Genomic DNA, 144179 nt, shown 5'->3' with positions numbered 1-144179 from the left:
GTATCTGAATTTGCAAGATGGAGTGATGAATGGAATGCGCTTCCGAGTATGCTCAGGCTCCAAAATCTCCCAATTTAAAGATCGCTTTTCTTGAAAGGTAAATTCTACTTAATTTCAAGAACTTGATGGTTCCAGTTGTGGTTGAGGCATTTTTTCTCACTGTTGGCTATATCATATTTGGTCAAATGAATATTTAACTAGCACTGGAAATGACAACCGTCTTCTTAGAAAAGTCATGTGGAACTGTTCTTTTGCAAGGTCACAAGATCCCAGAAAGATGCATCCCTGACCTTGTCTTCAGGGATGACCTTGGGGTCTTAAGGCTGAAAACAAAGGTGCTTTTCTTTGCCCTGATGCCCTTCAAACATCAGACCCCATGTGGAATGCCTGCTTATCAGCTTTCTCAGGACATGGCAGAAATGTGTCTTTCTCATCATATTCAGCTTCGGAGGCTTTTGGGCCAAAGTGTCCTATATCTCTTTGGCTCATACCTGGGCTGTTTTCCCTAAGGTTTTATTTTACTTTATTTTACAAGCATATGTGGCATCCATATGTGTATGCATGTTCATAGGTGAGTAGATTCAAGTGTGAAGGTGTATGTATACATGCATGTGCATGCTTCTAGAGGCCAGGGGTCAATGTTCAGTGTCTTCCTCAATCACTTTCCACGTTATTCTATGTTGGAAGTTATTTATTTTATTTATTTTTTTTTTAGATGGGGTTTTTCTCTGAACCTGGAGCTCACCAACTCAGCTATACTTGCTACCGATCAAGCCCAAGACATGTTTTTGTCATTGCCTTCCCAGAACTGGGTTTGTAGGTATGCGCCACCACAGCTGGCTTTTATTATGTGGATTATCAGCTCTGAACTCAGGTCCACATGCCTGTGTGGCAAGCATTGTACTGAGTGAGCCATCTCTCTAGGTCTCTACAGGATTTTAAACTCTATTCCTTTAGTAGAATTTCTTCCACTTCTCTCTGTCTTCCTCCAGAAAGCTTTCTTCACAAACTCAGTGAATGGGTAGAACAGTTTTTCACTCTTCTTGGTAGTCCCTCACTGGGTCATTCATTTATTTATTGACTTTTTCAACTTATATAGCTTTTTATCTTAATTTCAGCAACTTTCTGTCTCACTGTGTTCTAGTTAAGAAGGTTTGGCTCAGAAGCTCAAACGCTCCTTGTGACTAAAGTCCTTCTGTTCTACCAGTATGCTTTACTCTTCCTGTCTCCCTCTCAGCTGAAATGTCACATCATCAGAGAGCACCGCTCTACCTTGTGATGCCACAGGAAGTAGGTCCTCACCAGATGTGAGCCATGCTTTTCATGCTCCTGAACCATGAGAAAATACATTTATATAAGTTATAAATTGCTCAGTATGTGGGATTTTGGTTGTAACAGCACAAAACTGAGTGAGAACATTCATATCCACCCCTCCTAAAAAAAAGATTCTTATTGAAGGTCTACCCCCATGTGATAGTCATAGGAAATGGATCTCTGTGAGGTAATGGGTTTGGAGGAGTTCATCAGAGTGGAGGCTTCTGATATGATGAACGTTCGCCTAAGAAACAGAGGGAACACCAGAGCTTCCCACTTTCACCCAGTGGCACAGCAAGGATGCCTTGCATAAAGCAAAGTGTAGGCCCTCACCAAGAAATGAACCCACTGACATCTTGATCTAGTGCTTCCCAGACTCCAAAACTATGAGAAATAAATATACATTATTAAATCACCTAATCTATGGTATTCTGTCATAGAAGCACAAGCCAACTAAGATACCTACTGTTCTCCTGGAGTTAATGAAATAAACCTGGGCCAAGGAGGAGAGGAGAGTAAAGGCATGGAGGACAAAACCATTTAGAAACATTGAGATCCTTGGAAGAGATTCCAAACAACTCTTTGGAATGATGGCACTGGGCATAGCAAAGAAATACTGAAGCAATACATGACTTAAACAGGGCAAACACCAAACTCTGTAGCTCCAAGTCCAAGAACTCTAGCCAGTAACAAACATCCAAATCTGATAATTCTAACCAGCAAAAATTCTCCAGAGTTCCAATTCCACCCCTCCAGCTAGGCTACTCACAGTCCTGGAAAACTTCATTTGGGGCTGGTGGCTCTCCTTGCAGCCATCTCGTGGTCCCAGCATCTCCAATGGTTCAACACTGCAATCCACGGTTCATCATCATGGCTTCGTTGGGTCTTCATGCAGGCAATCCTGCTTCACACTGCTCATGGCCATTTCCAAAACACAAGGCCATGTTGCAAACTCAATGAACCTTTCTTTAATGCATTTCTTATACTCCATAATACCCGGTACAGTCCCAATTTGTTAAGCAGAGACTAAATAAATCATAACCTTGGAAAGTAGATTCCTTCTCCAGTCAACTCTTTCCAAAAGAGTTTGCATTTCTATGATAGTCTTTCCTCAGGCATCATTTAAATTGTTTTAATATAAAGCAGTTGGGCCATCTTCCTTAAGATTGCTAATGTGTTTGACAATAGCAGGTGTCAGTAACCTAAGATCAGTCTCAGTGCCTGTAATTTTAACTTGCTTGAGGTTTTCCAGATTAAAAATAATAAATCTCTCAGTCCAATTATCTTTAGCCAAGCACATCACTCCATTACAAATTTAACTTTGATCAAACTCTCTGGGCCTGGGCACCAGGACACAGCCAGCCCTTATTCCAGTATCCCAGTTCCAACATAGTCCTCTGCAGTCTTTCCTTCCCCTTGCAAAGCTCATAAGCCAAGCCTCGAAGTTCAATATTGTCTGCACTTAGCATTGTTAAACTCTCATCAGAATAGTCAATAAAACTTGGCTTACCACTCCAGAAGCTGTCTTCAGTTGCAAATACCAAGTAATGTCCATTGCTCCCAAACAAAAAAGTTCCAAAAGATCAACATCCACATGGTCCGATTCATCTCACCCCACTCCTAATATCCACTTCTGTAGCAGACAGCTTCAGGCTTGCTGAGATGAACTTCCAGACCAGGCACAGTTAATAGGGGAAGGGCTTTATTGAAGTTTACAGATCTAGGGGAAGTTCTATAGTGGCAGAAGAAGCTGGCCTGTTTTCACAGGTCCATACAAAGAGAGAGAAGCACAAGCCTAAAAGTCACGCAGCACAGCAAACTTTTAACCCCAGGAACACTTTGCATTAGATCTTTAGATTGGAATCTGAAACCCACCACCGCACCTTAAGATCCACCAGGTGACATCATCTCCAGCCAGGTGTCTGCAGATGCAAACTACAAACTAATAAAACACCGAATATATTGAGGGCCATCTCTTCAAATTATCATACTCCTTATCTGATATTTGTTATGGGGCTCCATTAGAGTTATTTGTAGTACATGCTATTCTCTAGGGCTGAGAAGAAAAGTGACTATTTTTCTTTTTAGGTATAAATCTTGAATTATTTCAGTGGCCAATTTAATCAATGCTCAAAACTTTTGGCCCCTGTACAGGTTAAAAATTCTTTACATTTTTGTGTAACAAAAGGTTAGACATCTTGGGATGTTTTGTCTAATAACATGACAAGACTTTTTCTCTACTAGCATACCCAAACTCTTTAGGGAAGCATGTCAAGTTATAAGATTTGGGCCACTCTTTCATGGCCTTTTTCTTTTTTCTTTAAGATAAGGTTTCATTAAAAACAAAAAATCTGTCTGAGTTGGTATTTAAGTGTCATTCTGTAGACATCCCTCCTTCACCATTGCTCCCTGGAGACCACAGAGACATCAGCTTCTTCAACAAACTCCATTAATGCTACAGACATGAGATCCCCACTTGAACCTCTAGTCAAGCACTTCATGTTGAGAAGAGCTTTCAGAAACAGGTTGGAGAGTCCTTATTTTCCAGCATCATCTCAGCTCTCAGGTAACTTGCAAACCTGCACTAATCTTTGAGCCACATCAAAACTTCTGTATCTGTCCTCAATGAGTGGCATACCTAGTGTTTCAACAAAACTCATTCATTTGTTTCTAGGGTTTGTAGCAGTTAGTGCGTAAGCTGATATATTCCATGTCAGAGTTAATGGTATCCTGTGGTTATCATGTGGCAAACAGGTTATAATGTTGTAGACATTTTGCTGTCTTTTGAGATCACTTGAAATTGAAGGGTTTCAAAAGCAGGGAACATTTTTTTTTCCTCCCCACCACTCTTTAATAAGAATTATGGAACACCTAGATTTCTTGTCATGTTTTCATGGATGAAAGTTTAGTATATTATAGACTAGCTTATTATTTCACTCTTATTTCTGATATAGAACTTGTCTCTCCCCTTTTAGTTATCAACTGTGAGTTACTGGTGGGAATAGCCTGAGAAATTCTCTCATCCTGATACACTGTCTCTTTTCTCTTAGATGTAGCAACAGGCATAAGAAAAACAGAAACAAAAGTTGCCCAGATAAATTTGAATTTCAGACAAATAGCAAAAAGTGTTTAGAACATTTCAAATATCATAAAATCATTATTTTTGTTTACTTGAAATTCCAACACTGGTGGGTATCACATATTTTATATCACAATCTTTTCTTGTAGCTTATTTGGATGTTGGAACTGGAGAGAGGGAAAAGATGAATGATTTTATGTGATTGAGCTGTGGTTATCAGCAGTTTTCTGTGTCACAGGGGTCTGTTTATTTGTCCGAGGCAACAGCAGCCTAACCTGGAGCTTCTTAATACAGGCATTAGTATATGACTAAGTTGGGTGGAGATGGGAGGAAGGAAGGTGGCTCTCCAGGGTCTTTCCAGAGCTCAAGTCATTGCAGCAGGGAAAGTGAGACCTTTAAGCTTTTTCCTCTGACAGGAGAGCCATTAATACCCAGAAAAATTTAGGAAATCTAAGGTATAGGCAGAAATCCACATGCATCTGAGAGAGCCTTGTTTCACCTCTTGGTTGACAGCAATCTCTTTGAGTAGTTTCCTTAGATGCCACCTATTTTTGAAGCGTATATATTCTAAAAAGGTATAGGATGTATATAGGAAAATCAAGGGAATACTTCAAACTCTGCAACATAGCACAGTTGCAACCCCTAGACCTGAAATGCTAGGAAATTGAGTTATTGGAGAAAGAGGCAGTAGTAGGAAGAGTGTGAGTGAGTGGCTGCGTCCTTCACCGGGATACATAGTAGCTCTTGACAATACCATACTTGAGATCTCCTTTCTGCCTACCAACCCTGCACACTTTCCCCTTGAGAGCCATCCAGTGGGAGCCTGAGGGCATGGTAGAGCATATAACATTCTTTCTTCACATAACAACATCTTCCTGTGTACATTCTCCTTGAATTTCTTAGTCTTTTTTTTCTATAAACTTGGAAAACTTGGGTAGGTAGGTAATGCACTTCTAGTAAATATGTATATGTTAGTATTTTCTAGAATGTGATATTTATCACCTATCATATATGCAACTTTGAAAGTTCAGTTGTGCTCTCATGACTCATGGTAAACTTTATTCATCATGATGGCTCAGGTATCAATGAGATGAAATTATGATCAATACACTGTTGAGAGGCAGTTACAGGTTTATTGATCTGAAACATATAATTCTTTAAAAACCCTTCCAGGAAAGGATATGAAAGTATGAATGCGAATTTAAGTAGAAATGAGACCATTGGTAGAGAGTTAGAAAATCACAACATACAGAAAAATACAATGGACATTCTGAAAACTTCATACTGCTATACAATACTGTGTTTTACACTGACGAGGGTATGACTGAACAATTCTTTCTATTAGAAAGATCTTATAACAGTTTCTATAAAATAAATAAACCTGTACATAAATCCTGCTTGTTGGGTAGCTGGTTGAAATTTCTTTTTATTAATAGTTTCACCATTCTATTATTTTTTTTTAGAATTCCTATGAAATTTAGAAAAATTAAGTATATTTATATATAATATATTTATCATGAATACTCCTGATAGATATTAGTTCCTTTTGACTAGGTATCATTATGAATCAATTCCCTGAATGAAGTTGAGCTACATCTAAGGATGGCATAGTTTGCTACAATCTAGCTTTTACCTTTATACATGTTCTGTTTTCTTTCATTTCATCCATATGCTTCTAGTCCCAGATGTCACAGTATTGATTCATCCTGTCATCGATCACTGGTCTTTCTTGTCATAACCCTGGGCATATCTGCCTAGTAGAACACTTTTAGGATCCTATTCCAGTTAGCAACATTGGCTGGAGAAAGAAATGACTGAAAAACCATAGAAATGTATTTTAATAAACCCTACATAAATGTATTCCTCATTAAACTTCAACATTTCTGAGTCCTGAAACTGCTCAGCCTTGGTCAAACACCAGAGTGCAGATTAGGTTGGAAGAAATGGATAGTCTTTAGAGTGATACCATCAAATATTTGCCAAATTTCCAAAATGCCATGATCATGGAATCCCATCCTTAGTCCCTCACTCAGTGAGGCAAACTGAATACCACTGAGCCATAAACTTTATCTGTTTTTATCTGTTATAATAAAATACCCCTCTTTCCACTAGGTTTTACTCTGGAAGGCCCTCTGAGCTTCCTATGTAACTCGGTGTGGATGGCTTCTCTGAGGCTCAGATCTTTCAGTAGTCACTGCAGTCTTTGAGTGCGTAACTTCTGGGTCACTTGGCTACTCTTACTTAGTGTTGAATGTCTCCCTAGTCTGAATATGTTTCTCAAAACCATGGAAAGTCAGAGTTGATGTGATTTCGGAAGAAAAATTTGTAAGTTTTATTTATTTTTTCTTGCAGAAGACATCTCATTTCCCCGGTAAACCAACACATACAACCAGGTACATGAAAAACAGAGAGATGACTGGGAAGATGGCTCAGAAGAAAGTTTGACATGATCAGAACCAGGATATTAGAAATGGAAACCTTCTGTCACACGAGGCCTTTAAGATACCTGTTAGAATAACATTGGCTGAAAATATCCATAAAACTATGCATACACATTCATTAATATTCATTTTTGCATTATTCATTCAGATGCAGGATTAAATATTGAAATAATTTTTGAACTGCTGGGAATTTTATTGTCAAGACACTTGAATAAATGGATAAGGCTTACAGCTTTAAATGAAGCCAGTATTGGACAAACTAGATTAAAATTCTTGATTTGTTTAGCTACATGATGAATAAGATATCAGATTGAAAGGCTGCTTTTTGAGTAAGAGAGTCTAAGGTTCTTCACCACATTGAGTTTGCTGATGCCTCCTTTTCACATTTGAATTTGTCATTGGAATAAATAACAATCACATGTACACATATACAGAATGTACTATATACATGAAAAGATTGTAAAGAATTAATAATGTAGATATTTTAGAAACAACCATATCATGTCTATGGCAGAAGTGAGGGGTCTTCTCTTGTGATTGGACATTCTAGTGTTCAGATATTTACAATAGGGGTCAAGTTAAATTGCTGATATTTCAATTGTGGTTTTGAATAGTAAGAATAGAAAATGGATTACTTAAGACCCACGAGCCAAGTTAAATTAGTGATTTCTCATGGCTGTTGTTATGGGAAAAACACACTACCAGATTTTACACAGGGAGAGAAGGTTTAGGGTATAAAATAACAAATAACTTATATATAGGGTTATTGTGGCTGCCAAATGATGAGGAATTAGTTAAAATGCTTCTGAGAATATAAAACACTCTTTGGGGCACTTGCCTGCCAATCCTACGGACCCAGGTTTGATTCCCAGTACTCATGTATGCCAATGCACAAGGTGACACATGTGTCTGACGTTCATTGGCAGTGGCTGAAGGCCCTAGTGTGCCCATTCTCTCTCTTTCCCTATTTGTCTCTTTTTCTCTCTTAAATAGATAAATAAAATATTTTTTAAAATTAAAATACAATTCTCTGGCTAAATATAATTGTGTTTTTATAATTCCAATACTCTGTATTTAATCATAGATAGTGATCCCATAACCCATGCACATCAGGTGGTCCTGTATTAAAATTTTGCAAGGATTTGAAAGAGGTTTCTGCTTAGGAAACTTCTGGTTCTAATTATGCTTATTAAGTAGAATGGTTTTTTTCTAAAAACAATTTTCTTAGAAGGAATCCAGGTTTCAGCAAATAATATGAAGAAGGATTATTGGGAAAACAGAGCTAAATGGAGATAAATTCCTTGGCAGCCTTGAATAAACTCAGTGGACCATATAAGACAAGATTGACCAAAACACAGTATTAGCTTTGTGTCCCTTCTGCCCATTTTCTTTTTTACCCAAGTGTTATAATATTTGCAAGAATCACAGAGCTCACAGTTTCTTTCCAAACATTCTTGGCTATTGCAAATTATAAACACGGAATTAATATTAAGAAAAAAAGGGAAAAGATATTTCTATTGTGGTCATTGTATAGAAATATACTTAGTTTGTAGTCCCTGGAATTGTTAAACTTGGTCTTCAGTTCACAGGCTTAGAATAAAAAAATTAAAATTATATACCATATAGTAGTTTTTAGTTATATATGATTTATAATTACTATACATTCAAACTTACTGGTTATAAACTTATAATTGTTAAATCTATCCATGTACATAAGGATGCACATTATTTTAATATACAATCATAAAATATTGGATTTCCATCTTGCGACTTTATGATGAGAAATCCCAGTGGTAATAATAAGATTATATCATGAGTATTTGCCTTATTGGATTATTGGAATTTTGAAGAAATAATCCTTTTTGCTTAAAAGAATTTTTCTCTCACACCTGTAAATAGTTTCTGAACCATAAAAACCACAATGCCCAAAGTTGCTCTTACAGCTAAGGTACACATGAAACTAAAAAAAAAAACAGGCTGAACATCTGATATTTTCATTCTTACCAGTCATGACCCATTTTTAAGTTTATGTCTTTTCTAATTGATTCCACAGACCAGGCACTGAACAGCGCATAATATGACCTCCAGTTTGATGAAGTGTGACCCGCCCTAAGGTCCTTGGTAACCTAGAAACCTTGCACATGTGTCCCTGGGTCTGGGTCTTCACAGTGGGATGGTCTCACTAGCAAATATGTTTGAAAGTCACAAACCCATTTGCCATGTAATTTTAAAGTTTCCTTGCCAAAAAGATTGTTTTGAGGTTGCGTGGTAGAGTCAAAAATCAATATTGCATTACTAGAATGAAGCCATGATTTTTGCATTTCATTAATGAGAAAAAAATTCTTCACTTTAAAATGGGAGGCTGAACTAGAGAATTTAGTCATTTCCTTTCTAGTACTATCCACATGTAAACATCAAAGAAAGGCCAATGTCTTAAGAAAAATGATGAATTCAGATGGAAGTTTGCTTCTCCTTTTTTTCAAATGCCTTTTAAAATTTATTATAATTAGTTATGTACACAGTGGGGATACAGCTATGTTGGTACCATCGTTAGCCTCCTCCCTGTCCTCCCCCCTCCACAGGGACCCTCCGTTGGGGAATGTGGGTCATACATTGTGGGGTTAACCATCAGTTATGAGCAAAAGGCAATGTCTCTGTGCATAATTACCCAACATGGGGCTCTAACAATCTCCTACCCCCTCCCCCCATCTTCTGCTAATTTCCCTGAGCCATGTTGGGTTAGTTTTAGGTCTACTTCAGTGCTTTTTAAGTTCTATAACTTGGGTATTTATTTTGACATTTTCTCTCAAATGGTGTTTTCCTTCAATATAGTCTAATAAGAATTATCAAGCTTATTTCAAGCAAAAACATATAAATAAAACCTGAATGATGAAATAAACTGGGGCAAATCCAGCAAGGTGGCTGACATTTTTATAGGAATACTGTCCAAATTCAGTTTACTTTGAGAATGGAGTTAATTTGTATGTTGCTAGCAAATTCCTTAGCAAGACAACCGATGCATCTATTTTGACATGGATAGAAGGGAGGAGCAAAAAAAACAATAATAATTTGATTTCCACACTCCCTGATATTTTTCTTTCCATTACAGAGTCATTTGAAGACAAAAACAATGTTTAAAAGCTTTTGTTTGTGACAGCCACCACAGAAGCAGCCACTGTTGCTGCACCTCACACAGCTGTCAGGCATCTGAGCCCAGGAACATCCAGCTGGATAAGTCTCCAGTATTATCTGAAATAAATTATCTGTAATAAGTCATTATTAGCCCCTGGCACCTTGGTCTTCAGTGGTGAATATCTCTCCAGTCTGAATATGTTTCTCATAACCATGGAAAGTCAGACTTGATGTGAGCATAGAGATTATTAAAAAGCATACCATTCATGCAAACGGTATCATGCCCCTGCTTGAAAAATGAGTGTGACTTAATCGGATGATATATTGGTGCTTGTCTTCTGATATGTCTTCTAGCTCACTTGGAATTTCTAAGTTGAGAGTAGAAAAACAGAGGTCCAGAGGCAAAGTGGACAAGGAGAATTTGGAAGCAATTTTTATGTACTCATAATGGACCAAGACACTCTAAAATAACATCATCCTTACTCATACCTCCTAGAAAATTATTTAGTTTTTGAAATTAATTTAATTTATTTAATTTTAAAACACCCAATTAAAAAGTTATGTACAGTGTTTGCATATTTGCATCAATTTTCCTTCTAAAAGTTTTGTAATGGGGATTATTTTTATTTATAGATGAAGGAAATTATTATAGAAAACATATGTGTGCCAAATAATGAAACTGCTCAGAGTAGCATAGCTTACAAAAGAATTCTATCGGTAGTATTGAATGGTGGTATAAATTTTCAGCTAGAAAGTATGGATAACATGTATTGAACTTAAATTGTGATGACTCAAATCATTTATATAAAAATATTTTCCAGTCTTTAAAATGCATGGAATATTTAGAATTTTTGGTAGAATTTTAAATGAAGACTAGATTGACACAACCTATCAATTCTCAGATCATATAATTGAGACCTATACATAATAAACTATTTGCCTAATGTTCTTTTAATAGGTGATACAGAATAGTTAGAGATGGTTAGTCTTAAGTAAATATTCTTATTTTAATGTATTCACACTTTTCCATAGGGAATATTCTAGAATGTAAGACTGTCATACTACTATAGAGCCAGTAAAGAAATCTAGTGTCAAGAAATTTTTGTTTAACTTTACTGCACTGAAAGCTTGTGTAGTACTTCATAGCCCACCTGATGCAAAGTAATTAAAATTCCTTACGATTCTAATAAAGGATTTGAATCCTGGGACAATGCTTCCTCAATCCCAAGGTAATTGATTATTTCAACAGCATGGGCTCCTCTTGTAACTGAACAATCTGTTTTAGTTGTTTTTTTTTTTTTTTGACAAATATGCATGGAGAAGCTGGGGTGTTCCTAAGTACACTTGTCAATACAGAAAATAATAATAAAATGAAAGAATGAGGAGCTGAGGAGCCTTATAGGATTGGTAGAGACTGAAAAGAGATGGAGTAAACCCAAGAAAACTTCAGAAACTAGACCTTGAAGTAAACAATTAGACATCCGAGGCCACTTTCTTTGCGGAAGTTGTTCCCAAGGGAATAAATGCCTGGCACTGAGATTCGGTGGTCACCCTGGCCCTAGGAAGCATACAGTACAGGAGCCATGCAGGGTTTTGTTTGCTGTTTCCTTTTGTTTTTTGAGGGTCATGAGGAATATGCTGTGTGACTTGTTTTTTGGATTCATCTCACATGGGTTACTGATGATACACAAAAGGAATGATTCTACCCAAGTAGAGCTTGGTCAACCTAGTAACTCACAGAAGCATGGGTGAGGGGTTGTTTGCAGGAGCATGGGTGAGGGGTAACTTCTGGAGAATGAGAGAGGGGTTATTTACAGGAGCAAGGGTAAGTTAGGGGAGCATAATAACTCAAAGGCAGTCTAAGCTAAACACAGAATTGTGGACAGGAATATTTAGAATTTAAACTGTTTCTCTAAGTGTGAAATGTGGATAATTTCAATTGCCAAACATTTAGTATTCATTAAATTTTTATTATGTTCCCAAACCAAGCACTTCACATGTGTAGTCTCATTAGTCCTCAGGATAATTTATGGGGTGAGTTCCTGTGCTCTTCTTATGAGGAGAAAATGAGCCAGGAAATGCCACACACTCAAATGAACATAGCACGTGTTCCATAAGTCAGCAATTTGGATCATCTTAATGAGATGTTCTTTAAACCAAAATGAACATAAGTTTAATTAAGACCTAGTTGCATAATTATTTGTGGTGATATAAATGTTGATAGTAAATGGGCAGTTATGATTATAGTTATTTGTGAAGTCAAGCCTCATTTTAGTATTTAAGGATCAGCAAATATATCATCCTCTACATGTTATGATTTACATTTGTTTCAGGAAATGTCTATTTGCTTAACTGCACCTAGATATACACTGTAAGTTACATCTGGAATGTTTTTGTCTAGCTCCCTGGGACTTAGAGGGAGGTATTATTGGGGTTTACATTCACAGGGAGATATGTGACCTTGAGCCTCTCTTCTTTATTTTTATTTTTATTTTTACTTTTTTTAAAGATTTTTATTTTTATTTATTTGAGAGTGACAGAGAAAGAGGCAGATAGAGAGTGAGAGAGAGAATGGGCGCGCCAGGGCTTCCATCCACTGCAAACGAACTCCAGACGCATGCGCCCCCTTGTGCATCTAGCTAACGTGGGTCCTGGGGAATTGAGCCTCAAACCCGGGTCCTTAGGCTTCACAGGCAAGCACTTCACCTCTATGCCATCTCTCCAGCCCGAGCCTCTCTTCTTCATCCTAACTGTAAGGTAAATGGATCTCATCTAGTAACACAGTCCCACCACAGCAGGGATCAAAACTTTCAAAATTGCAAAACTTTCAAAATTGAAGCCGGGCAAGGTGGCACATACCTTTAATCCCAGCACTCGGGAGGCAGAGGTAGGAGGATCACCTTGAGTTCAAGGCCAACCTGAGACTACATAGTGAATTCCAGGAGAGCCTGAGCTACAGTGAAAACCTACCTCAAAAAGCCAAAAATATAAACTTTCAAAATTGTGGTGGGAGAGATGGCTTGGTGATTAAGGCATTTGTGTAAAAAGCCAAAGGACCCAGGTTCAATTCCCTATGACCCACATAAGCCAGATGCAAAAGGTGGTTATTGCTTCTGGAGTATGTTTTCAGTGGCTGGAATCCCTGACATGCCCATTCTCTCTCTCTATTTGCCTCTTTCTCTCTCTCTCTCTCAAATAAATAATAAAATAAATTAAAAAGTACTCTAAAAATACTTCCAAAATTTTGAGACTAAATAAACCTTTCTCTTTTTAAATTGATTTAACTCAAGTATTTGTGATAGCAATGAAAATCTGCTTAATACAGAAGGTATGGAGGATGGGTTTTGAATGAACATATTTTCTTTTTGGTTCTGGTTACCTGATTCTGATAACAATAAATGCCACATAAGAAGAAATGTCAAATGCAGTAAAATTTTATAGTCTAATTAAATTTAGATGACCTTGCAAGAAAGATATGGCACTAAGGTTGTCCAACATTTTCTTCTTCTCAGTAGAATTTTGCAAAAATACTTGGGCCAACCAAGTATGTGGTATGCATCTGAAATCCCCGAATTTGGGAGGCTAAGGACTGATAAGTATAGTTTGAGTTCTTGACTAGGTTACGTAGTAAGACTATGGCAAGAAAGAAAGGAGGAAAAGAAGGAAGGAAGGAAAGAAAGAAGAAAAGAAGGAAGGAAGGGAATGAAGAAGGGAGAAAAGGAAGAAGGGAAAAAGGAAGGGATGAAAGAAGTGAGGGATGAAGAAGAGAAAGGAAGAAATAATGAAAAGATAGGAAGAAAGAAAGCAAAGAAGAAAGGAAAGAATCACTGGTCCTAAATTTCCCCTGTATGCTAATGGACTGAAAGTCAATGACTAACCCAAGCTGAACTATGCCTCCTTATTTCCTTGGTCTGTGATAGAGAACTATCCAATTAAGTGAGATTGACATAAACTGGAACCTGTAACATCTGCAACAGGAGGAAAGAGCAAAAGATCCATTTTTCCTGAAAATTTACCTTGTGCAATGAAATATAAAGTTATACTTTAATTAGATTTCATGGATTTTGATTCAAGTATAATTAACATTTTAAAATTATTAGGTGTGTATAGTTTTCAACTATTTCATTTGCATATTGCAATTTTTAATTTAAAGGGCTATTAATTAATAAAAAGCAACATGAAATACATCATGAAAGGGTCTACCAGTAGGTACCTGATTACTATTCTCTAGAAGACTAAAATAAGGCAAATATTTGGATATACTTTCTGATTTTTTTGAATTTCTTATTGAGAATTGTAATGCATGAACATACCATTATTTCTATTGTATTCTCTTACTCTTGCCCTGTTTGGTCCCACTCCTATTCCACTGAATACTCTTCTTTTTCCAAATAGCCCTTCTTTTGTTTTGATGTCTCATTTATTTTGTCCTCTGTGTCAAAATATTGATAGACTAAGGATTGTACAGGTCTTTTAGGAGTATCAATAACCACTGTAAGGTCATGAATGCACCAGTCAGTTCATGTCTGCAGTACAGTGCCCGAAAGTATGCCTTCCCACTCTGTGGTTCTTAATTCTCTCTGCCCCTCCCCACAATATTGTTTTTTTTAATCGTGTATTCGTGAGAGAAAGAAAGAAAATTAGAGTGAATGGGCACAGCAGGGCCCCATGCTATTGTGAACAAACCCCAGATGCATGTGCCACCTTGTATATTGGGTTTATGTGGGTACTGGAGAATTAAACCCAGACTGGAAGGCTTTACTAGCAAGAACCGTTAGTCAGTGGGTCATCTCCCACTGCACAGTGTTGTTTTAATAGCAGAACAACATTATTGCTCAAATGAAAACCACCCTTGGGAACCTTTGAAACTTTTTTCTAATATAATTAAGCCACAACTTTAAAAAATATTTTATTTCTTTATTTGCAACAAGAAAGATACATACAGAGAAAGAAAAAAAATTAGAGAGAGAGCACATATGTGCATGGCAAGGCCTCTAGCTGCTGTAAATGAACTCCAGATGCATGTGCCACATTGTGCATCTGGCTTACATGGGTACTGGCGAATCAAGCTCAGGTCATTAGACTTCTGCATGCAAGTCCTTTAACCACTAATCTATCTCTTCAGCCCAACTATTCACATATAAGCATTAAAGATGTCTGTTACACTGAAAATTATATCTTATAAATGGAGGAGTTAAAGTCAAGAAATTTTCAGATATCCAAAGACAAAAAAAAAAAGACAGACAGACAGACAGAAAGAAAGAAAGAAAGAAAAGAAAGAAAAAGAAAAATGAGGTGAGAATAGAATTTTTTTAAAGTATTTGTAAGTCTAAAATAACCTCAATAAAATGCAGGAATAAAACATAGTCTGTACTCTATAAACTGATAAACATTGGCTGGGGTCTGAGTATTGCTCTATGTACGTGAGCATGTATTATTTAGGAAGATGGAGTGCACACACTGATATGCGGAATAATGAGTCTCACAAGCATCCAGTGATGGTGATTTGGCTCCAACTGGAAGAGAATTATGTACCATTTCTTATTATGCATCCAGAAGATGTGCTTTTTAACAATACCCAGAGTGTTTTCTCTGTTTTTATTTTAATTTCTTTCTTAGCACAGGGAGTCTATTTTAGCTTAAATGTTTTTGTTTTGGACTTTTTTCCTTTTGTCTCCAGTGTCATATCTTGTGAGAATGACTCTTCCTTGCCTTGCTGAGCTTCTTCTTGAAACCAGCTAAAACCTTCCACATATATCCTGAGGATTCTTCATCTCTGCTTTCGCTGACAGAAGTCATTGATGCTTCTGCAAGGGACCAGACAAGATGCTTTTTTGCTTCAACCTTGTTTTTGGAATTTGCACATAGGAAATTTAAGAAAGAAAGTGTTTGTCTTTATTGGAATATATACAGATATTTCCATACAAGAAATATTTTCATATATACTTCAGCTGCTAATGTTTCCCCAGGGAGCTGGAAAAAATTTAAATTTTAGATTTCAGTATTCTTTGGAATTGTTGTTAGATTGTCCACACTCAAGGAGGAGTGACGAACTTCTAGTCATTTCTAAGTTCAAAGCACTCTTCAGAAGACTTACTAACCATCTGCATGTTTCCTTCAACTTTCAATGACTCTATTCCTTCCTCTGTAAAATTGGCACTTGTACCGTATATTCCTTCTCTTGAGCATTTACTGCAACAATGTGTGGCTAGCAGAGTGAGGCATCAATAGTGCGGGATGACTCTAATAAGAGAAAGGAAACATTTCTTAATCAAATTACAATGAAGAATTCTGTACTGTTCTTTCTATGGTATAATGTCCAGTCATGTTTGTTCTTTACCTGTGAAAATTGAGAGGTCAAGTACAAGAGTCAGGGATCTGTAAAAATTATTGGAAGGGGGACCCATAAACCACTTGTTTCTGACAATGGAGAGTGAGGGAAGGAAACATGCTGCTGAAAGCTAGAGGAAGAGGTGTGCAGTGAGTGATGGGCTTGTTCTGGGTCTCGCTCACTAGAAACAAAGTGAAAGCATCAATTTAAAGAAGAGCACTGGAATATCCTGTATCTCCATGGCACTGCTCTAGGTGAAGAGGACAGGGCAATGAATAAAAGAGACAAAATGTCCCAATTCCTTAGCGTTTATGTATAGGTAGGAGAGGCAGGTAATAAATACAATAAGTAGAAAATTCTTAACAATAATATAGAAAGAGTAAGTGCTTTGGAGAAAGACATAAGCAGAAAGTCATCAGGATTGCTCTATGGGGAAAATGGTTAATTTATCCACAGTGGTTAGAGATGGCCTCAGTGCTCATGACTTGAATGAGACCGACAGTGTGGAGGGTGGAGATCAGTGTTATCGTGCATGTGGGAGGCCCTTGCATTAACCCTAGTACTAGAAACAAGGAAGAACAAGGTAGGGAATCAGCTGATTCCTGGGGCTAAAGTGCTTTAGATCAAGAAAAAAAGTAAGTATAAGTATGCTGAGACAGGATGGGGTTGATATTCACCAAGAAAAGTGTGGCAGACACTAATTGAGTGCACTGAAGAGTGCAAATCCTGTCAGAGAAGGACTGAAGAATCTTCCAGGGCATGGTAAAGATTTGAGCAAGCCTGAGGAGAGCTGTAATGGAACTTAAGTCTCTTGGGCTTCTGTACTGTGAGTTCCCATTGATCTGTGAATGTGATGGAGATGATGGTTTATTTAAAACTCTTTTAATGAAATTTAATAGAAAATGATAAGAAAACTATCTCAGTCAATGTTGTGTTGCTAGGACAGAATACCAATATTGGGTAATGTATAAAGACCTGTCTTTTACAGTTCTTGAGGACTCTGGCAGGGGCCTTCTTCCTGAGATGTCCCATAGAAGAAGGCAAAAGAAGGGCAAAAGCAGAAGCATGCACAGTGGGATAGGAGATAAACTCACAGCCTTAAGCCCTTTAGGACTGGCATTAATTCATTTATGAGAGTAGATTTCCCCCTTTCAAATTAGGTCCTATGCCCTAACACTGTTGCACTGAAAATTAAATTTCCAACAACTTCCATTGGAAGGACATAATATTATGCCCCTTACCTTCCAAAATTAAATGCTTTTTCTTTTTTGTGAGAGAGAGAGGGGGTGGGAGAAAGAAAGAGAATTGGCACACCGGGATCTCAGCAACTGAAATTGAACTCCAGATGCTTGTGCCACATTGTATTTTTATTTGTCACTTAGCTAGGATAAGATCTTTCCATTCAAAATTTTGTTTAAATATATATTCCATCTTTGAATCATTTCTTTTTCATTTCACTTTCCTAATCATGTTCAGAAGAAGTCATACAGTAATCTTGAATGCTTGAATTCTTAGATATTACATCTTCTAGATAGCCAAGCTCATAACTATCAAGTTCTGCATTCTACAAAATCTTAGAATATAGACACAATTCTGCCAAGTTCCTTTAACCTGCATAAAATATTATCTGCCTTTAGTCCAGTTTTCCAGGTCTTGTCCTTCCTTTCCAATGATGGCCACCTGTGGGTTCCATGTACATTCTTGTTATGACCATTTAGATGTCTCTAAAAAGTTTAGGAATCTCTCTGTGTGTGTCTCTCATCAGCTCTTGTTTCCTGAACCTTCACCATAACTGTCCTTAAGGTTTCATGGATGGAAATCTAAGCTTTTCCACTCCTATTCCAAGTACCCCCTATGGTGGTACTATGACTCAGTTCTAAAGGTACATTCACGTGTTCAGGTATTTGTTATAGCAATAGCCCCACCCTTAACTCAAGTGTTCTTCTTTGTTTCCTACTTCTATAACAGAATACATGTTATACCTACCTATGTACCTCCAAAACAGATGTAGTAAATTTTAAAACACAGGTTTTTATTTTGTATAGTTTTAGCTATTAAGAAATCCAAGGTCAAGTGGTTTGTATCATATAAACAAGAACTTATGTTGCATCATCCCATGGTGTAAGATGGAATGACAAAAGAATATACATATAAAATATAGGAAAAGATGGAAATTGCAGCCTAAATGTTATCCATAATCAGCACTAACTTATTTATAGGTGTGAACATTTTGTTCCCTAAATACTTCCTCTCAGGTCTTGTGTGGTATTTTGAATAGATGGCCCCCAATATATTCAGCGTTTTATAACAGTTTGTAATTTAGATCCAAAGCCACTTGGCTGGAGGAGGGGTCACTGGGCAGTTCTTAATGTGTGGGGGTTTGAAATTCCAGTCTAAAGATGTGCAAAGTACCTAGTTCCACCTGGAGTCTCTGAAGTGTGTGGTGGGTTTTGCTTTTGGCTTTTGGCCTTTTCTCTGTCTGCCTGGTCCTTTAAGAGGGGGCCAACTTCTTCTACCATTAAGGAACTTCCTCTAGATCTGTAAGGTTCCATAAATATCCCTTCCTCCATAACTGTACCTAGTCTGGAAGTTCATCTTTCAAACCTGAATCTGTCTACTACACTTTGCCTCTTAACATTATTGTATTTGGGATTAAATTTCCAACATTGCTTTTAGGAGATACATTTAAATCATAGCAAGTAATGATATACCTATTGAAACTTTGGATGTATGGTAAACCTAATACATATTTAACATTGTACAATCTCATTTAGTCCTCAGAACTAAGACATATGTTATTCCTATCTAATTAAAATAAAAATGAGTTTATATAGCTTAAGTAACTTGTTTAAGGGCACAGTGTAAGTCAGTCACAATGGGAAAATCTGATTTTAGAGTCCATATTCTAATAAGTTTTCCCTCTTGAAATAAGATTAGTTTTTAAAATTGCATCCTTTTTATATAAAGATGCTCATTTTAATTTGTTCCCAATGGTTAGCCAGATAATATCTCTTCAAAGGTATCCACATTCTAATCCCTGTAACCCATGTCTCTGTTAACATATCTAGATGCTCCTCAACTTATGATGAGGTTATGTCCCAACAAAGACATATTAAATTGAAGTTGTCCCCAATTATAATGAATTCAACACACCTAACCTACAGAAGATTGTAGCTTAGCAACACAGCCCACTTCAGAGTATCAAATTGTTTGCCCTTGTGATCTCCTAGCATTCCAGGAGCTGAAGCTCACAGCACTGTCCTGTACTGCATTGGGAAAGAATATCCTATGTTGTACTTGTAGCTTGGAAACAGATAATAATTGAAAGCACATTTTCTATGGAATGAATATGCTTTTCACTCAATAGTGAAGTCAAAATATTATGTCAAACTATTATAAGTTGGAATCCTGTGTATTTGCAGATGAAGTTAAACTAAAATTCTTAAGATAGGAAGATTGCTGTTGGTGTTCTGGTTGGGTCCACTGTAATCACAAGGGTACTTTTAACAGGAGGACAAGGGACCAGAGATAGAGGAATGAGACATTTATGTTTCTATTGGTACTTCTTGCAACAATAGTCAATGAAGAAGAGAATATATGGAGAAACTGAGGCAGAAACATAGTCATATGCACTGGGTTGCTGTATGGTAGGTTTAGAACAGTGGTAACAGGCTAGGTGTGTGGGTAAACAAGGGGTGTCTTAGACCTTTCCCTGGGGAAATGGAGACAAGGCTGGTTGAATGTGACTGCTGATTCACTACCTGCCCTCAATGTTAGCTAGTTGAGGACTTGGGAGATAAGAACATCAAAATTACAATAAGCTCAGAAAGAGCAAGGTGACCTATAGAGACAAGAAGGCACCACCATGCTATAAACATTATAGACATTTTCCACTTTTATAAAAGTTTGGTAACTTATTAGAAAGGCTATTGATGCATGTAATCATTCTAAAAACACATGGGATAAGAGGTACTATATCAGAGTAAGGGTGTGTGCTTTGAATGCTTCCATGGCAAAACAAAAGTGAATCAAAAGAAATAAGCAAAAATCCTTCTCACAGGTACCACAATTGATTTTCAGTAGAAAATATCCCTTTGAGATTAAAGCTTATATCAGCCATCCATACTTACCATGAATTTCTCCAACAAAATTGCTCTTTTTATTGTTATAAGTAAAGTTAAAGATGTTTTCATTGAGGAAAGGTTTATTTTCATGTTACATGGAAGCCCTTAGTGGATTCAGGTGGGGAAATTGAACAGTCTAAAACATGACAAAAATATTCAGCTAAAAGGAGGAGAAAAGGATGATCAAATATGGCCACTACATATGTATTATATATTATGTAAAATATTATATATTCATATATGTATTTACACATATATGTACACAATATAAATACTAATTCGTATTGTGTTAAGTATGCCCCTTAAGCTTTCTTCTTTGGAAGAATTTGCATTTCACAAATATCATTGTTTCATAATTTTATCCTTATTTATTTGCAAGGAAAGAGAAAGAAAGAATGGGTGCCCCAGGGCCTCCAGCCACTGCAAATGAACTCCATATACATAAGCCACTTTGTGCATGTGGCTTTATGCAAGTTCATGGGAATCAAACTTGGGATGTTTGGCTTTGTAGGCAGGAACCTTAACCACTGAGCTATCTATCCAACCCTGTTTTTCATATTTTAAAGTGGCAAAAATCTGTCAAAGCCATAAACATGGTTGGCTCTAATTTCTTTCTCTCACATTTAAAAAAATGTGTCATCAACATGTGAGTTATTGTAATAAGGTGCTTTTGTGGTATTCTATGATAGTCTATTGGGGCTGCTGTAACAAAATGCCATAGACTGGTTATTTGTGGTGGGTTGAATGTTAAATGTCCCATATAGACTCATGTATTTGTGGTTAAGCCTCATTCTCAATACCCTGCTGATGGAGTTGGGAGGTGGAGCCTTGTTGGAGGAGGTATGTTACTGGGAGTTTTATTAGTTAAGTCGTACTGAGTATACACTAGCTATATCTCTCTTGTTGCTACCTTCCAGCTGCTGTGACAAGATGTAATGCCCAGCTTCTCCTCTACTGGGCTTTCCCCACCATGGTGAAGTTTCCCCTCAAACCTGCAAGCTGAACTAAATTCTTTCCTCTTATAAGCTGCTTTTGGTCAGGCGTTTTGTCAAAGCAATAAGAACGTAACTGTGACAGTCTATAATACTCAGAAATGTATTTCACACTCTTCTATTTTTCTAGTAGGTGGTAAGTCCAAAATTATAGAATAAACTGATTTGGAATCTGGTGAGGACCTATTTCCTGGTTCATAGATGGTACCTAACTGTTTCACAGTAGAAGGGGCCAAAGCTCCTTTGAGCCTCTCTTAGGAGATCACTGTTATATACCTGGGCCAGTAGACTGCTTCCTCCTCCTCCTCCTCCTCCTTCTCCTCCTCCTGCTCTTGCTTCTTCTTTTGGTTTTTTGAGGTAGGATCTCACTCTAGCCCAGGCTGACCTGGAATTCACTATGGAATCTCAGGGTGGCCTCAAACTCACGGCAATCCTCCTACCTCTGCCTCCCAGGTGCTGGGATTAATGGTGTGTCCACTACGTCTGGCTCCTTCTTCTTCTTTTGATTTTCCAAATTTTATTCTGAAAAAAAAATTACCAACACAGAAAAGTACAATAAAACTTCTTATACTTAATATTTGCACCTGTTATCTATTGATATTTTACTAGCTTCTATCTCTCTCATATACACACTATGCACATGCTTTATGCACTTCTCCTTTTCTGTACCAATCATTTTTTGTTAGTTATGTACACAATGTGTATGAGACTGCTTTCTTATCCAGAAAACTAAGCCTCAACAATTTAGTCCTAACTTCATATGGCAAAGAGTTTCCTTAGGCTGTGTGAACCAACATGGCCACATCCTGATTCATGAGACTTTGTTAAATGAGAAACTCACTTCCAACTTTGAGGTTTGCAAATTCAAGTCATTGTTAATTGTTTTGAGTATATCATCTTCAAGCATGTCATAACTACCTATGGCACCTCAAAACCTTAACTATTCTGTGAGTGAGATTTTGTTATTTTCTCTATCTTCTTCTCAACTTTCTCATGACAGCTGAGTCCTTTTCCTTTCATTTCATTTTCCAAAGTGTTGCTTCCAAATATTGACACTTTTCCACATAGGATGTGTATTCCTAGTCAGCTCCAGCCTGGCTTTCCTTTCTGGTTCTTTCATAAGCTGTTGCTCGTCTGATCGCTGTGGTTGGGATAGGATGAAGTGCACTACCACATTTCTGTTTGCTCATTTACTTGGCAAAGCTGTTTAATGCAGAGTTCCAGTCAAAGAATGAATTACTATATGCATTTCATACTTTGCCATTTCAGCAGATCTTTTGGAGGTCCTTGTATTTTTGCTATTGTTTTTGTTTCAGTTAGATTTTTTTTTTTTTAAGACAGGGTCTCCCAGATTGGCTTCAAACTTGTTATATAGCTTAAGATGGTCTACAATTCCTTGTACATATATCATCTACCTCCCAAGTGGTGGGATTATATATGTGTGCCACTATAACTGGCTCAGAGGTACCCACCTTTATCAATAAAGTTTCCTCAGTCCCCCAAATACTCATAAACATACACACACAATATATGTTACTTTCAGGGGCCATAACTATGCCTTCGTTTAGGAGACTTCTGCTGCTGTTTGCCTTTTAGCCAGTCTTAATTAACTTTTTCATTGTCTTCATATTATATCATACGATATTTTAGATTTTTATTATTACTTTTGAAACAGATTAGATACCTATACACTGAAAGTTCCACAAAAGCAATAGTATAATAGTTTTGAGTAACATGGTTAGTATAAGACAGTCGTCAGGACTTTCAGGGATTTATTATAGCACATTTTGCCTTTCAGTTTTATTCCTTATAGATTTTGTTCTGCTTGCTTTTGCTCTATTTTCCTTTAACTGTTATGTTTCTGAAATTGAAATAAAGAGGGAAAAAAGGACCCTATTCTTTTGAAAACAGGGAAAGAATCCCTCATAGGCACAACAAATGTGATTTTTGAGAAAAACATCTTGATGGGTGGTTTTGTTGGCAGAAAAATGACTATTGGTGGAGGAACAGGCTGGGCTAGAAGTGAAGCAAGAGCCAACAAACAGCTCTGACTGTAAATAAGGAGAATTCTGACTTTGTGTAAGTGAGAAGACAGTGAGACAGCGAGAAGACAGACCAGAAGTTTCAGCAATGCTTGGCATGTTTTTTGTGGAAGGAGACTGCCAGATAAAAGTCTCGTGTCTGAAGCAGCTGACTTTGGAGACAGGCACTGTGGTGTATACAAGGTTTGTTTCTCAAAGGCTCACAGTCTAGGAGGTTGTCCCTAATGTGCTTGATATGTTAGAAACTTTAAGAAATGGAGCCTAATAGAAGATCATTATGTGTTAAGAGAACCACCTTCACAAGGAATTAATGCTGGTCTCCCACGAGTAGATTTGTTCCTAAGCAAGTTTAGAGAAGAGTGAGCTTGGCCCCTCTCCACTTTCTTCCTCCCTTGCTTACACATGTCTCTTTCTGCTTCTCCACCATGGATCTATGAAATCTATCCAGGATCTAATGTGCTAATACTGTTAGGGCCTTCCTGCCTGCAGAGTCATGAGTCAGATAAATACTTCAACCATATCAACACAAAAGACACTAAAACAACAGACATAGCTTATTTCAAGTTCAAGTTGTCTTCTCTTGGTATGAAGCTCCCTTTTTCAATGCCCATTGAATCAAATATTGTACTAATGTGCAATGCACACATAGATATGCAACTTTGATTGCTCCAAGACTGTAGGTAACAGTGGGAGACAGCACTCAGTTGGGTCAAGAAATGAGGGAAATCAAAGCATAAGCAAGAAACAAGTCAGAGTATTGATATAAAATTCAGTGAAAGTGGCCACAGAGGTTCTCGGACGTCTGAGCACTTTTCTCATGCCCTCTAAATCTGTGACACATGGGAGAAGGGTCTTTGTCATGTTTACTTCAAATGACCTCAGTATCTTCAGTCTCTAGGAACAAATACTTGTGTATCAATATAATCTGTGGTAGAAAGAAGGTCTGGACAGTTTTAGTTGTGCATTTATGTGTATAACTGAACCATGGGAGGGGTGAGTGCAGGAAAAGGGAGGAAGTAAGTCAAAGTTAGCATATGGAAAGTATAAGACCTCTGCTAATGTTCTCTCTTTTTCCTATCCTTCTTTATTTTTCTTTGTTTCTTTCATTCCTTTCCTCTTTCCTGTACCTCTGTTTTCATTTTTTGTTAGGAGGCTAGACTGGAGCAGGAGTGCTGGGTGAGCACTGTGCAGAGAGACAGCTTTCTTTTCTTTCTTTTTTTTTTTTTTTTTTTTTTTTGGTTTTTCGAGGTAGGGTCTCACTCTGGTCCAGGCTGACCTGGAATTAACTCTGTCATCTCAGGGTGGCCTTGAACTCATGGCAATCCTCCTACCTCTGCCTCCCGAGTGCTGGGATTAAAGGCGTGTGCCACCACGCCCGGCTAGAGAGACAGCTTTCATTCAGCAATGTCTGCAATCTCTTGGCTTTCTGACATCATGCGGGGAATAGTTGTGCATGAGTACTTATGAAAGTCTAGGCGTATTCAGGGGATAAAGTTTATTCAACTAAATACAGAGTTTGAGTTCCTTAGAGAAATGAAGATTGGCATATGGGTAACAATGGAGGAACAGGCTGAGTAAAGTTCCTAAAAATATGGATCAGGTTTCTACAAAAAAGTAGTGTTGGGTAAGTAGGGTAAGTTGAGGAAGAGGGTTTGGAGGAAACTGACATGTTATCCTTTTTTCTAAGGACATCAACCTTGCCTTCTGGACCTTCTACCTGCTACTTTCATTCCCATAGGTTTTCTTTTCAGAACTCATTGCGATTATAATCAGTTTCATAGTTGCTTATTTCCTACTAGTTTATACAGTGCATGGAGGTAGGAAGTATAAAGTTGTTACGCAATGCCAGGCACAAAACTCCATTATTATAAACACTGTATACTCCCACCTATTATAATGTGTCATACCTTCTCAATAGTCATTAGATGTTCACTGAAGGAAGAAATAAATTAACAGATGCCCTGGGGAGAAGTATAGACTGAAGAAGTCCCTGGACTTACGTCACTCTTCCAGAGTGAATGCTCCGTCTAAGGGTTCTGTGTCAGCCATGTACTTAAGATTTTGTATGTCATTCAAAGCTTGTTCAATTAATTTAATCATTAATTATTAACACAGACATATGTTTTTAAATAATCCAAATGGAAGAAAACAATTTTACATTAATTAAAAAAAATATTTGTGAATGTTGCAGTTAGGTTTTCATTGCTGATAGAAATCACCCAACCAAAAGCAGCTGTGGGAAAAAGAGATTTATTTTGGCTTATAGCTCCACAATGGCAGAGGAAAATGATGGCATGAGCTGAGGGTGGACATCATCCCCTGGCCAACATAAGGTGGATAATAGCAACAGGACAGCATACCAAATATTAGCAAGGGGACACTATATTACCTACAAGCCTGCCCCCAATAATACACTGTGCTCTGGAGGAGTTAATTCCCAAATCTCCATCAGCTGGGAACCTAGCATTCAGAAATCTAAGTTTATGGGGGACACCTGAATCAAACCACCACAGTCAGGGAAAGTGAAAGAAGGAGGAATAAAGAGAATGGGTGCAACCAGGCCTTCTGCTTTGCTGCTGCAAATGAATTCCAGATGCCACTTTGTGCATATGGCTTTGCATGAGTGCTGGGAATGGAACTCAGGCTGGCAGACTCTCTGAACCATCTCCCTCCCCCAACTTCCAGTATTTTTAAAACTTTAAAATTTATTTGTAGTTCTTTGAAGTATGTGCCATAGACAATCATTTTACTAAATATAGGTTTAGTGAGTTCTGGTCCTGAATTCTGTGCTGTACGTTTTATATAACTTATGATGAATCTGATTAGGTTTGAACTCATGCTTCATTACTTGTTCTTATTAATGGATGATAGGTATAAATTCATATTTGAGATAAATTCACAGACCTTCCCTCTTATAGTCATGCTTTTTATTTGTAAGCATTCCCCCTGATAAGTTATTTAATAACTACTCTGCCAGGGCACACTGTGGAGAAAAGGACCACTGACAAATTACTCCATTAGTCACACGGTATATACACTCTCTACGGTAATGAAGGGTGTATCCCTTTTAGAGATTATAAGATTTCTTGCTTCTCAAAAGAACAAAGATTACAAATCCAAGTTGAGGCTTGCTTTTGGTTACAGTGTGATGACTCAATATTTTGATTGAAATGAAGGCCCACAAATCCTTAATAGTTTGAATTACTGAAACAGGAATACCATAAGAACTGTGTTATTTCAAGTATCCATATGACTCACATTTATATTCATATCTATAATTTTTCTTATATTGCTTCTTCATATTTTACATGGCGCTTACACATCTACTGAAATTACAGTACCAAAAATTCAAGATGTTAAATAATGTATTTACACCAGGAGTTTTGGATTTGCTTAATGATTTATGTTTAATAGAACCTCAGTAGTCTGCTACAAAAGATCCCTTTCTCTCACTTCCTGATGGCTGATAAAAATTTATATGCCATAAGTCTAGGTGCTTTACTAAAAGCTCTTTACTCTTTCACAGTGGAATTTAGGTTTAGTTGAATGAAGTAATTACAGACAAGACTAAACACATTGAATGATTCCATAGATTCCAATGATTGTCTTGCTGGTGTGTACTGAGTTCTTCCTGGAAGGGAGGAACTTGCTAGAGCTTCAGACAAGTGGAGATGTCAGAGTAGAGTGTCATATAATTCCATCCAATTTAACTCTTAGGATAATGCTACAACAGGGGGAAAATAAAAGAAATATAATCAACACAGGATATGAAACTTGGATTTAACAGATGGCATTTTACCACATTTCCTTGAACTCATAGCTGAGTTTTTATTATAATGAGATAAAGCTAAAGATCTTAGCAAAACTTTATCCAGGTACCCCTCTCCTCTCTTCCTCCCTCAAAGGTAACCATTATTCAAAAGTTGATAAATCTCTATGAGTGTTTTTAGTTATTCAGTGCAGATGGATTCATAAACAATATGAAAGACTATATACTTTTCAGGCTGGAGAGATGTCTTAGCAGTTAAGGCACTTGCCTGCAAAGCCCAACAACCTGAGTTTGATTCCCCAGTACCCATGTAAAGCCAAATACACAAAATATTGCATGCATCTGGAGTGGCTAGAGGCCCTGGCACAAAAATTTCCATTCTCTCTCTATCTCTCTCTCCTTGAAAATACATTAAAAAAAAAATTAACTCCTTCCAGGGCCCAACTTTCAGGGGCAGTAACTCCATGAACCATTCTGACTGCTAACCTGATGACCAGCTGCTCCATGGTGATGGTGGCAGACACAGTGATCAAGCACAGCCTAACAAAGCAGAAAACCACAGGCTACAAAGAACTCAACACTAAATCAGACTGTCAAAGGGCTTGCCATGGCACAGGGATCATTGTGAAAGAGGGGTCAGAAAGATTGTGGGTGGGAATACCAAAGGCAAGGTCCTCCCACTATCCTATTGAGACTGACTGAGGCCTTCATGACTCCACAGTAAGTCCCAAAGCCCCACAGGACAGATCCCTAGCAAAACAGGAACGGGAGAGGAATAAAGGGGTATACTTTGTTAAGAAATTAAAAAAAAAAAAAGATTGTATACTTTTGGCATTCACACAAATGGGGTCATAGTGTGCAACCTGATGTGTTCAATATATTAGCATATGCAAATTTAGTGGATACCATTTACCAATGAGTATAAACCACAGTGAATCTGCTCTTCTATGATGATTCTAGATTTTTGCTGTTAAAAACATTGCTACAATGAAGGATTCTTGTGTTTCTGTCCTGAGTACCCATGTGGGAATTTCAAAAAGGGAGACATCTGATGAAATTTCTAACTTACAGCACACGTGCAATTTCAGTTTCTGAGAAATTATGAAAAGACTGTGTAAAATCCTTGTACACACTCTTGGATCAATATTTAGTGTTCTCCAATTTCTTACAAACACATAAACTTTATATATCTTAAACTTTTGTCTACCCCAAAAGAATAAAAACTGACTTTTCTGTTTTTACCTCATATAATAGCTGGCTAAGAATGGTTATCAGAGACTGAGAATATAACTCAGTTCATTTACTAGCATTGAAAGTTTTCTAGCATTGGGAAAAAAAATGAAATTGGTAACTATGAAGCCAGAAGATATATATGCCATTGCCAATCTGACTGGACTTGTAGTCACCTAAGAGATACACCTTGGGTATGTTTGTAAGAATATTTCCAGAGAAGTTTGGTTGAGGAGGTAAGACTGAATTTGAATGTGGCAACACCAACCTATGAATTGGGGGTCCAGATTGAACAAATGAGGTGAAAAAAGGAGGAAGTGAATTTAGCATCAGCCCTCTTACTAAGAAATACAGTGTGACCAGGTGCGTCATGATCCCATCATCATGCCTTCCCTGACTATGGAGTCGACTCCTTCATATTATAAGCCAAATCAACCCTTACTTCTTAAATTGCTTTTGCCAGGTATTTTAGCATAGCAATGAAAAAAAAATAAGTTATGCAATATAGTCATTCTTTGTATTTCCTCTTGGAACTCTTGACACAAAGACTTATATTGCTGGGTTCATAACAGCATCATGGTTAGTCTGTGTATAGCCATATTGTTATTTACTTGTTTGTGAATAAATAATGTCATGGGCACTTATAAAGTGTGAAATTCTCTCCCTTGCATCCTATCCCTTGAATTTTAAAGAGTGTACCATTCCCTTGCCCCCTCGGGAATTGTGTGTGTGTGTGTGTGTGTGTGTGTGTGTGTGTGTGTGCTTTGTTCTTGCTTGCAGAATGAAGAAAGTACCATGCTGAGTGGCTTGCTGGACTTTATTCTATTTAACAGTATGGTACCATTCAATGTGGCTTTGCACGCAAATGTCAGATTTTTTCTTGGCACATTCCACTGCATGATCAAAACACATTTAGCATTGTCCACTGCAAGGGAATTTGGGTTTCTGATGATGTTTTCCCTTTTTTTTTTTTATCATTCTTCTTAACATCTCCTAAATAAGGGTGCTTTTTATTTAAATTGCTATTAAGTAGAAATGATGAGTTTAAAATGTATAACTTTTCACCATAGCAATGTTTAAAATTATTTTGTAAGAGTCACCAATAAAGCCTTTAGAACCTTGTGCTCATTTTATATGACATTACCAACTCTTCAGTCTCTTCACAAGTGACAGTAACATCCAAGACCCTTTTTGCTGTTTTTATAAAATATTTTATTTATTTATTATTTATTTGCTTGTTTGTTTCCAAGAAGAGAGACAGGGAGATGGAGAGGGAGAAAGCAAGAGAAGAGAAGAATGGGTATTCCAGGGCCTCCAGCTACTACAGTTCCGGATGCATGTGTCACATTGTACATCTGGTTTACATGGGTCCTGGGAATCGAGACTGGGTTCTTAGGCTTTGCAGACAAGTACCTTAACCCCTTAACTGCTAAATCATCTCATCAGCCCTGTTTCTTTATTTTATTTATTTATTTATTTATTTTGAGGAATGGTCTCACGGTAACCCAAGCTGACCTGGAATTCACTGTGTAGTCTCAGGCTGGCCTCAACTTCACAGTGACCCTCCTACCTCAGCCTCCCGAGGACTAGTATTAAAGGTGTGTGCCATCAAACCTGATCCAAGTCACTTTTATTAGTGAACTGTGTGTCCACTTGTGACTTCCCCTAGATTTGCATTTTACTTTGAATAAATTTAACAGCACTTACTTATCTTTTTAGTTGTAGTGTTGCAGTCATATATTGCCTTTATTACTCACTATATATTTCTGTTTATCAATATCACAAGAGGTTTCCTTTTAATTTGATACTTTTCAAAGAATTGGAGCCTGTTGAACTTATCTATTCTATATTTTTTATTTCACTGTCTTAATTATTTCCTTTTACCTTTCCTTGGATTATTTGTTTCTAGTGATTTTTCTTATTGAAGACCTACAACTTTTAAATTGGCTTGCCTTCTAAAATGGCCTTAATTAGTACCTACATATTTAGATATAATAGTTATGTTTTTTGCTCATCTCTCAGAATCTTAAAATACTTTGCACATTTATTTTTGATTAGTGAGGTTTGACTTGAGGTGTTTAATTTTACTATTTGCAATTTTCCAATGGTGGTGTGGGTAGAAAATATAATCACTATGATATCAATTCCATGAGTTATTTTGAGATTTAGTTAAGGTTCCAGTATGTGGTCCCTGTGTGACATGTATCTGAGAAGAGCAATTGTTTTCCTGCTAGTTCTGTCTCTGATATGATAGCTTGGGGAAGGCAAAGAGGGGATACAAGGCGCTTAGTTTATGTGTAGGTGTAAATTAGTGTAACTGGTAATGGACTCTAGATTGTGCACTTCTGACATAGCAGAGATAAGCCTGAAGATGAGCAGATACTGGCAAAGACCCAGATCACCTCCATGCAGACTTCCTCAGCATTCTTTACGTCTGTCTAGAACTGGAAGGCGGTGCTATGGTAACAGAAAGTGCACAGCCCTCACCCTTCTTATTCCTGCAATAGAATCTACAGCTGGCAAATGTAAGTCTACATCTCTGTGGAAGGCGGTGCCTGAGATGGCAATGGTGTGTCTTGGCTGTACTTGCTTCTTTTGCTGTGCTTCAGGTAGGAACACTGATTTTCAAAGATGTTGCTGTTCTTCCTGTCAATGTTTTTTGTTTTGTTTGTTTAATTGACACATGTCAATACTGTGGTTTGTACCTAATAAAGTACATTTTTACAAGTTTCATCTTCTGCCCATTCTCTCTTTTATCCCCCTCCTGCTTGTTTTCTGTACATTTGCATGCATAGCATTATATGTTCTGGACTTTACTACTTTTATCTTATATGCAAAACCAATATGATATTTTGGACATGACCCAATTCTAATGTTTAGAGTAATTTTCATTGTACAGAAAAATTTTAGTTTAATGTCATAAACTTGATAATGTTTTCCTTTGAAGTTTGATTTTGATTCTCTTCTGGTAATAATAAGTTTCAGATATCAGATCATGGCATCAGAAAAGGAAGCACACCAGACTCCAGCCCCTTTCCCATCACGACACTGATAACTACTGCAACTAAAAAGAGTAAACACAGGAATGATATAGACGTGAAAACATTAATTATGAAGACCCTTTGTTTTAGGTATCTTGTGACTAAATAAAAGGTCTTTTATGAGGAGATCCTAAAAGAATTTACTAGACAAAGCAGCAAATCACATAGATATCTGTCTTGATTAGTTTCTTTCACTATTTTGATGACATACAGTGTACTAACTATTCTTGTACCATATTTTAAAAATTAGCTTTTCATATTTTGGCCTTTAATCAGCCTATTTTTGTGTATAGTATAAAGTAAGGTTCTAATTTCAACTTTAAAAATATGCAGAGCTTGCTGTTTTAATGTTGAGTGTTAAATAAGTTCTTGTACCTCCAATGCTCTGAAATGTTCACCTTTGCATACACAATGCCATACTACACAACTGAGTCACTTAAAAATAATCTTCATTCTCTTCCATTGATTTGTTTCCATACCAATATCACACAGGTTTAATTACTATGTTTTTGTTGTAAGTTTTGATTATCAATTGGTTGAATCATTTTCTTGCCTTTTAAAAGTATTGTCTAGGCTTTTATTCTCTACACATCATGTTTGAGTTTTCACTTCTATGATTATATAATGGAGAGACATCATTTCAAAAGAAAGAGATTGATTTTGACTCATGGCTTTAGATGTTTCATTTCAAGGTTGGCTGGATCCATGGCTTTGGGCTTTTGGTAAGGCATAATTTCTTTGCTGCAGGAGTGAGTGATGGAGAGGGTTGCATATCTCATGGCACCTGGGAAGCGGAAAGTCAGAGAGAATCTTCTGTAATAGGATTCTTCCTTTTTCTGCTTTCCTTCCATTCAGGCTCCCAGCATATTAGATAGCTGACCCATGTTCCAAGTGAATCTTTTCCTCCATTACTAACTAAGACATCTCCAGAAACTTGTGAATGCACCCAGAAGTGTGCTTGACTAGTCTTCTGACAATCAAGCTTAGCCATCACATACACATGTAAGACAAACTTGTATAGTCTTAGAACATACATGTCCTCTTTATTTTAGTTTTCTCTATCAAGTTGTTTAAAGACAATTTTTATCCTCAAAACACTGAGTCTTATCTTCCAAGGAAAGGATACACCTTTTAATTTGCCTGCTTATGAGCCCTTCATGAAAAATAGAATTTTCTTTTAAGTTTTTATTTATTTTAGGTACTTTATGTTTCCTTCAGTTACTTATGGTATATTTGGAGGGTAGATCCTCATAAACCTTCTGCTTGGACAATAATATCACATGTAGATTAAAAAATGTTTTTTAGTTTTTTTTTTTTTTACAATTTTTATACTTTGCACTTCTTTCTCTTTTTGTGGTAGGATTTCTGATAGATAGTGAATAACATATGTGTAAATATACATTTTACTATATAATCATACATAAAACAAACCAAAATTTATCATTTTAGCATCCTTTAAGATAGCCAAAAAAATTTAAAAATCAAAATATTAATTTTATGTAGCATATTTCATTGCAATGTATAAATTATACATTCTATATTTGTACACATAAATAACATATGATTACATGCCATATAAAATTTGTACTGATTTTTCTGTTTTTAATCTTACAGTCTGAAAAGAACAGCTTAGGCTATTATGAATTTTTAAATATAGTACTGAATAGGGAGTTTATTGGGGTTACATACATAAGCCTGGGTAATTTAAATGCAGTTGGTGTCATCAAAAAACCCATACCAACATAAGTAATAACTTTTGAAATTTATATCCTTTAGCTCCCTGCACAACTTGCAGACACCTCCACTGAAGAGTCTCCTCTCCTCAGCAATTCCTTGCTGTTTATTTAACGTTGGGAAGAGGTCTTGTGATTATTATAATTTTCCGAGTTTCTGCACCTAGTATGTTTTATTTTTAGCTTCCTTATGAGACTTTATTAATCCTGTAGGACAGAATGTTTTAATTCTGAGGAAATAGTTGGGCCATATATATGGTTTTTTCCTTAAACATTTTATTGACAACATCCATACATATAGATGTCCCCTCCCACCACCCAGATATATGACCCTTATGCAGTCATGTTTATATATATACTTACACACACACGTCTTTGCTTTCCTTTCATTACTCAATACATTTTAATTGCACTTCAGGCCTCTAAATATATCAATATATGAGGAAATGCTGATATTTTACAATAAACTTGTTAGAATTTCATTGTGTTTTTATATAATTATTTAATCATTATTGATTGTTGGTTGTTAATGTTTACAAATCTTTGATGCAAACATATATCAAATTGGAATGACCTATATGTAAAATGATTGTTGTTGAACCATTTGTCACAAGTCACATTTGTTGTGACCATCAATCTATACATACTTCATATGTATTACTGAGGAATAATATTTTCCTATGCAATAACAATTTTATCATCACATAAGAAAATAAACATTGCCAGGTGTGGTGGTGCACGCCTTTAACCCCAGCACTTGGGAGGCAGAGGTATGAGGATCACTGTGAGTTCAAGGCCACCCTGAGACTACAGAGTGAATTCTAGGTCAGCCTGGGCTAGAGTGAGACCCTACCTCAAAAAACCAAAAAGAAAAAAAAAGAAAATAAACATTAACTCCATGTGTCAATCAGGATTGCAACTCTTACACATATTTGCTCAATTTTCTCCAACATACCTTCTTAAAGATCTGGCATCCAAAATGCTGTTGTGCCACCTTTATTTCTTTTAATATACAATATTCTCTGTTCCCCCATCTTCCCTAATTATTTTGGACATATTAGTCCAGTCATCAAAAAACGTTCACTCGCAAGGATATTTTTCATTGTTTCCTCTGCTTGATACAGGCTCAACATTTGTGTCAAGAACTCTACACAGGTGGTATTAGGTTATCAATATTTATTATGCTAACAGACAATCTTGATATATACTTTGATTACTTAACATAGGACAACTAAATCTGTCTGTTGAAAAGTTACTTTTTGCCTTTTGAGATTTATAAATAATCTCATAACACACATTTGAATTGTCTGGGTATGTGAATAATTTCTTAACCAAGAAGGTTTCATGCAGTGGATTTCATTCTCACTGTGATTGATTTTTTGCTTGAATCATTGATTGTATTTTTTTAAAAATCACACATTTTCCAGTTCATTTTACTCCGTTTTCTGTAAGGTTTTTTACTCTGCAACACAAACTGATTAGGAGGTCACTATGTGGCCCAGGCTAGCCTTGGATTCACTGTAATCCTCTTGCCACATCATCTGAAGCACTAGCAAGACAGGTGTGAGCTATCATGCCTAGTTTCAGTCATTCCTTTCAAACCTAGTAGGTGTGAACTTTTAAAGAACTCTCCTTTTTTACCTCTCCCCTATCTGTTTCCCTTTAGGTAAACTATTCACCATTTTCAAACATGTGGCAATCCACGTCACTTGTTTTCTGTTCTGGTGCTCAGAGTTCGCTGTCTGGCCACGTGGTGCAGCTTCAGGAGGCTCATCTTTATGATCAGCTCCACTTACAACTGAGGACACATCTGATGTATGTTATTGTGTTTATCACCTGTGATCAGGGTTGAGTATGTTTTCATAAGTATGAAAGCCACTCACATTTCCTTTACTGTGATGGATTTATTAATATTCTTTGATAATTTTATGTTGCTTTGTTGTTTTCTATTGATCTGCATAGATTTGCTAAATTTAAGAGATTAGAACTTTAGCACTATTACTATTTTATTTATTTATTTAAATTTTGGGGGTTTTTGCTCCATGAGTTTAAAATATTTTTATGATATTAACTTCTTTTCAGAGGGAGGCATCTGAAATTTGTTAGCTAGGTAAATGTTCTGCACTCTAGGTTCTCAGATAACTTTTTTTACATTTCATAATATAACTTGTTTTTTATTTTTGTCTGTTTATATTTTGTGTTTGATATATTGTGATTTTATTTCTGTTGCACAACATGTGCACGGGTTAAACTTTATGTTTTCTTAAACATTTATGTGTGTTTCTTCACATAATTGAGTAGTTCATTCTGAGATGAGGTTTGTAATTTGATAAAATCAGAATTTCTTTGAATTAATTTCTAGGCTTTGTATTCTGCTTGATTACTCTTTATAAATTTATCTACATGTCAAAATTTTAATTTCAAAAAAGCATATTATCCTTTGACAATCTAATATTCCTGTCAGGCTTTGATTGGGGATTTAATTTGTTTTTCGTTGCAGAATTACCTATTCTAGTCAAAAATACATTACTATTGGTCTCATAGCCTATGTATAATTAAGGAAATAAATCAATAAGTAAATAGGAAATGGATAGCTTTGTAATATTAACATTGCTAATGGAGAACATGATATTCTTCTTTTTTGGCCATAAATATGTCACAAATTTCTTGTTATTTTGTTTTTAGTTTTTAAATTACTTGCAAGAGGCCTTTGGTCCTTTCTTTTTTATGTTTTATTTTTTCATTTATTTCATTTAGTTTATTATTTGTATATGTAAATTTACTGATTTATTTATTTTTTATTTTTTATTTTTTTGGTTTTTTGAGCTAGGGTTTCACTCTAACCCAGGTTTCACTATGGAGTCTCAGGGTGGCCTCGAACGCATGGCGATCCTCCTACCTCTGCCTCCTGAGCACTGGGATTAAAGGCATGTGCCACCACACCAGCTGATTTATACATTTTTAAAACTATTACATACAGATCAATATAGAGTGGAATTTTTGTTTTTTTGAAGCTGCAGCTAAATGTCTTGTTTTTCTTCAAGGTAATAATGACTTCTTTTGCCTTATCCTCTTTTCTTCTTTCTCCTTCTGTCCTCCTATTCCACCATTCCTTTTCCTTCTCTTTGTCTCTTCTTCTCTTTGTCTTCCTTCTTTTTCTTCTTCCCTACTCATTCTACTTTTCTGACAGGGTCTCCTTCTATAAAGTTTACCATGAAATAGAGATCTTCTCTCTGATTCAGAAGTACTGAGATTATAGGTACAAACCATCACATTCTGCTTTTTTTTTTTGTATCCTCTTTAACATATTTCAGGTTTAAATTATGTTTTCATGTCTAATTACAATAGCTAATTACATATTTGATGGAAGAGAACCGTATTTGTCATGCGTGTATTCATCTTATTCCTGACATTTGAGGTAAATACTTCAGTGTCTTCCAATTACAGAGTGTATACAGGGCAGTACATCCCTTCCTAACTGTCTCCTCCTGTCCCAGTTCAATCTAGATGAAGGCTGTGATAATTGCAATACCACAACCTGACAGAAACTTGCAGTGGTCTACTTCCACAAGTGATAGAGACCTTCCTGCCACTTGACTGGGGGATGGTGTATGTGTAAACTATGAACCCTTTCCTTAGAATCTGCATCCAAGGCAATACTCAGCTGTACTTATCTTTAGATAACTTATGTTCTCTAGGAAGAAACCATGAGATGAGAAATCAGATGAAAATGATTTGCTAAGGAAGTGCTTCTGCAAATACTTGAATTCCTGCCAGGAGTACAGGAGCAGATGTGGGGGGGTAGGGAGCAATATAAGGAATACTTTTAAGTAGATCTTGCAATAAGGACCCCGATCAGTGTGTATTGGGGGCATAAATAATGCCTTAGAATTTCTCTGAACACAAGACAGGAATGTTGGATTTCCAAAATCTCAGATCAGGAAACAATTGGTTAGTATTTCCCAAGGGATGGTTACTTCCAAGCATCTCCCCCAAGCGAAAAGTGATGGCATTAGTCCCAGTGCAACAATGAAGGAGGTCAAAAATAAGTTGTCAGAGCCATAAGTGGGAGTTATATGCCTGCTGGGTGTGCTTGTGCATACTTTTAATCCCAACACTCCAGAGGCAGAAGTAGGAGGATCATTGTGAGTTTGAGGCCAACGTGAGATTACGTAGTGAATCCTAGGACAACCTAGGCTAGAGTGAGACCCTACGTCAAAAAAAAAAAAAAAAAAAAAAAAAAAAAGTAAGAAAGAAAAAAAGAAGTATATAGAACATGAAATCTTGGCCACAATTGTTAAGATTTTCTTCTTGATATAAAGAATGTGGAAGAAGTACATTGGATTGTGCAGTAATTATAAATCCATCTTTATTTGCAGTTCTATTACACTTGCTCCACATCCTTTGGAAGTGTGCTCTTTTGATACATAAAAAAATCATTTATCTGAACAATGGCTTTTTATCCTGATAATTAAAAATATTTTATTAGGCTGGAGAGATGGCTTAGTGGTTAATCGCTTGCCTGTGAAGCTTAAGGACCCCAGTTAAAGGGTAAATTCCCAGGACCCACATTAGCCAGATGCACAAGAGGGCCCACGCATCTGGAATTTGTTTGCAGTGGCTAGAAGCCCTGGCGCACCCATTCTCTCTCTTTCTCTGTCTGTCACTCTCAAATAAATAAATAAAAATAAAATAAAATAAATATTTTATTTATTTATAGCAGAGAGAGAGAGAGAGAGAAACACAGAATATAGAAAAATAATAAATACATAAATAAAATAGGAACATAGGTTTTCCAGGGCCTCTAGCCACTGCAAATGGACTCCACAGGCATGAACCACCTTGTGCATCTGGCTTATTTGTGTATTGGGGAAACAAATTGGGTCCTTAGGTTTCACAGCAAGCGCCTTAACCACTAAGTCATCTCTCCAGCCCTATCCTGATAATTTTATGTGTGTGTGTGTTACGGTATATGCATATGTATGGCTGGTGCCAGAGTTGGGTCATGCACTGTTATTATTCTTCTACCCCTTCATACATGAGCAGGTATCTCTTACTGATCACAGAGCTTATCTTCTTTTTTTTTCCCCCATGAGCCTCAATCTATGTTCCCCTTGAGACTAGAGTTCTAGATGTGTGTGGCTCCCAAGGATCAGCTCCAGTGGTTGCTCAGGCCTCATCAGGACCCCATGCTTACACAAGAACTGCTCTTAGCCTCTGAGCCATCTCCCTCACGCTCATCATGATAATTTTTTGACTGAAATGATTTTGTTTAAATTCATGTATACTTTTTTTTGTAAATAGAACCCAAATGGATGTTGAGTTGTTAAAACCAATCTAATTCATATCTTATAACAGTTAACTTTAACTTTGAACCGTTTGAATATATTGATATTATTTATTTTGAGATATTTATTTTCAGCATTTTTATTAACTTTCCCTTGGTTTGTCTTCCCAATCTTTTTTTTTTTTTCTTTTTGAGGTAGGGTCTCACTCCAGCCCAGACTGACCTGGAATTCACTCTGTATTCTCAGGGTGGCCTCGAACTCACGGCGATCCTCCTACCTCCGCCTCCTGAGTGCTGGGATTAAAGGCATGAGCCACCACACCCGGTTCAAATCTTATTTTTTTCTTAGTTACAATTTGGCATGATGAAAGTTTAATTTTTTTCTTTATCTATTTAGAAATGCATACTCCTTTTAACTCTATTCTTTTCATTCTTTTCTTCCCTCTCTGTTTTCATCCTTTCTTTTATCCATCCTTTCTTCCTTCCCATTCCCTTATTCCTGCCATCTTTCTTTCATCACTCAGTTTCTTCATTCTTTTCTTTTTGTGATTAACAGAACTGATTAATAGATAATGAAATGATTAATCTAATGAATAATGTTTCTACTCACTTATCTCCAAATAAAAACATCTTAGAAATTACTTTTATTTTTGTGTTTTCAAGATAGGGTCTCTCACTTCTAGCCCAGACTGACCTGGAATTCATGATGTAGACTCAGAGTGGCCTTGAACTCACAGTGATCCTCCTACCTCTGCCTCCCAAGTGTTGGGATTAAAGGCATGTGCCTCCATGTCTTGCTTGATTATTTTTATCTTTATGTTATTTCATTTTAATGTCAATTGAATTCTTAATTAGTTTTATTCTCATGAATGAATAGGAAAATAGATCCTACAGGTCTTGAATGATGTCATTATTTATTTATTTAGTTATCTATTTATTGGGTTTTTTGAGGTAGGGTCTCACTCTATAGCTCAGGCTGACCTGGAATTCACGATGTCTCAGGGTGGCCTTGAACTCCTGGTGATTCTCCAACCTTTCTCCCAAGTGCTGGGATTAAAGGCATGCACCACCACACCTGGCATTGTTTATTTACTTTTTAACAAGCTCTCACCTAGCCTAGGCTGACCTTGGAACCCAGAGTAAATATCCTACCCCAGACTCCTGAATGCTGGGTTTATGGGAGTGAGCTGCCACGCCCTGTTTGTCCTTGTCTTAAAGTATCCTTCTCTATTCCTCCCGGAGAGCTTTATTCTCATTTCCCAGAGGTTAGTTTTCCTTCCTAGCATTATTTTTCTCCTGTTATTAACTTCAAATGTCTAGATACTATGCTGCTATTGTTGACAAGGGTTTCAGTCTTCTATATTATCTATCAACACCTTTCCAATGACAGATCATGACTTAGCTCTTTTACTTCTGTCTGCCATTTAAATCTCTTTTGTCATTGCAGCCATATAGTAGTTTTGTTTATATTCCTTGATATTATTGATTTTAAAATATATTCTGTGGCTGGAAAGATGGCTCAGAAGTTAAGTTGCTTGCCTACAAAGCCTAACAATCTGGGTTAGATCCCTCAGTACCCACATAAAATCAAATGCACAAAAGTCATATATATGCACCTGAAGTTTGTTTGTAGTGGCTGAAGGCCCTGGTAATCCCATTCTCATTCTCTCTTTCTCTCTCTCCTTCTCTCTCCCTGCCATCTCTACTTGCAACTATGTAAATAAAATTTTAAAAAATAAAAATATACACAGTACTTATTACTCTGTAGCAAGCAATGGGAGAGACATTTCAGGATGCAGGAATATAAATTCAATTCCATGTCACAGAGCTCACTAATAAGCAATAGAGTAATTAATAATGATTAACTTTGTTATAATTATTGTGACCTAGGTTAGTAAAAGAGGTAAGAGAATAAAGCATTTAGATATTGAGGAATTAGAATTTCTAGAAAAGGACATAATGATTTCAAACTCACAAAGACTGAGGAATGCTTAGCTTCCAGAAATAGTAAGCAAGAAACAACCATAGACAGTTATGAGAAAGAGAGAAAATCATTCTGGAAGTGGGTTTTCAGTTCCTATAGGTTCTTTTAAGCTAGGGTCAGCAAGTTTTAATGCAAAGAAGCATTAGTTATTCTCTACTTTGTGGATCACTAGTCTCTTTTGCAATGGCTCTGCAGATGTAAAGAGAAAGTAGCTATGGGCAACAGTTTAAGTGGGTATGTATGTCTATGCTCATAAAACTTTATTGATAAAAACCCCTGTCTTGACCCAGGTGTGGTGGCGCATGCCATTAATCTCAGCACTTGGGATGCAGAGGTAGAAAGATCCTTGTGAGTTCAAGGCCACCCTGAGAATACATAGTGAGTTCCAGGTCAGCTTGGACTAGAGTGAGACCTTACCTCAAAAAACCCTGTCTCACCCATAACACAAAGAGTTGGCGCAACAATAAGAACAGTCATAACAGAAAAGGTTGTAATACATGTGTACACACACATACATGAGGAATATTGGACAGAGACATAGCATGTCCATAAAACTTAAAATATTTATTACATAGCTATTTATATGAAAAGTTTGTTAACTTCTGCTTTAGAGACTCATAGAAATTAGTTTTTCAGTTATCCCCCCTCCTTTTTCCATTAAAAAAAAAAACAATAACTTTTCTATGAAAGGGATAGCTAGGATACCCTTAATGCACACAAAACAAATCAAACAAATCAAAACTAGCTCCCATCTGTTCTACAGGTAAGACTCTCCAAATTTCCATCAAATAAACGATGCCTTTCTTAGGGAAGTCATTTCACTGAACTTCACATTCCAACCCCATTTCAAGTGCCGATATCCACATGGTGCTAATGGCTATCATGTGGCCCAGTCTGGTTCTAGAAGCTTTAATGTGGTGTCTTCACATTCACTCCCCTATCCATGTGCAATTGATTTTTGTATGTATAGAATGAGTCGGCATTCCTCACAAGGAAACTAAACAGCTCATGGAATCACAGGATGACCTGCTGGACCCAGAGACAATCTGAGAATGTTAAGAGCTACGAGGAAGCTTGATGGTACCGGCAGTAGCACCCATCTTTGCATAGTCCCTTGCTGCCATGAGGGCATTTTCAACATAGCCACAGACATATCTGCTCCTTATTTGGTGGTCACATCTTCCAATAGATAAGAAAGGATAGTTCGATATCTATTTAGAAATATCTCAGGTCACATTCCAATGCTCTATAGTCAGAAAAGTGATAGTTTCATGGCAGTGTCTAGATCATATGTCCATATTGCTACTGGGATAGAAATGTTTAGCATACAGCAATAGTAGCCAGAGCATATAACATCCATGTGATGTTGTCGGGAACTGTGACCATTCCTTTCTCACAGTAGTTATTGAATAAATATTAGGAAATAGTCTATGTATTTGAAAGGAATGACCAGAATAAGACCAAAAGAGGGAGGAAGGTTGTATTTTATTTGCTTTGAATTCATGCTTATGAAACATATATTGGAAGGCCGTTCAAATTCTTAGTAATTTACTTGTGTTTGCAAAGACTTAAAAATAATTCAATGGGCTGGAGAGGAGAGATGGCTTAGCGGTTAAGCGCTTGCCTGTGAAACCTAAGGACCCCGGTTCAAGGCTCGGTTCCCCAGGTCCCACGTTAGCCAGATGCACAAGGGGGCGCACGCGTCTGGAGTTCGTTTGCAGAGGCTGGAAGCCCTGGCGCGCCCATTCTCTCTCTCTCCCTCTTTCTGTCTTTCTCTCTGTGTCTGTTGCTCATAAATAAATAAAAAAAATTAAAAAAAAATAATTCAACATTTTCTTTGCTAGGTATATGGGTCATTTATTTATTTTTTGGTAACTTTTGGTGAGTCAAAGAGATATATGGTGTTTGGTGGTAGCGATGTGCAATTTTGAAGAAAATTTGAGTTTGTGTGTCTTTTGTGCAACCTTGTACAATCTTCTCAGCCATTAATCTAACTTGAACTATATTTCTACACAAATATGTTTTCAATACTTCATAGAGGAGATTATTTAATAGTGTAAGAACATTTGCTTCTCTCTTAGACTTTACAAAACAATCTCTGAGTGGGGCTCTAGTCTTGTTCATGTAGTCATTTATAATGACATTTGACATTGAAGTGTGGCATGTGGTTGAGATGGAACAATGCTGCTTTGTGGTCCTTATTTATCTATTCATTTATTTATTTGTTCATTTATTCATTTATGAGACAGAAAGAGGAGAAGAGAGAGAAGGAGGGAAAGAGAGAGGGGGAGGAAAGGAGGGATGGAGGAACAGTGGGCATGACAGGGCCTTTAGCCACATCAAAATAAACTACAGATGCATACATCATCTTGTGTATCTGGCTTTACATGGCCACTGGGGAATTGAATCTGGGTCCTTAGGTTTGCAGGCAAGTTCCTTAACTGCTGAGACATCTCTCCAGGCTTGTCTGGGATATTTAGTGCTCCATCTACACTCTTATTTCCCCCTTAGAATCATTCATAAGGGGAACTATGTGCATAGTAGACTCTCATGGAAGGAGCAGGAAGAAAGGTGCAAGGATGAAAACTCTCCTATAGTTTTCTTTTCTTGGAGTTTCAACAAGATTAAATGAGGGAAACTTGCTAATTTTTTTGGTACATATAATAGCTGAGAAAAGAATTACATTTAGCTTTAAGAAGGCTGCAGAAGTTAGGTAGATTATTTTTAATGTTTCTATTTATTATTTGAAAAAGAAAGCTAGAGAGAGAAATAGAGAGCAAGAAGAGAGAATTAGAGAGAGAAAGTATAGGTACACACATGCCACTTTGTGTATCTTGGGAACTGAACCCAGGCTTTGGAAGCAAATGCCATCTTTTCAGCCCCTTAGGTAGATAATTTTAAAAGAACTTAAGTAGCTTCAGTTATTTGCATGGTAAGGCATTGATGCATTTTGTCTTCCTTTCTTGCAATTTTTATTCTTTCATTTCTTCCTTCCTTCCTTTCTCCCTCTCTTTCTTTCTTTCTTCTCTCTCTCTCTTTCTTTCTTTCTTTCTTTCTTTCTTTCTTTCTTTCTTTCTCTCTCTCTCTCTCTCTCTCTCTCTCTCTCTCTCTCTCTCTCTCTCTCTTTCTTTCTTTCTTTCTTGAGGTAGAGTCTCACTCTAGCCCAGGCTAACCTGAAATTTATTAACTCTCTATATAGTCCCAGGGTGGTCTTGAATTCATCAGTCCTCCTACCTCTGTCTCCCAAGTGCTGGGATTAAACACATGCACCACCATGCCTGGTGTGATATAAATTTTCTTTGAAGATAATTCAACAGAAAGGAGTTCTGATATTTTCATTTATGATGATCCCTTTCCTATGGATGAGATTTTCTTCCTGTCTCTCACTAACACCCCTCCCCCCACTCCCACTTGGGCCCTGACCTTACTTCCACACAACTCTTTGCTTGTTGATTTTGTTCAGAGGTTCAAAACTATATTTAATAGTAGGTGTACACATAGCTTCAGGATGATGATAACATTCAATTCTTCTCATTAAATTCAATACCACACAGAACCATAGCCAAGACTAATCCTTTGGATTCCTTTCCTTCTGGTATTTGATTTTTTTATAGATATTTGGTTAGATGAGGAATGTTAGAAGTTTAAAAATACTTGCCTGATTGACTATTTCAATGTAAATAATTTAATTCTAGTTTGCAACTTTAATACATTTTGTTTGCAGTTTATGATTTTTTTAATTTTTTTGTTTATTTTATTTATTTATTTGAGAGCAACAGACAGAGAGAGAGAGAAAGAGGCAGAGAGAGAGAGAGAGAGAGAGAGAGAGAGAGAGTATGGGTGCATCAGGGCTTCCAGCCACTGCAAACGAACTCCAGAAGCGTGCGCCCCCTTGTGCAACTGGCTAACGTGGGTCCTGGGGAATTCAGCCTCGAACCAGGGTCCTTAGGCTTCACAGGCAAGTGCTTAACCGCTAAGCCATTTCTCCAGCCCAAGTTTATGATATTTTAAAACTTAACTGGTACTTACAGCTTTACATTCACATGTCAATATATGTATACATTTTAAGATGGTTAGTTCAGGTTAAGCTCATCCATCTCCTCAAACTTTCATTATTTGTTTATGGAGGAAACTTTCTTCTTGCTTTTTGCAATGTGCAGTAAGTCCACTACTATCATCACACACCAGAACTTCTCAGTCTCATCTTACTATAACTTCCTACCTATGGATTGTAATACATTTAAATGTTATAATCATAAAGAAAAAGATCTTATGGCACATCATAATTTTTCTAAAACTATAGTTTTGTTAATTTCTTCTCAACCTTTTGCTATGTGCATGCTTTGTACAATTGTAATTATTTCATACGCTTCAAGACAGAATTATTTTGGAAATTTGATGGAGCGACTGGAGAACATGCGTCTTCTACATCAAGAAATTGCATGGTGCTGATGAGAATCAGAAAATGACTATTTACTGGAGCCACTGTGATCTTTAAATTTGCCATGCTCAGCTGATGATTTTAAACATGGCCTTAATTATTATGCATCTTGAGGAATAGTTTCTTTAATGCTGAGTGAGACAGTTGTGATTAGCAGCAGTTTAGTATGTAAACTCTGGCTTTGAAAATATGGGATTTGAGTATGTTGCTAGGAGCACAAAACTAACTGTGCTCTAAAATAATTAAATTAAATTAATTTTCTTCTTATTAACCATGCAGCCTGAACATCCTTAGAATGGGCAAAGTAGTTTTCTGCAAAGCGTTTTTTATAGTAAGTTCCAGTGAAAAGAAACTCCTGAAAATGAGGTAACTATTTCCTGTTTCATTTTCTGATCTCTTGGAGAGCTTTCATCCCTCTGTCCCTCTTTCGGAGTTGCTTTAAGTCTCTGTGAAAGTCTGTTCCGAATTTGCTTCTGGATTGGTTCAGTTCCCTTTTAAGTGTGTGCTTTGTTCTCAGGAAAAAAAAAAAAAAAAAAAAAAAAAAGCTCAGGTTCGTTGAGCAACACGCCTCTACTGTTAAAAAAAAAAAAAAAAAAAAAAAAAAAAGGCTGAGTAATGCTGGAGCCTTCTCCTGTGGCTGATGCAAACCTGGGGAATTTGCATCATCATGTTGCTGTAGTAAGTTGGTGTGACAGGCAGGAGCTTAAATACAAGCCCATGAGGAAGCTGAGCTCCTGGTAATGATAGGGCCGCCGCGCGCCGCAGCAGCAGCCGCTCTGGGGAGCCGGGAGGTGGGACCGAGCACCCAGGTGCTTTGAGGGGTAATTAGACAGCCGCGAAGGCTAAGAGACACCCCAGTCCACCTGTGAACAAGGTAGCGCTGAGGGAGACACTCTGAAAGCAAAGAAAGGGATCGGTCCGTCACACCTACGGACAGCACAGTTCAAAGTTTTGTTTGTGTGTGTGTGTGTGTGTGTGTGTGTGTGTGTGTGTGTGTTTCTTCCTGTTTCTTTTTTTGTTTTTCCTTCTTCCCCCTGTGTGCGCACTACTATGGTCAGAAAGCCTGTCGTGGGCACCATCTCCAAAGGAGGCTACCTGCAGGGAAATGTGAGCGGCAGGCTGTCTTCCATGGGTGCCCAGGAGGCTCCTGGGCAGGAGAAAGTGGTACTGAAGAAGAAGATCACCTTGCTGCGGGGGGTCTCCATCATCATCGGCACTATCATCGGCGCGGGCATCTTCATCTCCCCCAAGGGCGTGCTCCAGAACACTGGCAGCGTGGGGATGTCGCTGACCGTCTGGTCTGTCTGCGGGGTCCTGTCACTCTTTGGTGAGTGCCCTTCTTTGGGGGGTGTGGCTGCGCAGTTAGGAAGTTTGCTCACTGGGAAAGCAAAGGGTTATGTTTGAGGCAGAAATGCATGGCAAAAGACTGCACGAAATGTTTTGATTTGGGTTCAGGTATGTGGACTAAACAAACAGCGTTCACTGTTGGCATAACCCTGACTTCTTTCTAATTCCTTCCTGAAGGCTATTAAGACTTTCTTTTACTGCCTAAGATGTAGTTTTTTTTTCCTGACTTTTCACTATGGAGATGAGAGCAGACTAAACTCTGGTGACCCAGGGACTACCCACAAACTTTCTGCGCCTATGGTTTGGGCTTGGGCTAGGCATATTTCAAGACATCCTGGCAGCTGGCAGCCCGTGACACACCTGTGACCTGAAGCCCTGCGTGGCCTATTTACACCCAGAACAAAATGTGCAGCACACGTCTCACAGACATTTGGTTAGCACCAAGGATGGGTGGCTCTCTTTTCCTTTTTAATACTTTAATTTCACATAATAACAGTAATAATAACAGTTCTTAATCTTTCAAAAGTACTTTGCTTGGAAGTATGTGCACTTAAACAACTCAATCCCCATCATACATAAGACCACTGCGGTGGCTTTAGCTAATTTCACTCTTGAGATGTTTTATTGATGCATATAAACTTTCACAATATACATTTTCAACTGTCAGTTGGATGTCAGTGATGAGACCTGCTTTCTTCATCTGTATTCTCCCAGGTCTCCTGGGAAACAGATAATTTATCCACCTGTTCACTGAGGTCATATGGAGAGAACTGGTGGAAGTTCAGTTATTTTTTTTCTTGAAGATTTATATTTCTCCCATTGACATGAGAGTAGGGAAAAGCATCAAGAGGCATTTGTCCTGCAGCAAGAGGACAAATGCCAGCTGGGCGGGCGTGGTGGCGCACGCCTTTAATCCCAGCACTCGGGAGTCAGAGGTAGGAGAATCGCCGTGAATTCGAGGGTACCCTGAGAATGCAGAGTGAATTCCAGGTCAGCCTGGACCAAAAAAAAAAAAAAAAAGAGGGCCACAGAGCTGCCTGAGTTCACTGTAGAGGTGAGAGAAAGTGGTGAATAATCCAAACAAAAAATTCTTAATTTAATTTTAATTTATGCAATGGGATAAATGTCTGCTCACTTGTTGAACCTAATATGCCTTCATTCCAAAAAGATCCAACACGTTAAACTTAACTAATTCTGTGTCCAAATCTAGAACCAAGTGCTAATCCTGACTCTCACATGTACAAATTCATTCACTGTTTCTGCTCAGGTCTTGTGATGCCTTAATCCATTATTTGGGAGAGTTACCTAAAGAACTCCTAGTTTTATAAATTCCCATTTTTAGAAAGAAGGTGTTTTGTTTTAATTGTTAAATCAAAGTCTTACTAGGAAGGTCTATGGTTGCTTTTAGAGTTTAGAAAACTGTGTTCATTACTTATGTCCACAGACTGTGCTTTGTAAAGTAGTTAGAAGCAGTTGTGTGCCATTCCTTTTTCAGTTCCTTTCATTTTTTTTTTTTACCAGATCCTTTTGAAGTAAAAAGTTATGAAAAACTCTGAGAAAACCCTGGGTCAAGCTCAATATCAAAGTGGTTGTGGCATATGTAGGCACAGATAAACAAAGAGAACATCATTGTTGACCTTAAGTGACTCTGTGTCATGACACAGTATTTGGAATATTTAGAATAAATCAATATCTAATCAAAAAATGGCAACTAGTAATTTCCTGAACTTTACACACTTATGCTCATGTGATTAAATTCACACACATACAATAAATGTCTATTCTGATATAATAAAATAAATTCCTTTGAGTGTTGAACTAGGTAAAGTGATGTTAACTTGCATAATGAAAATAAACTTATTTATCAGTATATAATTTTATGCAGAAGCTCAAGAAAAGCTGGAGAACAGCAAAGGGAAGTGGGAGGTTGAAGGAGGTGATACTTCTCAGTACTGCAGGGAATGTGCTGTTGTATTAGTCAAGTTAGTGTTATGCGCCTTGCAGGTGACAGTTAAATTACTAATAGCTTTTTCCTTTTGAGTAGTCTTATTTATTCACTTGCAAACAGATAGGGATAGAAGACAGATAGAGAGAATGGGCATGCCAGGGTCCCCAGCTGCTGCAAACAGGTTCTAGATGCATGTGCCACTTCGTGCATTGGCTTTACCTGGGCACTGGGGGATTGAATTTGGGATTTGAGGGTTTGCAGGCCAGCACTTTAACCACTGAACAATCTCTCCATCTCGCCAATAGTTTTTTGACATAAATTTCTTACTAGTAAAACAAAATTTAAGGATGATAAATATCTGAAACTCCGAGACCAAGAGTCAAATATCTGTATAGAGATAGCCCCTAACTTAAAGGCTAAGATTGTTTGGTGGGCTAGGTGTGTTAAATGCATTTTCCACCAAATAATGTTTGTAACTTAGTTAACTTTGGGTGCTTTTTTGGGGAGAGGAGGTCGTTCCTACCTCTCTACATGTGGAAGAGCATCTGTATTTGGTTTGTTCTTCTTTAAGACAGGATCAATAAATGGATTTTTATATACTGCTTTGAACTTTTTTTTTTTTTTCAATCTGGGCAAAATGGTTATGGAGCTTGAGATCTTTAAATGAAAATCTTGTTCCACCAGAGCTCAGTTTCAACTACGGCAACCATACATGCGTTTCAACAAAGCACACACAGGACTAGGTATTGATTTTGCAGTACTAAATTCCAAGGTACTTAAGAGTCTTTCCAATTACAAGTTATACTGGATGCTTTTTTGGACAACCTATCAACACGGCAACTGTTTCCTAAAAGATAACGAACTTCAGCTAATTACAGCTAGTTCACAATAACTATGTCAGAAGTCCCTAAATATCCATCTACAAACTAGTGACTTTAGTAGCATCTTTGAGAGTTAGAAAGCAATAAAGATTCTTTTGGATTGATGAGCTGGCATGGTGGCACATGCCTTTAATCCCAGCACTTGGGAGGCAGAGGTAGGAGGATCGCCGTGAGTTCGAGGCCACCCTGAGACTACATAGTGAATTCCAGGTCAGACTGGGCTAGAGTGAGACCTTACTTCAAAAAACAAAACAAAACAGGGCTGGAGAGATGGCTTAGCAGTTAAGTGCCTGTGAAGCCTAAGGACCCCGGTTCGAGGCTCAATTCCCCAGGACCCATGTTAGCCAGATGCACAAGGGGGCGCACACATCTGGAGTTCGTTTGCAGTGGCTGGAAGCCCTGGCACGCCCATTCTCTCTCTCTCTCTCTGTCGCTCTCAAATAAATAAAAATAAACAAAAAATTTAAAAAACAAACAAACAAACAAACAAAAGATTCTTTTGAATTGAGGTTTTTGATCCAGTTGGGATGCTTGCTTGAAGACTGGGTCCAGGGTATGGTCTGAGAGTCGATCATTTGATTGCATTTTAATTTTAAAAGATTTCTCAGGGGGCTGCCGGGATGGCTCAACAGTTATCATGCTTGCCTGCAAGGCCTAATGACCAGGTTGCAATTCCCCAGTACACATGTAATGCTACATGCACAAAAGTGGTGCATGCCTCTGGAGTTTGTTCGCAGCAACTGAGGGCTCTGGCATACCCTGGCACACACTGGGGAATGGAACCTGGGTCCTTAGATAAGCACTTTAACTGCTAAAACATCTCTCCACCCCAGCTTTTTAAATTTTATTCATAAATAATTTATCAGATTATGTTAATGAGTGGAACCATATTTTATGTGGTGCTTGTCATGTGTCAGGCCAGTCCTGTCTTTGATACCCGTTAACACATTACTATCCACAAATCCTTTATGAAATGAAAATGGACATTTTTTTTTTTTTTGATGTTTAGAGGTAGGCTTTCACTTTAGCTCAGGCTGACCTGGAGTTCACTCTGTAGTCTCAGGGTAGCCTCGAACTCACTATGATCCTCCTACCTCTGCCTCCTGAGTACTGGGATTAAAATGTGCACCACCAGACCTGGCATTAACATTTTCATTTTTAAAAGGGTTGAAGATTATGGTTTTGGAGTTTATATTACTTGCCTAGCTTTGTGTAAATTTTATTGCTAAGCATTGACATTTGAGCTCCTAATTAACTTTACATTAATGTACATTACAGCATCTCTTTGTAAAAAGTTTCCTCTTTTAACCACCTTGGTATGCACTGCAAAAACACACAAAATAACCTGTTTTTAGAAACAGAATAACTGGGTCAAAATTCATTTTGCTGACCAAATATATCCTACCAATTTAACGAAGTCTTGCAAGGAACACAGTTTATCGTTTTGTGAAGAACCTATAGCTCTTATTTATTTTGATTTGTCACAGAAACAGCATTTGTTATAATAGGACATAACATGAAAGAGAATGGTTGGAGATAATTACTCATCTTGGTGAAACATTGTATTCTACCAAGAGTTAGTCAGGATTAAGGGTGTCTATCTTGTTTTTCCCCACATGCTCTCAGGTTTGTGAATCCAAAATCTGAGTCAGGGGATGTGCAATAAATTTGTATTAGTATTTTTAAGGAAAATTACATTTTTTTCAATTAGAATGAATTAGTTCTGAAATGTGAGGGACTTAGAAGAGGACCTTGATGGGTCTCAGTAATTAGATGATGATTATTTTGAAATGAGGATGCCATCCAACCATCCAGCATGCAACATGAATTTTGTAGTGTTGATTCCAGCACAAAATGGCTTTGATCAAGTACTAACTGTTTCCCTTTTTCCTAAAACCTTTTTACAGGTGCTTTGTCCTATGCTGAATTGGGAACAAGCATAAAGAAATCTGGTGGTCATTATACATACATTCTAGAGGTCTTTGGCCCATTACTAGCTTTTGTACGAGTCTGGGTAGAACTGCTCATAATACGGTAAGAACATGAAAAATAGAGTGATTTCATCATTTTTTTTATCTTGACTTTTTAATGAATTGTGCATGTCAGGCTAAAGAGATAGTTCAATTAGCATAGATGGCCTAAATTTGATCCCCAGCACCCATGTAAACAGACAGATGTGGTCATGCATGCTTATATCCCTAGTCTTGTGGGAGTCATTGACCTGAAAATCACTGTGACTCACTCACTGGTCAGCCAGTCTGACTTAAAATGGCGGCTCCAGGTTCAGTGAGAGATTTTGTCACAAGAAAACATGCGGATAAGTGATGGAGAAGGACACCCAATGTTCTCTTCTAGCCTCATTAGACATGCACACAGGTTGCGTGCATCTGCACAAATATGCATACACTATACACACACACACACATACACACACACACCATGTGACACATACTACACACATATATACAAAAAAGAAAGAAAAGAAAAATTCATAGCATCTGACTATGTTGGAAATGTGTAGACTTCAGAGAGTAAAATCTGGGATAGAATATTTCTCTGGGTTAACATTTGTAGTGAAGCTTGAGGTGGCTCAGTAACAATGCCACCCTTTTACAGTACAGCTTGTGCTTAAGCATCAGTTATTTTCTTGATATTTCCAGGGAAGATATTTACCTGATGGGAGATGAAACCTCAAACTTCACCTTGATAAACTGTACTTTTGATAAACCATACACAATTTAATGTGCTAGGAATTGGGGCTTTTGTTATTGTACATAATGTCATTAGGTTATTTAACTTTTCTCCACTTTTGTGACTAAGAAATGTCTGTGCCAAACAACTTAGTGTATCCTCAAACTTTACACTTTATCAAAATATCATTTGCATACCATAAATGAATCATTTCCTCACATGAAATAAATCTGTGAACTGAGGTTGCAAAAATCTTTTGATTTTATTGTTGTAAGAATGTGTACCCTCTTCCTGATTCTCTTGGCATGGAATAATGCTAAGTCACTCTGAATAACAAATTTTCTTCAGTGTTGTGGGGAGCTCTGATGTCACACAGGCAGTTGAGGAGTGTCACGGCACTTAATGCTGCTTCCATAGGAAGTGACTTGCAATTTCTGATAGCAGAACTTGGCAGGGAACCTTGCTTTCACTGTAAACATCAGACACACAGAGCTGAAAGCTCAGGTGAAGCTTGGTTCTAACATTTACAGAAGGGGCCTATTAACACTTATTATTTTTCTATGGTGTTAGGAGTTTCTTTTTAACAAAGGGCTTTGGAGTAGCTAATAATTCATTGTTAAATATATTCCTAAGTTTAAACAGTTACTTAGAATTTTCTATTGTTGGATTGGAGAGATGGCTTAGCAGTTAAGGTGCCTGCCTGCAAAGCCAAAGGACCCAGTTTCTATTGCCCAAGACACATGTAAGCCAGATGCACAAGGTGATGCACGTGTCTGGAGTTTGCTTGCAGTGGCTAGAGACCCTGGCATGCCCATCCTCTCTCTCTCTCAAAATTAATTAATTAGTGAATAAAAATAGTCAAAAATTGCTATGATTAAATGATGCTAAAAATAGTCCTATTACTTTTCTAAGAAGGGAGGTCCCTTCTGTTTCTATTTGACCAACTCAATTATATCTACTCTTCAAAGTTTAACAAATAGTATTCTTCAACAGTTAATTTTCCGTTTATTCTAGTTTATAGTACTTATTTAATTTCTTAATTCTGAAAAAATGCAGTCTTGTCTTCTCACTTGGCATTGAACCGGATATCTCACATTCTTGCTGATATTTTAAATATCTATTATGTTTCACTATTGAAACTGCAAGCATTCCAAGTGCATAGGGCCAGTCCTAACATTTTTTGTAATTGTTGTACTACTAACATTAGTCCGTTGTGTATACTGGTTATAAGTCCTTTTAAAATAAGAGTCATTATATATTTATATATATTTGTTTTTGTTTTTTGTTGCTTAAGGTAGGGTCTCACTCTAGCCCTGGTTGATATGCAATTCAGTGTGTAGTCTCAGGGTAGCCTTGCACTCTCAGCAATCTAACTGCCTCAGCCTCTTGAGTGCTGGGATTCAAGGTGTGTGCCACCAGGCCCAGTTAAGATTATGTCATTTTTGGATGCCACAAACTCAGTGTTCAAATGAGTGAACACTTATGTCACATGCCAGCCTGTCTGGCTGTGGAGTGACATAGTTGGGCTTCAAGGAATCTTCATCCATGTATTTGTTGTATAACTTAGGATAATTACTTTGTGTCATTATGAACATGCTCATCCCATATACGGCATTACAGATACATATGGTATTCATTCATTAATTTATTCTTTCCACAAATTGCTACTGCATGGTGAATGGCAAGATAAAATATCTAAATTGGAATGAGTCACTAATCTTGCTCTAAATATCAGATAATCAGATGTTGTGTTCGTTTTGAAAGAACTGCTATATGGTGTGTGTATTGACAATGAAATGACTTGGATATATTTTAGCACTATTAATGGGTCCTTATGTCCCTCTGTTTTACTGGACTCTCATTGCTGGGTTGGCTTATCAAGTATGCAAAATAGTAGGTGACTTGAGAAGAAGTAAGATTCCCAAGTATTTAAATGTTTCTCCTGGAGCTGGGGCTGTGACTCAGTGGAAGAGCCCTCACCACAAAAGCACGATGGCAAATGTTCATAGTCCCAGCACATACATAACTTCCAGGCACAGTGACAGGCACTTGTAACCCTAGTACTCAGGAGATAGAGATGGGCATATCACCAAGCTGGGTCCAGTGAAAGTCTGTGTCAATAAATAAGGTGAAGAGTGATTGAGGCAGACCCAGTGTTGACCTCTGGCCTCTACATGCATCCACACACATGCACAGGTACACCTGCATACATATAAATACAAACATATATACATGTATTCATACCACATATAAATATACATGAAAAAGTTTTCCTTCTATTATAAATACCATGATATCTACATAGTTCCCATTACAACTATACCTTCATATTAAGTCACTATTGTCAGAAATCATCTGTAAAGCAAAATCAAGGAAAGACTATGAAATGAAATTCACTCATTTACAATAGATTCAATGTGTATTGAGTGTTATTGTTTGTCAGATGCATAGTGAGCACTCTCCTAGGAATAAAATCATGATTCAGGTGGACAGTCTGGTTCTCATAGAATTCATAGGCAAGTGCAGGGAAAGAATTATGAGTCTCAGAATCAGATGTGTAAATATAAAATGACTACTGTGGTAAGCACCATGGAGGGGACCGTAACACTCTGCTGGGTTAAAAAAAAAGAGTTAGAGTAAGAAAGACTTGTCCACGTCTGATCCATGGAGAGTTGGAGAAGAATGGAAGAGTGAACCCAGATTCAATACTACTACTACTACTAATAATAATAATAATTTAAAAGTAAACAGTGAGTTGAAAAGGCTTCAGGCAGAAGTAATTCAGACCCTTAGGGTGGAAGGAAAGCAAGTGAAGAAAGCGTTGCCGAGGGCTGAGTGCAGTGTGAAAGAGTTTTCTCATATCCAGCACATGTCCTGAATGAACTAAAACAATAAGCTTATATTTTAGTTTACAAATGAAAAAAATTTATAAATGATGCAGAGAAGCCAAAACTGTCTCATTTGGAGGAAAAGCAAAAGAGGGCATCTCTAGGAAAAGAAGAAAAGTTAAGAAGTTTGTAGCACTGACTGGTATTAGCAGACTAAGAATGGAAATAGATAATAGTGGTTGGTTTTCTGATAATCTAGAGATCAGGCCCAGATGTTAGGTAACCACAAGAAGGAAGAGAAACTAAAGGGGACTTCTAGCTTGAGAAGTTAGGTAATTCCATGGATTTCCTTGTATATGGAAAGAATATGGTCTTTAAAATGAAATACTATATGCAAATTTCTCATAGAAATGTTTGTGGAATTTATAGTAGGACACATTTTTCCTGGATTGCTATGTAGCTGAAATTATTTGATTTTTCTTATCTCCTGTTATTTCTTCATTATTTAAAATTAAAATATTTTTTAATGTATGTATTACATCTAAACATTTTTATAGAGGTAAGAATAATAACATGACTTGGACTTTTATATTAAAGAAGAAAAATTCAACAAGGTCAGATTTCTAAGTACATGTTATAAAGTTATTCCTTGGCAACAAACACTCATTAATGTTAATTTTAACACTAGTACTCAAAACTTAGCCACTGATACTATAAGTAATATTTCCTGTGGAAGTTCTTAAAATTTTACACATTTATGTAAAATATGTTCTATATTCTAGTAGTACTACCTGAATAGAGAAAAATTTCAATGAAAATGTTATTCATTTTTTCCGTAATTAATCCAAATATATTGGCCTTTTAGCCCTGCAGCAACTGCTGTGATATCCTTGGCATTTGGACGCTACATTCTGGAACCATTTTTTATTCAGTGTGAAATTCCTGAACTTGCAATCAAGCTCATAACAGCTGTGGGCATCAGTAAGTATTACAGCTGTAAATGAAAAACAACAACCAAAGGCAATTGCAGGCAAATTCACTGTAGATTTTTTGCATGGTACCCCAAAATTATGTTCTTTTTACTTAAAGTTCTAAATTTTTATTGGAAAAGATAGAAAAGAGCCAAGATTTGAAGTGGCCTGTGCTTTTGTATTACTTGCTACATGTATCAATAGATATAAAGTGTGATTCTGTAAAACAAACAAACTCCTTCATTAATAAATGTTAAATAGATTATACATAAAATGACACACTTCAGAATGCAAACCAACCTGTAGAATTGGTTTGGTACTGGAAATTACTGTACCTCAGTGATTGGCTGAATGATAACTGATCTCTGGCCCTGGGGTTATATGTTGGATATCTGTGTTATTGTGCTCACAAAATTTATAATGGTAGTGGCTTTTACTTTAGTTATTATTTTCATTCCTAATGTTTATCATGATAAGAATTTCCTTCAAGATTTAAAAACAAGTGATTTTCTCAACCAGGAGATTTGTTTATAGGCTATAGATGTGGAAGTTGTTAAGTTTTTTTTCTTCTATGGCACAGATTTTAGAAATTAAAGGAAAAGAGGAACCTGTACAAAATTACATAAGTGATATGAAGCTAAATCTAACTGCAAGTTCCTGCAAAATTCTAGAATGTCATGGAAAAGGATAAATTAATCTAGATGCTAATTGAATTAATGTTTTCAGAATCAATGTGATCATATTTGATCAAGTTTAACCACTCAGAGATACAGACAGCTACAGTGGTGCCTCAGCTGAGGGCTCAGGGAAGAATCTTTAGGTGTTTGAACAGACAATGCGAAGAGCAAGGAAGTTGTGTCAGTGGAACAGTGAGTGGCTAGCTTGCCTTAAAGTGGTAGGACTAATATATAAAAGCATTCCCAATATCACACAGCTTTATTTCCGAAATTAAATAGGTCCATCCTAAATTTCCTGCTTCATCCACCAAACATGCACATGCAATTACTTGTGCAATCTCTGGAGAACAAAGGAAATGACTCAAGAAGACATTTTGAATTTTGGGGGAAGGAATGATGTTTATCCTTCAACCATCTTGCCCTTTATACACACCACAGATAAGAGACTTGGGGACAGTGAAGATAAAATGATATGAAAAGTGTTTAGGAAAATACTTATAATTTATTAAGAGTGCATTAGATTATAAACTTTTTGTATTTCAGTTTTACTGATTGGTGAAATGCCTATGAAAAGATCACTTATTTTGAGGAAATATAGAATCATAAAATTTAAATTTAATAAGACGGAACAGAGTGTTTTGCCAATACAAAATTCTTGATTAATTTGGCATTCCCCTAAAGGATTTAACTAAGAGCCATTTGTATTTCCACCATATCTTTTCTCTTGAATGAGACAGAATGATGTGAGAGATGTCATATTCAACTGAAGAATGGGTACTATTTTTAAGGATTCTGTAGACTAACAATAGAAGTTACTATTTAACAGGAATGACCAGAAATTTTCAATAGATATTGTGTGTTGGTATCTACAGATACCCAATTCTTGCCTGCTTTGAATTTTAAATTAGATGAAGAATGTGAACATATTTCTGTATTTATTTTTTATAATAATAGATGGCTCTGTTTTTAATTATTCTAATTCCATGGAGCTTTTTAGCAGGAACTGTTTTATATAAGGTGATTAACTTTTTTCAAATGAAAACTCTAAAGCCATCATGAGAAAAGATAACTAAGTATGTCAAGGCTTACAAAGCATTTGTAGTTGAGTGTGGTTATGCCTTAGTGAGTCCTGGATGAAACTAACTATTTCCTTCTATTTTGACCACTAGTTATGATATTAATTTATTTATAAAAATATTTATTTTTTTTATTTGAGAGAGAGAGGATGGGCATGCCAGGGCCTCTAGCCACTGCAAATGAACTCCAGACACATGTGCCCCTTGTGCATCTGGTTTATGTATGGCCTGGGGAATTGAACCTGTGTCTTTAGGCTTTGCAGGTAAACGTCTTACCCACTAAGGCATTTATCCAGCCCTCTGATATTAATTTATAATGTTTGACATTCCTTTATAAACTCTGATCAGGAAATATGTTCTCATAATCAGAAGCACTACAAGAGAAACTAGAATATCCTCATTACTCAGTAGGAAGTAATTTAAGTCAATGGCCTAATTGGAAAAGTCAAACTGCCTTTAAGAAACATCTAGCTTTAATGGGGCAACAGCGGGTGGAGATGGAGAGAGAGAAAGATAAATTTACCTGGAGGCCAATCTCTCATATCTTTTATTTTTCAAAGTGGCTCTAGGTGATTTTCTGCCTGTTAGGGTAGAAGGTTACTTAGATGTAGAAAATAGAGTTTAATTGCATGAATTGCTTTCCTGTGTTCCTGGAAGGAACCGGGGAGTTTAAAATCTCCAGTTAAGTATAGAAAAAAGGTCAAACGGAGGGGTCATTTTATATTACAGAAAATAGTTCCAAATTGTGTGAAATATTAACCAGCCATTGAAAAAAAAAATGATAGATGAGTGAAGACACTGAGTTTGCTAAATACCAATTTACTCTCATTCTTTAAAGTACCCCACTTTCACCTGCTAATAATACTGAGGTACTTATGCTTAATTAAAATTTAGCTCATTTTAATAACAATGTCAGGCATATGGAAGAGTAACTGGAAAAGCTGGTACCTTCACTGTGGTACTGCATCTACAGCCAATATTGACATTACTCCTTTTATTTGCCTCCATGGAAGATGATGAATTTCCACTATTCTTGTAGTTCTAGTGAACACTGGAATACTGTATTTAAGTCATTTAGTCTATTGCTCTGGCTTCCTACAACTGGATTGTAAATAAGCATACAGTTGAATAGTAGAATATTAACATAAGAACACTTTCTCCTTAAGCTGTGAGAACTACTTCTAGATTTATGTCTAACATATTCCTGAGTGTCAAATCCTTCTCTAGTTTATTTTATACAGATAAGAGTTGTATTACACTTGTGTTTCTTAAACCTTGTGTAAATAATTGGGGAAAGCAAATAAAATAGCGCTTGTATTGGTCTATGAAAAATAACCAGCAGTGCCAGGAGTGGTGGCATCTACTTTAATGTCAGCTCTGGAGACAGAGATAGGAGGATCAATGTGAGTTTGAGGCCAGTTTATTACTACAAAGAGAGTTCCAGGTCAGCCTGGGCTAGAGTGAGACCCTACCTCAAAAACAAACAATCAACAATAACAATAAACCAAACAGAACTAGGGCAGGAAAGATGGCTCAGTGGGTAAAGTGCTTGCTATGCAAGTATGAGGACCTGTTTTACATTCCCAGAACCCGCATCAAAGTTCATCATGGAGATACGTGCCTGTATTCCCAGAGGCGTCTCTAGGGTTTGCTGCTTAGCTAATCTAGCTTAATTGGCTAGCTCCAGGTTCACTTTGAGACCCTTAATCAAAAAACAAGGTGGAGGGCTGGAGAGATGGCTTTAGTGGTTAAGTGCTTGCAAAATCAAAAAACCCAGGTTCAATTCCTCAGGACCCATGTAAGCCAGATGCACAAGGTGGCACATGCACCTGGAGTTCATTTGCAGTGCTTGGAGGCCATGGCACATCCATTTTCTCTCTCTCACTTCCTCTTTCTATCTCTTTCTCAAATAAATAAGTAAAAATAAAATTTTTAAAAGTGTATTTGAAAAAAAAAAACAGGTGAAAAGTGACAGAGAAAACATTTGACCTTGATCTCTGGCCTCCATATGCATGTATGCACACACACACACACACACACACACACACACACACGCACATACACCCATACACACACATGCATCCATATACAGACATGCATGTATGAATTCAGATATGCAGACCACATCTACATGCACATACAAAACAAAACTAAACAAAGACTAAACCCAGCATAGCACGAACATTTAATCCCAACACTAAAGGCCAAGGTAGGAGGTTCAATGTGAGTTCAAGACCACCCTGAGACTCATAGTGAATTCCAGGCTAGCTTGGGCAAGAGGGAGAGCCTACCTTGAAAAAACAAAAATAAATAAACAAATAAATAAATAAATGGAGAGAGGTGTTTTTAACAAAAAAGAAAAAGAAAAACAAAACAAAACAAGAAAATACCAGCTAGTTCTGCAAATTTATTATTCCCACTTTTTTTTTCCTGTGTTTTCCTGGCACCATTAAAGTATATGGGAAAAATATGTGCTTTTTTTTGCTGGGCTGACATTTGAAATATGGCATGTGGAGTGGCCATCTTTAAATCTAAAGCCTGAGTATACTTAATTCTTTTTGACAGCTGCTTAATTTCTAATACAACTCTTAGGTAGATATGCATAATAGCAAAACATCCAAATATTGTGGAGCAGCACCCTATCGTTGGGAGGATGGAAATAAAATGTGAAATTAACATGTCTTGCAATCACAGCTAAGATAAACATGAACCTATGCAGAGAGGAAGGGACACTGTGAGTTAGAAAGACGTAGGAATGCTAGTGAGGCCACACACGTCATTTGAGCTATTTCCTCGTTGTTTTACCTGTGAGCTAGTGATATGGTCATAGGTTCTGGATTTAGCCTCTCTGCTTTGCAGTCTTAACACTTAATACCTATATGAACATAGGCAAGTTAGACCATATTGCAATTTTAGCTGTTCATATGAAAATTAGGACCAGTAATAGTAACCATAACATAGAGAATTGAGTAATACTATCCATGAAAAGTCTCTGTGCAATGTTTGACCTAAAATAAGTCTATGTTTATTTAATGCATACCCTTTTTATTCCCAACAGGGAGATTGTAGATAGAAACTTGTCTCTTTGCTTTGAAAGGTGCTGATTCATTCACACCCTCTCTGAAATCAACAAGAGATCAAGAAAACCCAGAACAGCTATTGCAAAAACAGTGGAGCCCTTTTTTGCTTTTATTGCCTCATGTAGCATCCATGTTTTATCGGTTTAGCATGAATCAGTTATAATTCAGAAGCTAAAATTTTTTCTAAATTTCAGAGAAAACCCAATATATCCAGACTGTAATCTCTCTTTTTAACATGAAGGACAGTGTGGGAGAATGGAGAGCGGAGAAGGAAATACTTGCCAATCCTTATGTCATGGTGACAGTTCCTAAGATTCCCCTGATCATCCTCTTCAAATGTAGTTTCTTAGAAATAGAGATGTCTTATTTTCAGGATTTAGTGATGTAACTTTTATTGCTACATTTCTGTTCTTAAGAAGCCATATCTTAAATAAATACCCTATGTCTCTCTATTTTCATTTTGGTAAATATATGAGGCAAGGCCCCCAAAACAATTCCTGCTGTGTGAAATTAGCAGTTACTCAGAGGAAGTAAAGTTAGGGTCCAAGCACTGGCTCAGACTTCTATGATTATGATATAGGTAGATAGTACACATATTTAAAAAGTAGATATTATTTATTTCAGAAACTCAGAAAGCCTGCATTTACTGAATCCCAAATCCCTTTTCAATGTTGTTGGCTAAGCAACATGAGCAGTCTTAAATTTCACTGTGCAGGCACGTGATAAAACAGCAGTTTTTGTCACTGGAGAATCTCCACTGGGTCTGAGCACTGGCTGCCTTGTTACTGTTAAGTTGTACCTTTGGGTCAGTGAGGTGCATTTCACCTGGAATGTGGTGTACCAAGTAATGATCACAGTGCTAGATGCTCAGATAAAGTAGCATTTGAGAAACCTTTGAAAAAAGCCAGTCTCAACCAGAATTTTGCCTTAGCTAAGGCTAACGCATGGGGTGAGAGGATTAGTTCATATTTGCTGGGGTTTGTTTTCCGTTTTTCCAAGAATCCAAATGAGAAAATAAAGTTTCAAATATTGACTTTTTTTTTTTTTTTTTTTTTTTTTGCCTACTCCAAAGGGCATTAGTTGGTACTTAAACTCTACTAAAGATAAATGCCATTTTTCCCCCAAGCACATACATGGTCAGATGGTCCTCAAATAAAAATGTCTCTCTCCTCTCTTTCTATCTTTCTTTCTTTATTTCCTTTCTTTTGTCTGCTTATCTACCCAGCTTGCTTCCTCTTTTCCTCTTTCTTCTCTTTCACCAAGGGGCTCTTTTCCACTGTGAATATCAGAAACATGGAGTGCTTTGAGTTATAGAGAGAAAACAGTGCTCTTTTGTTGCTGGAGGGAACTAAAGCCATTCTCTTCCCTTTATTTTCATGCCATCTTAATTAAAAAAATAATCATTTTCATATGACAACTCATTTATCACACAAGAATTTGCATAGGAAAATCATTGGATGAACTGGGAGAAGCAGGGTCATTCTTGATTGTTTTCAGTATGTCAGTGCTCTGTGCTGGAGACAGATAAATGATTGTAATTTTTTATTATTCCTGGTAAAATAATGTGTTTTGCTATTGACAGTAGGTCTCTCTATTTCTTCATGCTTTCACCTTCAAAGATAGGTAAATTATAATAACCCTGTCCAAGGTGATTGACAGCTTTGGCCTTGGTCATCATTCTCATCATTGCTTCTTTGAAATAGTTCTTCATTAATAACCACTTATTTCATTTTCTAATCTATTATTTTTCCAACTTTCATGATGTTTTTCCATGATATAATTTGACATTGCAATATGGTTACTTAATATTTTACATTAAACTTGGTGTTTACCAGAGTAAATTGGTTAACCCACGCATCAGCTCATTTACTTGCTTCTTTATCTTAGTAGACAGCTTAGTTATTAACTATGGTTACTAAAATGCTATCAATTTTGTATAAAATTTATTTAAATATGGCTGGAAATTTCCAAGTGATAAAACTCTCTGGTATTCTGACAGGTACAGGTACTTGCTAACATTTTGGTAAATATTCTCTCAGACCTCTTTTTTTTTTTTTCTTTTTGCCCCATCTAATCTATTTAACCTGCTATGCTGATCAGCAATATATCATAAAAATCTTTTAAGGGAATATATATTTGATTGTTTCAAAATTTTAAGTAGCTCTACAAAAGCATTTAAAGAGTATAACTATGTGGCTGGGAAGATGGCTCAGCAGTTAAAGACACTTGCTTATAAAGCCTGCAAACCTGAGTTCATTGCCAGTATCCACACAAAGCCAGGAGTTTGTCTGCAGTGGCAAAGAGACTTGGTGCATTCATATACTCTCTCTCTTACCTTGCAAACAAATAAATAAAAATATTTTAAAAATTATGTAACTTAATTAGTTCTACTTTGAAGGTCTGGGCTGTTTTATTTTTCATTATTTATTATGTGATACTAACATTTTACTGATTTTTAGATACAGAAATGAACTAATATTTACATTTATTGGGGTAATTATAAAAATAACTCATTACTATAAACAAGGAAAACTTCCAATTGAAATTTGAATGATAAGAGATCTGTTAGCATTTTGTTTCATCTCCTGAGAAATAATTTTGTACATTTGCTTTCTTTGTTTATAAATTAAATTCTTTATCAATAATAACCATACATAAATGGAGTATCTATTGCTTTGTTAAAATTACATATTCTAGAAAGAGCACAGAGTAGAATTTCACTGTGTAGGATGGGCCCAATCATTCTAATAGGGCAGAAAGAGGCCAGAAGAAAGTAACACTATTTACTTCGTGCCTTAAATTTTCTGAGAACCCAATTCACTCATTTTTCAATCATTCAAAAAGAGAAACAAAAAGTAAGTTAGTTATCAAACTGGGCCAGGCATGGAGTTGAGTACTGGCAATATGGGTATGAATAGCCCTTGGTCGAGCCTTAATTCCACTGACCACAAGGTGGGAAGGGCAGATAGTGATGGGTGCTTGGGAAACCAGGAGCAATTCAAATTTGGAGATTTTAGGAGAGTGACATGAGCATATTTAAATATGAAATGCAAAATTATAAATATTAAGACTTAGAGGAAAGGATTAAGTCCCTCAAATTTGGGGTTTACTTTTGCTAAAGAAAATACATGTAAAAATGAAAGACTGGAGAACTGGTTCTTTAGTAAAGTAAATAAACAATATTCTTAACTCATGTACTTAACTGTGTTTTATAACTTTGTTTTGATTTTTCCAAAAATGTCTTCATTTGGCATCTGCTGTATATTTAGAAAAATTTATTAGATGTTGTATACCTAAACATATTTTACCAATATACATTAATGTCAATCAAAACAAAAAGAAAGGAAGGAAGGATGGAAGGATGGAAGAGAAGGAAGGAAGGGAAGGAAGAAAAGTGTGTGGACTTTAGACCGAGTGCATACTCTAAGCTAGAAGCTGGAGAATATATATTGAGAGCTTGCATTTATAGGGTGGGTTTAGAACTCACCTATTGATGTGCTAATTGGAGTGAGGTGATATAAGAAGAGTACTGAACAAGACTGGCCTTTAGGGCCAAGAATGAGATTCTAGATAACTGCACTGCTTACCAGCCCTTGAGAGATACAACATCACTGGAGAAGGAACAGTTGCCATATAGAGTCAAAGTCAGCAACGTTAATATCTTTCTGTAATGAGTTCAGAATCTAGGTGGAAGATACTGTCATTTCATTGTGAGATCAAGACACTATGTGCCCATTCTTACTGACAGATGCAAACAACTAAAGAGGATTTCTAACTCTCCAGACCCAAGATTTTATTGAAGCTTTTCAAACTTTTGTGTGCATAATGTTGAGATGTAGACTGGTTCTGGATCAGGGCCTGAGATCTAGCATTGCTAATACTTTTCTAGGTCCTGCCAACTATCCTAGTTTGAAAGTCACAATTTCCATGACAGGACATAAGAGGTCACTGTGACTCTGTCTTATTTATTTGCAGCTGTTGTGATGGTTCTCAATAGCATGAGTGTCAGCTGGAGTGCCCGGATCCAGATTTTCCTAACCTTTTGCAAGCTTACTGCAATTCTGATAATTATAGTCCCTGGAGTTATACAACTAATTAAAGGTATGGACTGAAAAGTAAATGCTTTTTAAAGTACGTATCTGTTTCTGTTCTCTTCAAACACTAACTTTTGCTTGTATAGCAGAATCCTTAATTGGTCTTGCTTGTGAAGTTTAAACGCTATACTGTCATCTAATTGATTTGAAAGGCTACATGGGGGTGAAGTGGTATTTAGAGTTGAATGGCAGCAGGAGGATTCAGACTGGGCTGAACAAGTAAAGTAGGGCATCAGTAATTTGAATTCTCTAGGTACAAATGGCTTGGAGTGAAAAATAAAAATAAAAAATGAAATTCTGCTATTTAGTTTAGCCATAGATTAATATATCCTTTTACTTTAACAGAAATAAATAGTAGTGGCAATGTAATAACTATTGAGAGAAAAAGGATTTCTATTTCTGACAAGGAAAAAATGACAGATAATACTTAATATTTTCTTTTTTAAATGTATTTTAATTATTTATTTTTATTTGAGACCAAGAGAGAGGGAGAGAGAAAGAGAGAGAATGGATGCATCAGGGCCTCCAGCCACTGCAAACGAACTCCAGATGCAAGCTCCGCCACGTGCATCTGGCTTATGTGGGTCCTGGGAAATTGAACCTGGGTCCTTTGGCTTTGCAGGCAAGTGCCTTAACCACTAAGCAATCCCTCCAGCCCAATTATTATATTTTCTAGTTAACATTTCCTTATCTTGAGATTAGTATCCTCAGAGAAGAAGGTAGATATATGAACAGCAAAATATTTGAGTGACAATATAAAGCAATTTCAAAACTTTGGCTTTCTTGTTATGTTATTTCCTTTTTAATTTTTTTGTTTGTTTTTGTTTATTTATTTGAGAGTGTCAGAGAAAGAAAGAGGCAGAGAAAGAGAGAGAGAAAATGGGCATGCCAGGGCTTCCAGCATGAACTCTTCATGCTTCTGGCACGAACTCTAGATGCATGTGCCCTCTTGTGCATCTGGCTAACATGAGTCCTGGGGAATGGAGCCTCGAACCAGGTCCTTAGGCTTCACAGGCAAGCACTTAACCACTAAGCCATCTCTCCAGCTCTGTTATGTTGTTTTCTATATAAAATTTTCACTTTGAAGAAATAGAGCAGTTTATGGATTTTTTTTGCCACACAGAGTTTGCTATTCGATAAGAAAAGAAGTCAAGGGGTGACATCAGTGGGATGTAGTTGTTTTGGTGAAGAAAGTACACACAGGGGCTTGGATTTGATGGAAATGATCAGGTGGCCACATGGGTTATCATGGGAGATAATAAAAGAAGAAAGAAGAAATAGTAAAGAGGTGACATATCACTTGGCATGTTAAGTATTTAATGTTTCCATTGATATTGTCTGTTCTAAGACAGGGAATTTATAGAGAAATGTAATGACATTGTAGGAGAAGAATTTCAACAAGACAAAAGGAAATGACAGAGTTCAGCAAAATCATGGCTATTGGTAGAGGCATCAAACAATAACAAACACTGAAAGATCTGTCACTCTGTAGCTGGCAAAAGGAGCTGCTGTTGCCCATTTAACAAGCTTAGTGGGAGATCTTACAGCCCTACTGGCAGAATGCTTTCATCAAATCCAGCAAGCTCAGCCAACCCAGAATAAACACAATGAAGGTTGTGCACACTAGAACTTACACTGAGAGGAGATGTGAGCTTGCCCTTCAAGTCACCTTGGCCTCCACAGAGCCTGTTTACTTATATTCCATTTCAATCATCATAAATGCAGGCAAAAATAGTCAAAATAGTCTGTTCTAGTGCTTTCTTCTTCCTTTTGTATGTGGCGTACATGTGCGCATGTATTCATGAATGTTCACATCACTGTGGGTGCACATGAGTGGGGGTGATTGTGTAAATGTGTGTGCATGTGTAGGGAGGTCAGAGTTTGACACTGAGTGGCCTTTTCCGTTGCTCTCCACCTGATTTGTTAAGAAAGGGTCATTCGCTGATCCTAAAATTTACCAGTTAAGCTAGACTTGGTAGCTAGTAAGCCCCGGGACTCCACTTGTCTTTGCCTCCTCCAAACTGGCCTGTCACCATATCGTATTTGCACACGAGTTCTGGGGATCCAAACTCTGGTCCTCATGCTTGGGTTGCAAGTAAATTTTACCCACTATTGCTTCTCCTCAGTGCTGAGGGCTTTTCATTCTGTGCTATCTTGTTTGTCCTTTGTGGGACGTTTTTTCAGGATTTGAAAAGTGGTGATAGTCAGAGTCATTGGTCTTTCTGATCCTTGTTTACATTTCTGGTTTCAAAAATATCATTGTCACTTTTATCTAAGAGTCACTTGGCTGTCTTATTTTTGGTGTGATGTTGTCATGTCAGGTAGTATTCTTATGGATAGTTAGTTATGGCTATACACAGTTAGTTTGCCAGATGTTATTGTACTGCATATTTCTTGAGACAGAAGTCAGGACTGAGTGCTTGAATCCACCTCAGTAATCATCACACAGTTCTCCTTTAACTTATCTTTTTGATATTCATAACTCATAGGGCCAGCCTTCTTCTCACCCAACTTGAGAAATTCCCTGAGAATAATTACCACATTTACAGTAAATGTTAATATGTTGGAACACATTCTTAGCAGGCATATTTGATATCACTGTAAAACTGCATGAAATTGTGATTTTTCTAATTTTTAACATGATTACACCTTTTTTCACATTCATTTAATATTCCAGAAAGATTTCACTAATACAAATGGTACATTTATTTTTACTCTAACAAGGTCCTGCTAATATTGAATGTTGTGCATTCATTTGTGGGACTCTGCTGAACTCCTCTTTGAATATTTGACTTTCATCTTCCTGCAGCCTGTGCTATGCAACAAAATATTTCTGAAGTTTATAAACAAAGCTCCCTTCCTTTGTCACACTCTCAAAATGGTACTATGAAGATCTGGGCTGATGGCCCAATCTTCACAGGTTTTTTTTTTTTTTTTGATGTATTGATTATTCATTGCCATGCTCCAAAGAATATTGTGTCTTTAGGCCAGGGAGATGATAGCAGTTATATATATATATTGAACCCCAAGCCCCAGTGTTCATATTTTCCTTTTATTAGGACACAGAGATGCTTTAGTAAATGAAAATTTCTGACTCATCATATCATTTTTTCATCATAACATTTTTCATAATGCAGTGTATTAAAAGTTGCTATTTGAAGGAAATATCATTCTTCATTCTCACTGAAGAATATCACTATAAATGCTAGGTCTGACAAGGTAGGCAAGAGGTAAGATGTGACTTGGAAGAGTGTCTTGTATATACCATCCACATCCTTTTGTTTGCATATAGAATGACCAATTTTAAAACAATTTCCTTTCTGGGTACTCTCATTTGCTGTTTTTCTTGGGCATTAGACATGTTATCTGCTTAGTTTACAATATTAGCTGATGAAAGTAAATCTGGATTTGTAAGTTTCCCAAAGATGCAGAGCAAAAGGTTTCTTCCTATCTCCTTATTGAAGGCCGAGCCTTTAATTAATTTTTTTTCCCACCAAGGCATGCAATATCTTTTCTTCCAAGAATGATATGGTACTCCTAAAGGTATAGTTTGCATAAAAATCATTTAGTTTACTTTCATGGTCAAAATGGAGTTAAGTTCCTGCAAGGGGTGTGGTGTTGCTTGAAGTGCCATTTCATCTAGGCTTTCAAGAGATTTGTCACCTGATCTGGATGACAGTAAGGTTACTTTTGGTATTCATTCACTAGATGGGTACAGTAAGTAATATTTCAAGCTGTCAATAAGCAGAGAGAAATACATCCAGACCTCTGATAGTATAGTTCATCTTGCAACCATGTTTAGGATTGGAGTGAATAATTACCACTTCTTCGGAATGTTCTAAAATCTTTCCATTCTAATTTCAGGAGAAACAGAGCACTTCAAGGATGCTTTTTCAGGAAGAGATGCAAGTCTTATGGGGTTGCCACTGGCCTTTTATTATGGGATGTATGCATATGCTGGATGGTAAGTTGATATCTCCTGAAATTTCAGTTTAGTAACTGTTGTGTATTTTTTGTTCACCTGCCTTTTGTTATAAACTGTGATTTTATGGCAGATACAGAAACACAATACACTTTCTCACCAATACAATATTTTTGCATGGTGTCATGTGCACAGTAATTATGTAATTGAAATTTTAGGTGACATGGGATCCCTCAGAAACAATGATACCCCCACATCCAGGCAAAACTTATTTTATGGTCAAAGGATATGATATAATTTGTGAGGCTTTTCTGTTCACATTCTTCTGGGATTATGCCTATGACATTTTTCTGGAGAACTCTGGAACCCTCTGGAGTAAGGATGTTATGATGTACTATTGGACAAGGCAGATCAGAGAAATTTCTCTATGGCTAGCCCCTATATAGAAATGCAGAAGAAAATCTAAAGCTTATTCCTAGGTTTTATAGCTTCCTTTGGAGGAGAAGGGCTCTAGTTTCTGTGACCCATCTTGGGAAAGAGGAACCCTAGTTTCTGTGGCTGGCCTTGGGCAGGGAGGAGGAGAACCAGGGAAAGAAGGGAAGAAAGTCAAATGCTGGGTCTTGAGAGCCAGAATGCTTCACATCTAGCTACTTATCAGTAAGGACAGAGTAATGCCATGATATGCTGTGGACTATAACTTGGCTTGTCAAAAGACCTCCAAGAGTATCAACACATAGTGATTAATAAATTGGTTTCTTTTTGCTCATAAGAAAAAAAGTAATTCTGATGTAGAAATTAAAATAGTATGGTAAAATGCCAGGAAAGGAGAAACCAAGATAATAAAATCAGCTGGTACATGCCAGGTATGGTGGAGCATGCCTTTAATCCTAGTACTCAGGAGGCAGAGGTAGGAGGATTGCCATGAGCTTGAGACCACTCTGAGACTACATAGTGAATTCCAGGTCAGCCTGGGCTAGAGCGAGTCCCTACTTCAAAAAACCAAGATGATGATGATAATAATAATAATAATAATAATCAGCTGGTACAAATAAAGTACAACATGTTAAAGGACCCTATACAATCCTTAAAATTTCTCAAGCACCTGCTAACAGAAATATGCAGCAATGGTGATTAAAATCACATCATAGGTGTGTTCCTTTTAATACATGCCTATCTGTGTTACCTCCTATTCAGGTGCATTCAAATTTTGTATTTTTTTCCTTTATTTATGGGCTTGGATAACAATAACCAAACAGAAAAGAGAAACATTTTTTCAACTAAAAGTTATTGTCGTTACAAGATTTAGTTGAGACGATTATTTTAAGATAGCTCACTAGCCACACAAGTGTTATTTAAATAACAAATCACTGTAGAGATTGGCTTTCATCGTTTTGAAGTAAATAATGGTGGTGTTTTTTTAAAAAAATTCATTTAGAAAACTAATAGTTATACAACTCTCTCTGATAATGTTCTGCAAGTCTAAAAACAATAACAAGATACTCTATTCACTCAAAATTATGTAACTACTTCTAACACAAATATAATTTCCTCTCATTTTTTCAGGTTTTAGTTCCTTACTTCCAGCTAATAAAGGAATAGAAAGATATATTACAGAATACCTATACTCTGTACCCTATAACACTGAATTATGAAAATATGTCATTATAAGAGAAGATAGAGAGTATAGTAACTTCATTTTAGCATGGCTCTGAAGCCAAATAAGTTTGAAGGCTGTGAGATTACAGTTCTAAGGATTGTAGCTCAGTGTAAAATATTGGTATATCCCCAGAATATTTTTTACAGCCATGGTGTGTAAGCATCAGTTTGGAATCACTCAGTTTTTCTGAAGTGTTTTCATTCTTGCCCAAAGCACAATGTGGTGCTGGACAGAGAAATGAACTGAGTATGATCACAGGGTTAGAAACAGAACCAAGTCATTCAGGGCTATTCAGTCAGCATCAGGGTTCCATACCGTGGGGTGGTAGCCAGGCAACTGTGAGGATCACTGGAAGTGCCCCTTACCCTGAGTGGAATGTGTGTGTGGGTGGAGATGGGGAACAAGCACTTTCAGCCATAGGCTGGTGCTGGGAGCCTGAGGTACTCCATCAACACTGTGGAATGTGGAGAACTGCACAGGAAGATTTGATTAATTCTACTGAATGAAGTTTCTTTTGCCTTTGAGCACTAGGCACCTGTTCCCACAGACTCTTCAAATGTCTCCGCCCTCCTCAATCTTCCACTACCCAGAACTGAATATTCATTCATTCACTCATTCATTCAGGCCACCTGCTTTACCTATAGTCAGGCTTTCAGAGTGTAACAATAGATTTCTCCCTATACAAAACCCCTTAGCTTATTAACATTAAATTTTATTCATGTTGAGCCAAGGATTTACACAAACTTTTACGAAAAAAATTGGGTGGGGGGCAAGCCCAACAGAATGGCCTTTTTTAATGTGTATCCGTGAGAGAGAGGTTTGGGGAAGGGAGAGAGAATTGGCAGTCAGGGCCTCACGCCACTGGAATTGAATTCCACATGTGAGCTTCCCCTTGTGCGCGTGTGCAACATTGCACACTTGCGTCACTGCGGCTGGCTTATGTGGGACCTGGAGAGTTGAACATGTGTTCTTAGGCTTCACAGGCAAGCACCTTAACCACTAAGCAATCTCTCCAGCCCTACACTAACTTTTATTTGTATTTTGCCCACAAAAATCCCCATGCCTATGCACCATTTTAAAGAGCAAGACACATTGATTTCCTCAGGTTCTTGAGGGTTCAATCACAATATTGGAAAATAAGCCCAGCGCTTTAAAGGGGATGTTATCTGATACAAGTGGCTTATGTAGAGGACGACAGGAAACTGTATTTCTATCTTGACTTGCTATGCCGCCTAAATGCTGCCTGGTGAACCTTGCCTGTATAACAATAGAATTACAAGACTAAGCTTCAGAATTATAAATGGGGGCTCTAAATGAGCCACTATTACATATACTGCTGCTGAGACGATGTTTAAAAAAAAAATGTGGAGGCACTGTAAATGTGTAAGAAAGAAGGGAAAGAGCTAGAAATCAGAACTAACTGGCCAGCTGCTGCCTGTTTGGAAAAGCAGCAAGCCTTCTGTTGCCCTGGAGACCTTTTTTTTGTAAGCAATTCAACTCCTGCAGCTAGGTTGAATAGAAAAGAGTTACATCCAAACTTTGGGGAACATGAATAGAGCGAAGTTTTAGCTTTGAGGAGAGCAGGGACCTTTCCAGAATGATGACAACTCTTTCATTGTTGTCTGATTAGGAGAAAAGGAATCATTAACCCAGCCAGGTCACAGAGTTGGGTCAGAATAACTTTAATATTATTGCCAATGTCTGCATTCAGAGAAATAGATCTGTCAGTTCCTCTGTGGTCCTGAAGAAGCCAACCAATTTCAACCCTATCTCTAATCCAAAACTACATATTTCTTGGTAGGATTTTTTTTTCCAAAAAAACTGTGTAATAGGAGATTGTTTTTCAGTGTCATTTTTCTTGCTCTTTAATCATATCCACAATAGATTTAGTCTTTCTAAAGCAACTGCCAGGATTATTTTGGGCCTCTGTATCAATCTAACCTAAAGAATCTTCTGCCTTTAAAAATAATACATGGGGTTGGTGGTTGGAATGCACACTTCCCTTGCCTTTTAGACACCATTTTGGTAGAGTTGGGACAATAAACCTGTGAGCATTCTTAATGGGCATGGAGAAGAAGTAAACCAAAGAGAATGCTGTAGATTTAGTACTGGAGACAGGGAGGACACAAAGGTATCTTTCCTACAGAATGAGGATGTTTGCATTATAATAAACTGCCTTTTCCTTCTTCCTACCTGACCCCAAGCTCTTTCCTTTCCTCTAATCTCTAGAGCCATGGAAAAAATATGTTAGGTTGGGATATCTAATATAACTATCTATCTATATCTATAGGTATCTATCAGCTTGTTTTTTTTGTCTATCTATCAAGATGATAGATAGATAGATAGATAGATAGATAGATAGATAGATAGAGTCCACCCCGCCTTAATTTTGTTAGAAAAGGCCAAGTTCTAAAACAACTGCCAAGAAGAAACTGAGATGGACTGGAGAAATGGATAAGTGGCTAAGTGCTTGCCTGCAAAGCCAAAGGACCCGGGTTCGATTCCCCAGGAACGACAAAATCCAGATGCACAAGGGGTCACATGCATCTGGAGTTCGTTTGCAGCAGCTGGAGGCCCTGGCGTGCCCATTCGCTCCCCCCTCCCTATTTCTCTCTCCCTCTCTAAAACACATAAAGAAAAATAAAATACTGAAAAAAGAAACAACTGAGGAGATATCAGTGAGTAGAGTGCTTGCCTCACAAGCATGTGGAACTGAGGTCAATCTATACCACCCCAGTGAAATGTCAGGCTGGCAGTGCATGACTGTAACCCCAGCCATGGAGAGGCAGAGACTGAAGGATCCCTTGAGCTTACTGCCATGTATTCTCAGCCTAATTGGTGAGCTCCAGGTCAGAGAGAGACCCTATCTCAAAGGAAATGGTTGGCATTCATGTAGATGACACCTGGAGTTGTCTTCTGAACTCCAGATGCACTGAAATACACTGATATTCACATCTGCACACACATATGAATATTCACATATGTGAATACACACATGCATGTAACACACACAGAGAGAGAGAGAGAGAGAGAGAGAGAGAGGGCGCAACTGACTTTTGACATAAGCCTAGAAACATTCCTTTGTAAATATAATTTATTTGGTTTGGGGCATTATTTATTTATTTACTTATTTGTATTTTCTCCCATCTTTCCTGTTGCCTCAGGCTTATAACAGGCATGTCAAATCTGTTGCAGATGTGAGATCTGGCTGTTGCTTTCTATCCTACAGTAGCAACAAGCTTTATTTTTAGATGTTGAACTTTCTAGTCATTAAAAAGAAATCATGGCAAGAAACTTTTTTTTTTTTTAACCATAGAAAACACATGTCATTTATTATTACCGTGGGCTTAAAAATCAACACAAATCAGGCTGGAGAGATTGCTTAATGGTTAAGGCATTTGCCTGCAAAGCTAAAAGACCCAGGTTGATTTCTCAGGACCAATGTTAGCCAGATGTACCAAGCATCTGTAGTTCATTTGCAGTGGTTGGAGGCCGTGGCACACCAATTCTCTTTCTTTCTCTCTCTCTCCCTCTTTCTCTGTCAAATAAATAAATAAATAAATAAATAAATAAAAATATATTTAAAAAAATCTACACAAATCAATTTCAGGCACTTCTTGAATACACACTGTGAGAAATGTTTACCAAAGAACAGCATAGCTAGCTGGCAACACCATAGAGACTTGTACTTTTACACTTTCAGTTTCAGAATGCATGAAGGGTGATTGAAAAGAAACATGGCATAATTAACCTGACTGTGTCCTTTCACATTTCTTTACAATTTCAAATGGTACTAGAGTTGAATACACACTTTCACTTTTTAAGGACCCAAAGTGCTAGATCCTTCTCCTCCTCCATTAGCATGATCTTAATCAGTCACACCTGCTCTGAGGGAATCATGTCATAGAAGTTGTGTAAATAGAGCTCTGAAGACTGATCACTACCTCTGGTTCTACACAGATGGCTTGTGATGATTCAATACTCTGATGTCTCTCCCACACCCCAAGAGTCTGTGCTCCTAGGTAGCTCCAGTTGATCTAATACTATTTAGGCCCAGGTTTGCCTTTCACAGTCCTACCTCAGCCTCCTTTGTGCTGGAATTACAGGCTTGGGCCACCATTTCTGGCTTATTCTGATGTCTTTTAAAGCCAAACTAGGCTTCATATTACTAACTCTTTTAGACAACCAATGCTAATTACTGCTCTTTCAGTAAGCATGAGGTAAAATAGAATAGTTTAAGGATGTCTTCAGGTTAAAAATAAACACTATATTCAGATTTGGCTTGGCATCTTTTACAACTTAAGCCAAACTAGTATCCTCCAAAATGCAGCTATTCTTGGTGAAGAAAATACACATGTAACAATGTCCTCTGGTCCTAAGTAGTAGTTCAAGGATGTGGCAGAATCTCTTTTTGAACCTACTTGTCAATACAAGCATATAGTAGAATTGAAATCTTCCACTGGCATGTATACACTGTAGACACTATGATCTGGTATCCTGATGGATTCAACATCTCTGACAATGCACTAATGAGCAAAGGCCAGCCTTTTAAATTTCATGAAGATGTTGGTAAGAAGAAATAGTATTGAAAACATTGGTGAAACTTTGAAGATTCTGTCAATAGAATGTAAATAGTCAATATCCACATCTGAGTTCAGTGGTGGGAAACATTTTATATTAGCCTATTGCTCCTCATTTTTTCAGCATTTCAAATATATATACTTGCAACGTACTCCTCTAAAATAGTCGACAGCTTACCCTTGAACATCAACTTCCTGCCTGTGAACTTAGAGAGGAATTTTGTGAAGATGCAGCATACCAGGCTCCCTTATCTTTCCTGCAGGCTATGAGCTACTTTAAGTACATGACATGCTGATGCTCTAACATTCCAGCTAGAGATTTGTACCTTTATACCTGTGTCCCTGTGCCCATATTAAAGATTGTTTTTACCTATTAATTAATAATAACAAAAATATTCAAATATTTTCTGAAAATTTCCCAAGCCTATGACATCAAGGGATTGAAAGTTCTTTGTTTTTATGTTTAGCTGTTCTCATAATAATCAATGAATCCATTTTTATGATCCACTCTCTGACTAATGCTTAGATGAAGATGGAATGTATTTCAACCTTACATTGGGAACACTTAGGAAAGAGCTAGGAGGGCTTTAGAAGGTTTCCAGGAACCCCTTTAGATTGGAGACAAAGTCAAGAATATAAGTCACTGGGATTACTGCATAGGGTTGATAGGATTGCAGAGTGAATTTCTCTAGGGCCCTGACATTAGTATAAAATTTACTGTATGGAGAACTTGGAAGTGAAATATTGTGATGCTAAAAGGCTTCTTGTCTCATAAAAGATCCAGAGAAGTATTTCAGATTTGAGATATGTTCCATCTTTCCTGCTTTTTAATTCTCAGTTTATGATGTAAGGAGTAATGGTGTGCTTAAAACTAGCCTCCTAAATACACAGAAATGAGAAATGGTAACTCCATTCCAACTCACATTCTTGTGAATGGAGGTTATGTGTGGTCAACATTGGAAGACACTGAAGGGAGAAATGTGAATTGAGGATTTATCATTTTATTTTTATTTTTAATTATAAATTGATCAAAATCATCTTTGTATATGTATTTATGAGGTACAAAGTTAGCTTATAATTTATAATTATATTGTGGACTAAGTAAACCAAACTAACATTTCCACCACTAGAGACAATAAGTATGGACTTTGGAGGTGGCACAGTAGATAAAGTTCTTGCCATGTAATTATGAGGACCTAAGTTCAGATCTCCAGCATCCACATAAATGTCAGGTGGACGTGGCAACCCACCCGTAATGTTTGGGAAACCGAAAGCAGTCCCTGGGGCAAGCTGTCTAGCTAGACTAGCCAAATCAGAGAGACCCGGGTTAAAAGTGATACACCCTGGCTCAGTAAGTAAGCTGGAGACCAATCAAGGAAGATACTCTTCATATCTGTATATTCACACCCATGCAAACACACACACATGCACCACACACTTACATATGAATAATATTTTGTAACTTTTAATGGTAGAACATTTGCATTTATTTAAATATTTCATTTTTATTTATTCATTTATTTGACAGAGAGAGAGAGAGAGAGAAAGAGAGTGGGTGTACCAGGGCTTCCAGCCACTGCAAACAAACTCCAAATGTGTGCAGCCCTTGTACATCTGGCTAATGTGAGTCCTGGAGAATTGAACCAGGGTCCTTTGGCTTTGCAGGCAAATTCCTTAACTGCTAAGCCATCCCTCCAGCTCTTGAATTTTTACTTGGTAATTTTTAAATGTATAATACATTATCATTTATACCATTGCATGGTTGTGTACTGTTTATCTGGAGTAAGCCAGTTAAAGCGATCCCAACTAAGAAATGTTGCTATCCTACTTATATAGTTTGAATCCATTGTTCTACCTTTAAACTTTGGACTTATAAGAAACGCAGATAACCCTGTATGCCACACTTGTACTGTGCAAGTACTAAACTAGTCCTTCTCTGGAGTTTAACTGCTTTGATGCACTTCTGTGTTCTTGAGCCATTCTTGGGCTGGGATTATCTCGTATCACCTCACCAGAGGTTAATAGCAAGCGATCTTGAAGGCTTTTCTTGGGAAGTATTCTTTCTGGAAATACCTCCTTGCTGTGCCAGGCAGGGCTTCCTCTACTCTCCGTCTCTCATGTGCTTGCCCTCACATTGCACCATGTTACCATGTGTCCATTTTATAAGCTGCGAGTGTGGGATTCACTCTCCTATCTCCAGCATCTGACTTATTTTAAGCATTCTGCAAATACTGTTTAACAGAAAAATGATTTGGGGGGTTTTAGTTGTTCAATATTTCCTTCTTAGTTCAGGCCTTTTAATTTAGTTTTCATAAGTCTGAGTTCAATTTACAATATGAAACTTTATGTTACAGTGATGAGATATATTAATAGTAATTTATAACTTTTTAGGTTTTACCTCAATTTTGTAACTGAAGAAGTAGATAATCCTGAAAAGTAAGTAACTATATTTACTGCGAATTTTTATTAGCGATAAAATTTAAGATTATTAAAATGGAACATGAAGAAGAATCTTATGAGCTAGTCATTTTTATGGTCATCATTGGTTTTATTCTCTTAGGCAGATACAATTTATTTTATATTTACAGTAAGTTATATGTGTATAATGATATAGTGGATACTAAGTGGCTTTATGATTTGAAGACATGAAAAATGAAGTTATATTTTAGTTAATGTATCTCATGTAAGCAGATCCATATATTTTAACATGAATTCTAAGCTATCTATAAGTATAATTTTAGCTAAAAAGTTGACTATGTATGTTAATGAATGCAATTTTTAAAATAACTATGTAATTAAAGAAAACAATTAATGGAAAATTAATTATGAAATGCCTGTACAGTGTTATATATGAAATTGTAAATTAGGGAGCAAAATGACTATTTTTGCTTTTTCTTCCTAAAAAAGTAATTTTGATAGCTGTTTTGATACCAATTTATAAAAAGTGCCTAAATGATGAATTAGGCATTAGAGAACTTGCCTATGGGTTGCTAGTTCAGATGAGGGGAAGCTAAGTACTTCTGGCCCAGGTGGCTGGGAGGAGGTAAGCTGATTGCATGTGGCAAAGTACCATGGATATCAGTGTTTAGAGAATAAGTGGATAGGAAAATGATGCTCCTCAGTATCTGATTCAACTGCTATACAAATCAGTATTTAATATGGACAATTTCTTTTTTGTTGTTCTTTTTAAAATTTTTTTATAATTAACAACTTCCATGATTATAAACAATATCCCATAGTAATTTCCTCCCTCCCCCCACTTTCCCTTTGAAACTCCACTCTCCATCAAATGTCCTGCCCTCTCAGTCAGTCTCTTTTTTATTTTGATGTCATATCTTTTCCTCCTATTACGATGGTCTTGTGTAGGTAGTGTCAGGTGCTGAGAGGTCATGGATGTCCAGGCCATTTTGTGTCTGAAGGAGCACGTTGTAAGGAGTCCTACCCTTCCTTTGGCTCTTACATTCTTTCTGCCGCCTCTTCCACAATGGACCCTGAGCCTTGGAAGGTGTGATAGAGGTTTTGGAATGCTGAGCACTCCTCTGTCACTTCTTCTCAGCTCCGTGATGACTTCTGAGTCATCTCAAGGTTACTGACATCTGAAAAGAGAAAGTTCTCTAACTAAAAAGTGAGAGTAACATTAAGATATGGGTATGAACCTTACCAGAAGTGCTTACTGGGCAGTTTGATGAGCATAGTATATACATTTAGTCAGACAGCAGCAGACGTTACACCCCTGGGGCTCATGATTGGCCCTTTTGTAGGCTTTCAGTATCAGGGATGTATTCCCTCCTGTGGTTTGGGCCACCAGTCAAATTAGAGAATAGTTAGTTTCCCCCAAATCAGAGGTGCCACTATTGCACCCCTTGACTCATTTGGCCTGGTTGGCCAAATATAAGGCTTGCAGTGTCTACTGTGGAGTATCTTCACTGGTGATTTCTTCCTTTCCCACTGAACTGCATGCAGTGTGGCTTTTCTAGCTCTCTGTCAGCTGATCTACATGGAAGAGGTTTTCATCTCAGTCCCAGCAGGATTTCTCAGTGACCTTGCAGCCCAAGTATGTGAAGTCTTCAGCCAATAGTGTCTTACCATCTATTCCTGGTGGGAAACCAAGGGCCTTGGCAATGGCTTATAATGTTTTACACACATCAGGAACCTCCCTGGCCAGCAAGTCACTGAGGTCTCCCATCCCTGGCACTGAAAATTTTCTAGTAAATTTTCTAGTAATGGTTCCAGAGTGTCCCATTGTCCAAAAAAGTAGGTTTCCATATGATTTATTTATATCCTCTTAGATTTTGATTAGCCCTCCCTCCATCTTTCCTTTACTCAATCACTTCTCCTGACTGTATTTAGGCCTTTCCACCCTCATTAATCTGTTCTTCTACTTACATATATACAATACCATCCTGTTAAGCACACCCTTCCTTTATATTCCCTTTATATCTCCTTTCTACATTACTGACCTCTGCTATTGAGTTTGGTTCCTAATCACACAGAAGTTGAATCATACGAGAGAGAACATATGATGTTTGGCTTTCTGGGCCTGGATTTCATAACATCATTTTTCTTTACTGCTGAGTAGAACTCCATTGTGTAAATGTGCCATATCTTCATTATCCACTCATCAGTTGAGGGACATCTAGGCAAGCAAATATCTCTAAGGTAATGAAATGAGTCCTTAGGATATATGCCTAGGAGTGCTATATCTGGGTCATATGGTAGATCTATTTTTAGCTGTCTCAGGAACCTCCACAGTGATTTTCACAATGGCTGGACCAGATTGCATTCCTACCAACAGTGTAGAACTTCCTCTTTTTCTGCATCCTTACCAGCATTTATGGTCATGTTTTCATGATGGTAGCCAATGTGACAGGAGTGAGATGGAATCTTAATGTAGTTTTAATCTGCATTTCCCTGATAACTAGGGATGTAGAACAATTTTTTAGATGTTTATATATCATCTGTATTTCTTCTTTTGAGAACTCTCTATTTAGTTCCATAGTCCATTTTTATTTATTTATATTTTTTTAAAATATTTTTTATTCATTATTTATTTATTTATTTGAGAGTGACAGACACAGAGAGAAAGACAGATAGAGAGAGTGAGAATGAGCGCGTCAGGGCTTCCAGCCACTGCAAATGAACTCCAGACACGTACGCCCCCTTGTGCATCTGGCTAATGTGGGTCCTGGGGAATTGAGCCTCGAACCAGGGTGCTTAGGCTTCACAGGCAAGCGCTTAACCGCTAAGCAATCTCTCCAGCCCCATAGTCCATTTTTAATTGAGTTGTTTGAGTTCTTATTAATTATTTTTTTGAGTTCTTTGTATAACCTGGATATTAATCCTCTGTCAGATGTGCAGCTGGCAAAGAGTTTCTCCCTTCTGTAGGTTGCCCCTTTGCTCTATTCACGGTGTCCTTTGCTGCCCAAAAGCTTTATAATTTCATGAGGTCCCTGCAGCTAATTTGTGGTTTTATTGTCTATGCAATTGGGGTTATATTCAGAAAGTCTTTGCCAAGACCATTTTAATAATAATTAGAACAATTTATATTAGCATTTTCATATTTATTACTGAAATTGGAGTCAGAGAACATGTTTACCAGGAATTGTTTTTAACAGTCCTTTGAAAAGATAAGCTACTTTATGCCTTATACCCAGTTAGAGATAAAGAAATTCCTAGCCGGGCGTGGTGGCGCACGCCTTTAATCCCAGCACTCGGGAGGCAGAGGTAGGAGGATCGCCATGAGTTCGAGGCCACCCTGAGACTACATAGTGAATTCCAGGTCAGCCTGAGCCAGAGTGAGACCCTACCTCGAAAAACAAAACAAAACAACAAAAAAAGAAATTCCTGTTTTCTTAATTGTTTTAATTAGTCTGTATGTGATAAAATGGGGGGGAGAGCTCATACAAGGGGGTATGTAAAGCAATTATTTTTAAAAATATTTTAATTAATTTATTTGAGAAAGAGAGAGACATAGAAAAAGATAGATAGGTGATAGGTAGATGAGAACGGGTGGGAGATGGGCACACCAGGGCCTCTAGCCACTGTAACAAATGCCACATGCATGAGCCACTTTATGCATCTGGGTTTATGTGGGTGCTGGGAAATCAAACCTAGATGATTAGGCTTTGTAGGCAAGTGCCTTAACCACTGACCATCCTCTCCAGCCCTGAAGCAATTCTTCAATCCTCATTATGTGTAAGAAATAACTATGGTTTATTATGACTATTAAATATAAAAACATTTTTAAAGATAAATTACTAAAATTCTAAGTTTTTTATGAAAATGTGACAAATGGTGGTTTGTGAACATGACCTGCGGCACAACCTCTGTTAACAGTTTCAGCAAGTTTTGCTTGTCATGCATTTATCGCTATTGTGTATATCCTGCTTGTCTGTAAACCATTTAGACCACAGTCAAGCCATCGTGAATTTCAGAAGCATGAGGGGCAGAAGTTCAAGGCTATCTTAGCTACATGGGGTGTTCTAGACTAGCCTGAGCTACATGAAAACCTGTCTCAAAAAAATGAAGTAAAAAACTTACTGAGTTATTTTGATGAGCTTATATGTATAAAATATTTAAAAGAGTATTGGTCACCTTTAAATGCCTACATAATTGTTTGTTTGTTATCATTATTGTATCATTATTTTAGATCAAACAAAACTGTTATGTATATACTAGTGTTACTTGGAATTCCACTGTAGGAACATGGTGGAAGTTAAAACGTTTCAACCACGAAGGGACTCGAACCCTCAATCTTCTGATCCGAAGTCAGATGCCTTATCCATTAGGCTACGCGGTCTACTATACTAGTGTTTTTCTAGGTTCAGTGTTCCAAGCAATTATCTTTTCTTAGTGATTTATAAAGAAGTATGAAGAATTATTATATCTTTTTGAAACCTTCCCACTTAATTTTCAATGTTGAAGTTAAACATGCAGTTCTTGACCTATCTTATCCATTTATTAAGATTTCAATTAGGCTTTTCACCTAGAGAAAAGATACTTAATTTCTAATTGTAAACATAACACATACAAGTATTATTATAATTCCAAAGCAACTATAAACACAGATTAAAAATACTATTTTAAGAGACCTGGACATCTGGAGTTCAGATCATGAAGGTCATAGAATCCCAAGGGACACCAGAATTATAAAATGCTTTGTCAATTATTTTCCATTTATGGGATTAAGGATTTTGAATATTTCATTAACTTTATCTAGAAGAATTTTGATTTGATACAATACCGTAAGGCCTTAAATTGTGAAATTTCTCAGGAGAGATTAATCACATCCAGATTTTTGGAATCCAGAGACAAGTTGAAGAAAGAAACATTTTTCTTCTTTCACACATGGGTCTGAGTATTCAATTTAAAAAACAAGTCATTTGTGAAAGAGAGAGAGAGAGAGAGAGAGAGAGGCAGAAGGGATGGAAATAAGAGAGAGATTATATGGGTGTGCCAAGGAGGTCTCTTGCCACTCACTGCAAATGAATTCCAGATGCATGTGAAATTTTGTGCATCTGTTTTATGTGGGCACTGGGGAATTGGACCAGGCCTGCCAGGTTTTCAAAGCAAGCACCGTTAACCACTGTAACATGTCCCTGGCTCTTTGATATTCAATACTTATGTACAGAATTCTGTGTAAACTCTAGCCAGTGCATTTGTTTCCTCAAAGTTAGAATATAACAAAGCCACAAAATTTTGTTAATATACACACAGTAAAGGTTAATGTCATATTTTATAGTCTTCAACAGAAGTAACCAGAATTAATTATGAACATTAGTCTTAATTTTTAAGATGACATCTCTGGACAATGGTAACAGTTAGTTTGGGTTTTTTAAAACTGGATTTTATTTTTGAAGCACAGGAGTACTTTGGGAAATATTTAGGGCCAACTATCAAGAGCAGATGGTACCATTTTGTGGATCTAGTCCAAATGTGTAATTTGTATTATTTTGTAAGTGGACACAATTCCAAAATTACCTTTCGTATTTATGAGGATAATTATGATTCCATCTCCTTTGTGACATGCCAAGATAAATGTGTTTTCTAATCAGTCACGGGCGCATGTGTCCAGGTGTGCCACAACTGGTCATTTGCTGGCAGCTGGTGCAATGAATCACCAGCCAAAGATAGAACATCTTTTACTATCTCCTACATATGAGCAATAAGTTCTTCTCCAAATTGTGACCTAATGGGGAAAAGGGTGATAATTAATTCAAATCAGACAAAATAGCCATGTGATTTCAAATACATAGAATGCAGGGTGAAGTTTTATAATTTTATCTGACTCTCTTTTACATGGAATTTCATTTTCCAATTACCTAACATGGAACTATGAAATAAACTCTGAGCTACTATCATAGGCATGCCTTATAAAACAGTTCTTAAGGACAAGTGAGAGGAAATCTCTATGTGATTATAGTAATAATGAAGACAGAAATCTCTATGTGATTACAGTAATAATGTTAAAGTTGAAAAAAATTCTTAAGGATTTTCTCATAGTATTTTGTTCTGTAAGAGTAGCTGTGGATTTCTAGAAGTAACAATAATTCTAGTGTAATGATTGCCATTGAACTTTTATTATAGTAACATAAGATATACAAGTTTTATAATATCTTTAATAACTATCTATAACATTTTGATTAACTCTATAAATAAATGCATTACAATATATTGTGGGCATGGATATCTGAAGTTTAAAACCAGGAAGGCCAGATAATCATAAGGAATGCAAGAATTTTGAAATGTTATTTTCCTCTAAAATGGCATGCACAGTAATAATAACAGAATACATATACACTAAAAAATAAGTGTTTTGGAAATATGATGAATTTTGTCTTATGACATTACTTTTGTAGGGAATACACAATCTTTCATTGTTCAAAAAGTTATACTGTGCAAAGAATGTATCATTGAGATGTATAATGTTTGTAATTCTACCCTTAGATTGATAAATCAGGTCTCCTGTTGATGAAAGCTAAAAAATGAATTGCTTTTCTTTGACCTTGGGTGTCTGAGATTAGTCAGTGGGTCTGTTATACTTGCTCCCATGTTATTCTCACTTCATTCATTCCTTCTGTTTTGAGGATCTGGAAATCATAGACTTAGAGGAAATCAGTAAACCTTGAAATCATCAGTCACTTTTGAAGAACAGGCTATCAACATGCTCTGAATAATCAACTCAAATAGAAGGTTTAAATAATCAGAGTGTCATGTTTAATTAATATCTTGCTGCTTCCAATTTATATTAATTGGTGCCTCAAAGTCATCACACCTTGTACCAATGACAACATAGCATAAGAGTAACTTGATTTGGGAAAAATGCCCAGAGACCCTTAAGGCACTGTAATTTATGCCCTCCTCCCACTGTGGTCCCCAAACCAACCTGGTGTCTGTATTCAGGTCAAATGTTGCAGTCTTAAAATTTCAGTACACGTGTTTTAATTTCTCACTTTATTTTTTTCTCCTGTTTTATATAACAAGCTATGTAAAACTGTTAACCTTATTAATGATAGCAAAACAAAGCAAACAAAAATAATTCTCACTTTCATGTGTTGTTACAAAGTTGTATGAAAAAAGGCTAAACATGGATTTGAAGTCTTTTTATCTGGAATTTTCATATTTTAAAGACAGAATTCTGTGAAAGAAATCTTTCCCCTTATATGTTTTATAAAAATTCTAACTTAAAATAGTGCATGTGTGTGAATTACAGAAAAATGACAATGTTTTAGTATAAAGTAGTATAGTTTTATAGTTTTTGGATATTTCCAAGTTTTTTATTACATATACTCAAATGATTCATGTTTTAAGTTATATGAGTTAGTTTTCATAGAGAATTAACTCCTTGTAAATAAATGAACACAAAGTATATATATTATTAAGCATATTTAATTTACAAATATAGTTGCCAAATGGATGTCTTAGAAATGAGGTCTTGGGCAGAAGGGATGGTCAGAGATACAGTACTTGCCATGCATTAATGAGGGCTCCAGTTTGGATCCGCAGCACCAGTGTAAAAACATATAAGCTTTGCTGTGTGTGCCTGCAAACCCAGCACTGGAGAGGGAGAGAATAAGAGGATTTCTGATGCTTGCTGTCTAGGTATTGTAGCAGGATTGGTGAGCTCAGAGATCAGTAAACACATGCAACCTCAAAATTTAAGGTGGAACATGATTGGAAAAGACGTCTGACATTGACCTCTGGCTTTCACATGCATGTGTATTCACATACATGAACATGTGAACCCTCCCCACCCACACACAAGCAGATGAGGCTCTCTAGTGGAAGGTACTTAAGAATTATAATCACATCATGAGGCAAATTGCTTCTGAATTTCTATACCACTTTTAAATGGATGGCAACAACCCTTATATTTTAGTCCTAATAAGCTTAAATATGTGAAATTCAAAATGGATAATGAGCTTGACAAGTAATATGAATTGTAAAATTGAATTTACATCCAAGTTTACAAGATCTTCCCTTTGGCAAAATGACATCTCTCTTTATTAATGGCAGTAGGCACCATTAGAACTGTCTTAAAATGTGAAACTACTCCCCTTCATATTTGAAATAATTGATACCTAAATTAAAATGGCTCCAATTTGTGTTTTTCTTCAGGGAATATATGCAAGGTGTGGTACATCCCGTTCTAATATGTCATGCAGCAGGATTACGATTATACGTGGGTCCACTTAGGTAGACTAGTGATCAGTATCTGACCCCATGTCACAGAGAGGAGGTGAGCCCTGCCTTCCTAGAATAGGTCACCAAGTCATTTTCCCCCACCCTTGCTCAGTCTGAAAGCGGTTGATGTATCTTGGTATCAAAATTCTTGAATTTATCAGCCTCACATATGCATAAAAAATACATTTGGCTCCAAGACATTTTGTTCATGTAAGGTTGAAGTATCAAATAAGTGGTGCAGAAATTATGGGATTATATTATAATATTTCATCATGGGGTAATCAGAGAAGACAAATGTTAATCCTTCAAATGCTTTGTGGAAGCCATTCGGTTTTTTTCTTTTTAAATTTTAATTTTAAGAATTCCAACTCCATTATGATGCAGCATTTGAAGGGCATAGCTTTTGAATGTTTTTATTTTTACCTTAATTTTTTAAATGTTTGTAAAATTTTTATTTATTTATTTGAAAGAGAAAGGGAGAGAAAGAGAGAAACAGACAGAGAAAGAATGGGCATGCCAGGGTCTCAAGCCACTGCAAATGAACTCCAGACACGTGCATGCCCTTGTGCATCTGGCTAACGTGGGCCCTGGGGAATCGAACCAGGGTCCTTTGGCTTTGCAGGCAAATTCCTTAACCGCTAAGTCATCCCTCCAGCCCTTTTTACTTTAATTTTGATTAAATTATAGCTTGTGTTTGTGTGTGTGGATGTGGATGTGAGTACATGTAAGTGCATATGCAAGTGGAAGCCACAGGACAGCTTCGAGTTTCATTCCTTAGGTGTCATCCATGATTTTTGAGACAGACTTTCTTTGGAACTGAGCTGGACAAGTGGGCTGGGCTGGCTTGCTAGTGAACATCAGGAATCCACTTGTCTTTGCCTCTCCCCACCCCCACGTCATTCTGGGATTTCAAAGTATGTGCCACCAAACCTAGCTTCATAATTTTACTTATTAAAAAAAAATATTTACTTATGGGCTGGAGAGATGGATTAGCAGTTAAGACACTTGCCAGCAAAGCCAAAGGAACCTGGTTCTATCTCCAGTACTCACATAAAGCCAGATGCGCAAGGTGGCACATGCATCTAGAGTTCATTTGCAGTGGCTAGAGACCCTGACATGCCCATACTCTGTATGTCTACTTCTCTCTCTCTCTCCCTCAAATAAATAAATACATACATAATAAAATAAAATAAAAATATTTATTAGTTAATGAGAGAGAGATTAAATGGTCCCTGCAGGGCTCCAGCCACCACAAACAAATTGCAGATGCATGTGCTATCTTGGTTTTTTTCGCTCTACATGGGTATTGGGGAACTGAACCTGGACCTGTTGCTCCCTAGCTGGTTGTCCTTGGATTGACTCCTAAACTGCTACTTTATTTCTCTCTCTCTCTCTTTCTCTTTTTAAAAGCAGGGTCTCACTCTAGCCCAGGCTGACGTGGAATTCACTATGTAGTCTCAGGGTGGCCTCAAAGTCACAACAACCCTCCTACCTTAGTCTCCTGAGTGCTGGCATTAAAGGCATGCGCCACTATGCCTGACTTAAATTGCTTCTTGAGTTTTGCCTTAACCCCTATGTCAGGGTTCTCTTGGGGTTGTAAAGATAAATTCAAGAATGTGAAATTCAAGAATGTTAATGTATTGTCATGTCATACGCAGATACCATTTGTAATCAGAATATTTATTCCTCAAGGATTAGAAGAGTTCCTAAACTTTGAGAAAACCTAGAGATTAGTATTCTTTCCTCTGAATAGGGTGACATTTCTACACACCTGATCTATGAAGCAGCTCGAAAACTTGTTCTGTACCACTCGCAAAGCAGTTAGGGTTGAGAGGATAAGGAGACTGCTCTTTCCTCACATGTCATCATCAGAATTAACTTATTTTTTAAGTGTTTTATTTATTTATTTGATGAAAGAGAAAAAGAGGCAGAGAAACAGAATGGGCACTCCAGGGCCTCTAGCCACTGCGAATGAACTCCAGATGTATGTGCCACCAAGTGAACCTGGTTTATATAGGTGCAAAGAAATGGAACCTGGGTCCTTAGGCTTCACAGGCAAGCTCCTTAACCACTAAACCATCTCTCCAGCCTCCAGAGTGAATTTCTTGGTAGAAATTTTTTCCTTCAGAACCAAATATTTGCAGGCTCCTATGCTCACTATCACTGTCACACAGTTGGCTGGTTGTGTGGGTGCAACGGATGGAAGGCTTGTATTTCTACTGTAGTTATCTGTTTCAGAGTCACTTTCTTACCTAGAAATGTGTTTATGAAAACCAACAAGCTATTGAACTAAGTGGCTTATATCATATATTTTAACATTTTATTCTTTACTTTTCCCAGTAAAGAAACTTTTTAAAAAAGTTTTTTTTTAAAAAAATTTTTTATTTATTTATTTGAGAGCGACAGACATAGAGAGAAAGACAGATAGAGGGAGAGAGAGAATGGGCGCACCAGGGCTTCCAGCCTCTGCAAACGAACTCCAGACACGTGCGCCCCCTTGTGCATCTGGCTAACGTGGGACCTGGAGAACCGAGCCTCAAACCGGGGTCCTTAGGCTTCACAGGCAAGCGCTTAACCACTAAGCCATCTCTCCAGCCCGTAAAGAAACTTTTGAGTAAAAGTACCATACAAGAGAATGCAAGCTAAAAAATTACTGCCATGGGGCTTTAGGAATTTTTACCTAATTGAAAAATACAGTGTCTACTTTTCATTTTGTTATTTATTTATTTACTTATATTTGTTTATTTATTTATTTGAGGCAAGGTCTCCCTTTGTAGCACAGACTGTCCGTAAATTGGAAACAATTCTTCTGCCTCAGCTTGGTGCTGGAAGTTCTGGCATGTGCTACCCAGCCCAGTTAAAAAGTTTTAGTAGGGCATGGTGGCACACCCCTCTAGTCCCGCATTTGAGGAGGCAGAGGTAGGAGGATCACTGTGAGTTTGAGGACAGCCTGAGACAATAGAGTGAATTTTAGGTCATCCTGGGCTAAAGAGAGACCTTACCTTGAAAAAATAGAAAGACTTTATTTAAAATAAAGACAGCATGGTTTAATGCATGGATGGCTTGCAGGGATCAGCACTTAGGATGATGTTTCATAACATATGTGTTAAATACAATGGAGAAAATGGATGCTCCAAGAAATGAAAAATCTTTGTTTTAATATCCTTTCTTTTTTAAAAAGTATTTATTAGATAGAGGTAGAAAATGGGTGCTTCGGGGCCTCCAGACACTGCAAACAAACTCCAGACACATGCACTACCTTGTGTATCTGGCTTATGCAGGTCCTAGGGAATCAAACCTGGGTCTGTAGGCTTTGCAGGCAAGCACCTAACCACTCAGCCATATCTCCAGCCCTGTGAAACATCTTCTTATGGCAAAGCAGTTAGCCAGTGAGATTAGGACTGGGATGCATGCTTCTCTGGCTTCAGAGTGGGGACTCTTTCTAATATAGCAGTTGGTCTTTTGGGGAGGCAAAGCAGAAGTGATTCAGGAGTGCACAAGGAGCTTCAAGGGCTAAGGAAGCAACTGCGAGGTAGAGGAAGAAGTGAGAGCAAGAGTAGGACCAGAGAAGCAGAACAGAGAAATGGAGATGTTTGACACAGGAGATGGGAGACACAGAGCCATAGAAAAATGGTTCTAGGGACTAGTGTAAACTGCTCAGATGGTAGCAGAAAGTGGACATTGTTCAGTGGTGAATCTGAACTGATAGGATTGGATGGAGAGGGTGCTGTGATGTTTTGTGGATAGGAATTGGTGGTTGAAAATGATTAACTTGATAGCAGGCTTGGTGGGATTTCTGCCTGTGACACATATGTTATTTATTTATTTATTCATTTATTTATTTATTGCATGTAATTTAAATAGAATTATAGTGATTCAGACACCTTTACAGTTTCTTTGGCATGTTAACATTTTAAGATATGCAATTCTGTAGTTGTGATATTCACTAAGTTGTGCATATATCACCACAGTGAACTTTAGAAGATTTTCATTAATACTTCCCCCCTAATAATGTCCCTTCTCTCCTTGTAATAGGCAGTTACTAATCTTTTCTTTCTCTATGCATTTTCTGGTTCTATTTTTTTTTTTTGCATTCTTACCTTTAATAAACAATGTCTTTGAAATCGCTTCCTAATTTACACCACTGTTAAAGTCAGTCAAGGTGATTTAGCATAGGACAGAAATTCTTGTGAAAAGCACAGTCACCACTGTCACAGACAAAAGATGTCAGATGAATTGTTCAGACACCAAAGTGATCAACAGTGTACCCACACACTCTCTTCAAATACACAGTTTTTTTTTTAATGGAAAAAAATGCTGCCATTTATTCTGCAGGCTAATGGATGAGCAAAGGTGATAAAATTAATAAGAATATAAGCTCTCAGCTATTCAGGTTGAAAATTGAGACATACTCTTGCCTGACTTTGTTTCCAGTTTGTATTATTGTGGTTCTATATTTAAGCATACTCATACTATAGACTTGTGCCGTTGAAGATGAGGAGGTGTCATACTTCATACTCTGGCAAGATGGAAGAAGTCTTAAAATTTTACAAATAGAAATATTTGGTCAGAGTTTGAAAATATTTCAAATAAAATATATCAAAGACTTGATCTTTACTCATGTGGTTTTCTAGGGCAAAGGTGGATATAAGAAAGAGAGGAAATTAACAATGTCAGCACAGGACAATAGCCAGGCTGGGGGACCATTGGCACTGAGAGGCACAGTGACATTCACAGTGTTGCTGTGGTCCAAACTCCTGAGTGGGAGGAAGATGGCCAAAGCTCTAAGTCTGTTCCTCTCCCCTTCCAATCCACTCTACATTTTCCCTTCCCTGCAATTCCTCCTTTCCTTAATAGGGCTCAGGATGTAGCTTAGTCTGATCTTGAGATCTTTCTGTCTTATCCCCAGAGTCCTGGGTTGCAGGCCTCCATCCCCACTCCCAGCTAAGGTTCTAGTTTAGGTAATACAAATACTTAGCTCTGTGGCCTTAGCTATGCTCCTTCGTCTTTATGAGTATTTGACTTAATACCAAAAGAAAATGTATGCTGCATTATCAAATTCTGAGTTTCTTGTGATTCTTGTTGATGATACACAAATTTTCAATGAATAGGAGGGTATATTATCATGGGAGCTAGTCCAAGACATGGAAATATAAATAGTTCTGTCTCAGACAAGATCAAGAAAAATGTGAAGGACATGGATGAAGAAAAAGGCATTCTGTGGCCTTGTCCAGAGCTCATGATGACTAGAGGCAAGGTGAGGCTGTTGTGTCCAGAAAAAATTCAGAAAATAACAAGAAATTTGGCTGGATGAGAGGAGAAAATGAGCTTTCTTGGATCTGGAGCCTCAGAGTATCATTTAGGAATCAATTGCAGTGTAAGAACTTGGTTTCATCATGTGTGTAGTGTTCAAGGAAGAAAACAGTGTACAGTGGCATATACTAGGAAGTCATTGATGATATGTGATGATGAATTCCTGATTCTAATTACAATTTTTATCATATATTCTGACAGAAGGTAAACAGTAGTTTGTAACTCTTAGTAGTCTAGGAGGCTTATACTCATTATTTTACTATTTAATTCTTTATTTTTATAAAAAACATAAACATATGCAAAAAAGGCCTTCTTGAGCAGGTCTGCAATATTTAAGACATTCTCAATATCCCAGTCAAGATTTTCTCTCCCTCCCTCTCTCTCTCTCTCTCTCTCTCTATCTCTCTCATAGGTTACATAATAGATGAGAGAGACAACTCTTTGTATAACTTTCAAAATGTATTTTATTCCTTTCCCCATGTATTAAGTAGGTATTCTAATATTTACTTTGTACAATTGTTCTGAGAAGTGGAAATAATATATTGATGCCTTACAACACCATGCTATGGTAGACAATTATTTAATGGTAGACTATTTGCCTTTCATTTTTGTTATTAGACATGACATTATTAGTTATTTGTAACTCATAAGGAATTATCAGATCAGGATTTGTGAACATATGGGAGCTATTTCTTTCCCTGCACTGTGGCAGTCCATTATCAGAAGATAAAGGACACCCTATTTTGAAATAACTTGCTATGAGAAGCAGAGTGTATCTCATTCTCAGAGTCAGGCACTTCTAGTCTTTGACATCAGAGGTTATTTTACAAAAAATAGATATTTCTTTCTGCAATTGGTATTCTAAAGAGACAGGTTTTCTTAGTCATGTGGATTTTTTGGATAACTATTTTTTTCTGTGCCTTATTTTCTTCCTTTCCTTTTCCATATCCTCTCTTACTTTAAATGATAGCAGCGAAAGAGTTAACCCTATTTGTGACCAAAGCATACCAGGGCTCAATCTGGGTACACACTAGTTGAAAATACTGTAATCAAATACCAAAGGCACCATCTAAATATTAAATTATACCATACTAGATGGAAAAGTGGTTATGAATTTAACTTATGACACAGCCCTCTAATATGCCATAATATGTGAAAAAAATAAAGGTTATTATACAAAATGTAAATTCAAAGATCAGAATGATTTTATGAGCAAAGTTGTTTGTGAAACCTGGCAGACTCTCTGTTCATCGCATAATGCTTCTACAAGCACCCCAAGTCCTATAATCTTCAAAATGTCAGCACTGTTAGCTTTCCTGATTTCATTTCTCCTTTCTCTCTCTCATTCTTTCATCATGGTCATCCTTGTTAGGGTGGGTAACAGAAGAAGTGAGAATGTCTCCAAATTTCAAAGTTGTGCCAAAATGTTTACATTACTGGCCTGTAAAAATGACTCTGTACCTACATATCATCCACTTACACATAGGCTTGGCCTTATTTATGAATATGTTGCACTGTCATGGGTAATCCACCATAAACTTGACATTGAGAAAATAAGTCACAAAGATCTAGGATGTTACAGTTAAAAAAGGAAATAGTCATCAAAATTTCTAACTCTGTCACTGTAAAGCCAAAACAGAAATTGGAGCCAGAGAGGGAATTTAATTTGCCTATGTTTACAGTTTGAAATCTGGGTCATTTGATAATAGAATAAAACTGCCAGGAAAACCGTGCAAAATCATCAGTGTTAGAATGCCGCTTTCCAAAACTGTTGCTCAACCTGATTTCCCAGCTAGTGGAAGTAAGTCATTTGTTTAAGGTTGTGTGCTAAAGGTTATTTGGTTATAATATTAAAGCAAACTGTGATTAGATGATATTGAAATTCTAGAATAAGGACACAGCTTTTTTTTTTACTTTCTATTATCTTTGCATGTACATTGGCTTTTAAAAGAGCCGTGGCATCTTTGAGGGGGTGTAATACTTAATTTTTCCCTTATTGATTCTGTTGGGCAACCAAACTTATACTTCTTATATTTATCCTGAGGCAAGAAAAACAGAAAGTGATGCATAAGATGATTAATTTTTGTTTTCAGTTAGAAAATGACAAAAGAAATGAGGGAGATAGTCAAGGAGTGGAGGCCTTACAACCAGGACATTGTTTTGTAGCTGCCTAGGGAAAGGAAAGTTAAATATCTCCTAAATGTATCTAAGTGTTTGGTTATCTGAACCTCGGGATGCAGTGTCCTCTTGCCAAGGAGAGGTGATGGACTGGTAAGTCAGGAGAGAGCGACTACATACAAATTGAGCTAGAGATGTCACTCTCTGAGTCATGAGCTGTTGGTCTTTATTCTAAACCGCAGTGTGAACTGAGAATTGCAGTGTGAGAGAAAGCTTCAGTGTGGGTATGGAGGTACTTTTTAAAGCTTCATGTTTATGATGTAAATCTATGAGTAGGCAGAGTCGGTACTTCCTGCTTTCTAAACAGTGTCAATACTAGCCATGCTTTTGTCATTTCTTACATGACTGGGTGCATGGGACTCCCAAACCACTCCACCTCGCTTCTTCCACTCCACCCTTCTGAATTCTTAATGGCCCAGGGCTAGCTTGTTCCTGTTTTTTCCAGGGAGAACATATTATTTATTCTACTTGCAAGTACCTGAGATGCACATCTAGTAATCCATTTAGTTAATGACTGAAAAATTCTGTATTTATTTGAACCCTACTAGAAGTTAAAGAAGCATTTTCAATAGCATTGAAAATGATTTTCATAGGATTACCCTTATAACAACAATATGCAATCTTCCTGTTTCCTTCATAGGTGGCCAGTGGGTTGGGGACAAGGCTCAGTCAGTAAAGGTCTCTTCATGTAAGCATGAAGACCTGTATTTGAGTTGGAAATATCCATATAAAACCTGGGCATAGTGTTGCATGCCTGTGGCCAATGCTGGGGAGGCAAAGAGAGGAGGGCCCTAGGGTGTGCAGGCTAGCTAGACTAGCTAAATAAGAAGACTCCAATAAGAGCCCCTGTCTCCGCACATCTGTGGAGAGTAACTGAAGAAGATATATTTAACTTCAACCTCTAACCTCCACATGTACATGCACGCACATCCAAAAAGAAAAAGGAAAAAAATAATAGTCAAATTTGAAAGCATCAAAAAGGTAACTAAGAGAAACTTAGAATCAGGCATAGTCTTTCAATCATATCACATCAAAGTACTTAGCACTCACTATTAAAATTTTTACATCCCCCCCCTTTGTATGGATGCCTCCATACTGCATTATATTGCTTGAGGTGAATAAACATGCACTTCTCATCATAACTTAGGCCTTATGCCATTCACTTATTACTTATTTATTGTCTACATCCCCATGGAAAGGACCAGGGGCTTGTTTGGGCACCTTATTGCTGCACCCCTGGAAGTGGAAGTCACCTCTAAATGCCATGTATAGTTCTGTAGCTCAAGAACATCTTTCCCTTCATGTGATGCTAGTTTATCCAGCTATAACTCATTCTATGACATTCCATTGGATTTCCCCCATGTCACTAAGATCTTAGTAAACACCATTTTTAATTTTGAGATGGATGAACCAATGTTTGCTCATTCTGCTACTGGGTATTGAAGACATTTTGTATTTTTTAAATACATTAATGCTAGATTATATATTTCTTATATCAAGCTATTTATTAAATTATTTCCTTTGTGCAGAATGATGAGATCCAGTATGTCAGATGCAATGAAATTTTACAAAGTCCCTTTGTTGTACTGCCAAATTACTTTCCAAAGTGAGGCTATCAATTTTCTCTCCTATTAGAAATAGGCAATATTTGCCAGGCTTATATGTCTTTTACATTCTTTTAAAAATGATCCACTTTTTTTTCTTGTGGTGCTGGGGACTGACCCAGAGTCTGATGCTCCTGTTTTCCATGTCACTGACTTCTATCTATGATTTTAGCTTATAGAACTTTGAATTTGCAATCTAGTAAATGTTTTCATTCTACATATTGCCTTTTTTATAGTCATACTTTTTCCTGTCTCCCTGGATCACTTAACTCTTATATTATTTGTTCTATTTTATTTTTTATATTTGATTCTCTATCTTTAATTGATGCTGTATATGATGTATTATCTTGTTTTTTTCCCCCAAATTACCAAATATTTTAGTATGTTGAGCAGCTACATTGTCATCAAATTTGTAATAGTTTCTGACACAGATTATAGCTATTGACATGATATTATATATAAAATATTATGATATATACTAACATATTTTAAAGTATTCTATTTATCAGTCTATTGATGTACTTAAATGCATAACTGTTTTTACTCTGGAGATACTTGTGGTATAAATTATTACTATTATACTTTAAATAAATCCACACTGGGTATAATTTATATCTGCATAGAAGAAGTTTCTATTCAGGTATTCAGGCTTTCATGTGTGTGGAGAGAATCTGAATAGTGATTTGAAATTTAAAACTCATGGTTTTTCACGTTTTTGTGGAAGTAGTATCTCATAATAATCCCTCTACTATATAAAGATACACTATTTATGCCTAAGTGATATTTTTATTGTCTATATTTTATTTTTCTCTCTACTATGATTATTAACTTGGCTTCTTTTTCTTTCATACATAAAATGTTAATTTTTTTTTACCTGCCAATGATATTAATCTTTGTTTTTTCACATTTGATATTTTACCCTATGGGACATATTAATAGAGTACCTTATTAAAATAATTTTCTATTTTCAGAATATTTTAACTAAAATAATTTGTTTCAAATATAATAATAGTTGTGAAAATATTTTTCAAAGTACCATTGGAAACATGCAAAAATAAGATTCTTCTACTTGCTGAACTTGTCCTTTAAAAGATTCAACATGAATAAATTTAATGATTACATGTACATACAACTTGTGTTTATAATGACAAGAACTAATATTTTACCACATATTGTAAAATAATAAGCAATTCCTAAGTAGTAAGCATCACAGGTAACATATTATATATAATAAAATATATTTTTCCTACTTGACATTTTTCTTCTCCTGGAACCAAATATCAACAGGAAAACATGTCACTCATGCTTTTAGGACTCTTAGATGTTTGCTACTTTTCTTATGAAATGAGAATGCAGATATTGACAGTGTATTACTGACCATTATTTTCCCATGATGGTTCCATAACACATGGTATATTTTATTTTACTTTTAAAATACATTTCATTTATTAATTTATTTGAGAGAGAGAGAGAGAGAAAGAAGAAGAGAGAAAGATAGAGAGGGAAGCAGAAGGGGGAGGAGAGAGAGTGAGTGCCAGGGCCTCCAGCCACTGAAAGGAACTCCAGACACATGCACTCCCTCTTGCATCTTGCTAAAGTTGGTACTGGGGAGTCTAACCCAGGTCCTTTGGCTTTGCAGGACAGTGTCTTAACTGCTAAGCCATCTCTCCAGCCCATGCTTGGTGTATTTTAAACAACACAAAACAGAGAGTGATGTGGTTGGGAAGCATATCCCAGTGCCCCTCCTGGTCTAGTGCTGGCATTCATTAAGGCGGTGGCTCTCCTTCATTGGTTGCTTCCCTGGTCTCGTCCACTGGATGCTCTGTTTGTTTGTACCCTTGACACCCCACTGGAGGCTGCCAGCTGCTTGCACCACACTGTTTTTTGTGTTTTATGGAGAAATGTTCATATGTAGCTGCTGTGTTTGATATTAAATCTGGGGTGAACGTCAGGAGGTTCCTGCTTTTTATTAAAAATGATTTTGGCTGGGGGCAGTGTTATCCTGTTCATAAATCAGGTGTTCTAAGAGATTTAATAATTCAGAATTCACATGAGGATTTGGTGGAATAAACATTTCTTTTCTCTGATAAAGCTGCTTCTTAACTTTTTGTTTTTCCTTCCCTGCTTCCATTTAACTTTTCTGAAGTCTTCTTTTGGAAGGTTTATGCAGATTTACCTCATGGTCCTGAAAATAATGTAAAAGGGGCCATTAAAACAATAGTTTAGTTTAGTTGAAGTGATTTAAATCTGACCAATTTGGTATCTTCTGACAGCTATTATAAACCTTCTTTAATTTTAATAGACTGATTTTTTTTAATAATCCCAAGTTATGTCTTCCAAAGGAGTTGTGTCTTTTCCTGTTAATGAGCTGTTTCTTACAGGGAAGGTCATAGAAAGAAAGAGTAGATAAAAAAGCAAAATAATAATAATAACAATAATAATAATAACATGCCAAAGAGGCCAAAACCACAGTGCATGTGTGGGTAAAGGCTTCATAAAAATCAGTTATTCTTGAGACTCAGAATGGTGCAGAGAACACCTCTCAAAGATGTTGACATTAGAGATTTAGAAAAAATAGTTGGGAGTGCTCCTAAGTGTTCAATGGACACTCTTAACCACCAGTTGTAGAAATTAGTGAGGTTGAATACATAAATAAATATGTGAAAATATTGTTCTGCAGCCTTCTTAGAAGAGAAAGAAAGATTTTTCTGACTGGAGATCTTGATCTCAAACTGATAAGACTATGAAGGGTCTGGGTCATGGAGTATATCAGGGACATGGTCCCCTGTGCCTTGTCATGTTTCCTTCAGGATTCCATCAGAGGATGACTTTTTTATGTTTGATATTTTAATCACTTTACATATTATAATGTCTGTCAGGTAGAAGATATTTATCAAACATTGGTTAAGTGCATCAACTTGTGCCAGTGCAGTTGACAGATTATAATTGACAATAACCTTTACAATATCCCTAAAGACAAAGTTATATATCACAACTTGCGAAGACCTTTCTTGAGCGCCTGTGATTATGTGGTCAGTGTATGAGGGCTTCAGCAGTCTCACTTGATCCCAGACAGTCTGTTTAGAATGCAGAACGGGAGAGAGATCACTTATCCTTTAAATTATCTTCTGTAATGATCTTATTTTTTCCAGCCAGGCTGACACTTTGAAGTTGTAATGATGGAAGGTGCTTTGATGTGCTGTATTCCTGGCTGAGGACAGCATCACATAGTTAGAGGACAGAAGAGATTGTATAGTTGGCATCTATTCTCTCCTCTGAAAGACAGAGCAAAGCAGAGGCAGAAATATCCTTAAGATGCACTGCTGAATGGGCAATCACCTGGCTAAGGCTCAAAGAATTCTGTTGAAATGTACAGGGATTGACTTTATTTGATAACATTAATGGAAAATGAAATGTTCAGGAATTGAATTTTATTTATTTTAATATCTTTTATTTATTATGAGAGAGAGAATGAGAAAGAAAGAGGGGGGATACATAGAGAGAGAATATGCCAGGGTCTCCAGCCCTTGCAAGCAAACTCCAGACACATGCATGCACCACCTTGTTCATCTAGTTTTACATGAGTACTGGGGAATCAAACCTGGGTCCTTTAGCTTTACAGTCAAGTGCCTTAACTACTAAGAATCTCTCTAACCCCAGGATTTTACTTTTTATTTTATTTTTTTTTTGTTCTGTGTGTGCATATGTGTTCACGTGGGTGAGTACATTTGTGTATATGTACATGAATCTGAGTGCACATGTTTGTGAGGACAACTTCAGGTACCATTTCTAAGGCACCGTCCACTTTAATTTTTGGAAGAGATTTTGGGTCAGGGTCCTTCACTGGCCTGGAAATCTCCAATTAAACCCACATGGCTGCTTGTGCAGTACTGGGATTACAAATGTATACCACCATGCTTGGCTTTTTCACACGGATTATGGGGATGGAACTCAGATGCTCATCATTTACTGACTGAACTATCTCCACAGCTCTGCAAGGAGTGGATTCTAGATGTTGTTAATTCAACACCCTGTGTTTCCTCTCATGATAGGGACATGATTAGACCCAGCGTTCACAGTGGAGTGGAGACATTTTATTACATCTATGAAATCAAGCTAGAATAAATATCAAAGACAAACCTCTACAGAAAAGATGTTAACCAAAGGCAGTTCCATTTCAAATAGCACATATAGAAACCTTGGGGTCTAAGGATTTGAGAAATAGAACTCAGGAAATATGGAAAAGAAGGGGCACAGGGGTCAGTGACCATGCGTACCTCATTGGTATCCCTTGAGCCATTGGACCATATGCTTGACCTGATAGCTTTATCTTTGGAGAGAGGCCTGTGAAATTTTGTAGTCTGAGGAAACACATTAGTAACTATAAAATGAATGCACAAAAGCTTCCTTTTGAAAAGATTTGTTCTTTGGACTGAAAGATTAAGGATCACAACATTCCATTTCTGCTGGGAAATAAATCTTGATAAAAGGACAGCTTGAGGAGAGAGAGGGAGGGCTTGCATGCAGCTCTGCCATTCTGGGGCCTTTGCGACCTTTTCAGGGAGCTGTCAACTGTTGCGGCCAGGAGTCTTCATCGTCCTTTATCTTGACAATGACATATTATCTCTTTAAACCGGCAGGGTTCTTGCCCCATCAACTCTATTTTTTCTCTTCCCCACCTTCCCCTAAATTGCTGTGTCACAGCCTCAATGGCCTTGCCAGAGGGTCTATTTGCCATTTTGCCTTAAGGCAGACGGGTACTTTGACACCTCTGTAAATGTTCTTCCTTTGATACTTAGATCAGCTTTGTTTAGTAAACTTGTTTTTTCTTCAGCTATCATAGGTTATGAATAGGGGCCACCACAGAAGGTCAACTATGCACATGAGAACCAATATACATGCACTTCATAAAGTCAATTCATATTATTATAAAATGCACATTAGGAAGTCACAGTTGAATCTAAAATGTGAGCTAAGGCATAATTAGTTGGGTAATATGTAGAGTAGTGATTTTAAAATTATCTTAAGGCTCTAAAACACATCATGTTTTTAATAATACAATGACAACATAGAAATAGTAAAGGGAATGATCTGGTTGAAGTGACCTAGTCTGTTATCTTATCCATGGTTCCCCTTTTATTCAAATTCTCAGAAAGCCCAATTTGATCTGAAATTGTTGGTAAGAGGAGACTTTTTTTTTTTTTTTTTTTTTTTGTAGAATCAGGAGTTCACATGTGGTGATAGACTGAGTTAATGTTTATCAGTTCAATTGCTTGTAAACTTGTCAAAGACATGGTTGCTTTGATTTTTGGGTGTATACTATGTTATCAGTTAAGTCCAGTGCATACATTTACAGTGAGGGAACTATGACTCTAATTTCCATGCAAAACTGGGTATGTCCATTGTATAATACCATAATCTTAGCATTACCTTCTATTTACTTAACATACTCAATTTTATTTCATGTAACATGGCACAAAAACAGGTGTTTTGATCTTTGTTGAATTTATAGCAACTTTCAGAACTGTAAGACATTTTGCATTTCAAAACAATGAGTGAACAATGAGAGGAATCTTTTGCTCTGTTTCTGTGAAGTTTGAATAACTTTTTTCAGATGAAATCTATTTTTCTTCATATTATTACTTGAGGTATTATTTCATAATTTTTATCATTTACTGATCTTTTAGAAATCAAATTAAATATTAGATAATATTTAAGGAGGCCCCATTTTTAGTCTTGTGTAAAGTAATTAGAAACTATAAAAATATTGATATAATCAGGATTCATCCTTTTTGAAAATTTTTATTTACTTATTTATTTGAGAGAGGGGAAGAGGGAGATAGAAAGAGAGAAAGAGAGAATGGGTGTGCCAGGGCCTCCAGCCACTGCAAACAGACTCCAGACGCATGTGCCACCTTGTGCATCTGGCTGACGTGGGTCCTGGGGAGTTGAACTGAGGTCTTTTGGCTTTGCAGGCAAACACTTAACCACTAAGCAATCTCTCCAGCCGAATCCTTCTTTTATTAGTAAGGATAATGCTAGCTTCTATAACAAACCACCAAAGTTCTGTGGCTTTAAACAAGCAAAAGTTTTATATTAAACCTTGCAATGGTCCATTGTTTGTGTCTCTGGCTGGCTGGTAGGCTTTCTTCCACTTGTTGATTCTATCATCCCAATTTTCTCCCACTTCTGTAAATTCTGCATTATATAGCTTGCATGCTAAATTGCCCCCCCCCCAAATACCCATGAATTGAAGGCTTTGATTCAGTATCGTACTATTAAAAGGCAATGGAACCTTATAGGAGGGGCCCATTGCAAGGTCACTGATCCTGGATCAGATCCTCCTGAAGGGGATTATGGAACCTTGACTCCTTAGGTTTCCTTATCTTTGCTCATTGGCCAGGTGGTGAGTGGTTTTTTCCCTATAACATATCTCACCCAAAATGTGCTGCCTTGCCAACTAGTGACTGGCTGAAGCCTCCAAAAAGGTGATTCTCTCAGCTATTTTGTTACAGTGATGGAAAGCCAACTAGCACAGGTCCTTTGCTACCTGATCCCAGCTAGGCAAGGCTCATTAGGCATCTTGGTTTCTAACAGTTTCATTTGCTTATATCCTATAGTCAAGAATTAACTCTATTCCCACCTTAGGAATAAGAAGGCCTGGAAAATAAGGTCTCTCTCTACACAGCTACTTCTAAGGCATAACTTATAGTTCTGAAAGAGGAGAAAAAATTGGCACGATATACTCTTTGTGTACATTAGACCAGATAATGAGGAAAATAATGAATTTTTAAAACAATGTAATAAGAATAAAAATAAGACCTTAACATTATTGTAAAATTATTTTGTTACTATTACATATTTCATCTTAATTACTAGCATTTAATTTTAAACCATTTTTTGTTTTCATATGGTAGAGCTTACCTACAAATATGTTTGGGTTTGTCCGTGAGAAAGATAGATAACTGTAATGTATCTGGAAGAAACACACTAAGTCTTTGGGAAATGAGAAAAAAATGAGATGCAGACAATGTGAAATCTTTGAGATTGTGTGAAATGAAAGCAAATGAAAATTTATGCTAAAGCTACACTTTGTTGCATAATTTTATTTGGCCATGGATTTATTCTGGGAACAGGATAAAAAGTATTTAAGGGATAAAATGCTTGTATTTATATTTTTGATTGCTTATTAGCCTATGTTTCTGGCTTGAAATTTTCCATTTCACTTTATTTTTCTATGGGGTTTTGGGTAAAATTAATCCTCTGTATCAATTTTTTTTTCTTTCTGTGTGGTTTTGCTGTACTTTTCTCCCTCTTTTTTTTTTTTTTTTCATTCCTGTGTGTTATCTATTCACAAGCCTCTTTCAGCACTTCTGTCTTTTAATCTGTGTCTGTTCATTTCTTACATCTCCTTACAGGTCTCTCTGTCTTCTCTTTCTGTCATGGAGTTTTTCATCTGTGGACAAAGGAAAATGGTGAGATTAAGACTGGACATTAGCACTAGTTAATGTAAAATGTCTCAATAAAGATGCCCATAGCCTTGCCATGTTTTGTAAGAAGTAGAAGGCATGTAGGGATCGTTGTGTGCCCTATGTGACAAGATGCTTATCATGTCACTGTTTAGCATTGGCCCAAAATATTGTTCAACATGAACATGAACCTTAGACCTTCAGTATTCATCAGTATGCTCATTGGATATTTTCTTCTTCTTCTTCTTTTTTTTTTTTTTTTGGTTCAATGTCAAACTATACCTTACTCTAAGTTGTTTTCTACATCACCTCAAATTTGTTTGTTTTAGGCTTTTTTAAAGTTTATTTTTATTTGAGACAGAGAGGGAGAGAGAAAGATGTAGGTAGATAGGTATATAAATAGGTAGGTAGGTAGATAGATATAGATAGATAGATAGATAGATAGATAGATAGATAGATAGTGAGAATGGGTGTGCCAGGGCTTTCAGCCATTGCAAACAAACTCCAGACACATGTGTCACCTTGTGCATCTGGTTTGCGTGGGTCCTGGTTAATTGAACCTGGGTCCTTTGGCTTTGGAGGCAAATGCCTTAACTGCTAAGCCATTTCTCCAGCCCTGTTTTATACTTTTGTATTAATATGTACTTCATGTGTCTTATACTTTTTAATAGCCCATTCATAATGTATAGTTATATTGTTAAATGATGATAGGAAATGACTGAAAACAAAAATAAATGTATATTAATCATGTGCAATCTTAATTTTTCTCAAGTTTGGAAATAGTAATACTTGTAATCCCATCTCTGTTAGAAATGTCAGAAATCCATAGCCAAAAAGACAGCCCATGTCTGGTTGGTGGCCAGCTGAATATGAGCAAGTGTTAGGAGAAACAACTAAAAATATATAGACCTGACTTCATCTGAAAGAAGAAAGTGGAACCTTTATTTTTAAAAAAATACTCATTCTTGTACTTCACACATAACTAATATTATAAAAATCTATAGCACTGTTAACAAAAGAAACAAATATTCTACAAAAATTAAGTTGGTGAATCTAAAAGAGAGAGATAAAGATGTTTGAAAAATTTTTTATACAGATCTATAAAACAGCTTTCAGTGTCTCTACAGGGTCACTGTAAAGAAAATCTGAAACAAGTATGATTCTAAAATAAATAGTTGGAATTGAAAGATACTTAATATAATTATAAATACTTTATGCTGAGATGAACCGCAGTTGCATTTCAATTATATATGAGCAAATAGTCCCTAGTTTACTCATAGACTTTAAAGAATCCTTGAAAAATCTAGGTTTTCCTTTTATTTTTCACAACTCCCATATTAAAAAGTTTGTTATACTCCTGCCCTTGTTAATCTTTCCCTTTCTTGTCCTTTTTTTCTTTTCTGAAAGCCAAAAACATGTGTTCAAATATTTATGCTTTCTAAATTAAAAAGATGAAACAGCAACCACTTAGCAGGTTCCATAGCATATGACAGAGTAGGTTTTAATGGAACTGGACGCTCTCATGCCCAGGCCCATAGCACAAAGAAGAGGAGATCCCTCAGGGTCTGTAAATTTTGGGGTCCCTGTTGTGACACAAGAGACTAGTTTATACTAATTGAAGAAGATTTTTGCATGCTATAAAACAGTCATGGAAAATCATAAATTTAAGCAATTTAGGAAATCATGGTGTCTGGATATCAAAAATCCTCTCTAGTCTTTAGGTTTTCCTGAGGTGGCTTTATTCATTCTGTTTGTATAGCAATATTGCTGCTGGGCAAATGAGAGCTCTGGGAAGACATTTCTATTGCTCTACCACACACAAAAGTATGCTTCAAACCTACTATGTTATGTGCAAGTTCATTCGTGGTGACTGTTCAGTTGTCACAATAGATAGCCTAAATTTTGTCAGGGTGATGGTAGACCTAATGTTTGATCATCTATATAAAATATAATGTGTATGTTTCAGTATGTCAGGCCCATAGGGATCTTATAATTGGAGTAAAAGTAGGTTCAAAACAGCCATGATGTCATGACAAGATATCTCAAGTGTGTCCATCTAAGTTCCAGGAGTTTGATGCCCAGGACTCATGTAAAAGTACCGGGTGTGGCAGTGCACACCTGAAATCCCAGCTTTGGGGAGTCAGAGACATGAGGATCCCTTATCTCACTGAGTCTAGCCTAATTGTAGAGCTGTTGGCCAGTGAGAGACCTTGTCTCAAAAATAGATAACAACTAATTATAACACCTGAGGTTGTCCTCTGGCCTTCACACACATGTGCACACACATGCATGTGCACTTGCAATACACATGTATACCCACACACATAAGAAAATGTATACACATATACATACACACAAAAACAAAAGAGCCCCCCAAAAGGTTCCAATTTAAATTAATTCTGCAAAAAGACTAAGACCTTTTGGACTGGAGGCAACTTGCAACTTAAAATATCAGACTTGCACCCTTACTGCCTGCTAATTGGAAAGAAGAGCCGAGCTAACGACAAACAGCTCTTGAGGATGAAGTAACTCATTTCAATAAATCTGTGTATTGTTAATCATAACAAACATTCAAACACTTCAATAGAGCACATTTTACAGGTGTGCGTCATTTTTGTTCATCAAGGCTTCTATTGTGTTCAGGATCGGCGGATACCTAACAGAAACATCACAACACTGAACTATCAGTGGCCTCTTTAGCTCCTTTCTCAAACTTCCTCTATTTCCTGTGCCATTTGCTTTCGTCTTGGGATTCTCACCATGCTTATCTGCCTTCTGCATCTAAAGCCTCCAGAAAGATCGCTCTGGTGTGGCTTAATAGCTTTTATCAGCTCACCCAGTGGTTCTCGGGCTTTGACGCTTGAGATCAGGAGTTATGCACCACGTGGTGCCTCAGCCTTGAACAGTGTCAGCTGCTGCCCTTTGTAAATGACACTGTTTATGCCAAGGCGACCGCAAAACTACCCCACCTCCTTCCCCTTCCTCAAAGTGAAATGGAACCGGAGGGCACACGCCAGTAACTCTTCAGCTCCAGCCTCTCTAATTCCCATGACTCCCTTTTATCTAATTAGAGGGAATCACTGGATGTGTTGTACATCACAGCAAGATTAGACCTTTTCTCCACTCTCGTGTTTGAAGTGCTCTGATTGCTCTTCCCATTATCTGGATAGCATATTTGTGTGATAGAGCCGCTGTTAATAATCCCTTACAACTTATTTATCAAACATGCATTACTTTCCACCCTTATCTTTAGAACACCATCTAGGAAAATTTATCAAGTGAACTTTTCTTTTCAACAATGCATAATACCAATCTATATCCTAAATAGGGAAACTCTGAGAGACTCTTACAGTTCATGGTTTACAGAAACATGATAAAAATCATAGAATAAGTTTTCTCCTTTTTTGTTTTTCTTTTTGTATTTTTGTATTTGTAGGGTCTCACTCTACTCTGGGATGATCTGCAATTCTCTATGGAGTCTCAGGGTGGCCTTGAACTCACAGCAATCCACCTACCTCTGCCTCCCAAGTGCTAGGATTAAAGGCCTGCACCACCATGCCTGGTCAGGTTTTCTCCTTTTAACAGTAGATAAAACTGTAGTGAATGAATCCATGAGAAATATGGTCTTGATAAGACATTTCCAATTTACTTTATATTCAATAGTATAATTTCCATGAAAATTAATATATTGAGCTTATAGCTTTACATGTATGCAAGAGAGACTGCATATTCAGTGACTAAAAGTTCCTGGTTTCAAGATAGGCTATGCAGCTGAATTCTGGGTTTACTTACCAGCTGTGTATCCTTGAATGGTTAGTTAAACTCTCAACGGCTTCATTTCCTCATAAATAAAACAGTGCTGATGTTCCAAACACAAGATTTTTAAGGATAAAATGAGGCAAATATGTAAAGCACCTAACAAAATGTTGGTCTTATAACAGCCTAGTGGCTATAACTGCTGCTGTTATATTTGTTAATAGCAAACTGAGAAAGAAGGGAATCTAATTTAGAAGGTTGGACTAGTTAGCATGCTTTCTGTGAAGACTAACAGGCAGAGGGTCTGGCTTAGAGGTGCTAGGCTGGGAGGCTCAGTTTTATGCCTAGAGGACCACAGTCCCATGTTTCAGATACATTGCTCTGTTATCTTGTATCATTCCATGATATGGCAGTCCTGTACAAATCTTTGTCCTGTGCAAGTAAATTACCTTATTGCACTAAAGAATCTCAACCCATTTTTTTTTTTATTTTTATTAATGGCAACTTGACATGCCTTAGTCATGTACTTGAAAGGAACAGAGAATCTTTTTCTCTCCTCTCTGCCTCTCCATGTTCTTTATAGAAAGTATTCACTCCACAGGTGTGGCTGTATTCAAAGCTGAAATAATTTAAGTTTAAAATAACACAGCAAATGTGTGAGAAGTGGTGTGCATGCTCCATCTCCCCCTTCTTCCCTTTGTACATGTGCATACAGGCTTTCAGAGCGACAGAATCTGTTTCTAATTGCTTCTCCATTGTGTATTTCATTGGTCCTGTGATTTTTTTTTTTTTTTTTTTTTTTGCTCAAATATAGCACATATCAATCACAACTAGCAAGGCATGTTGTGGCGCTGACAGGACATTCCTCGGGACCCTCTTCACGCTGAGAATGGGAGAACATCTGCTACTTTCATGTTCCAGTGCCAGGATTTAGAGGTCAATGTATTTCCCCATCAAGGCTGAAGGCTTTGGGCATCAGGGGAAGTGTCAGGCTGCAAGCAGCACAATGAATGGCAGCTGCTGGCTGGCTGGTTTGCCTGATATCCACAGGGTATATTGCTTTTTGGTATAATGAGCTGGGACTTAGTGTGTTAAACATACCCAGCTTGGACAGTAAGGCCAGCTATGCCTTTTTCCATCCTGGTTCTGAACTACATTTTTATCTTGGCAGAAATTATATTGAAGTCTTCATTAGTGGCACCCAGCAGTGTGAAGGCTCCATGAGGTTGATAAGTACAACTAAAAAAAAAAAAAAAAAAAAGCGACTAGCCTTTGAGCAGGGAGGGAGTTGAAGGTTTAAGTTGCCTGAACTGGAAAGAGTCTGAAGAGGCGATTATGTTAAGCAAGTAATGTGTATCGGTAACATGGAATCAAATTATTAGGGTCAGTAGCTTCCTGGCTTTCCCACTGCATTAAATGAAGACATAATATTACATTTATCCCGGGTACTCCTTGATGCCACACAGTGTCAGCATTGTCCGGTCGTCCATACTTCACAGCATGTCACCTCTAATTTCATGGGATTATCTGCACGGCTGCTTTATTAGATACTCATGATCTTGAGTTTCCTTTGAACTCACAGCAGGGCAGTACAAAGTCATTATGGGGAGTGCTCCTGTGACATACAAAATGTTCTTGCCATCATTTTATAAAGGTAGATGCATAACACTATCTTGCCTCTAAAAGTTTGCACATGTTGATTGGCAAGAAATGATACTGAAGGGGGGGCACTAGAGGTGAGGGATGTTTTGATGAATCATTTTCAAAAAACTATCCAATGAAGTGAATTAATATTAGAAGGAATATGGCGCAGTGGTTCTCAGTATGGTCCTCGGTTCAGCAGCATCAGCTCAGCTTCACAGAACCAGCAAGAGATACTAATCCTACTGAGGTGGGCCTCAGCGGTCTGTATTTTAACAAGCCTTTCAGGTGATTTCTGATCCTAGAAGAAATTCTGCTAGAGCTGATGGGATACAAGAAGGGGAAGGATCCATGTGTTCTGAGGTACAGCAGCAGACAAGACAGACAAAATATCTGCCCCCATGGATCTTATTAAATTACCAAGAAATGTGTGGTGCTTTGTCCTGATGAAATGTTTCTGCATACCCAATGGTGCTGTAATTATTGCAGATGCTGTTACATTCTTCCTTTGCATCAGTAACAACAGAATGATTCACAGCAGATAACCAGTAAGGGGTTTCTTTGTGTGTTTCAGAACCATCCCCCTTGCAATATGTATCTCCATGGTCATTGTCACCATTGGCTACGTGCTAACAAACGTGGCCTACTTTACCACCATTAGTGCAGAGGAGCTGTTGCTTTCAAACGCAGTGGCAGTGGTAAGTAGTAGTTGAAGTCAGGCCAATCTGAATTTAGGCTAATGGGCTGACATAATTTCATCGTAGTTCCCTCCAAGAGAAAAGGGTTTTGAAGTTCAGTAATCTTTTCTTGACCTGAGTGAAAATGAATGGTTTACAGATTTAGAGCACTTTCCATATAACCGCGACAGCTAAAAATCTTGTTTCTCTTTATGTTTGATTTTCTGTAAAACATTTCCACATGTACCTGCTTGAAGATGTCAAGGCTTTTTGAGTGGAAAAAATTGCTCATCCAACACATTTTTTGGGACAGAGGGACAGTTTTCTGAATATAAATAAATGTAGGGTTTGGTATGTAAATTACAATTTCAAATTCTAGCTTGAAATCCTCTTTGCAAAGTGCCCTGTAAGAATTCTCAGGTGGTCTATATTTTTTTTCCAGTATATCTTTGGAATAATTGTCTTGGGATATGAACACATTTGGAAAGTGCTAGGTAATTGGTAGTAAATGACTATTGTTATTACAGTAACTCTAAGAATTTTGAAGTTCTAGTGTACATTTTAACTCTCTCAGATGTGTAAATTTATTTGATACCACAACCATCAGCTTTGTTACCAAAAGTCACATTATAGGATCCCTATTTTGTGGCACACTGTCTTATTTTGTGTAAACTTTAAATTGTAAGAGAGCATTTCCTTATGAACTCATAGCCATGAAGGGTAAAAATTACTTTCTCTAAATTTATTGACATTCCCATTCTGAATGTCACTTCCTTTTAAAATAGTATTACCTCATATCAGGAGCTGGAAATCAATTATTTCATTTTGCGTGAACTTATGTATGAATTCACTGACCAATATTACCTCCTATCAGACAATGAAATGTCCAAATATTTTTAATGTCTGGTCAGTCATCTCATCTTTGTAGTCAGAGGGCAGCACTTATTTTGGGGCCATAATGCAGGCCATTAATTACATAGCACTAACCATTTAAAAAAATTAAAAATCCCACATATGTATTCTTCATGGAAATATGAAATACCATGCATGTAACAACAGAAGGAAATTTCAGAACTTGTTTGTGTGATATTTTCTGATTGATTTTAGCTTATGATTGTGTGTTAGCCTCCGTTTAGGAAACCCTGGAAGGAAGTGGCATCTACATGGGGGAGGGGTGGCTCCATAAACAGGTTTGATTAGTATGATTGTTCTGGGAAAAAGAATGTTGACATAAATGATCAAATAATCTATTGTTTATATCCTTTCACACGGGGATTGGTCTATGAACCAAAGTATCTGTGATATGTTTATCTGTAAATGCTGTACACATGGCACTTTTCAGACTAAACATAAGGTGTTGTGTAGAACCATTTCTCTAAAAGAACTTCAGAACTAAGCTTTTCCACTTACCAGACAGAGAGAAGATCTGCGCTATAGTCGATAAAGACTCTGAACATGGGTCACTGTGGTTTGGGAGGTAGATGGAGGCACCCGTTTAGACCTTTGGCCGGAGCTGAGCCACCTGCAAAGCGTGGTTCTGATGATTGTTTGCGGAGTAACTCTGACCCTAGCCAAGAAGAAGGATTATAAAACATACACGTAGCACCAGGCTAATAGAAAGTCATAGAGCAAGTTTGCCCTAAATTGCTTCATTTTATTTCACTTTCTGAGGAAGCATTAATTTGCGTCTTTCTTTCTCTAGACCTTTGCTGAGCGGCTGCTGGGAAATTTCTCATTAGCAGTCCCGATCTTTGTTGCCCTCTCCTGTTTTGGCTCCATGAACGGTGGTGTATTCGCTGTCTCCAGGTGAGGAAGTTCATGTATTTTCAGAAACACATTTCTGTTTTTGAGATTGGATTTGATAAGGATAACTTTCAAAAAGAAAACCAATAGTGCCTCCAAACCTGTTGTTTCTTTTAAAGGTATATGCAAGTTTAAAGCCGATTCAAGATCAGCATATTTAATTTGGTCCAGTAGAGGGCACTGCTTGCCTACTCATAGTAGTACAAAGACAGGCATGTGACACTTGGCTATATATACATAATGTCTACAGTCTAGCAACAGCATATTTCTAGTGATAAAGTCTTTTGTTTTTCTGAAGGTACCACAACAAAACAGTAAAGTACGAGAAAACAGAAATCAACCACTGCACAATCTGTGCCTCTGTTGTTTTGTTGGATGTAAAAATCCCTTTTGTTTTAATGTATGATTTCAGTCCACTCAGAAAAATGCGTTCTATACATGTACACATGTGTGTTGGATTGGGCTGACAACACACTAAATGCTGAAAATATACAGCTAAATTTTCAGCTACTCACAGGTTCAAAGAGCTATGCTGATTCAGACACTTGTTTTTTCCTTAATGCATTGTACATTGTAAATGCAGATTTCTTGTGAAGTCAATCCTGTATTCTCAAGGTACCCAAGTAATCAGCTGAGAAATGCCAAAACATTTGGTATGAGAAAGGCACACGTTTCCTCTGAGATTTCTGGCTTGTTTTTCCCCCCTTTGAAATGATCTACTTACATTGAAATCCACCCACATTTTTCTCCCATCAGGTTATTCTATGTTGCTTCTCGAGAGGGTCACCTTCCAGAAATCCTCTCCATGATTCATGTCCGCAAGCACACTCCTCTGCCAGCTGTTATTGTTTTGGTAATGCATACTAACCACTATGTCTAGATGTAACCCCAAATCACGGGCTAACAAAGAGAAATCCAAAAATATAGTGCTTAATTTTCTCCTGAATGGTTGGGATCTCTTTGTATATGGTTTTTGGGAGGCAGGACATGTTGTTAGTGTTCCTGATGCATGTTTGTTTCTGGGACACTCACCCATATAACTCCTATTTCACTTTTGTATAAATTTGTAAGGTGTAAGGAATTATAGCTCCTCTTGTAGGCTGAGAACCTCAGTGAAAAAGAAAAAAGAAAACTCTCAAAGAAAATGTCTCAGCTACTAAAAGCACCTGTCCAAAAATACATATGTAAAGGAGTTATGGGGTTCAGGAAGGGTCCTTAATATCCAAACCCTGAGTTTATGTCTGTTTTTACCAAAAATTGGCCTAAAACATGATTGAGAAGGATAATTATTAAATCACTACATTTATTCAGAGAAGTATAGAGCCAAAGGAAGGGAAAAGGATATACTCACGTGGTCTGACAGCCCATGTGGGAAGTGAGCATAGGCCTGGAGGAAACGTTGAAAAAGATTTAGGGCTGGAGAGATGGCTTAGCCATTAAAACATTTGCCTTCAAATCCTAAGAACCCAGGTTTGATTCCCCAAGATCCACATAAGTGAGATGCACAAGGTGGCCTATGCATTTTGTTGCAGTCAGGTTCCCATTCCTGGTAGAAATCACCCAACCAAGAGCAGCTTGTGGGTGGGGGGGAGAGGTTTATTTTGGCTTATATGCTTGAGGGGGAAGCTCCATGATGGCAGGGAAAACGATGGCATGAGCAGTGTGGACATCAGCCCCTGGCCAAGATCAGATGGACAATAGCAATAGGAGAGTGTGCCAAACACTGGCAAGGGGGAGCTGGCTATAACATCCACAAGCCTGCCCCCAACAATACACCATCTCTCAGAGATGTTAATTCCCAAATCTCCATCAGCTTGGAATCAAGCATTCAGAACACCAAATTTATGGGGGACACCTGAATCAAACCACCAAACATTTGGAATTTATTTGTAGTACCTACAGGCCCTGGCATGCCCTCTCTCTCTCTCTCTCTCTCTCTCTCTCTCTCTCTCTCTCTCTATATATATATATATATATATATATATATATATATATGTGTATATATATATATATATGTGTGTGTGTGTGTGTGTGTGTGTGTGTGTATGTATGTATGTATGTATGTTTCCCTTTCTCTCATATGTATTTATTTGTTTAAAGAGTTTTAGGGGCTGGAGAGATAGCTTAGCGGTTAAGCGCTTGCCTGTGAAGCCTAAGGACCCCGGTTCGAGGCTTGATTCCCCAGGTCCCACGTTAGTCAGATGCAGAAGGGAGTGCACGCGTCTGGAGTTCGTTTGCAGTGGCTGGAGGCCCTGGCGCGCCCATTCTGTCTCTCTCTCTCTCTCTCTCTCTCTCTCTCTCTCTCTCTGTCTTTCTCTCTGTGTCTGTGGCTCTCAAATAAATAAATAAATAAAATTTTAAAAAATACATTTATATATATATAAAAAAATACATTTAAAGAGTTTTAGAGGGAAAGAGAAGGAAGAGCGAGAGCTGCTGCCATGTGGGGAGCAGGAGAGGGTGGAGAGCCCCTGTGGGATCTCCTCAGGGAAGGCTTACCAGGAAAGCTCGGGAGAGATAAAAAGCCCTCAAAAGGGAGATTGCCCTCCTGGGAAAGGCCTATATGTAATCTCATTGTGGTGGGCTTTACCTTTAGGCTCAGGTGAGCCTCAGAGAGGGTTGGTTGGTCTGGGTTAGGGGCTGCATCAAGAAGAGGCCAGCCGCGATGCCAAATTTAGGGCAGAGTGTATCCAATCACAATTCCAGGATCAGTTTTAACCCTTAATCTGAAGAAGGGGGAACTCCTTCCCAGAGAGGGACTCAGGTTGTTTATGGAAAAACAGAGTAGGCAATAGATAAAGAGAAGCCACCAGAGTCTTCTCTGATCTCTAGCAAAGTGGGAAACTGAGATAGCAGGCCCAAAGACATTCTTGCTGTTTACTTTCAGGATCCAGTCACCCTAAGTGCCTCAGCCAGAGAGGTCATCCTAGGTCCTTTAACACGTACAGAGTAATTCAAAGAATTGATAATATCATAAACAACTAAATGATTCTCTGATTAAAAGTAAGACATTTGAGCCAGGTACAGTGGCGCATGCCTTTAATCCCAGTATTCTGGAGGCAGAGGTAAGAGGATTTCCATGAATTTGAGGCCACCCTGAGAATACATAGCAAATTTCAGGTCAGCCTGGACTAGGGTGAAACCTTACCTCAATAACAAAACAAAACAAAACAAAACAAAACGGGCTGGAGAGATGGCTTGATGGTTAAGCCTAAGGACCCCGGTTGGAGGCTTGATTCCCCAGGACCCACGTTAGCTAGATGCACAAGGGGGTGCACGCGTCTGGAGTTCATTTGCAGTGGCTGGAAGCCCTGGTGCGCCCATTCTCTCTGTCTACCTGCCTATATCTGTATATCTCTCTCTGAAATAAAGAAATAAAAATAAAAATATTTAAAAAAAATGGTGAGACATTTGAGATCAAACCCTACAGGAAAGAAGGAAAAAAAAAAAAAGTAAACTGAAGTTGTAGAATTGTGTTTTTGAAATGTGAGGTGCAAAAGACCATAAATAGTGTTAAAATCCTCAAATACCCATTGGCAATGTTGTAGTCATTTTCGTCTACAATTTTGTAACATTTTCTCGGCTGGAATGTGCTGTTAGGAGGACCCTAGAATACATTGAACATTTTTTTCCTCCTTGCATTTAATTTGTTTCAGAATGTTTCTTTGAAATTTCTTTTTAAAGTACACCCATTGTCTGTGCAGAATGTGGGAGTGAACGTCACTTGTAGGAACAAAATGTATTATTCCATGAAGAGGCTTTTCATTTGAAGCCTTTGCTGTCCATCATGCCATCCTTGGCAGATGGCTGCTCAGTCTGGCTTTGCTGTGCAAAGCTTTATTCTCTCCTGTGACTTGAGGGGTCGCATACAACCAGCAGAGGGGGACGTTCACTGTGGAACTGAAAAAGGTCAATGTGAGCATTCAAGAGCCAACAGATTCATCTACAAATGGCTGTGTTTCCTGGGTGTGGGTCTCCAAGAGCACCCCACGTGCATGGTGCTCTTTGAATTTTCCAGTGCGTTATGATTTATGACTGATTACTTAGTAATTGTCTCAAGGCCCTGGATCTTACTGAGTGACTGAATGTCCTGAAAACACATTAGCTCTCCAATGCAAAAAGAACTAACAATACAACTTATCCCTAGAAAATTCTATTTGAACAAAGAGTTGTGACAACAGCCCTCCCTTTCCCACTGTGACTGGGTAGTTTCCCGGGAGTGTAAGAGTAGAATGTGCAAGAGAAATGAGTTGAATTCAGGTTTTGGTTATGATGTTTTATTTTTTTTATCAATATAAATACTCACCTGGAACAAGCAGTGACATTATACACCCACAATAGGGTTTCTCCACCCCGTTGTTCGTTCAACTCACCATGTCTGCTCTCCCGCCCTTTCCCAGCATCCTTTGACCATGATCATGCTCTTCTCCGGAGACCTCTACAGTCTTTTGAATTTCCTCAGTTTTGCCAGGTGGCTTTTTATTGGGCTGGCAGTCGCCGGACTGATTTATCTTCGATACAAACGCCCAGATATGCATCGCCCTTTCAAGGTAACCTCAGCCATCTTGATGGGTTTCCATAAATCTTTCTTCTAATACCTAACCCTCTCTTTGTCATAACTTGATGATGGAAGGTTGGGCCCCAGGCACTGTCCTGTGGAATAAAATGTTTAACTCTTGCAGGGAATCCTTCCTGTTAGATTTCATTTAGCTTTGGGCAAAAAAAAAAAAAATTGTTGAGTTTTTTTATATACTATACTGAACTTTTCACATTTATTTGAAATAATATTAATGAATGTCCCATTGGGTTTCCACAAATGGCTCCAGTAATGATGTGTTCAAGGGGTGTGTTACCAGTATCTTTCTTCATGCTGAACAGTTGTGAACATCTGGGAACCAGGCAGGTACTTATTAATTATAACTCTAAGAAGGATTCCACTTTACAACATGATCATTTTTATTTATGTGCATGTGTGTGTGATGATGTCTTTGTGTGTGTACAGGTGCCCGTGTTACATGGTGCGTGCCTGATAGAAGACAATCTTTTTTGTCAGTCTTCTCTTTCTACTATGTTTTAGACAGGGTCACTTTTTTCCCCACTGGGGTTGAAGACTGTTCATGTGTTCAGAATTCTCAATTTCTCTCCTCCCATTGCCACAAGTGTTATAGGCATGTATACATCTTTTGTGTCCATCTTTATGTGAGTGCTGGACATCCAAACTCCTCCAGGCAACCTTGCATGGCAGAGCTTTGACCATCGAGACACCTCTGTAGTCCCCACAGTGGCATTTTAAATACATATTGTGACTTGTTTCATTGTTCTTTGTCTATATTATACACCTCCCAAAAATAAAAATGTGAGAAACATAGGACAAAATTTACTACATAATAGGATGAGTATTAACCAGAACCAACGTTTCCTATGGAAAAGGCTGATGAACAACTTGTCATATCCTTAGTCTTGAGTGACTAGGATTGACTTGACCTCACTATTTAATTGCTTTTAAGAAATAGCACAGATAATGCTGTCAGTCATGTTGTCCAAATTTGTTTCTAATTACATTCACGGCTTAATGCTTGCAGCATCTCTATTAGTGTCTGAATAGGAGTTGGCCTGTTTTATTCTTCTCAGATCTTATTTTGAATCTCAACAGGAAATCAATACTCACTGAAAGACTTTAACATGGAACAAGCCACCGGCCAGTGCTCTTGACTCCACATGAAAGTAGAATCTAATCATAATTGCCAAAGATCCAGTCTTTTAAAATCAAAAACACAAATCATAATGGTACTTCAGTGGTAAAATAACTTGAATAGATCATCTCTAAGGAAACACCCTTTCCTGTCTTTCAATTTGATTCTAGTCAAAGATTTCAAAAGCAGTTAAATGAAATTCAATTCAAGGAACTGTGTTTCAAACCTTCTCTGTGCAGCATGAAGAGATTTTGCTTTAAGTTCATTGGTGCCTTTGACCTGGTATGTAACAAAAGCATTTCACTTGAGAGCCAGAGAGACAGTCTCACCTGAGGACAGCCCAAGCCCCAGTCTCTTGGGCTCTGTGTGAAGTGGTTTTCTTATCTGCTGTGTTGCAGGTGCCGCTGTTCATCCCTGCACTGTTCTCCTTCACCTGCCTCTTCATGGTCGCCCTTTCCCTGTATTCAGACCCATTTAGCACTGGAATTGGCTTTGTCATCACTCTGACAGGGGTCCCTGCATACTATCTCTTTATTATATGGGACAAGAAACCCAAGTGGTTTCGAAGAATAACAGGTAAGATGTGCAAGCATTTGGAACTTGATGAGAGACTGGGTTGTAGAAAAGCCACATACTAGATATGCATATCTTAAAATTTATAGACGTGGTGGCACAATTGCTGGTTAGAGTATGTAATTGCATTTTAACTGGAATTGAGAGAAGAAAAGGCAGGGAGGACATTTAGGGTAAAGCCATTGAATCCGGTCAAGGTATTTAGTTCAGGCTGTTCTCATAACTCACCTTTTAGAAAAGAGCTTCTTTAGGGAGCACATGGTCAGCAGTTCTATACATGACCAAACTGATCTTTTTTGAATCTCAGTAATATAATTGTTCTGGGTCAAGTGAAGCTTAGTGACTCCATATCAAAATGTAATCTGACAAATGATGTGAGCTTTGTTGGGAAGTTAGGTGCAGGTGTCTTAAGTGTCACATGTATAGCACCACTGTGATGAGAATGGGGAATCCCAGAGGAATCTAATATCAGTAAAACACAATGGAGAGTAAAATAACAATTCTAATTATTGTGTGATTTTTACATGTCTTAGTTTTTCATCACTAGGCCAAAATTTCTCATGTAAATGATTCAAAGGAGGTGAGACTTATTTTGGTTCATAGTTTCAAAGGCCTCAGTCCATAGTTGCCTGGCTCTATTGTTTTGTACCCAAGGTCAAGTAGAACTCCCTGGTGGAGTGTAATGGAACAAAGCTACGGACCTCATTGTGACCAGAAAGCAGAGTAAACCATAGAGTAAGGAAATAAGGTCAAGAAGTACCCTCCAAAAGCATGCTCCAGTGACCTGCTTATTCCAGCATAGCCCAGCTGCAAATGGCTCATGCAGCTATAAATTCATGAATGGGTTAATTCTTTTATGAGGTTAGCACCCTGGTTATTCAATTACCCTCAATAGTGCTACCAGATGATATCAATCATTCAATACATGAAAGGGACATTTTTTTAATCTATAGTATGATATCGTATTCTTTAAAAATCAGGTAGAAAAGAGAGAGGTATGTTAGGCTGCATAAAAATATGACAGAAGATGTATACTTGCTGGTAATTTTGGTGAACATAGAACACTAATTTTTCATTATCTACCTTACTTAGTTCATCACAATTGGTTCTTAAAATCCTGGCAAATCCATGGACATTTATGGGGAAATTACTAGGTAATATTGTGTTAATAAAAAAAAGAAAAAGAAAATTCGTTATCTATAAATTAGGATTTTTAACACAGATAACCTGATTACTTTAATTAGGTATTTTATCTCTTGTTTCATGTTAATTTGCACTTGGCTTCTATAGAATTTTCTGAATGTATATGTGTGGTATATGGTGTAATGTATATGTGTGTGTTTGTGGTGTGTGCAGATGGGCATATTCTGTGCGCACACATAGAAAAGGCCAGAGGGGTATGTCATATCCTTCTCTATCACTCTTCTGTCTTATGTTCCTGAGATAGAGTATTTTGTTTAACCTAGAACTTGCCACTTTTTCAATTAGACTGGCAGAGCAATAATCTTTCTTGTTTCAGCCCCCATCAACACTGGGTTCATAGGTATGTGCTACCATGTACCATGTTACTTGGGGTTCATGCTCAGGTCCTTGTGTTTGTGCAGCAAGTCTACTTACTGACTGAGCCACCTCCCCAGACCCTCGATAGAATACTTCTACTTAGGCTTTTTCTATCGGAGATACTAACTACAGATACTATTCTGAAACGAGGAATGTCTTATAAACCAGTATTCAGGATTAGGAATACTCACCTCATTGCCAACATTTAGAGCTGATTAGGCCTCAACATAATGAGACCAAGGTGTGCAGACTATTAAAACACCCAAACATCACAGACTGCCAAGAGCGTCTAGGAAGAAAGTGTGGGTAGCCCTTGAGAAAGAATGTGGCAAAAGAGCAATTCATTGTCCCACTCCTCCTCGCAGGCATTCTAGGTCTTCCACTATAGTTACCTGAATGTTAAGAGTTCTCTGTCTTGTGATCATGTTAACATGTGTGCATTCTGCCCCAATTTATTGTTCATACCAATAATTTTCATGCTTGGTTGTTCCTTGTTGCCTTCCCTTGCTCATGTAAAATTGTGCAGTTTTTGCTATTTTTCTGTCTCTCTAATGGTGTTACGAACATCTTCAAGGCCTCCGAAGTTAGTGTTAGCCGTTTGTGAAACGAACAGCAATGGAATAATCCCAGAATGGTTATTTTGGTTCTCAAAAATGCCATTTCATCTTACCAGGGACATGGCTGTTCTGCTTTACGCTGTGATCATTGTCACTCTTTATTGTTATAGCCGCCTTGGAAGAGAGTAGCAGAAAGCAACAATTCTCTGTAATTTTGTTTGATTTTCCTCTTAGGCAGCATTCTTGTAGTAAAATAAAGAAAATTCATAATATTTATGGCTGAAAAAGCCAAGTGTTTTCTTAGCCTTTGGCCAAAACAAAACACACAGAGACAAAATAACAGAGCCCTTAGCCAGTGCCTGACCCTTTCTCCAAAGCTGGACTTTGTTTTGGAGAGAAACTCCCTGTGAACTTGAAGGAAGAGTCTTGCTTAGGAACAGCTTGTTTGGTGATATAATATCATATTATTCTGCTTGATAAAATTCTCTAGCTTTTATGTTAACAGGAGGTTGTTTTGTACGTTAATATATGAAAGTAGATTAGCCCTGGGAAAACGATGTTTGTCAAAATTCATCTTACCTGGTGGTGACCATCAGAAAGGAGAGGTAATCCAGCAGCAGTGGCAAAACAGTACGAGGATGTTTGGGCACAGACAGCCGAGTGTCCACAGCCGAGGATGGGGGATTTGCAGGGATTTGATGAATTTATTTGGCCACAGGATGCCAGTATTGAACTACTCTTTGTGTGAAGGCATTTTGAGGGTGAAATGCAACAAGGCTCTTAAGGAGACAGTCAGAGACACAGCAAGCTTTCTTTTGCCATCTGTAACAGAATGGTTCACTCTTGCCGTGGGTTGCTTTTGGTCTGTACCTCTTTATAGATATATGTGAGCTTCTCTTGCAGAGAATAGGGGCAACCCACACACAGTGTGAATATATAAATTAAACACGGCCAGAGTTTGCAGCAGGGAGCCCTTGAACTTGGCAGCCTCTGTTTAACAGACTAACCTTGTCACAGCTGAGAGTGAGTGGGATGAGTAGCGGTGGGTCCTTCTTGCTCAGGGTAAGATATGGAGGGAAGCCTTATGTAAACAGAGGCTTTGGTTGTAAAGTCCATTCTGGGCTATACTAGCAGAATGACTATAATCCATCTTTGTGGGCAGGGATTTTGCAACTCCAGAGCCCTCAAAGCGTGTGTTTTTCAGTGGGTCTAGATAGATTCATTTAAGCTATGTCACAGAGAGCTGATTAATACCATTTCAGATTTTTTTCCACAAAATTAAACTGTAAGTTTTACAATTAAGTGAGGTTGTTCACCTTTCTTAGGGGTCTACACCATCTTCATTATAGATGCAAATTGAGACTGCATCCACCTATCTATCTATCATCTACCTATATCTATCTATCTATCTATCTATCTATCTATCTATCTATCTATCTATCATCTACCTCTATCTATCTATCTATCTATCTATCTATCTATCTATCTATCTATCTATCTATCATCTATCTACCTACATCTATTGATCTATGTATCTATCATCTATGTATCTATCATCTATCTGTCATGTATGTATCTATCATCTGTGTATCATCTATCTATCTATCAGTCTATCATCTATCTATCTAATATATATATACATAAATATAGATGAAGACCTTATTAAAAACCCTGCTATTATTCTGACTTGTTTAATTGTGCATACATGTTTGTGAACAGGTAGTGTGTGCCTGCATGCATGTAGAGACCAGAGGTGAATGCTCAGTGTTTACCTTTATCTCTCTTCACCTTTGGTTTTTAAGAATTGGTATCTTTTTGAACCTGTAGCTCACTGATGAAACCACTCTAGCTAGCTAGTACTGGGGAATCTCTGTCTCCACCTTACCAATGCTGGGATGACAGGCACTCACTGCCACGTTCAGCTTTTATGTGGGCTCTGGGAATCCAAACTCAGGTCGTCATGCTTGCGTGGCAAACAGTTCAGTGCCTGACCCATCCCCCATCCCTTTATGCTGCCATTCTTAATACAATTTCCGAGGCAGGGTGGCTTTGTGCTACTTCACAGACCTACTCATTTTGGAGGTTGCCCTCCTGCTGTAACCAGGTGTAATTAGGTGAAACATATTTTGCAAAGTTGCAAAAAACAAAACAAAAAGCCCCAGAGATTTTATTTCAGTTTTTCTCCAGAATAAAAAGGGAACATGAAAAGTAAAGCTAAAAATATCACATTGGTGTTAGGTCCTGTAGGTTATAGTTAACAAAAAGCTCCAAATACAGGTAATTGGCTCACTGTCATTAAAAGAGCTAGTTAATGGGATAGGTGATCCCAAAGCCACAAACCTTATTGTAAGCATGATACATGGTGCTCCAGAGCCATGTTTACAACGTCCTTGGCTCTGTTGAGTACCCTCATCTGTCCTCTCTGTGGTATGATAGTCTAAGGGAGAAGTTGGTACAATAGCGAGTACTGGAGGCCAAAGTTGGTCATTATGCTGAAAACTCCATTATGGTGAAAATCATTTCACAGGCTGGAGAGATGTGGTTAAGGTGCTTGCCTGGAAAGCCAAAGGACCCAGGTTTGATTCCCTAGAACCCATGTAATCCAGATGTACAAGGTGGATCATGCCTCTGGAGTTCATTTGCAGGAGCTAGAGAACCTGGCATGCCCTCTCTCTCTCTAAAAAAAAAAAAAATATTTTTTTAAAAAATTAAAAATTTATTCCAGTATTGCAAACCTGAGAGGGACCACAGAAAACACTGGGGAAGTGGACAAGGCACTTGCCTCGCATGTGTGCATGGTTCTCTTCCCAGTACTCATGCAAAGACTGATGTGGTAGCTTGAGAGTCTGTAGTTCCAGTGTGCCCGTGACCATGTGGGAGGCTGGGGCAGAAGAATCCTTGAAAGCTAGTGAGCCAATTGGCCTGATGATTGCAGTGGGGAACACGGGAGATTCTGCCTCCAGCAAGGCAAGAGGCAAGAACTGAGCTTCCACACGTGCACTGCTGCACTACACACACTCACACACACACACGCACACGCACACACACACACACACACACACACCAGGGGATAATGACTTGGAGGAGAGAAAAGACTAGGTGTGCAGACCAACAGAGATAATGTTTGCCTCCCTGCATTTCTATGCCTAAGAATGAGCCTGAAGTCAGCTTCCAGAGGGAGAGTGACACACACAGCAGCTGCCTCCACATTGTTCCTATTTGTCCAGAAATGATGCAGGATTCCCATGGGAAGTGGGGGAGCAAGATGTCTAAGAAAGCAAAGATCTAAGGCCCCACAATATAGGAAAGCACTTTTGGAAAAGGGGTTCAGTGTCAGTTGTGGAGGAGCAGGGGCTGAGTGAATCGTGCATCTGCATGGAGATCAGATCAGAGATCTGAGGAGAAACTCTTCTGGGAGCAAGGTCTGAAGGTCATGTCTCTTTAATTCTACTACTTTTCTTTGAACATTGTTGCTGTCCAAGACTTGTTCTTTCTGTTTTATTTTTTAAATGTTCTATTAGATAGATTTATCTCTTTGTCTGTCTACAAAAGCCACATTTCCATTGATAGAGATATAATTGTCCACAAAAGTCTATTTTTTTATTAATTTTTATTTATTTATTTATTTGAGAGTGACAGACACAGAGAGAAAGACAGATAGAGGGAGAGAGAGAGAATGGGCGCGCCAGGGCTTCCAGCCTCTGCAAACGAACTCCAGACGCGTGCGCCCCCTTGTGCATCTGGCTAACGAGGGACCTGGGGAACTGAGCCTCGAACCAGGGTCCTTAGGCTTCACAGGCAGGCGCTTAACCGCTAAGCCATCTCTCCAGCCCTAAAGTCTATTTTTATAAGATAAATTTGCTATTTCCCTTTCTATAAATATGAAGTTTAATTCTTGCCCTCTAGGTGAAGAGTGGACAGTTGCGAATACAACTTATTTAAGAAACTTACGTAGAGTTTATCATTTGAGAGCACTGTACACGAATGTAGACTTTACAATGAATGTAGACTAAAAAATGATAAAACTTAGGAAAATGAGAAACAACTGTAAGTTATTCTTGCTGCAACAAAATACCTTGCAAGAAACAACTTGAGAGTAGAAGGGTTTATTTTTGGCACATAGCTTGAAAGTATATGGTCTATTATGAAAAGGATGGGATGAGGTGTCACATTTTATCAGTGGTCAGAAGGTAGAGACCTGCCAGGTGTGATGGCACACGCCTTTTATCCCAGCACGTGGGAGACAGAGGTAGGAGAATCGCCATAAGTTCGAAGCCAGGCTGGGACTACAAAATGAGTTTCAGGTCAGCCTGAGCTAGAGTGATACCCTACCTTGAAAAAACCTTGAAAATGTGTGTCTAATATTTCTGAGGTGCCAAGTTGCTTGTCTGGGGACTAGACCTTAAGAACCACTGACTGAGTCCAAGTCTCTTACTCTCTACCAATGAGATAAATGAGAACTTGGTGTTTCCTCAATAATGTACTAAGAGTTAGACACAGGGAATAATATTGTTTTCCTGATTCTTCTAAGGAATTGGCTATGACATCTTACATGCAAAAAAAGAACAAATTTGTTTTAAACTGAACATGAAGCATATTTTTAACATTTATTTATACACAGTCCTATTGTCTCAAAATAGTTCCATTCTCTTGGTTTATGAATAAAAGTTCATATTTGCATATAAAACATTAATTTATTCTTGCTGAGAAGCCATCATGGAAGGTTGCCGAAGTGACACATAAAATAATTGAGCATTATATGATTCTAATGAAATAAATAATTCTTTAAAGTGCACCATAAGGAAGGTGGCTATGTGGTTTCAATATTGAATCATAGCTACTTCATATTTTTCTACTTAGATGTAGTTCTGATAGTCATGCATTTTAATTTTTCTTATTTGTTTATTTGTAGATCAAGTAACTAGAACACTGCAGATAATACTGGAAGTTGTACCAGAAGACTCTCATAAATTTTGATGATGTATTGAACTCTTGGCCATCTCTCCAGGGATGGAAATGCAACATAGATTCTTCATTTTCTTGGAATCCAAAGAAATATAACTTTGGTGATCAACAAAAATTGGTTATTTCTATTCATATCATCCAGTGTATACAAACTAATTTCTAGGAAACTAAATTATGGCTTCATTTACTTGTAGAAAACTAATAAGCAGATCTCACTGTCAGTTCATACCATTCCTGAGGCTGTTGCCTATCTCTTGTGGTCAGAAAAAAAGACCAAGGGAATTGATTGTTACCTCTAGTGGTCATTCTCTACAACATATTATATCATGACTATGATACTTCAAATTGAAGGCTGAGACATTTTCTGTATATATGGGTTTTACACACATAGTTTTACCTACTGTAGATGTCTATACTGTGAAAAGTATTTCCCATTTTTTTAATGAAAAAATGTCATTATTGTTGTAAGAAGTAACTTTATTTCCCATTGGCATTGTATTACATACCCTTGGATACCAACTTAGTAATCACTCAACTTTTAATGGGTTACATCCAGATCATTTGAACAAAAGTCAGGGGATATGTCTAATTTGTATGTGTGTGTATGTGTTTCTGTGTATGTATCTGTGTGTGTGCTGCTGGGGATTGAGCTCAGGGTCTTGCACAATCTAGCCACTCTACCACTGAGCTACATCCTCAGCCTCTATATTTTTTAATACATTTATAAAAGTGCTTCTTGTGGTTATTGTTTATGATTCAAATACATTTGAGTAAAAATACTTGAGAATTTATTATGTTACATATTTTTTTCACTCACTGTCATGAAGTTCTATATTGAACATGTCATTTTGTTTCAATCTTAGTTTATCTGGGAAACTGTAAACCGTTTGCTATTACATTCATTTAACAAAACAGCCTTGTAGTAATTTCCTTTTTGGTAAATATATTTAAATGTAAATCTTCAAATTACAACATCAACATGAAAGAAGTTGCCAATAAAGAAAATAGCCCAAATACTAGGTTTAGCCCTATAATATGTATATGCAATGCTAGTGATTGTGATCAACTTTCTTTTCACTTAATGGTTATTTTTATGTGTAATAAATTTTGGTAGTTTGTACATTTGGTTAAAATATGTCTCCAGAAGTAAACTGTCTGGGTCAATTAGGAAAAGGCATATATTTACATAAAAATTATGGCAGAAATGCTAGTACTAGGTAAGATTTACCAATGATATTCTTTTAAAATCTCTGATTCTAGGCTCTTTCAATAATTTTGTCAACTTAATTAGCATTCAACTTGGGAAAGATAACTGAGAACATGTCTATTGTAAGAACTAAAACTTGCAGGATTGTATATACATTCAGACAGATGTTGTTAAGCCTACGTTAGAAAACCCTATAGAATTTTCAGAGAATAATATACCAATGGAAAATATTTTATTTATAAATGTCTAAGATGAAGTTCTTGGTCATAACCAGAGTTACATTTCATCCCTTAGCTTTTGTCTATTTGAAATGATAAAATTTCAAAAAAAAATTACACTAATTCAAATCATTAAGACCAGACATATAATTACCCTCCCAAAAGAAATGCTACTTTACAATTTGAAGCAACTCACATATTTCAATTGTGACTCTCAATAACATCATATATATATATATATATATATATATATATATATATATATATATGAAACTTAATGTTTAGTTCTCCAAGGGAATTTATAATATATTTTTTATTTTTAACATGGGTTTTCAAAATTGTACCTGTAGTCCCTACATACAGGGTATATTTTTCATTTGTTCACATTTCTACCTAGTATATGTTGCTAGAGATTAAATATATATATTGCTGTTTTACAATGTCTAGACCCATAAGATCTCAACAAGCCAGTTCTTCCTTTCTTCTTGAATCTTTTCCTACATGAAAAAAATACAGTAAAGTCACATGGAGAGGACGGTGTAGTTCTTGGTTATTCCTGAGGTCAATGTGCTCCCATCTACAAGGGCAGACTGATCTCATTGTTTAATGTTTTTAGTACTGTAGTTCCTTAAATATATCATTGTGGAGGCTAAGTAGATTACACCGTCACTGTCTTTTGGGGATTTTTTAAGTGTTTTTTTTTTTTTGTTTGTTTTGTTTTTTAACCAAGTAGCAAGTCAGCTCATTTTTTTTCTTTTTTTTTTAAATATTTTTGTTTATTTTATTTTATTTTATTTTATTTTATTTTATTTTATTTTAGAGTGACAGACAGGCAGAGAAAGAAGGAGAGAGAGAGAGAGAGAGAGAGAGAGAGAGAGAGAGAGAGAGAGAGAATGAATGGGTGCTCCAGGGCCTCTGGCCATTGCAAACAAACTCCAGACATGTGCACCCCCTTGTGCATTTGGCTAACATGGGTCCTGGAGAATCAAACCTCCAACCGGGGTTGTTAGCCTTCATAGGCAAGCACCTAACCGCTGAGCCATCTCTCCAGCCCTCATTTTTTTTCTAATAAATGCTGATGGAGTAGTATTCGTGCTTCTTTTGAGGTTATATCATGAGAAGACACAGTGTCTTTACTTAAGCAATTCACATGAATATTTTTGCTCAAAATGGTGGCATGTAAAGTTGATAACTTCAAAAACTATTCTACATACTTATATATGCATATTTTTATAAAAATTGAATTTTTCTCATATTTGAGACTGATTTATATGTATATAGACATATGTTATTACATATGTTATACTTGTTTCAGGGTAGGTATTTGAATGTTTATATAAAATTATGAATTTAAAATTAAAAGCATCCCAATATACTTTAAGATAAATTGAGTGCCCAGGCGCCTAACATGCCTGCATCATTCCTGGTCCTATTTTCAAATGCTCTTTATTTCATACATAGAGCCTTAACTTCTTAATTGTGAATTGAAGTGATCTAATAAAGACTCTAAAATTTAGATACAATTTGAGACTCCTCTCACAATTATGAATAAATGCAGTGAGTATTTTTTACAGTGTTATTTTGACACTATTATTAAAATATTAGATTTTTTCCTTTGGTCAAATGACTTATCAATGGCAGATTTGGTGAGCTATAAATAGACCCTCTTTTCTTTAGGAAGTTTGAGATTTGTTCTGGAAACCATGTCTACCTCTCACTCCAAATGTCAGGTCATGAGTACATGGGCTTACACACAAGCTTCCCTCAGTCCGCTGGCCCAGGATCAGAACAGCTTGCTATGCTACATTAGCAGTGCTTTACAGCTTTTCTAACACTAAACATGTATGTAAAAATGGATGTCCAGACTGTCTCGTGTCTGGCTAAATTGTTTCTCCAATTGCTATTTGATATATCAACGTAGGTTTAAAATGAGGACAATTGCATAACAGAATTCTTCACGAGCTGCTATCAATCTTCAGGACACTCACTATTTTATCTCAAATTGCAAATGAATACACTGCTAAGAAATTATGTGACTTTGACCTTCATTAATGTTGATCTCTTATTTATTATTGCGGGATAAGATAGGAAGCTGAAGGCAGAAGATCAGAAAATGTGCTTAGGAATAGACATATTTTAATGCTATGCAATATAGCCAGAGAAATATTTAAAACTGTTGGTAAGAGAATTTTCTGAGAGGCTAATGAAATGTAAGCTTCAGTGCCTCTAATTTAGACAAGTGCCTTCCAAGACACTGTAACTACCTTTGCATTAACAATTTGATATTTCCTTAAAGAAGACCAAAAGAATTTCATATACTTCTGGTCCCACCAAATCTGCATCCTCCTTTAAAAATAAGATAATACTTCCCAATATTTTCTCCATTCAAAATAAATGAGGTATTTAAAGAATATAATTTTGAATATTTAAGTTACTTACTAACTGACATGTTTATATATTACTGTCTCATACTATCTATATAATATACAAGGAAATGTTTTCAACTCTGTTACATTTTATATGGTAATTTTGTATGACAGTCATTGAGTTTGGAAAAAAACTAGATTTGGGATTTCAATGAAGATGACTCAAGAAATTTGTTTTTACTTGAATGTAATTTTCTCTATAAAGTTTAATATATCAGCATTATTAGTTACATGGCTACATTTTATTTTCCTATGCATTCAAGTCAAGAATTAAATCACGACATTGTGTTATGGGCAAGAAACTCATAGCAGATATAAATTAGAGTACATATAAGCTTCTGTTTACATTATATATGGGTAACAGAATAATTACCTATGTATGCATTTTAGGTTAATTTTCCCATCAGCAGTATTTTTAAAAAGCTATATAAATGTCTGTAATAAGCAAGGGTATGGCCCCTAGTTAGCCATAGTTTATTAGTGCTCTACTCTAGAAAAGACAACTTGCTTAACAGATTTTGGTATTAATTCTTTCTTACTTTTACTATGTTTTCAAATTACTTGGTGTTAAGAATAAATGTTTTGTCTATTTTTGTGTTGTGTAGATTCACAGAAACATGAGTCATAATCTCCCAGAAAGTTCACCAGTTTTCCTTATATTGTGAGACATTGTTCTTCCAGAATACTAAGTAGATATTTTTGCATCATTTTTATCATATTTGAATAGAATCATGATTTATTTGTCTGAGTTTGTATACTATAACTTTCAGGTAGAATCTTTGTATCTATGATTTTTCTGTGTTGGATCTACCACTTCGCTTGCTTTCTTGGAATTACAGCACCTCATCTTCTTTATTATCAAGTGGCTTAACATGCACAGAGGGTGGCTACAATCTCCACATAGTTACCTGCTCCTGTGTGTGCTTTTGCCTATTTGGATCAAGGGTTCATGTATACCCCAAAAACTGCTTGTATGGCTTTATAAATGACACTTAAAATATTTTATTTATTTATTTGAGAGAGACGCAGAGAGAGAATGGGCAAACAAGGGCCTTTAGCCACCGCAAACAGACTCCAGATGTATGTGCCACCTTGTGCATCTGGCTTATGTGGGTTCTGGGGAATCAACGCTGGGTCCTTAGGCTTTGCAGGCAAGTGCCTTAACTGCTGAGCCATCTCTCTAGCCCTAGGTGACACTTTTCAAGAAACTGGTGTAACAGGCATTTGAGAGCTATACTGATGGTCACAGCAATTCCAAAGTGAACATAACTTTTCTCCCTTAGGATACACACTACAGATTTTTAAAGTATGATTTTCAAATGAGTTACGTGATTGGGTAGAAGACCTGCTTGCTAAGTCCCCGTTGCCTCTTACTGAAGGTACTACAAGCATACTTGAAGGCTATGTGGTGGGGAGTCTAATCCAGTCATCTTTTCTGCAGTGGTGACAATATTCTGAGCACCGTATGCGATGTTATTTCACTCAGCATCTTGTGGGGAAATGTGTTAGGGCTGTGGATGTTACAGCTATAATTGGGCTGTGTGTATATTATTCTGTGTGAAGGTAAACCTCGCCTATTCTTACTAATGACCCTTATTAGATGCAGAACCAGAGTATAACTTTCTATTACACTGGGAGTTAAGCAGTTTGGCTCCCTCCTACCTTTGAAGGCTCTTATTTTAAAGAATTTCTGAACTAAACTTTTCCTAGAATTTCCCCTTCATTCTTCTCACTGAATAACTGAATACAATATTATATTAATATGGAAAACTACTTTGGAGAAATAGAAGACATTATTTCTAATGATTTCACATTCATAGTAAATGAAAAAGATTTACATTAAGCTACCATGCATCTTATTTTAGACATTAGCCAATATCACTCTTCATTGATCTAAAAGCAAAATAAGCTATTGATGCCTATAACTATATCTATTTATCATGTATATTTATCTATATAAATGTATGGCTATGATTATTGCACAAACCACTAAAACCCTCCACCAATTTTCAGTAAATCTGATTCTCTCTTTGGGAAATTTGATACCCAGGAATATTCCTTTATGAATTATTATTATTGCTGCTATAAAATCTGGAAATAAACTTGCCATACTTACATCCCTCAAACTGGAGCTCTTCTCCTGATGCTATATATGGTGAGGAAGTAAAATAGCACTTCACTCTCTTAGGATATTTCCTAGACCCCATAACATATGTTGTTTTAAAAACAAATGTTTCAGTATAGACATTGCTGTCAAATTGCTATGTCTCTGTGAATACAGAGAACAACAATAGAGTGTTAGTAATATTGCTCAATGTTTGGGAGCTTTGCAAGCATAAGCATCAGAGGTGTTGTTTTTCCCTGTGCCAAGCAGGTGAACAAACATACCATTGTGCTGTACCAATGCTGCTCTGGCTACCTGTGGTTTTCTAAGAAGCACATGTCAGAAAAGGTGAGGCAAAAGGCGGCCTGGACAGAACTCTCATTAAACTTAATTTGTCTTACGTTTCTGACAAGGATTTAACTCTCTATTCCTTAAAGCCTGGTTCTCATTATAGAGTGAATAACATGGTATGGTGCACTGGTAAAGGGTGTGGATTAGTTATAAATTAAAAACTCATCTTCTGATGAATCTTGCACATCTTTTTATTTAAAATATATCTGATTTACTTTACAAAAAAAAATTCTGTTGTGGAGTTTGTCTAAAACTTTGATTTGGATGTACTAACAGTGATGTTTATTTTTTTCCTTTGGTTAAGGGGTAGAAAGTTCTTAGGTATGCTGCTATGTTAATATATTAAAATAGTAGGTACTGTATATAAAGGTATTTACATTTCATTTCATCCTTTTCATATATTGATACCCTGTATCAATGGGATAGAGTTAGCCCAGCCAGAAAGTGGTGGTCATGTTACTCTTGAGAGTTATGCTGGCAACTATTCCCTTTGATCTGCGCTCAGGTTATAATTTCCAGACCAACTAAACCCTATGTCAGATCTGGCATGTGTTTGTTATGATCCTGTGCCATTCCCCAAATTGCAGGAGAATGTTATATTTGGCCTATTGATCTTAAATTCAGGATGAGTTTGAAAGACACAGCCAAAACAGAACAACACTCCGGCAGTTTCTTTACTCTGTCATTGTGACAATGAAGCCTGCTCCGAGGAATGGTGTGTGTTTTGTGCAAATTTTCCAGGGTGCCTTATATTGTATGCATAATCCTTAAAGGACAAAATTGCTTTTCTGCCTGTATATTCCAACCATATTAGGAGTGTTAAGTGATAGTATAAATGGTGCAAAGGAACTTCCATTTGTGGATTGCATTGTGCTTCTTAGAGTTCCTTGGCACTGGTGTACCCACATGTGAGATGTGAAATAAAGTGGATTCTTCTACAGCTAAATGATTTCCCTCTGGGGAGAGTTGTGGTGCAGCAATTGTATTGCCAGATGGTGTTTATGGGCTATTTGTGTAAGTGGAAAGACACTATGAAATAAACATGCTTTCATCTGATAGATGCTCTTTGGGCATGAGTTTTCATGTGGAATAAATTTTTGTGCAATATGATGTCACTACACTTGCATTGGATTTAATTTCAATTGTGTTGATGTGTATTACACTTGTCTTGCTTCTAGGTGCTTCAGACTTTGTACATCTGTTTTGTACGTATTTTTACTTGAAAGTACTTTAAATGGACATTGAATAAACATTTTATATTTGCATACCACACATCACAATTTACTTTCTTTTTAGTAGAATATAGTCCTTTAAGATTAAGGTTTTGGTTATAATTGTCTATCACTGATTCTGTAAATTTGTTGAAGCATCTCTTATTTGAATTAATTTCCTTCACTGAAAACCAAAATAATGGTGGTGGATTCCATTTTTGAACATCTTTCTCATGCCCACATGCATGTCTCCTCTGCTCTGACTTAGCTAGTGTCTGTTCAATTTATTTTTCTTTTAGAAATTTCAGGTTTATTAGGTACACTGTGAAGGGGGGGAAGAGTTATAAACCATCTTTCAGTAATACCACTTTTTGGTCTTTTTGTTTTGTTTTATTATTTATGTGCACAGTGTACACAGCCATGTTGGTACCATCATTATCCTTCTCCCTGTCCTCCCCCTCTGCCTGGACCCTCCTCATTGGGGAGTGTGGGTCATGCATTGTGGGGTTAGCCATCAGTTATGTTTAATTTTTATCTGTGAGATATTCCCAATTATTTATTTATTTCTGATGAAACCTAAACTTCTTCACATAACACAAAGGATTTTCTACAATCTGCCTTTTTGCTTGACCAGCTTTCCACATTCTCCATAGCCATGCCATTTTTCCAGTAATTCAATGAAGAAAAGGTATCACATTATTATTTATACACTGTAAACTCTCATAAGAATGATGAGAGCCCCACACCAATTCTCATTTACTTTATGAAAAGCAAACTTCTGCCAGCATTCAATACTGCATGAAAAAGTCACCTCTTCCAGAAGGCCTCTCTAAATTGGAATAAGATCTGATTTCTGACCATCATCCAGAAAATTTTTATTTAATATTATTGTAATTTATGGGTTAACACTTTCCTCTGTCCTGATTCACCACCTTTGTCCCTCATGAAATAAGGCAACACTTCTTAAATATTTTCCACATGTGAGTCTTTTCCTCCCGAGAAATTATCACAGAACCCTGGATATATAAGCATATGAAAATAAATATAACAATTTGTATACAAATCAAATATCTGCCACTAAAAATAAATCACAACTTTAATTTAAAATAAGTATTTTTAAAGTATTTTCTTTCTTTCTTTCTTTAGTTACCCACAGAGAAAGAGAGAAAAAAGACAGAGAGAAAAATAGGTGCAATAGGGCCTTTAGTCGCTGCATATGAACTCCAAATGTATGTGCCACTTTGTGCATGTGGCTTTATGTGGGTACTGGGGAATTTAACCATTATATTTTCCAGGCAAGCACTTTAACTGCTGAGCCATCTCTTCATCCTTCAATCCTCTGGAATAGATATCATCTTACAATTTATAAAAGTTGAAATCAAATTCACATACTAATGAGTATTATTGGCTATTTTTCCAGAAAGAATTAAACGTTGGTTGAATATTTGATCTAGAATGTAAGGCATCTCCTATGTTTTTAAAAGTTAATCAATATTTTGTTATTATACTCATCAATGCTGAGGATACCCCATTTACATACTAAATACATAGTACAAAAGTGATAACTAGATGTTTAAGAGCATTTCAGAAATTGTTGGAAATTCTGTCTACTGTCAAATTCCAAGCCCAAATTTAACATTCTTCTGTACCTCAAGTCAGCAATTTTTCCTTCTTGTGTGTGGGCAGTGTGTGTCATCTGATGGTCTCCTGCAGTACCCTATGTCCTCTCCTAACAATGGCTCAAGCAGAACGTTGAGTAGCGGGATGTGCTCGCCTGTGGTGGCCCAAGCAAAAAGTTGTGTGTCCTACTCCATAGATTCAGCCCATTTTCCTTTGGGAGTGGTTTATTGATCCCATGGCCTGCCAGACTCCCATCTTCAAGTCTTGCGTGAGTTTCTGGGCTTTGCCCCCCCCCCACCTTACTGGTGTTACAGGTGCTCAGAGCCACTCCCACATGAATATGTGGGCTCTTAGACTCAGACTCCATCATTCTCATCTCTCATTCTTGAGAGGGAAGCACACTTAACCACTGAGCCATTTCTCTGGACCAAGTCAGCAGTTTTTAAAATCAAACATTCTAAGACAATACAATCCAAACATATATTAATTTTATACTTATAGGTTGAGAAATGATAGTAGGAAAATACTTAAGATCTTGATTCTTAATAATTAAATCATTTTGTTTATATTAGAGCAAGAACTTTGCATGTACAATGAAACCACACAAATTACACAATTTCCAATGTGTGTCAAGTTGTTTAGGTCAGTGTTTGTTGCTGTTGACTGGCATGATGGCTTATAAAGTGTAACATGTATAAGCTGTGTGCTCAAAACTAAGGCTACAGTGAGGTCACAGAATGTGAAATGGTGATCACTGGCCAAAACCTAACAGATTCATTACATGGCTGATTTTCACTCAATTTTTGGTAGTTGTGTATTCAGAAGCCTTTCACTGCTGCTTAATTTTTCCACAGCCTCTATGTTCAGTTATAGGTTTGTGATCCACACCTTGAAAGCTGAGAACAAAGCTTAGAAGGTACCAATTTGTACTTAGTAAACTTATAAAAATGAGTGAATGCAGGGGCGATTTCTTGAGGTGTCTTAGTAATATATTTCTTAGAAGCCATTTTTGCAACCTAGAAAGTTAAGGAAGCCATCACATTCTATGGAGAGAGAAAACCCTTTTACCTTAAGAGCGACATATATAGATCCTAGCTTTCAATGTTTTCATGTATGTAAATAAGAGGTTGTGAGAGTGAGTGTAGGGTATAATTTGAAATAGGAGACCATGAAAGGGGCAAATGACTGAGGGAGAGGATAAGAAGGGAATGTGATATGACAGAGGAAAGGACGCAACGTTGTGGGAAGAATATGAGAGGGAGGGGAGGGCAAAAGAGACAGAAAGAACAGCAGCAGGGACTGGGGAGATACCTTAGAGGGTAAGAGCTCTTGCTTCGCAGGACTTGAACTTGATCCCCAGCACCCACAAATAAAGCTGGCTTGGCCACACATGTACTCCTATAACCTCCATGCTAACAGGGCAGAGATAGAAGATTGCTGCTCTTCACAGGTCAGCCAGTCTAATTGAAAAGCCATTGTGAGATCCAGCTTTAATAAGAGACCTTGTCTCAAGGAAATAAGGCAGAACAAGAGAAGGCACCCAAAGTCCTCCTGTGGCCTCCACATACGTGCACACGTATCTGCACCCACTAAATACACACATATGAACAAAAGCAACCTGACTTGGAAATTTTAATCTAAGTCTGTCTCTTTCTCTCCTTCTGAATATAGGAAGAAATTTTCACTGAACTTATTATGCATTCTTTCTGTGAAAATACATTTAGCTTCCATTTAGGTATCCTGTTGAAATATTGTATCAATACATATTTTTAATAATAGTGTCTGGACAAAATTATTGCCTGAAGTGTAGAAAACCTAAATTTTTGGTGATCCAACCTTACTTTGAAGGAGACATGGGAGGTTAAGTAGCAGTTGTTAAACCTTCACATGTTGTAGGAGACCATTACAAGAGGAATCTGGTAATTGTGAAATCTGTAAAATTTATACAGCTTTAATTTTTTTGAAAATAAATTCAAAATAACAGGCTATGCTGATTTTAAAATAGGTGAAGATGAGTGAACATGCAATGTCTAGTGTTTTACCTGGAAATTTTCATTAGGCTTTTTAAACATGCTGGCTCAGGTACACAGCATTTTGAAAGTGGAATAGATCCAATAATTTGTTCTTGAACTTTTTAGGCTTTATCTAACTTATAAAGGAGACTGGAGATGATTACATATGCTGGGATGGGGTGGGCAGGGCATGGGTGGATAAGTGTACTTTTGCTTTAGCCACCACATGTCCTAAAATTGCATTTGCAGACTCTCTGGAGGCCTGACTTTGAAGGTCAAACCTTCATAACCCTCTTATTATTTTTATGACCTTAAGCTTAAGAACAGCTGGTCACCAGCTGACGCAGGCTAAAACTCTGGTCCAAGAAATGTTTGATGTTTAAAAAATTCACAACTAAAAAAAAGTAATCAGGATTCAGGGTCCTTTACATTTTTTGCTTCTAAGACATTAATCTTTGAAAGGCATGAAACAGGATTTGCTAATGGAGGCTAAACACAAAAATTTGAAATGCCTTCCAGCTACAATAAAATAACTTAATAAATATAAATTACTATAAGCCTAAATAATGTGTTGCAAAACCAGTTATTTTTCTCTTGTTTAAACCTTTCTTAGAAATAAAGGTTGCTAATCTTATGTTTATCATAGTACTTAACATTAAAATTATATAACATGTCCCTAATATCCTGTTTTCCATGTTCTAACACTGTAAAGGCAGTATAAAATTTTCTTTCATGTTTTGCTTTAAAGTTACTGATTTTGAGGTCTTTATTCCCACATTGTCATATTATGTTTGTAAATTTTACTCCATGAATTAAAGTCAAAATTTAGTTTTTGATTTAGGAAAAATCACTAAGCATGTCTCCTACAGTTCAAACATGCAGTGGGTTCCAGAGATAAATGGTTAACAGTTTGGGCATTGCCTCTACTTCATGAGCCTGCCAACTGTTATGAAGAGAACAAGATTTCTTTTCTTAATCATTTGCATGTGTCTTTTCTGATTAGGTTCGGTCTTGGGTGCTGTATGGTGGTCTAACCATGTGGCTATTACAAGGTCTGGGAGATGGGAAAGCTTGAGCTGACACTGGAAGATGCCAGCCTGTCAGCAGGTCAAGAAAGAGTACAGGGAGGAGCATTACTGGCAAAGTGAACTATGCGGCAAGGGCCCTATGCCAGAGAAAGAAAGGCTTGTCTAAGGAAGTCCGCTGGTTCTGTCTGTAAAGCGCATGTCCTGTAAGTATGAGGACCTGGATTTGATTTCAAATATCCATACAAAAGGTGAGGAATGATGGACAGCGTGTCTGGAGAATGAAACCTCTGGTTGTCCTCTGCCCTCCACATGTATACCCCTACACACACATTCGCTAACACACATGACAGGCACATGCATCCTACCACACACATGTGTGTGCATACAAAGAAAAGGTGAAAGCTGATACAACCGGAGTCCTGGAACAAGTAAAAGAATATCACCAACTACTCTATTAGAGTAGCTTCTAGTTTATTTTAGAAATATGCTTCTGGTGCTTGAAGTGTTAAGCCTAAACATTACTTCCAATGTGTATTTTTTTGTACATATAAGATCTCCAAAGAGAAACTACCTAACATGGCTTGTTACCACATCATTTACTTGACTAATGACTTACTATTTTCAGTGCAATACAACCATTCAAAGGGTGTTTTTGATGGTTACTTAGGAATAAAGGGAAAGATTTTGTTGTTATGCATTCCAAAATTCACAGTCAAACATAATTAACTTTTCTAGTAAGAGAACAAGATTTTTGCTTAAGCAATTGCAGAATTAAAGGAAATACTCTTGGGCTGTAGAGATGGCTTAGCAGTTAAGGTGTTTGCTTGTGAAGCTTAAGGACCCAGATTCAATTCCCCAGTACCCACATAAACCTGATGCACAAGGTGGTGAATGCATCTGGGAGTTCGTTTGCAGTGGCTAGAGTCCCTGACATGTCCATTCTCTCTCTCATAAATAAATAAATGAAAAATTCAATATTATAAAAGGAAAAAAAACTCTGAAGTTATTTTAAGAATGTTCTTTCAAAAGTAGGGATTATTTCATACAGCTTTTTAAAACTCAAGTAACAAGTTTCTCTTACCTGAAGCTCCATTATCAGATGTGTTTCTATCACTTATAGTGATATATTGATTTGTTTAAAAAGATAATTTTATGTCATCTAGGTTTACCTAATGATAAGAAAAGGTTAATGCAGGAAGTCTATGATTATTAGTAAAACACTTCATCAGATTAAAGTTCTCAGATTTCAGAGAGAGAGTATTGAATCAAAGGTCTGAAAGGGCAGTAGAAATTGAACAATGGTTCAATTTTATAATGGATGCTATTTATCATTTTTATTAAACTTTGTATTACCAATGTGCCTTGCATCGACTGGGCCACTCCTCGCCACTCTCTATGAATAAGACAGATGACAAGCCTTACTTTCAGTTTTGGATTAAGAAAACGAATACAAAATCACTAAAATGGACTGCCTGGAGCAATAAAGAAAGTCAACAAGGTCAGAGCAGAAATTCTGATCATCAAATGACCCTGAAATCTCAGCCTACTGAGTCAAACCAACTCTTAGGTGAAGGCAGTTTTTTGCTTATAAGCCAATCAGTCATTAAATCTTTTGCAGCTGCTGTATGATCAACAATGAATTTTATGATGTGGGACATAGACCCCAGTTTCTCAGCCCTAGGAGTTCACATTACTTCAGCTTGGGTAATGACAAAGCTGCCATAAACCACAGGAGCACATAACTTACTACAGGGTGTGATTAACTGAGACACCATTGCTACAGCTATAAAAATGACATAAAAGGCTAGGAGATGTTGGGCTCACATCAGTCCTTAAACATTTGGAGGAGTTAGGTAGGAGTAAAGAGGCTGATTTTACATGGTGTGTGTGTGTGTGTGTGTGTGTTACAACTTGAATAGGCCCACAGACTACGAGCATTCTGTGCTGTCACTTTTAAAGAGGTCAGTCTGAATATAATATAATAGGGTCTAACAACTACAGAGGGGTTGGTTAGTGATTGTCTACTCCTGGAAAATCTCTTATCTCAGGAAGAAGAACTTGTTCCAGAGATAGATGCCACTGAAGGACTTTCTGAAGGGCATCAGAGCAAGTTTCTATGGCTACCTTTGCTAGGGAGCTCAGGAGGAAAGCCAGAAATCAGCCATGTCTATTTGGTGGGATTTAGTTTTCAAAATCACAGAAAGACATGGTCAACACTACAATCCAAAAGGGAAGATAGATGATGAAATTGTAATTGCTCACAACAAGGTTTGAAGCCTTAATGAATGGATGAATATATGAGTATGTAACTAGCCCATGTTTTATGGTAAATTTCAGTTCTCTTTCATGCTGTGATTGGATACTGGAGGAAAGTTTTATTTGTGAAGTGCTAAATCTGAGGTGGTGAAAATCCCATCTGAACACATGTCATGATAGAGGACAGCATTTGAGATTTACCTTGATAATGTTCTTAAGCAGGCCTTATATAATACCATTTTTCCTTTTTGAATTATAAATCATTTAAGATGTGTCACAATTGTAAGGCTGATAGGGGGCACACAAGTACCTTATTGTTGACACAGCTAATGAAAGAACGTAACTCAGAGCTTTGGGTAAGCGGACCTTCTATTACTGAATCTAATGTAAAAAGATTCGCCTATCTTATCATAGCCCCTTTCCCATGGATCTGTGACCCTGTAAGACATAAAGCACCCAGTACACAGTGGAATTAATGCTTTTTTGACTCTGGCTCCCAAGAGCAAAAGACATATAAGTACTTTTGCTTAATTTTCTTCCAAATTCATTAGTTACAAAAAAAAATACTATTCTTCAAGAAAGAAGTCAAGAATTGTTCACCTGTATAGCTCCCACTACAGGAAAGTAAACACCACGTTCTATGGAAAAGAGCACTCTCTTCTTTCTATCCCATCACATTTAGAAATGACCCTTGGTTTTAGAACCATGTGTGTGATTCCAGTATAATTCAAGTATGGTACCTAGAAAACATTCTTTATTCAACAAGTAATTTTTGAGTAAATTAGTAAATGAAGTTGCCAGTTGCTGCTGATGTGAACTGATGCCTTCCCATTGGAAAGAGAGAGGAAAGAGAACACACAACTCCATGCATTGAGTTCACATGCTGGAAAACTAAACTGGGGAAAAACCATGGGTTTCTAAGGCACATTGGATTGAAGATGTATGGCTCTTTGATTTTTTTTTTTAGGTAAGAAAAATATTTTATGTCTAGAATATTTTTATTTGCATTCATATTCATATAGTTTAAAACACCAAAGTACTGAGTTAATAAGAAATGCCCATTGTAAACATGAATAATTGGCAGTAGCTGTTATTTAAAGGTAAAAAGATGGATAGCAGGCACAGCCCCACAGTTCTGTAAGCCCAGAACTCCAGAGATAGAGGAAGGAAAATGAGGAGTTTGATGCTAGCTTGGCGTACATGAGACTCTATCTCAAAACAAACAAACAAAAAAAGGAACACGGACTATGGCTTGGACTTAAAAAAAAAAAAAAAACTCTTTATCAAAGTCATGTGCTTTTTTCATTCTTGAATGTCAAGATTCCCTACAAAGTGACAAGGGCCCATCAATTTTACTGATGGAAGGCTTCTAATCTTATTTGGGTTGGATCTTCTGGATGTTTCAAGGCAATTCCATTACGTAGAATCAGCTCAATGTATGGTGGCCAAAAGCAATCATTAATTTTGACATATGGATCATGTGGCACATCAAACATTCTATTTATGAGAATCTAATATTTAATTCAGTGTTATCACCTGTGCTGTTGATTCTTGAATGTTTTTCTGTTTCTTTTTAATATTTCCATGTGGCAGAGGAAAATGGTCTTTTAGAAACTCGCCCAAGGTGATCAAGATTTTCTCCTTGAATTTCTTAATGCTAATTATTTTAGTTTGCAGCTCACTAAGGATTCTTGATTCAGAACATGTCCCAACCTGAGTTTTCAATTCACCATGTAATAAATTAAGAGATTCCATTATTTGTTCCTGTTCATTCAAGCACATTTGCTCCCTTTCCAAGTCTTCCTTTAGCTTTTCATTCTTTGACTGAAGAGTAGTTAGTACCATTTCAAGATCTTGCCTCAATTTTTGGAACTCTTCTTTTCCTAATTTTACCAGAACATCCTCTGTCAGAGGTGTTATTTCAACAGATTTTTTGTGCCATTGACCAAGTTCAGCAGTCAAACATTTCACTTGCATAGTTAGTAAAGAGAGCTGAGCATTTGAATTATTGAGTGTCTCAGTTCCAAAAAGCAATAATTTATTCTGACACTGGAATTCAGTATGTAATCTCAGGGTGGCCTCGAACTCAAGTCAATCCTCCTACTTCTGCCTCCCGAATGCTGGGATTAAACGTGTGCACCACCACGTCCAGCAAGGGGAAGGGATGGGAGTGGATATTTCTCCATGTCGTCCCACATTTCTTCACATTCTTTCATAAGCTCTTCTTCAGTATCTATACTGACTTCCACACCTTCAGCGCTGTCTGGATCGAGATCTTGCTGAACCACTGACATGTCCACTATGATGTTCTTCACCTTACTGGGTCCTCACGAACGTCTTCACATGGGTCTTTTAGAAGATGACAAAATTTGTTGTAGATTAAGAATGTGTCTATTCATGTTATCCTTTATTTCTAGTTTTTTTGTTCAAGTTGGATTGATGGCAAATATCCCAGACTTTTGGTCCAGTGTGTGCTAACTTAAAAGATACCAAAAGGTGTTTTATATCTTCTGAACCGGGAATCAATCAAGGACACTATTTTTAGCTTCTGTTTGGTAAGGTGTAGTCACAGACCAACTCAAGTGGTTAAAGAAACAAAAAGGGGAGATTTTAAGGGTGTGGTTTTATCTTGAATGTGGATTGGCCTTCGAAAGCAGTGCCAATGATGTGGATGTGGCAATCAAGTATGGTTCTCTGTCCATGTCATTCCTCTATGTCTGTGTGACTATATTATACTTCTATTCTCCATGTCCTTCTATCTTGACACAATCCTTTTGGCTATATTTCCAAATCAAGAAAATTATTCGAAGACACAAATGTTCTAGTCATATTTACATTGGAAATCTAACTCTAAATGGAATCCAATAGAGCCTCTAAGACTGTGGCACAAATAGAAGAAAGAATGGCCTTGAAAAAGTGAAAACTTAGATTTTTCTCTGCACTTACATACACACATGCATACACACACATGTATACATATACCACATATAAACATATATTTCGTAAAAATGAACAAATCCAGACATTGGACACAATGCAAAAAGTGAAATTACTCAACAATAAACAAATATAAATAACACGTATTAAATGCACATTTTGTGCTTTTAACATTATTCTGTGTGTTAACTCTATAGTATAATCCTTATATCATTTAATCCTTATATCAATTTATGATGTGTACTCTTTCATGAAGAAACTGAAGCATGCTGGAATGCAGTAGCTTTATCTAAAGGCATACAGAGTATAAACATTTTAGGTACATTTAATAAAAACAACTTAAAATTATTCTTGTTCTCTGATCAGCAAATATTAAATTTTCAGTCTAATTATAAAAATTGGAAAATCTTTGCTTACTAGACAAAAGCAGAAGAAACTCTGTCAATGACAGAACTCACATTTAGTATTTCCTGATTGTTTTGATATTCATTGATTCTACAGTTTGCTATGACAACACCCCATCTAGCTGTGGAAAATATTAAAGATGGGTTTGTAATTTGTGATATTTCCTCAAACCTAAGATGACTGAGGTAAAATTATAGGCTTCATTACTACTAACCTGCCATGAGACCAAAGCTAGTAAAAAGCATATTACTTCTGTTTAACAATCCTGTCTCATGTTTGTTCCTAAGAGAAAATCTGGGTGAGTAGTTGCCAGAACAATATGGAGATTTACATAAATTACCCATTTTGAATAATTTTTAGCACTTACTCAGAAATAGTTTAGATCAAATTGCCAAAATTTGAAAATACAGGGTGGTATATTTATTCATGCAGAAAATTAAAATTTATCCGTAGTAGAATAGATAATTAATATTCAGTTAAAACATAAAGCTGGGGAGATGGCTTAGCAGTTAAGACATTTGCCTGTGAAATCTAAGGACCCCAGTTCAATTCCCCAGGACCCATGTAAGTCATATTCACAAGGTTAAGCATGCATCTGGAGTTAATTTTAAAAATAAAATCAAAAAAAAAAAAGCATAGCTTTAGAAACCATAGAGCATTAAAAAAAATGAGTCTAGGGCTGGAGAGATGGCTAAGCGGTTAAAACATTTGCCTGCAATGCCAAAGGATCCTGGTTCGACTCCCCAGGACTCACGGAAGCAAGGTGCAAGAGGAGCGCATGCATCTGGAGTTTATTTGCAGGAGGCCCTGGTGCTACCATTCTCACTTGCTCTCTCTCTCTGTCTCTCTCTCATTCTCTTAAATAAATAAGTAAATAAATAAATAAATAATATTTTTAAAAGTGCATCTCTTTTGGGATTTAGTATGTATTTTAGTCATTTTTCTTGTTGGTTTAACAAAATTCCTGATAAAAGAAACTGAAGAAAAGTAATTTATTTTGGCTTATAGTTTGAAGGGAAAAAACCTATCATTATGGGGAATGCAGGGGGGCAGAAGCATGATACAACTGGCCACATGTATCCACAGTCAGGAAGCAGAAAGAAATGAAGACTGGTGTTCAAGGCTGGTGAGATGGCTTAGCGGTTAAGGTACATGCCCGAGAAGCGTAAGGACCCAGTTTCAATTCTGAGTACCCATGTAGGCCAGATGGACAATGTGGTTCATGCATCTGCCTCTTTCTCCCCCCCCCCCACCAAATAAATAAATAAATACATAAAATTTTAAAAATACTGGTGGTTAAATCATTTTTATTCAGTAACAGACCTTAGCTCATGAAATGGTGCATTTATATAAGATAGGTAGGTCTTCCTTCCTCCCTTAAAACTTTTTAGAAATATGTTCACAAACACACTCAAAGGCTTATCTCTTAGGTGACTCTAAATCCAGTGAACAATTAAGATTTTCACAGGAAGTATCTAGCAGGCATATTACTACATTGACCTGAAGCCTGATTGAACATTATGTTGGACATTTGACATTGCATTCCAAGATTTGAGCTTCATGGAGACTGTTGTGGTTTGTCCTTCAATGGCACATTCCCAGATGATGGCACTGTTGGAAGGTTATGGAACCTTTAGTAGGAAATGTGTTAGAAGGGATGGTCATTGAGCTTCCTATTTTCTCTTTGCTTCCTAATTCTGGCCACATAGTGACCAGCTCCACCTTCATGCTCCTGTTGTAGCGCCTTCACCACCAAGATGAAAAGTATCCCTTTGAAACTTTAAGGCAAAACAACGACTATTCTTTCTTAAATAGCTTCTGGCTAGGAATTTGGTCACAATAATGAGAAAGTAACAAATGCATAGACTAACAATAATTGAGAAAAGTTAGAAATTTGATACAAAATGGTTGCTTCAAGTTTTGTACATGTGCAAGATTATAAATATATGTTGAAAACCCAAGGGCAAAAGAAGGTTACAGAATAGTTTGGAATCAAAGACAATGGAGAAAAGAGAAAGCCAACATTTTAAGTTACCTTATTGTTGCTGGGATAAAATAGCTGACAAAAATCAGTTTATAGGAGGAAGGGTGTATTTCAGCTTATAGTTCCAGGTTTCATTCCATCATGGCAGGGAGGCACAGTGGCAGGAGCTGAAGACAGAAGTGGTCACATGCAGTCCACACTGAGGAAGCAAAGCCTTTCCCGTTCAGGGAATTTGCTTCTGTTTCCTTGGTTTCTTAAAAAAAAAAAAAAAAAAAAAAAATAGCCCTTCTTACTTTCCAGGTCTATGACCCAATTATCTGCAATGTCCAGGTAGGGTAATTATTTATTTATTTATGAGAAAGAGAGACAATGGGCACACCAGGGCTTCTAGCCACTGCAAATGAGCTCCTGATGCATGCACCACCATGTGTTCTGGGAAGTCAAACCTACATCCTTAGGCTTCACAGACAAGCACCTTAACCACTAAGCAATCCCTCTGGTGCCAGGTAGGGTAATTTTAAACCAATAATTTACTACTAGTTCTATAGTAAATTAAGCAATAAAAGTAAGGCTTAAGATGGTCCCATTAAAATTTTAATGATATAACATAATGGATTTTGCCATGGGAAATCATTGCCAAGTGTCATTGAATTCAAATATGAGTATGGATTTTAAACCACAGCATTATTGTATAAAATATTTTCACCTCATTTACCAAACCTTACTTACTAGAATTGTACAGATGCAATAATAATTTATACTTATGCATTTGGAACTTAACATTGTAGCCCCGATTTGCTTTATACACCATTTCCTGTTATGGAAGGCTTTACCAGAATATAAATGACAGAATGAGTTGTGATGTTTTATAATACATAATAAAGTTTATTTCACTGGTGACATATGGTTCTGTCATTGTTTTCAAATGTTATTTCAATGTACTATTTAAATAATTATTTTCCCTTAGTTAGAAACAAATATTTTATGAGATAGACAATATTATATAATTTAATTAAATAATTTAACTCATGCCACAGATAAAAAGCAACTACTCTAGCCAAGATGGATGTTGTATATATAAAGATAAAGCATGATTTTTCTTATGTAATTATCATTTGGATGAGTAAGAGACTCCAAACACATGTACAACAGTGTTTGAAGGGTCTGTAGAGACCTATATGGACCAGGCAACAGTCACACATTATCTCATCTAAGGAACCAAGCGATAAGGCTCCACAACAAGGCATGAAAGGCTT

General features: G+C 37.1%; 2 protein-coding genes and 1 non-coding gene across 3 annotated transcripts; 1 reads left to right on the top strand and 2 right to left on the bottom strand.

Moving 5' to 3' along the window:
* The first annotated feature begins 45720 nt into the window (after positions 1-45720).
* Slc7a11 (solute carrier family 7 member 11) lies at positions 45721-124767 on the top strand. Its single transcript, XM_004655930.3, has 12 exons — positions 45721-46267; positions 51024-51150; positions 55501-55616; positions 64415-64540; positions 68398-68497; positions 77084-77128; positions 107911-108034; positions 109716-109819; positions 110573-110669; positions 114217-114366; positions 115908-116085; positions 123112-124767. Exons 1-12 carry the CDS (start codon positions 45991-45993, stop codon positions 123174-123176), a joined length of 1509 nt encoding a protein of 502 aa, XP_004655987.1. The 5' UTR covers positions 45721-45990; the 3' UTR covers positions 123177-124767.
* Trnar-ucg lies at positions 81419-81491 on the bottom strand. The gene has a single exon. It is a non-coding gene; the product is annotated as a tRNA-Arg (tRNA).
* Positions 124768-138949: 14182 nt separating the features above from the next.
* LOC101593493 (centromere protein K-like) lies at positions 138950-139921 on the bottom strand. Its single transcript, XM_012948193.2, is given in 3 exon segments — positions 138950-139106; positions 139108-139649; positions 139778-139921. Coding segments are annotated over 3 exon segments (813 nt in total). The 5' UTR covers positions 139892-139921.
* Positions 139922-144179: the final 4258 nt, after the last annotated feature.

Source organism: Jaculus jaculus, chromosome 12, assembly GCF_020740685.1.
Source record: "Jaculus jaculus isolate mJacJac1 chromosome 12, mJacJac1.mat.Y.cur, whole genome shotgun sequence".
NCBI classification, from domain to species: Eukaryota; Metazoa; Chordata; class Mammalia; order Rodentia; family Dipodidae; genus Jaculus; species Jaculus jaculus.
The sequence above is the reverse complement of the archived record's forward strand: the minus strand, read 5'-3'. Positions and strand labels throughout refer to the sequence as shown.

Coding starts and splice junctions, on each gene's coding strand:
- Slc7a11 (XM_004655930.3), top strand. CDS start 45,991: ATGGTCAGAAAGCCTGTCGTGGGCACCATCTCCAAAGGAGGCTACCTG. Junction 108,035..109,715: donor TTTCAAACGCAGTGGCAGTG/GTAAGTAGTAGT, acceptor TTCTTTCTCTAG/ACCTTTGCTGAGCGGCTGCT. Junction 114,367..115,907: donor ATATGCATCGCCCTTTCAAG/GTAACCTCAGCC, acceptor GCTGTGTTGCAG/GTGCCGCTGTTCATCCCTGC.